Source organism: Schistocerca gregaria, chromosome 3 (assembly GCF_023897955.1).
Source record: "Schistocerca gregaria isolate iqSchGreg1 chromosome 3, iqSchGreg1.2, whole genome shotgun sequence".
In the NCBI taxonomy this organism is placed as follows: domain Eukaryota; kingdom Metazoa; phylum Arthropoda; class Insecta; order Orthoptera; family Acrididae; genus Schistocerca; species Schistocerca gregaria.
The window spans coordinates 151640039-151766373 of NC_064922.1; the positions used below are offsets into that span (position 1 = coordinate 151640039).

General features: G+C 44.2%; 1 protein-coding gene across 1 annotated transcript; it reads left to right on the top strand.

Annotated features, from left to right (window-relative positions):
• The first annotated feature begins 28567 nt into the window (after window positions 1-28567).
• Window positions 28568-108746, top strand: LOC126354427 (UDP-glucosyltransferase 2-like). Its single transcript, XM_050004064.1, has 7 exons — window positions 28568-28730; window positions 61678-61864; window positions 71011-71198; window positions 79935-80394; window positions 93057-93279; window positions 98383-98602; window positions 108141-108746. Exons 2-7 carry the CDS (start codon window positions 61688-61690, stop codon window positions 108415-108417), a joined length of 1545 nt encoding a protein of 514 aa, XP_049860021.1. The 5' UTR covers window positions 28568-28730; window positions 61678-61687; the 3' UTR covers window positions 108418-108746.
• The last annotated feature ends 17589 nt before the right edge of the window (window positions 108747-126335 follow it).

The window sequence follows — 126335 nt, forward strand, 5'->3', positions numbered from 1 at the left end:
TATCGGCGAGGACCATTCGCAACCATCTCCATGAAGCTGGGCTACGGTCCCGCACACCGTTAGGCCGTCTTCCACTCACGCCCCAACATCGTGCAGCCCGCCTCCAGTGGTGTCGCGACAGGCGTGAATGGAGGGACGAATGGAGACGTGTCGTCTTCAGCGATGAGAGTCACTTCTGCCTTGGTGCCAATGATGGTCGTATGCGTGTTTGGCGCCGTGCAGGTGAGCGCCACAATCAGGACTGCATACGACCGAGGCACACAGGGCCAACACCCGGCATCATGGTGTGGGGAGCGATCTCCTACGCTGGCCGTACACCTCTGGTGATCGTCGAGGGGACACTGAATAGTGCACGGTACATCCAAACCGTCATCGAACCCATCGTTCTACCATTCCTAGACCGGCAAGGGAACTTGCTGTTCCAACAGGACAATGCACGTCCTAATGTATCCCGTGCTACCCAACGTGCTCTAGAAGGTGTAAGTCAACTACCCTGGCCAGCAAGATCTCCGGATCTGGTTGGTTGGTTGATTGGGGTTGAAGGGACCAAACAGCAAGGTCATCAGACCCTTGTTACAAAGGCGGTCAGTTCCGACAGAGGGACAGCTCAGAAGAGTCAAAAACGATAAAAGGTAAAAGGTAAAAGGTAAAAGGCTAAAAAAGTGCAGTTGTGTCGTCAATGATAAAAACACAAGGAGGGAAGTCAGTAAATGGGCAACCTCAAGAGAGGAAATATCCCACCTGTGATGCAGTACAAGCAAGACCACATGCTATTTAAAAGCGTTCAACCGCCAGAGTGTAAAAGGGCGGATTGTAGAAGGGATTAAACAAACCTAAAAGGCGATAAAAACAGTAAAAGGGAAAAAAGAAGGAACATGGCCAGGGAGGGGAGTCAGGAATCTCCAAGCACAGCCTACAGTGGGAGACATCCCAACCCCCACCGCCCTGCCCCTACTCCAGAGGGAGATGAAAATCCTTAAAACTGAGAATAAAAACCACTTTCACGGAGGTAACTGAGAACCAGTTCAACCATCCGGGAATCGTCTGCTAATATTAAGGGTAAAGTGCAGGGAAGTCTGTACTTAGTACGCAGAGCTAAAAGAAGGGGGCATTTCACCAAAATGTGGGCCACTGACTGGAAAGCTCCACAACCACAAAGTGGGGGTGGCTCACCACGCAAAAGAAAACCATGGGTCAGCCTGGTATGGCCGATGCGAAGACGACAGAGGGTGGTTGAGTCCTTTCGCGAGAGGCGTAAGGAAGAACGCCATGGGACAGGTGTCACCTTAATCGCACGAAGTTTATTAGACAAGGAGGTAGCCTCCCAGGATGTGGCCCATGATTGCGCAAAGTGGGATTTGAGATGAAGCCGTAAATCCGCCACAGGAGGGGTGACAGGGAATGGGGGATAAGTGACTGCTCCCCCAGCCAAACGATCAGCAAGCTCATTTCCTTGGATGCCCACATGGCCAGGGACCCAAAGGAAGCTAACAGAACAAGCAGCATGGTGGAGATCAGCGAGATGGTCATGGATGGAGGAGACCAAGGGATGACGGGAGAAACACTGGTCAAGTGCCTGAAGGACACTCATTGAGTCTGTACATAACAAAACGCGATTGAGCTTGGACTGTTTAATAAAGGCCAGGGCCCGGGAGACCGCCATCAATTCCGCAGTGAACACCCCACATGCATTTGGCAGGAGATGATTTTCCATGCCTACGGAGGAGGTGAAGGCATAGCCCACACGATCAGCAGATTTAGAGCCATCAGTGTAAAAAACAACAGCATCCCGAAACTCAGATAAAATGCGGCGGAAAAAACAACGGAACACCATTGGGGGAACGGAATCTTTCGGACCTCGGCAGAGATCCATCCGAATTCGGGGCCGAGGAACTAACCAAGGAGGTGTGTTGGGGAGGGAACGTGGGATACAGGAAAAGGAAGGAAGCTGAAAATCACGGCGAAGAGACGCTAGGCGGAGCCCAACCGGTAAACCCGCCCGAGGACGGGAGTCAGGTGGGCGACTTCCTTGGGCAGGGAACAGGATAGAATAGGAAGGATGAGTGGGAGAGGAACGGACAGCGATTGCATACGAAACCAGAAGCTGGGAGCGCCGAACGGAAAGGGGGGGGGGGGATCCCAGCCTCAACCAGGAGACTATCAACAGGGCTAGTCGGGAAGGCACCGATGGCCAAACGGATACCACGATGGTGGACCGGATCCAAGAGGCGCAATGTAGAAGGGGCAGCTGAACCGTAAACTTGACAACCATAGTCCAAGCGAGACAACACTAAGGCCCGATAAAGGTGGAGGAGAGTGGAACGGTCAGCACCCCAAGAGGTGTGGGCAAGGAAGCGAAGGACGTTTAGTTTACGGAAACATCCTATCTTCAGGCGTCTGATATGAGGCAGCCAAGTGAGCTTGTTGTCGAAAAGAAGGCCAAGGAAACGAAACTGTGGGACCACAGGTAATCGTTGTGCATTGAGATAGAGCTCTGGATCGGGGTGGACTGTCATACGGCGACAAAAGTGGACCACTCGCGATTTTAAAGGAGAAAACTGAAATCCGTGTGAGATGGTCCATGCAGAGGCACGCCGTATAGCACCCTGGAGCTGCCGCTCTGCAGCGGCCATCGAAGAGGAACTAACCCAAATGCAGAAATCATCCACATACAGAGCAGGAGTGACCAAAGGACCGACGGAGGCCACAAGTCCATCTATAGCAATGAGGAACAGAAGTACACTCAATACGGAACCCTGAGGGATGCCATTCTCCTGGGTTCGCGGAGAACTTAAAACTGTACCAACCCTAACCCTAAACGAACGATGAAACAAGAACTGGCGGATAAAAATCGGGAGTGGGCCCCGAAGACCCCACTCATGAAGTGTAAGATATGATGGCGCCAAGCCGTATCATAGGCCTTGCGAAGGTCGAAAAATACAGCAACCAAATGGCGGTGCTGGGAAAAGGCCTGCCAAAGTGCGGATTCCAAGCGAAGTAAATGATCGATCGGAGACCGTCCCTCTCGGAAGCCACACTGGTAAGGGGACAACAGACGCCGAGATTCGAGGACCCAAGTGAGCCGACGGGCTACCATCCGTTCAAGTAACTTACAAACAACGTTCGTCAGACTAATTGGCCGATAGCTGTCGACGAACAGGGGGTTCTTACCGGGCTTAATGACGGGAACCACGATGCTATCCCTCCATTGAGAAGGGAAGTCACCCTGGAGCCAAATACGGTTTAATACCCGGAGAAGATGTCGCTGTTGTGGAGCACTGAGATGTTGAAGCAGTTGGTTATGAATGGAGTCTGGGCCAGGGGCCGTATCATGAGAAGAGGAGAGTGCGGAAAGAAGTTCCCATTCAGTAAAAGCGTCGTATGATTTTGACTGGCTGGGGGTAAAACATAAGGCGGAAGCTTCGGCCCGCTGTTTCTGGGGAAGGAAAGCAGCCGGATAGGAGGCTGATGCCGACGCCGTTGCAAAATGGGTCGCAAGGTGTTCCGCGAGAATCAACGGGTCCGTGCAAAGGCCATCCGGGAGGTGAAGACCCGGGAGGGTAGACTGCCGATGGCAACCTTGGAGAGAGCGAAGTGTAGCCCATACCCGCGACAGAGGGACAGCAGAACCGAGGGAAGAAACAAAGCGTTCCCAACACATCCGTTTGCTCTGTTTGATTAAGTAACGGGCTTTTGCGCGAAGGCGTTTAAAGGTAATAAGATTGGCAACGGATGGATGCCTCTTAAGGTGTTGCAAAGCTCGACGGCGATCACGGATGGCAACGGCAATGTCCGAACTCCACCAAGGGACGTGCCGGCGGCGAAATGGTCCAGATGAGCGCGGGATAGCAAGGCTAGCAGCGTGAACAATCGCGTCAGACATGTCACGTATGACATCATCAATACCATCCGACAATGAGGGAGAAAAAACGACCTGTGCAGTATACAGAGGCCAATTGGCACGTTGGAAGGACCAACGAGGTGATCTGTCCATGGGGGAGCGGGAAGGGAGCATCAACGGGAAGTGGTCACTATCGCAAAGGTCGTCGTGCGGTGACCATTTTAGGGAAGGGAGGAGGGAGGGAGAAGAGAGAGAAAGATCAATGGCAGAAAAGCTACCATGACCGGCACTGAAATGGGTAGGGGAGCCATCGTTAAGAAGGCACAAGTCGTGGTCGGTAATAAACTGGTCAATGAGATGACCCCGACTAGATGGAAATGCACTGCCCCACAAGGGATGATGTGCATTAAAATCGCCAAGTATAAGGAAGGGAGGAGGAAGTTGCTGAAGGAGGGCACTTAAGGAGGCAGGTGTAGTTCTGTCAGGAGGGAGATACAGATTGCAAATTGTGACCCCAGAGTCCAGGTGGATCCTAACAGCAACTGCTTCCAATGTAGTTTGGAGAGGAATCCACGTGCTGGCAATGTCCGTTCGGACCAACGTGCAAACTCCGCCAGACGCCCGTAGGGGGCCGACCCGATTTCGACAGAAAGCACGGAAGCCACGGAGGGTTGGTGAGTGACCACCAGTAAAATGAGTTTCTTGGAGAACCACACAAGCCGCAGAGTAAAACAAAAGAAGGGATTGCAACTCCGGTAGGTGACGGTAATAGCCATTACAGTTCCATTGGATAGCCAAAGAACGATGAGTCAATTGGGGGGTGAACAGGCTAATGTCAGTCATGCCGGTGGGTCACCACCCGTCACCGACAAGGAGGGGGCGACATCCATGAATAACAGGTCAGAGTCAGGTTGTGAAGATGGGGACGAGACCTCTGGCGACACCAGAGACTCCTTGTCCCGGGACTTGTGCTTCTTCTTTCTTTCTGTTTGGGATCGTGGAGGGCTGTGCAACAAAATGGAGCCAGCCACAGCAAGATCGGGAACAGAAAGAGAGCGGGCGATCTGGGGGCCCGCAGACCGTGGTTCTCGTGGTGGCCGCGTGGCAGCAGACCTTTGGCCTGGAAGGTGCCGGGAAGGGGGATCCCGCGAGGGGCGCCCATGACCGGCAGACGCCGAAGAAGCAGGACACTTCTCCAGCCAAGGGAGAGGAAGCGGTGCCCGGAGGGGATGGTGTGGGAACCGCAGGGGGAGGGGGGAGGAAAGGGGTTCGGGACTGGGGTAAGGAATGAGGAGGAGGGGGTGAAGATACTACTGAAGCATAACTAGTTGTCAGGGTCACTGGATGAAGACGTGTATACTTTTTACGGGCCTCGGTATAGGTGAGACGATCAAGAGTCTTATACTCCTGTATCTTGTTCTCTTTCTGATACACTGGGCAATCCAGTGACCGTGAAGAATGATTCCCACGACAATTTACGCACACAGGAGGGGGAACACAGGAACTTCCCTCATGGAACGGATGTCCACAGTCACCACAGAGGGGGGCCTGCGAACAGCGCTAAGACATGTGGCCAAAACGCAAACACTTGAAACATCGCATAGGTGGTGGGATGTATGGCTTCACGTCACACCGATAGACCATAATCTTGACCTTCTCAGGGAGGGTGTCCCCTTCAAAGGCCAAGATAAAGGCACCAGTGTCAACGCGGTTGTCCTTCGGACCCCTCTGAACCCGCCGAACAAAGTGAACCCCCCGCCGGCTTAGATTGTCCCGAAGTTCCTCATCAGATTGAAGGAGGAGGTCTCTATGGAAAATTACACCTTGCACCATGTTCAAGGACTGGTGTGGGGTAATTGACACAGGAATCGTACCAAGATGGGTACAGGCACGGAGAGCTGCAGACTGGGTAGCTGAAGCAGTTTTAATCAACAGCGACCCAGACGCATCTTGCTGATAGAGTCCACCTCGCCAAACTTGTCTTCGATGTGTTCAACAAAAAACATAGGTTTCGTATGAGTAAAAGTATCCCCATCAGTTCTGGCGCAAACCAGATAGCGAGGGAAAGGTTTCGCCCCCAGCCGACGAGCCTGGCCCTCCTCCCAGGGGGTAGCCACGGAAGGGAAGGCGGAAGGGGCAGAGGAAGCAGCACGTGAAGAATCTTTTCCAGTCAAAGAGACGGCCGGAGAACGGCCAGAGTTGTGGACTCTTATGCGTTTCATGAGCATAGTGTCCGCCCTGATACCACCCACTCCGATCAGGGGCTCTCCTCATGGGCGCCACCCAGCCACAGCAAGGGCCGTCTGGCACGGCGGCCATTGCTGGGAGTTCCGATGCTCCAGGACGACAAGCAACCACTCCTAGGCTTACATGAGGAGGTCACAGCTCAGGTATCAGACGTGTGATCCCTGTGTTTTCAGGGGGCTCAACCAAAAGGGTACATAGCGACCCCACCACACGGGCTGGCTACCGTGCTGGCTATGGACCCTAGCGTCAAACAACGACGTAAAGGAAACGATGGAATCAATGATGATGGCACACGCCGGAGACACTAGGTAAGGTGCTCTTCCCCAAATGGCTCACACTACGGAAGAAAATTTAGTGATGGAGGTCAAACCCCAGAGGGGACCAGAGAATACCAAAAGGATGAAGGAATTACAGAACAAGGCCGAATTGCAAGGTCAACAGAACCAGGAGAATAGCAGGGCCAACATAAGGAGGGACACCATAAGTAGGGACACCAAGAGAGGGAGAGGAGAGGTCGGAGGGAAGGATGACGGACAGGAAAGGAGGGGAAGGGAAAGGAAATGCAGCCCGGAAAAAGAAGGAAGGCTGCAATAGCTCGGGGCCCCGTGCTCGCCACGCACGTACTCACGAAAGGACCGCGAGCCCCCTGGGGGCATCTCCGGATCTGTCCCCCATTGAGCATGTTTGGGACTGGATGAAGCGTCGTCTCACGCGGTCTGCACGTCCAGCACGAACGCTGGTCCAACTGAGGCGCCAGGTGGAAATGGCATGGCAAGCCGTTCCACAGGACTACATCCAGCATCTCTACGATCGTCTCCATGGGAGAATAGCAGCCTGCATTGCTGCGAAAGGTGGATATAGACTGTACTAGTGCCGACATTGTGCATGCTCTGTTGCCAGTGTCTATGTGCCTGTGGTTCTGTCAGTGTGATCATGTGATGTATCTGACCCCAGGAATGTGTCAATAAAGTTTCCCCTTCCTGGGACAATGAATTCACGGTGTTTTTATTTCAATTTCCAGGAGTGTAGTAAACTGCAGGAGCGTCTATAGGAAAGACCCAGAACTGCTCTCATTAATAAACGGTCACAACGCCCATATAATACAAGGTACAGAAAGTTGGCTGAAACCAGATGTAAACAGTAATGAAATCCTATACTCAGATTGGAATGTATACCGCAGAGACAAGCTGAACAGTGAAGGGGGAGGCGTGTTTATAGCGATAAGAAGTGCAATAGCATCGAAGGAAATTGACGGAGATCCGAAATGTGAAATGATTTGGGTGAAGGTCACGGGTAAAGCTGGCTCAGACATGGTAATTGGATGTCTCTCTAGGGCCCCGGGCTCAGCAGCTGTTGTGGCTGAGCACCTGAAGAATAATTTGGAAAATATTTCGAGTAGATTTCCCCACCATGTTATAGTTCTGGGTGGAGATTTTAATTTGCCGGATATAGACTGGGAGACTCAAACGTTCATAACGGATGGCAGTGCTTTATCTGAAAACTACCTTCAGCAGTTAAACAGAGAACCGACTCGTGGCGATAACATATTAGACCTTCTGGTGACAAACAGACCCGAACTATGTGAAACAGTTTATGCAGAACAGGGGATCAGCGATTATAAAGCGGTTACTGCATCGATGATTTCAGCCGTAAATAGAAATATTAAAAAAGGAAGGAAGAATTTTCTGTTTAGCAAAAGTGACAAAAAGCAGATTACACAGTACCTGACGGTTCAACACAAAAGTTTTGTCTCAAGTACAGATAGTGTTGAGGATCAGTGGAAAAAAGTTCAAAACCATCGTACAGTATGCGTTAGATGAGTATGAGCCAAGTAAGATCGTAAGAGATGGAAAGGAGCCACAGTGGTACAACAACCGAGTTAGAAAACTGCTGCGGAAGCAAAGGGAACTTCACAGCAAACATAAACATAGGCGAAGCCTTGCAGACAAACAAAAATTATGCGAATCGAAATGTAGTGTGAGGAGGGCTATCCGAGAGGCGTTCAATGAATTCGAAAGTGAAGTTCTATGTACTGTCTTGGCAGAAAATCCTAAGAGATTTTGGTCTTATGTCAAAGCGGTAGGTGGATCAAAACAAAATGTCCAGACACACTGTGACCAAAATGGTACTGAAACAGAGGATGACAGACTAAAGGCCGAAATACTAAATGTCTTCTTCCAAAGCTGTTTCACAGAGGAAGACTACACTGTAATTCCTTCTCTAGATTGTCGCACAGATGACAAAATGGTAGATACCGAAATAGACGATAGAGGGATAGAGAAACAATTAAAATCGCTTAAAATAGGAAAGGCCGCTGGACCTGATGGGATACCAGTGCGATTTTACACAGAGTACGCGAAGGAACTTGCCCCCCTTCTTGCAGCGGTGTACCGTAGGTCTCTAGAAGAGCGTAGCGTTCCAAAGGATGGGAAAAAGCACAGGTCATCCCCGTTTTCAAGAAGGGACGTCGAACAGATATGCAGAACTGTAGACCTATATCTCTAACGTCGATCAGTTGTAGAATTTTGTAACACGTATTATGTTCGAGTATAATGACTTTTCTGGAGACTAGAAATCTAGTCTGTAGGAATCAGCATGGGTTTCGAAAAAGACGTTCGTGTGAAACCCAGCTCGCACTATTCGTCCACGAGACTCAGAGACTCCATAGACACGGGTTCACAGGTAGATGCCGTCTTTCTTGAATTCCGCAAGGCGTTCGATACAGTTCCCCACAGTCGTTTAATGAACAAAGTAAGAGCATATGGACTATCAGACCAATTGTGTGATTGGATTGAGGAGTTCCTAGATAACAGAATACAGCATTTCATTCTCAATGGAGAGAAGTCTTCCGAAATAAGAGTGATTTCAGGTGTGCCGCAGGGGAGTGTCGAGGGACCGTTGCTATTCACAATATACATAAATGACCTGGTGGATGACATCGGAAGTTCACTGAGGCTTTTTGCAGATGATGCTGTGGTGTATCGAGAGGTTGTAACAATGGAAATTTGTACTGAAATGCAGGAGGATCTACAGTGAATTGACGCATGGTGCAGGGAATGGCAATTGAATTTCAACGTAGACAAGTGTAATGTGCTGCGAATACATAGAAAGATAGATCCCTTATCATTTAGCTACAAAATAGCAGGTCAGTAACTGGAATCAGTTAATTCCATAAATTATCTGGGAGTAGGCATTAGGAGTGATTTAAAATGGAATGATCATATAAAGTTGATAACCGTAAAGCAGATGCCAGACAGGTTCATGGGAAGAATCCTAAGGAAATGCAATTGGAAAACAAAGGAAGGAGGTTACAGTACGCTTGTTCGCCCAGCAGTGTGGGATACGTACCGGATATGGTTGATAGAAGAGATAGAGAAGATCCATCGTAACGATCGGCATAGACAGGTATTGTGTTTCCCTGTTCATTTCCGAAAAAGTACGGTCCGATAATTCCATGCTGTAACAACAACGACGATGTACTATTGTATCAATAAGTAATTTGTTTTCTTATAATTTTTCGAAAAACTTGTGTAATTAATGTTCTGCTTTCATTTCTTTTTTGTTTCATGCCATTGTGTTAAGAAAAATGTAAACGAGTTTCAATGTGAATATTAATATTTACGTCAATATTGAAAAAGATTTGAAATGTAACAAATGTTGAAACTGTTGTAAGATGTTTAAAATTGTAACTGTGCGTCTGGTCCATACGTAGGCAATGTGTTAGGATATGTAGAATGCAAAACCTCGGGTGAATACCCGGTCTGTCAGGGAGCGGTAAAAGGTGGATGGCAGACGAGAGCGGGGACTGCATGCGCACTGCACGGCACGACGGGCTCAGCAGCAGTAGCTGGAGTCTGGCACTGGTCTGAGAAACACCTTCTGGAGCGAGGAGGTTCTCCTGGAAGACGTAGTTCCACTGAGCCTCGGGTATGACGTTCCAACGCCCACACAGCATGGCAAAAGTCCATAGGCACTAAATGGAAAAGTATTGCGACGCTAAGAAGAATTAAACTGCCGATACGTCAAGAGCCATAGCTGTGGTTGTACGTGTGCTGTGTGCCTCGCCATCTCGCCGCTCGCCAACCGCCGCATCGATGCAAGCAGGTTGAAACTTTCAGTACTGTATTGTATGGACCAGAAAGTGAACTGTTCAATAATAACCTAAATTTTACCAGAACTTTCCCTTCATTTAATTATTCTCACAACTAACCTAGACAGGGTCGTTTCCAGATGTTGTGCAATCCGAGTGTCCCGAAATGAAAAATTAAATTTTGTGTTAATAATAATTACTTGCAGACCTAATTATGTTAGAATAGTGTTTAAAGAACTGTTTTGTTAATGAACTAGTAAATGAACAATGAAGGTCCTACGAAGTTGAAAGATAACTTTAATATTGATATAGTAATGAAGTTTAATTGTTTCGAGACAGATATAAAGGTATTTAAATGAGAAGTAAATAAGATAAAAAGAGTAGTAACTCATATACTGGAAATGTTGAACGCATGATAATTTCAGTAATCAATTTTTTTAATATAGTGATCACAACAGTTTCAGGGTCCCAGTCAATATAAAAGTCAAAATTTATCAGTGTTTTATCTTTATCAAAATTGACATTTTTGTGTGGCTCGAAAGTACTATTTCTAGGGTAACCTATGCCCGATTTTAGTCAGATCAATAGGCAGTACGAAGTTTTATAGTATACATTATAGTGTAGTGTTATGTATTCATGGTTTTTCCATATCACTACAGAACGTGAAACTATCAGTTCTATAGATTTTCTGGTTCTAAAAATCTACTATATTATGCAGTGTTACTACTTGTTATTTTGCATGAATATACACCAACTTGTACAGGGAAGAAACTCAGTTAATGCCTAATTAGGCTGGCGACCGTATTATTATCAAATTGGTAGCATCTTCAGTGTTACTTTTGGTCCATCTTGATGTATAATTGCCTTTTGAGCTTACTTGACAGATCATTGTGTTTACAGAGTGGGTGTAAGTCTGATATGCCACCATTCAGGTACACGCGGTCGATATCTATATGGAAATCCATTCTCATAAGGTGAAGCCCGTTCACTTACCATAGTACAGGCTTTAACGAGCATCGTGTGACCCACGCGCACGTTACAATGTGATGTAACGCCACACCATACTGTTACTATACTAACGTGTAAAGGGCTCTCCCGAAAGTCATTAGGATTTGTGTTGCTCAGTAACGGTAGTTCGGTTTGTTCCTAAAACCTGTGGGATGAAAGTGTGCCTCATCTTACATCCACAACTTGTTTAGAAATTCATAGTCATTGTTTATTTTTGTTATCATTTGTTGACAGAATCCTAATCGTAACCGGTAATGGTTGTCCGTCAATGTTCTACCATGTGTAGTTAGTACGGATGAAATTTTAAATGAAGATGAAGAATTCTGCGAACACTCTCCCGGGACATTCCAACCACTACTGATTGCTTACGAATTGAACGTCGTGGGCTCCGTAAGACAGACTCGCGTACGACATCAATGTTCGCTGGAGAGCGCGCACTTTCTGGTCGTCCTGTTGGTTTCTTCTTGGGTGCAGAACCAGTCTCTACATAGTTATTAATCCAACATTTTATCGCGTGTTTCGACGGAACGGTATCATGACGCCCTAAATTACAAAAACGCCGATACTCCCTCATTGGTTTTACAACACATTTTTATGGCTAACGCACGCTGTCCTCCGTTCCCCTGAGCCATGATTACTGAAATGGAGGTCTGTTTACTCGCTGACTGTTACTAATCCACAATACTGCCACCTGCCCATGGCTCCCACTACTCATTTCGAACATTCCCGTTATTCTGTCTCACCCTGTATAGGCAAACGACAATATTAATAAGCAAGATTAAACAAATTTCATCTAAGGAACATTCCTAGGAATCAAGCGTAAGGTTTCACCTGGAAAGTATACTTTCCACGTGCAGCATGACCCTTCACGCGAGCAACATTTTATTTGTAAAAAGGGGCGATCACCTATTTCTCAGCCGAAATCTCTAGCCTGTTGGTAGATAGCGACTCTTCGACTTGTTCCATGTTAGTGAATAATGCAACTTTGGTCTGATGGTACGTCTCTGCAGATGAATAAACACATACATCGTCTGCATGTGCAATATGTTAGTGGGAAGAGTATACAAGAAAGGGCTTAAAACTGCTCCCTATGGCAAGCTCTTGGAGACAAGAAAATGTCCCTGCCTTTGTACTTGCTCTTTGAGAAACCAAACATCATACTCAAGGGTCTCCCGAGTTCCCCCTGCGTGTCCGATAGAACCGGTATCTAAAAGCGATAGTAAACTCCCTTGACGCCAAGAAAAGCGGTGACGACCTCTTTTTATCGTTTGAAAGGCTGAAGTGATATTCGTAGGGAGCGATTACAGATTGTTCAAAGTCCCTTTGTCTTATCTGAAAATGTATCGACTCCGAGGTATCGAATTACTGGATTTAAGTCACCATTTCGGTCTCCACTTTATCGTTCGCTCTAACGTTTTGTTACACATGGCGACAACATGATCGGTCGACAATTGGAGGCTATATTTGGGTCTTTCCTCGAATTATAACTTGAGTCTTTCACGTACCCATGAGGCCCTTTAGCATCCAATACTGATTAAAAATGAACGGGAGCAAATCTTTCGCTTCCATGGGCAGATTCGCAAGCATAGAATCACAACCAGGACAGCTTTCAATCGATAATTTAATCACTTCATTTAGTAATTCGTTAGAGAACTAACGAATCGAGATGTGATGATAATCATCGTCAACAGATGATGGATGATTTATGAATCTTATCGGGAGTGAAACGAGCGTGTCGATATTTAGTCCAACCGCCCTTATTTGATTTTTTCAGGAATTTGTTAGCACGCGCATTTACTTTTCGCACTTCCAAAAAGGTTACCAAGTTGAAATTCTGAGGATAAGGTTTGAAAGCAAGTCGGCGTTCTCTAGAGAATTTGGGACTCTACCAACGAAAGTAATATTGCTTCATAACAATACACTGTTTTTTCTTCGCACCGCTGATGCTCCTGCGACTTCCATAGCGTTGATCAAAGCTTGATACTCATCTTTTTGCCGTAAGTTATGCCCCGAGTTTCCGCATTCCCGCCTAGCTGCGTCCTTATAATTGTCGCAGTTGGCTTCCGCAATTTTCCACTTAACTATTGGCGTAATATATTTGCGTGGTATCACCGTTTATGTAATATAGAACTCTATCGGAGGATGGAATCTGTTATAACGAGTCACTTAGATAGTTCAACAAAACGGGTGGAGGGAAGTGTGGCTTCTGCTGAACGTCTACTGAAAGAGCATGATAGCAAGTGATCCATCGTTGACTGTCACGAGGTTATGTCCTATAACATTCATCAATGGTCCGGCCTTTTATGTGAGTTATGTTGCCTCCCCATGATGAGGACTCAGGTCTCTGACTGTTATAAAGGGGGACTGAGGCTAGCTTAACTGTCTCTAGAAGCCTTCCATTACTACAGCGAGAAGCTTTATACACTGGGACAAATCTAAAGGTTTTGTGAGGAGATACTGTTTGCATAGCAACTAATTTGATGTTGTTGCTTCTATTTTGGAGTACCCTCTTGTAATGTTTTGCGGCTGCTGGCCGGATGAGGAGAGAATTGTGTGATAGGTGGGTGGCCGGATTCCTCTCTCTACAATACAAATTTCATACGTGGTTAAAATAAACTTTATTACAGGAGGATTACTGAGTACTTAATTTCTTTGATTTGTGGTTAACAGAAATCGAGTTGTTGTTGTTGTTGTCTTCAGTCCTGAGACTGGTTTCGTGCAGCTCTCCATGGTACTCTATCTCGTGCAAGCTTCATCTCCCAGTACTTACTGCAACCTACGTTAGCGGAGCTTAGCCTGGGAGCGTGCCTTGGTTTTCTTTTGTCATAGACGCGCTTTGTTAAGCGCCTGCTATACATTGTTTCCTAGTGCCGACCGTTGTGCTGGCGAAGGCGTCCGCCAGTACAGTTTCTGTGCATTTAATGGGTATGGCTGATGCGTCAGGGACCTTTGTATCAAAATAGAAGCTCCACCTTTCCCATCGAGACGCTTCTCCCTATGACGAAATAATCTGTATCTTGCATTCCACTGCTCTACTTTTATAGGCTTCACAACTCTTGCAGGGATGGAATGAAAGATGCCGGTGACGAGGTGCCGTATATTGCTGTCGTTCATAATACAGTATCGTGGCATATTCTGAATGACACTGTATGGAAAATATGTTATCTTATCGATCAGTTCAGTGTGAGGTGGGCGTTGATTTTGCCCTTGCGGAAGTAGACACCAGGATGATAGGGATTCCGGCTTATACGTGCAGCACCATGTTGCATGGGGAATAGCAGGTTTCTCACGGACGTTACTATGACTACTTACTTCCGCTCGCGGCCGATAAAGTTGGTGAGCGGTGTTTGTCTGCTGAGGCACATCCGCAAAATTCCCTCCTTGTTTCCGCACTGTTGACCCTGAATGCATGTGGCGGGCAGCAACGGTATGAGCTGTGTTTTGAAAATGAGAAAAGCTAAAATTTTCTAGGGCAGTAATGGTAGGCGCGGTCCAGAAATGTTATCATCAGTGATGCACACGTAATATATTCAGGGCAGAACCGACCCGTGGATGGCTGTTCTCCCCCAATGTGAGTAGAAACAGCAATAGATGTGTTACGCCGTCGCCAAGGTAGCCCCTGCAGGCCGGCAACACATCTAACACGACACAGGACCAAGGTTGCCTATACCCAAAGGGGTAAGCAATGGTAAACACCAGCTGTTTTGGAAACAGACATTCCGCGTACTACTTCCTGCAGAAGGAGTTCGAGATGGCCTACAGGAAGTACTACCACACCAACATCTGATTGGCTGGCCAATATTATTTAAAGGCTAGAACCAGCATCGGACGTCATCTCCGGTGGTAATTCGCTTGAATACCGCCCTTCGGTTGTGCTGTTGTGGTACCAATCGAAGCAATAGGTGTTGCAAGTTCCAGCCAGCCAGCCAGCCATCCAGCCAGCCCGTCGACGTGCAGCAGTCCAGCCAGCAGCAAGCAGCGGTCCTCGGAAGTAGCAGTCCCCGCCAGCAGCCCGCCAGCGCCAGTTCCCGCCAACACTGGTCCTCGCCAGCCCTGCTCGCAGCCAGCCTACAGCAGCAGAAGCAGCAGCAGCGGAGGCTACCCACCGGCCAGCCAGCCGTGTCGCCCCCACCGCCAGCGTCAGCAGAGTGGGGCTTCTGCCCCAGTCCTTCATCCTTCGTCGTTCTCCGTCACCTTCTACTCTGTGTCTCTCGTCTCCCTGCCCGTCTCTCGTTTGTTTCCTTGTCTTGTCCTGCGTTTTTCCTCTCATCATAATGTCAAACCCCACCACCTCTTCTACAGCCACCACCACTGCCATCGTCTACACCTCCCCCTCAGCCACTGCCACCACTATCACATGGTAGGCCGAATCACTCCCCCCTCAGTCCATCCCTCCACTGCTCACTCTCCCATCTCCCTCCTTATTTGTCGCCCCATCCCCGGCTCCTCCCTCCTGTGCCTCCTCTGATCCCTTCCCTCCCCTCTTTCCCTCTGCTCCTTCCGTTTCTGCGGCCCCTGCTAGGGTGGTTGCTCGGAGAGCTACAGCTCACGCTCAACTCTCCCCTTCGCCCTCGTCATCATCATCTTCACCGTTGCCTTCGCCATCGCCCTCACCGTCTCTGGCGCCGACTTCAGCACTGGGACCTGTCACTCCCCACGACATTCCAGTCCTTCCTATCCCCCACACCTCCTCCGCCGCCGTCAAGCTCCCCAGTGGCACCCCTGCCTCCTCTACTCCCAAAAAGGCTCCGCCTCGTCCCCCTTACCCAACCAATGATACCATAGATGTCTCCCCACCTGCCCCCTCCTCCTCCTCCTCTTCCTCCTCCCTCCTACCGCTACCTCCTCTCCCATCCTGATCCCTCCTTTCTTGAAGCATTTTCCTGGTGCCCCCATCTCCCTCCTCACTCCTCGCTGTGATTCGGTGCTCATCTCCTCCCCCAGCCCTACCCTCCACACGGACCTCCTTTCCCGCATCCCTGTCACCCGCTTTGGCCCTAATGCCTCCCTCACCCCTGCTCCTTCCCTGTCTCCCTCCCACCAACCCCAACCCTCGCGTCGCCCGCTGACCCTCAATGCCCTGATCACTCGGCTTAGTCTGGCGATCGCGGAGGAGGAGGTGTTGGCGGAGCTCAAGGCGCATCCCCATCTCGAGGTGTGTGCAGTTCGCTGCATCCATAACTCCGCTGGCCCCACCCGCCTTATGCGGCTCTTTTCCGAACACGCCCCCTCCATCGAACGTCTCCTGAAGGAGAGTGCCCTTCTCTTTCACCGCCACTACCAAGTTAACCCTTCGTGTTCCCCTCCTCACTCCCTCTGCTGCCAGAGGTGCTTGCGGTATAATGCGCACCCTACATCAGTGTGCCGCAAGGCCCACACCTGCCCGCACTGTAGGGAAGCCCACTTTCTCAGGCAGTGCCCCAATCTCCAGTCCCCCCCTCCTGTAATACCTGTAACCTCCCTCACTCCACTTACTCCCAGAAATGTAAAGCCCGACCCCCTCCTACCACTCCTGAGCTCACTGTTACTGTCCGCCCTCTGGACGCCCCCACCCCTCCCAGCAATTCCCTTTGTCCAGCCCCTACCGTTGAGGACATCATCAGGTTCCTCACCATTGTCCTTCAGAATGTTCATCCTTTTCAGCGCCCCCACACCCTCCAACAGGTATCCCTCGCCGCCCGTTCCGTTTTCCACCTCAAATTGTACGCCACCTACTCCAACAATCAGGACCATTTCACCTTCTCCCGTCTTGACTGCCTTGTGTAAATCCCTGTCATGGCGCAACAGCACCGTATCCTTTTCAACAACATCCGCTCCCTTCCTGCCAACAAGAACCTCTTCCTGCACACCCTTGCCACCCACTGCATGGATGCCTTCCTCCTCAATGAAACCTTCCTCCAACCCCACCACACCGTCCACATTTCGCCATACCTCCTTCACCGTTCTGATAGTCCCCTCGCGATTGCGCGTGGCGGAGTTGCCATTGGTCACCACCGCCAGATCCCTGTTCGGCTCCAACCTCTCCTTCCCGACCCCACCGAACACCTGATCCTCAGTCTCTTCTTCCCCGGCCTTACCGTTACCTGTGCCACCATCTATGTCCGCCCTAACGCCCCTATTCCCTTCGACTTCCTCTCCCACGTTGACTGTACCTTCTCCTCCTACGTGATCGCCGCCGACCTCAATATCCACAGTCGTTCTGCCGCCCAGTTACGGCGGTGGCATCGGTTCCTCTTCTCCCTTCATGGCGACCTCATTCCCATCCCCCAGCACACCCGTCCCGAATCTAACTCCACTCCTGATGTTGTCCTTTCCTCTGCCAACCTCCTTGCCCGCATAACAGTGGATGTCCTGGAGTCTATTGGTAGCGACCATCTCCCTGTCCTCCTCACCGTTTCAGACGGTCGTCGCCCCCGCCCTGACCCTCGTAATGACCCTCCCCCTATGTATGTCCATGACTATTCCCGTTCCAACTGGAATACCTACCAGGATACCCTCTCCACCCAGGTCGACAGCTACCCTTTCACCTACCGCCACCCTGATGATGTAACCCATACTGCCTCCTTTCTCCAGCAGACCTTGTCTGAGGCCGTGGAGGCCCACGTCCGTACTGTCGCTATCTCCCGCACCGTCCTACCTTACCCCCACAGGCCATCCTCCACACACGTGACCCGGACACACTACAACGCCACCGGCAACTGCAGCAACACATTCGTAATTTGCTCGCGGCCAAGAAACGCCGGGACTGGCAACAGACATGCACCCAATTAAATGCTACCCTACCTATCGACTCGTCCAACTTCTGGTCAGCCTTCCGTCGCCTTACCGGAACTAAACCCTCCCCCTACTATCCTCTTCTCCATGATGATCACCCCTTCCCTGACACCCTTAGTAAGTCCAATCACTTTGCCTCCTACCTGTCCAATGTCTTTTCCATCCCCAGTTCGATTACTCCCTCTTCCCGGATGTCCTCGATCGAACTGACACCTCTGTCCCTCCCCTCGCACTGGTTTCCAGTACTTTGACAACACTGCACACATGCAACTCAATGCCCCAATCACTACACAGGATCTCATTGCTACACTCTGTACAAAACGCAACACCACTCCTGGTCAGAATCGTGTCACCTACCGTCGCCTTCGTGAAGCTCCTGTCTCTTTCCTCTCCACCTTGGCCAGGCTCTACAATTTCCACCGGTTAATACCCCAACCTGTGGAAAATCTCCCATATCCTGATGTTCCATAAACCTGGCAAACCGTCGTCCGCCATCTCTTCCTACCGTCCCATCAGCCTTACCTTGGTCTTCAGCAAGGTCCTGGAATCTATCCTCAACCGATGCATCCACCAGCATCTCCGCCAGTACCTCCTCCTTCCCGTTACCCAGTGTGGCTGTCGGCCGTCCTTCTCTTCCGACGACCTTCTCCTTCACCTCACTCATCTCCTTTCCGACCAGCTTAATTCCTGTCTCCGCTACCTTCCTCTCCCTGGACCTCGAACGAGCTTATGACCACATATGGCAGTCCGGTCTCTTCAAGCTCCAAACCTTCGCCCTTCCCATTAACTACGTCCGACTGATCGGCTCCTTTCTCTCCCACCATCCTTCCTACGTCACCATCTATAACATGGCACCCTCCGCTGGTGTGCCACAAGGCTCCATCCTCTCCCCTCTTCTGTACCCTTTGCATACGGCCGACATGCCGCCGCCGTCACCCCCCGTCCACCTTCACCAGTGGTTGCTCAAGATCAATCCCTCCAAAACCCTGGCGATCATTGTAGGTAAAACTACCCCTTCCTTCCGCCTCCTTGATTTCTATCTAACCGTCTATGGCCGTTCTATCGCCCTCACTCCCACCCTCAAGTATCTTGGCGTCACCCTCGACTGTCGCCTCTCCTGGACCCCCCATCTCCGGACAATCCAAGCCAAGGTACACTATCGACTCCGTCTCCTCAAGCTCCTTTCGGGCTGTACGTGGGGTCTGGACCCCTCCACCATCCTCCACACCTATACATTCCTCATCCAGCCTATCCTTTGCTATGCCCATCCGGCCTGGATCTCTGCCCCCCTACCTTTTATAAACCCCTTCAAATCCTTGAACGCCATGCTCTCCGCCTTGCCTACTGCATCCGTCTCCCCTCCCCCATGCGGATCCTGTATGATCTCCTTCCTTTCCCCCACCTCCTCCTTTTCCTTGAAAGGATACGAATCCTGTGCACCTCCCGCAAACTCGACCCTCCTCACCCGCTTGTCTTGCCCATCCTCTCCCACCCCCGCCCACTGCCGCGCCTGTATTCCCACGTCCCACCCGGTCTCCATCTCTCCACCCTCCTTACCCTCTCCCAAGGTGGCTTCCGCCAGCTCCCCCTCCCTGATGATGTCCTCCTCCCCTCCATCTATCCCTCCTATCAACATTGATCATTTCCGCCCCCACTCCCTGCGTCCTTTCCTTTCGGCACCCTCCCTCCCTTCTCTTTCCTTTACCCCATCTCCCTTCCTCCAGCCCTCTTCCCCCGGGCTCCCCCCTTCCACCCCTCCCCCTATCCCCTTTGCGCATGGCATCTGCCCCCCTCTCCCTGTCCCGTTCCCTTTCCTCCTCCTCCTCTCTTGGCAGGTCCCCGGACTCGCACACGCTCAGTGAAGACTCGCACGCCGGCGATCATCGCTATCAGTGTGTGTGCCTTCGTTTGTGTTTTGTGTTATTCGCTGTCACGCCAAAACTGTTCACGTGTGCCGTCGCCGTCATCCATGTTATGTGTGCTGTGTCAACTAGTGTCAGTGATATTTCTCATCCAGCGTGAACGGCTCCATGTTTTTTATTTTTTAGTGTACTATTTTTGCCCGCCGTTTTGATTGTTTTTCTCTGTGCCTCCTATATGTACTACTTTTTGTCAATCTCAAGGCTGAAGAGCGGCGTACTCTGCTGCTGACAGCCCGCCTTGTATAAGGTGATAAAAATACCAGTGAAGAAAAAAAACACCGGACGTCAGTTCACGCCGAATACCGACCTCAAGGACGTCTCCGAGGAAGACTACGTCTTCACCGTCGAAAGAGGACTTGAAATTAAATGTATGTGTGTTACAACGGACTCTTGTGGGAAACTCAGAAGTTATCTTTTTTGTCTCTAGTCGGAAATTCTTACTGGCTTTGTGATTGTGACTTTTCGTCGTTATTCAGTCATTTCCATGTAGACTCACATCAATAAAAGTTTTGTTGTAAAAACATTCGAATTGTCAGTCACAAACAAGGTGAGATGCAGGATTCAACAGAATGAGGTCCACTACATTTCATGTATCTCTTCTAGGACCGACGCTGTTTGCTGATGTGCACGTAACGTATGCATTTAAAGGAATGTCTAACAGGTGGCACGTAAAAATTTACAGGAAATCTATTTCAATGAATGGACACTGCTTCGGGACAGTCTGAGAATCAAAGGTAAATGAGGAAAAACGTAAACGCCACCAAAGTGAACGTTAGTGTTAATAGTTTAAAAACAACACCGCTCTTAACAAGCAGGTCTGCAACTGAAAATTGGCAATTTGTGGTAAGGTCTTATGGGACCAAACTGCAGAGGTCATCCGTCACTAAGCCTACACACTATTTAATCTGCATTAAACTAACTTACGCTATGGACAACCCAAACACCCATGCCCCTGAGAGGATTCGAACCTACGACGGGGTAAGCCGAGCGGACCGTGACAAGGCACCTCCAGACAGCGCGGCTACCCTGCGTGGCTTGTCATTTGAGAATTTGTTCTTTAGCATCCCGTATGTAGCGCTTAGTAAACACCTGTCACACGGAAGACAGCTTACACAACAGCCAACTCTCCGTTTCGTAAAGCTTTACATAACTTTTTTTTTATTAGTCGCAATTTGTGAACAGCAAAAGAAGGAATGTAAACTACTATATTTTCAGCATTTTTTATTTTCACAAGTCCGTCTTGATCTCATAGATTTATTTACACTCTATGTGATCAAGAAGGTCTTGAGAAAATAAAAAGTGCTAAAAATAAAATTATCGCGGACTCATATACAACTTTATGTCTCCAACTGATACTATATTTTTATGTTTTAGTTTTAGTGAATATCACAGATTTATTTACACTATGTGATCAAGATGGACTTGTGAAAATGAAAGTGCTAAAGATAAAATGATCGCGGACTTGTGTACAGACTTTATGTCTCCAATTGATACTATAGTTTTATGTTTTAGTGTTTCGCTGTTTGGTAACACTATTCATCACATTTACTTGCGATGGTGATATATTCCTACCACATGACTCATTCTGTGACGAATAGTGACAACAGGTGAGATGCCGCATAGGCCTCTCGCAGAAATGAAAACAACAAATAAACGGGAGTGAAGTATGTTACAAAGAAGGAATTCAAGAGTCAAAACGTCCAAAACGGGACTCAAAAGGCATCACATCTGGTACGTGTGCGGATCAGACAGGAGGTACGTATGTGTGGAGATACCGTAGTTACATGTCGCTAGTGTAAATGGATATTACGCCACGACACATACACAAATCTGAATACAGCGAATAGATATGTCAGTGACCGGGCTGGCAATTCGTAATTTTGTGAAAACAAATGAGGGGCATATTGGAGATATGAACCCGCATGTAGTATCGAGCTACGTCGTGTCGTTGTTGTGTACTCACAGTGTTGGTCTGTGAAGTTCACAGACCGTAAAGTTCACAAACTAACACTGTAACCACACAACCACGATACGACTGTCTTTAACGTAGCTTGATATTACACGTATTAAATTTCTATCCTTCACTGTTTATACGAGGGTTGGAACTTAAATAGTAGCAACCATTTATTCACAAACGATACAAAAGAGTTACATGTTTGCACCTGTTACTGTCCTTCAAAGTAGTCACCAGCGTTTGGTAGAAACAGTTGCCAGCGATGTGGAAGGCGTAGTATACCGTTAGCAGAGCCTGTTCTGTTGATGATGCGAATGGAGCGGGCTACTGCCTGTCCAATCTATGGAACAGTTCTGAAGCGAATGCCACGAAGTGGATCCTTCTTCGGAATCAAATCAAAGTCACAAGGACTCAAGTCCGGGGAGTATGGTGGATGCTACAGTACTTCCCAGTCACCATCGAGCGAACGGAGCAGCGACGGCTTGCGGTGTATGTGGCAGTGCATTGTCGTGCAAAATGATGGGTGGGTTGCGCAGAAAGTGTCGCCGCTTCTTTCGGAAAGCTGGTCGCAGGTGACGCTCCAAAACAGAACAGTAATACTGTGCATTTATTTTTCTTACCATAAAATCAGAAGGCATGGGGGAAGGGGGTATTGCGAAGGGGAATTTCCCTTTCAAAAAATAAGATTTATCTGGAAATTTCAGTTCGACCTTCTCTTTGGTTTTGTTCACAGAAGAGATATTAAATATAGCATTCTTTACTTATGGCAAGGAAAGGATATAAAATTCTTCCCAGATCCGTAGGATGCAGAAGGCATAGAATTTTATCCAAACTTTGCATATAAAACTACGAACGGACCACGATCCGTGAATCTGTAGAAATTAGGGTTGGCTTTGACCACATTTTGTTGGTTAGGAGCAGAACCAGGGGCTTCTGTTACAAGGGGAGTAGCTACATTTGCAACAGCAGTAGTAGGGGAGACTTGGTCAGCTGCTGCGATGATGGTTTTTGTTTTCCTTGAGTGCAGACTAGCTTAACTTTGTCGCTTATTTCTCGTGCTGGAGAAGACTGAGGGACACCGTTCTGACAGCTTCATCTTCTCCACTTCAGGGTCTACACCAGGTTCAAGCGGAACGACCACCAACTAGTGGCTGACGGGATCCATCGCCTTGTGCAATGTATAAGGCGTGTTCAAATGAAAGGGTACGAAAAGTCGTAACTACCAAATCGGATGAAATTTGCATATGCCGCTTTGGGACAACGTAGTGGAGCTTCTAGCGACTCGAATGTAGTGCTCGGCGTGGTTGTGCGCATGCGTCACCTCCCGCTAAAACATTCAAAGCTGTGCTCTCAGCAGGCAGGGTGATGTTCATTTACCGTCCTTTGCGGCTTAAGAGGTTCGACACTCAACGAATTCCTCGAGCACGGAAAAACCGTGAACAATGACGTGTACTGTGAGACACTCCGTAACCTACGAAAGTCCAATTAAGAGCAAATAGTATGGGCCGCTCACGGAGGGAGTGCTTCTCTCCACGACAAAGCGCGTTCACACGTGTCCAAGGTCACACAGACTCTAAGGGCCACGTAAAAATGTAAGTAGCTTCAGAATCTGGTCTACAGCTTGGACATGTCCCACGCCGACTTTCATGAGTTTAGTGCGCTAAAAATAAATAAACAAATAAATAAAATCATAAAAAAATAAAAACTCAAAGCTAAATACTTCAACTCGGACGACGATCTGGTAAGGTTTTTTATTGGTAACGCCGCCGCCACGTAGCGCTCTGTATGAAAATCACTGGCTGTGGCGTGTGCAGTCTGTGGCTGGTTTGCATTGTTGTCTGCCATTGTAGTGTTGGGCAGCGGCAGCTGGATGCTAACAGCGCGTAGCATTGCGCAGTTGGAGGTGAGCCGCCAGCAGTGGTGGGTATGGGGAGGGAGATGTCGGAGTTTTGATATTTGTAAGACTGGATGTCATGAACTGCTATATATAATATGACTATTAAGGTAAATACATTGTTTGTCTCTATTAAAATCTTTCATTTGCTAACTGTGAGTATCAGTAGTTAGTGCCTTCCGTAGTTTGAATCTTTTATTTAGCTGGCAGTAGTGATGCTCGCTGTATTGCAGTAGTTCCAGTGACCGAGATTTTTGTGAGATAAGTGATTTGTGAACGTATAGGTTAATGTTAGTCAGGGCCATTCTTTCGTAGGGATTTTTGGAAGTCAGATTGCATTGCGCTAAAAATATTGTGTGTCAGTTTAAGTACAGTCTTGCACAATTTTTCTAAGGGGACACAGTGGAGGACTGGCCCCTATCACAGTCATTTTGGAAACAGAGAATCCTTCAGCTCGTGAAACAGTGGCATAGTTAAACTCCAGCCTATGGTGATTACTTTTGAATAAAGATTTCAATTATTGCGAAGTGTTGTTTCGTATCTTTAATTCTGAACACTCCATAGTTTGTAGAAGAACTTTCAAAGAAACTACAGGTTGAAGATCCTGGGCAGCCAGTTGTTATAGATACTGACCACACGGGCAACGAAATCTCGAACCACTTCGCGATATACCTCACCATGGCGGGGCTAATATCAGCGAGAGGAAATAAATATTTAGCTTGTTACAGATAACGGCTGTTGTTGTTGTTGTTGTTGTCTTCAGTCCTGAGACTGGTTTGATGCAGCTCTCCATGCTACTCTATCCTGTGCAAGCTTCTTCATCTCCTAGTATGTACTGCAGCCTACATCCCTCTGAATCTGCTTGGTGTATTCATCCCTTGGTCTCCCTCTACGCTGCCCTCCTATACTAAATTGATGATCCCTTGATGCCTCAGAACATGTCCTACCAACTGATCCCTTCTTCTAGTCAAGTTGTACCACAAACTCCTCTTCTCTCCAACCCTATTCCGTACCTCCTCATTAGTTATGTGATCTACCCATCTAATCTTCAGCATTCTTCTGTAGCGCCACATTTCGAAAGCTTCTATTCTCTTCTTGTCCAAACTATTTATCGTCCATGTTTCACTTCCATACATAGCTACACTCCATAAAAATACTTTCAGAAACGACTTCCTGACACTCAAATCTATACTCGATGTTAACAAATTTCTCTTATTCAGAAACGCTTTCCTTGCCATTGCCAGTCTACGTTTTATATCCTCTCTACTTCGACCATCATCAGTTATTTTGCTCCTCAAATAGCAAAACTCCTTTACTACTTTCAGTGTCTCATTTTCTAGTGTAATTCCCTCAGCATCACCTGACTTAATTCGACTATATTGCATTATCCTCGTTTTGCTTTTGTTGATGTTTATCTTATATCCTCCTTTCAAGACACTGTCCATTCCATTCAGCTGCTCTTCCAAGTCCTTTGCTGTGTCTCACAGAATTACAATGTCATCGGCGAACCTCAAAGTTTTTATTTCTTCTGCCTGGATTTTAATACCTACTCCAAATTTTTCTTTTGTTTCCTTTACTGCTTGCTCAATATACAGATTGAACAACATCGGGGATAGGCTACAACCCTGTCTCACTCCCTTCCCAACCTCTTCTTCCCTTCCATGCCCCTCGACTCTTATAACTGCCATCTGGTTTCTGTACAAATTGTAAATAGCCTTTCGCTCCCTGTATTTTAGTCCTGTCACCTTCACAATTTTAAAGATTATTCCAGTCAACATTGTCAAAAGCTTTATCTAAGTCTACAAATGCTAGAAACGTAGGTTTGCCTTATCTTAATCTAGCTTCTAAAATAAGTCGTAGGGTCAATATTGCCTCACGTGTTCCCATATTTCTACGGAATCCAAACTGATCTTCTCAAAGGTCGGCTTCTACCGGTTTTTCCATTCGTCTGTAAGGAATTCGCATTAGTATTTTGCAGCCGTGACTTATTAAATGATAGTTCGGTAATTTTCACATCTGTCAACACCTGCTTTCTTTGGGGTTTGAATTATATTCTTCTTGAAGTCTGAGGTTATTTCGCCCGTCTCATACATTTTGCTCACCAGATGGTAGAGTTTTGTCAGAACTGGCTCTCCCGAGGCTGTCAGTAGTTCTGATGGAATGTTGTCTACTCCTGGGGCCTTGTTTCGAATTAGGTCTTTCAGTGCTCTATCATATCTCCCATTTCACCTTCATCTACATCCTCTTCCATTTCTGTAACATTGCCCTCAAGTACATCGCCCTTGTATAGACCCTCTATATACTTCTTCCACCTTTCTGCTTTCCCTTCTTTTCTTAGAACTGGGTTCCTATCTGAACTCTTGATATTCATACAAGTCGTTCTCTTTTCTGCAAAGGTCTCTTTAATTTTTCTGTAGGCAGTATCTGTCTTACCCCTAGTGAGATAAGCCTCTACATCCTTACAGTTGTCCTCTAGCCATGCCTGCTTAGCCATTTTGCACTTCCTGTCTATCTCATTTTTGAGACGTTTGTATTCCTTTCTGGCTGCTTCATTTACTGCATTTTTATATTTTCTCTTTTCGTCAATTAAATTCAATATTTCTTCTGTCACCCAAGGATTTCTACTAGCCCTCGTGTTTTTACCTACTTGATCCTCTGCTCCCTTCACTACTTCATCCCTCAAAGCTACCTATTCTTCTTCTACTGCATTTCTTTCCCCCATTCTTGTCAATTGTTCCCTCCCTGAAACTCTGTACAACCTCTGGTTTAGTAAGAGCCAAAGAAACTGATACACCTGCCTAAAATCGTGTAGAGCCCTCGCGAGCACGCAGAAGTGCCGCAACACGACGTATCATGGACTGGACTAATCTCTGAAGTAGTGCTGGGGGAATTCATACCATGAATCCTCCAGGGCTGTCAATAAATCCATAAGAGTACGAGGGGATGGAGCTCTTTTCTGAACAGCACTTTGTAAAGAATCCCAGATATGCTCAACAATGTTCATGTTTGGGGAGTGTGGCGACCAGCGGAAATGTTTAAACTCAGACGAGTGTTCGCGGAGCCACACTATGGCACTTCTGAACGTGTGGGGTGTCGCATTGTCCTGCTGGAATTGCCCATCTTAATGCACAATGGACATGAATGGATGCGGGTGATCAGACAGGCTGCTTAAGTACGTGTCACCTGTCAGAGTCAGATCTAGACGTATCAGGGGTCCCACATCGTTCCAACTGCACACGCCCCACACCAATACAGAGCCTCCACCAGACTGAAAGTCCCTTGCTAACATGCAGGATCCATGGATTCATGAGACTGTCTCCATACCTGTACACATCCATCCGCTCGACATAATTTTAAACGAGACTCGTCCGATCAGGCAACACGTTTCCAGTCTTCAGAAGTCCAATGTCGGTGTTGATGGGCACAGGCAAGGCGTAAACCTTTCTGTCGTGCAGTCACCAAGGATACACGAGTGCGCCTTGGGCTCCGAAAGCCCATGTCGAGGATGTTTCGTTGAATTGTTCACATGCTGACACTTGATTGCCCAGCATTGAAATCTGCACTAATTTTAGGAAGGGTTGCATTTCTATCACGTTGAACGATTCTTTTCAGTCGTCTCCTTTCTTGCAAGATCTTTTTTCGGCCACAGCGATGTCGGAGATTTGATGTTTTACTGCATTCCTCATATTCACGGTACACTCGTGAAATGGTCGTACGGGGAAATCCCCACTTACTCACTACCTCGGAGATGCCGTGTAAAATCGCTCGTGCGCCGACTATAACACCACTTTCAATCTCACTTAAATCTTCATAAGCTGCCATTGCAGCAACAGTAACCGATCTAACACCTCGGCCAGACACTTGTCTGATATCTCAGTATTTCAATACGCATGCTTACACCAGTTCCTTTGACGCTTCTGTGTATAAAGAAAACAGGAGTCAATGAAAGTGTTTCGGCGTAACATGAAGCGTCAACACGTCGGCTCGGAACGTAACTTCAGAGAAGGCTGTGAGACGACGTCAGCCAATAGAGCGCTAACTAGGACCGCAAGACGACAGGGGAATGTAAGCTCCGCTCCAGCTAGCCTCGGCGCACTAGAAGAGCCGCACTAGAAGACGAGCCGTCACCCTAGCTTCTTAGTCGTGACTTACGTTTTGCATGCATGGAAATTGCATCTATTCAAGAACATTGACTATTTGCATGTCACCATTTGCTTGCGACACATTATCAGCTAAGTTAAATATTGTCAATTCAATTTACTGTAATAAACTCCGTTAATAAGATTTGCTTGTATGTTGTCGAGCTATCCGAGAAAACATCTTCGTAGGCACCCTATACGAGTGGGCAGGATCCCACAGACAGAGCGGTCTCAGAGCGCTTCTTGTCACTTGCGCAACCGTGAGCAAACTTACAATTACGTGTGTCGCCGCCTTGGATGTATACGCAGTCCAAGGTGAAACTAGCACCTTACTAGTGGCCGAGGGGAGCAATTTTAAATGATTCCACCATCTAAGGTCGCTGCCGTCAACCATCGAGTGGCCTGCCAGTTCGGACTGCGCGAACAGTAGCGATGTCTCTTTTCCTCCATGATTCTGTTCAGACGCACTTTGTCCATTGCTGCGAATCACATCTTGACCTTATGTGCAAGGTTGTCAGTTTCAAACTAGCTAATTGTTAGAACACGGCAGGTGGATCAAATGAAGCAGATAAGTCGACCACTTAGTGGCAGATATCGCTGTGTAGAGCGGCCACGCGCAGTGACGTCATTCACTCCCACCAAGGTCGCTGGGAGACAGCTGACTACCGCACAGCGTCTGGCGAATGGCGGTCAGTGCCGCTCCGAGCCTCGCCGGAGGGAGAGCATAGAAAAGGACGCGATAGTTGCACCACCATCTCCACACACACGTGGGTACCTGCTGTAGACGCTGCTCTGAACTGACGTTACAATTGTGAAGTGTGTAAATTATCGACGTGGCGGCTCTCCACTAAATATACGTCGGTAAGGTTGCATTACCAAAATTACTTTCTGTGTCCTCGACTATTTCTCTCAAACTATTAGTGAAACATACTGTATTATGTCATTTTGTAGCTTATGATCGTAGCTAAACGTTCCCGTACTATGCTTAACGGAATGTGGTTACTCCTGTTCGTAACCGAGCGGTTCTAGGCGCTTCAGTCTGGAACCGTGCGACCGCTACGGTCGCAGGTTCGAATCCTATCACGGTCATGGATGTGTGTGATGTCCTTAGGGTGGTTAAGTTTCAGTAGTTCTAAGTTCTAGGGGACTAATAACCTCAGATGTAAAGTCCCATAGTGAACCGTTTGCTCGCAAGAAGCACCCAGACTAGAAGACTTTTCTGCGTCAAAACAAAACAAGCGTTAATCAGCTCGCGAAAGTTTATTAATAGATAATCTCTCAATTTCCTCTTACTTTCCCTGATTTATAAAAAGACGCACAAAAGCTTTTAAATTTCACCTCATAAACTGATAATTTGAATAACTGATTTATATGTATGTTTTTTAACCCAAACACGTTTCATTGCAGTTGCAGCATCTTCAGTGGGCTTTTATTTTCCATCTGTTAAAGATAAAGAGTGTTCTTTGGTGTTTGTATACATGTAGCTATTAGTTTTTAAATTGTTTGAAAAACACGTAAATTACGAATTCATACCTTTTTACCGCATGGTGTGCTTTTTCTCATGTGTTGTGTTTCTACAGTGACCGGCTTTGCACAGTTTGTCATCTGCAACCACTTATACCTTACAGTAGACAGATTATTTAAGAGAAAATTACGATTTGAAAACTTGTTATTCTGTCTGAAATTATTTAATTCTATGTGTATGTCTATTTAGATAATGTTTCACTTACATTTTCCTTTTAATCATCTTCATCATTGTTGAACACTATATATTGAGTTGCCACTGTCACTGTTCCACTGTTTCCCAGTTGTAAAATCAAACATGGCGGGCAGTCGAACAATTGAAGGTGTAAAAACAAGATGGCTGACAGTGGAACAGTTGAAGGTGTTCCTGGCAGTTGTTTTGAATGTTTCAGAGGTGTGTGTGTGTGTGTGTGTGTGTGTGTGTGTGTGTGAAAAGGGAGAGGGAGAGGGAGGGAAAAGAACTTCAATGCCAAGATGATTGACTAATGGTGCGCATTCAGCTATTCAACCAACTTCTTTCCATTTTATGCGCAATATTTCGACGAGGGGACCAGCTGCTTCAGGTGACGAGAGCTCTGGTGTTAGGTGTGCTCGCTGCCTGGTTTCCCACAAGATTGAACGGTTCTTGGCGTCACAGCCGCCATTTATTGATGCTTATTTGGTTATTCCGTGAAACGCACATTCTCTCAGCGTTTCTCAGCTTTGGTTGATGAGATGACAGTCGAGATAGTAATAAATCCAGTGACGGGCAGCAAATCTTGTTTACCTTCAAACCACCTTCCTCATTTATTAGGCTCCCCAACAACCTGTTATCGATAGGCTCCTTATTTACGCTGCCCCAGACACGTAGCGCATGTAGCGCAACACTGGTTTTATCGTATTGCGTTTCATCAATATACACTAACGAAAATAAAAATCGCAACACAATGAAGAAGTGTGTGACAAACGCAAGTTGGTAGGCGTGTTTTTATATCTGAAAGGTGATGAATATTCAAATTTCGCGCCAGTCGCATAAGAGTTGCACTAGTAGCGCCAGTATGTGGATGCGAATCAGATTAGATATATGTACGCAGCTCGTGATCTCGCGGTAGCGTTCTTGCTTCACGTGCATGGGGTCTCGGGCTCTGTTCCCGGCGGGGTCAGGGATTTTCACCTCTCTCGAGATGACTGGGTGTTGTTGTGTTGTCTTCATCATTACGGTCGGAGGAAGGCAATGGCAAACCACCTCGGATAGGACCTTGCCTAATACAGTGGTGCGGTTCTCCCGCATCGTTCCTTATGCTCTCTCAAGTAGTATGGGCTTCATCATCACATGTATATGCCATAACGCTCATGAGCGTTAGTTACCTTTGAGATTGTGCGTGGTGAGTTGATGTTAGTCAAGAATGCTATTAAGGCGAAAAAGACGCCAATATCAACATCGCATTGAGTTTGAACGATGTAGTGTAATACGGTTTCTAGGAGCTCGATGTTGCTTCTGCGATACTGAACAAGGATTTCTCAGGAATGTAGCCACTCTACATGATTGCTGGAAGCGGTGGTCATCAAAATGTTCGAACACAAAAAGACCGGGCTCCAGACGGCCACGTGACACTGCCGAGAGGGAAGACCATCGTGTTCCACATATTGCTCTGGTGCAATGTACTGCATCTACAACAACGATCTGAGCAGCAGTTGACATCACACTGACACAACGAACTGCTGCAAATCGGTTACTTCAAGGACAACTCCGAGCGAGACGCCCTGTAGCGTGCATCCCACTGACCCAAAACTACGCCATTTGCGACATCAGTGGTGTCAAGCCAGAGCTCATTGGGTAAAAGGTGGAAATCTGCCTGTTTTCTGATGACAGATGGTTCTGCCTCGGTGCCAGCGATGGCCGTGTGCTGGTTAGGAGTCAAATTGGGAGTCTGAAACCAACTTGTCTGCGTGCTACACACTGGACCTACACCTGGAGTTATCTCAGGTGGCATATCGTATGACAGGCGGATCGCTCTCGTGGTTATCCCTTGCACCCTGTCAACTGGTACACTACTGGCCATTAAAATTGCTAAACCAAGAAGAAACCCAGATTATAAACGGGTATTCATTGGACAAAAATAATAGAACCGACGTGTCATTACATTTTCACGCAATTACGGTGCATAGAACAACCACCTCTGGCCGTAATAACGGCCTTGATACGCCCGGGCAATGAGTCAAACAGAGCTGCCCATGCAGCTTCAACACGATACCACAGTTCATCAAGAGCAGTGTCTCGCGTATTGTGATGAAACAGTTGCTCGGGCACCATTGACCAGACGTTTTCAATTGGTGAGATCTGCAGAATGTGCTGGACAGGGCAGCAGTCTAACATTTTCTGTATCCACAAAGGCCCGTACAGGACCTGCAACATGCGGTCGTGCATTATCCTGCTGAAATGTAGGGTTTCGCAGGGATCGAATGAAGGGTAGAGCCACGGATCGTAACACATCTGAAATGTAACGTCCACTGTTCAAAGTGCCGTCAATGCCAACAAGGGGTGACCGAGACGTCTAACCAATGGCACCTCATACCACCACGCCGGGTGATACGCCAGTATGGCGATGACGAATACGCGCTTCCAATGTGCGTTCACTGCGATGTCGCCACACGGATGCAACCATCATGATACTGTAAACAGAACCTGGATTAATGCGAAAAAATGACGTTTTGCTATTCGTACACCCAGGTTCGTCGTTGAGTACACCATCGCAGCCGCTTCTGTCTGTGATGCAGCTTCAAGGGTAACCGCAGCCATAGTCTCCGAGCTGATAGTTGATGCTGCTGCAAACGTCGTCGAACTGTTCGTCCAGATGGTTGTTGTCTTGCAAACGTCCCCATCTGTTGAGTCAGGGATCGAGACGTGGCTGCACGATCTGTTACAGAAATCGGTTGGAAACATTCCTCATGTCAGCCTTGTGTAAATGCTCTGAAAAGCTAATCATTTCCAGATCACAGCATCATCTTCCTGTCGCTTGAATTCCGCGTCTGTAGCACGTCATCTTCGTGGTGCGGCAATTTTAATGGCCAGTAGTGTACGTACGCCAGTCTCGGGATTCGACCTACTGTGCTGCCATTCATGAATATAATTCAAGAGGGTGTTTTTCAACAGGATAAAGCTCGCCCATAGAGCACACTTATAACCTAATTTGCTCTACACAGTGTCGACTTGTTGTCTTGGCTTGCTCGATCATCACCAGATGTGTACCCAATCGAGCCCATATGGAACACCATCAGACAACAGCAGCGTCATCCACAAGCAGCACTGACCGTACCTGTGTTGACCAGTTGCAACAGGCAACAAACTCCACCCCACGAACTGACATCCAGCACCTGTACAACATAATACTAGCCCGTTTACGTGCTTTCATTCAAAATTCTGGCTATTACACCAACGTTTCACATTTCCAGCGGATTATCTCGCGCTTACATTAACTTACGATCTAGCAATGCTACTCACATAAATATGTTACCTAAACTGATGTATTTCTGAAATTTGGTTACTCTACGTTAATTATCTTTTGCTGTTTCATTGTTTTCCCGTCAGTGTATTTGAGGCAGCACTCGCACGCTGACGATTTGTTTTGTTCCTCGGTGGGACGCCTAAATATTGTACATAAGATGGAATCAACAGCTCGACTGAACAGATGAAAGCACACCATTAGTACTGTATTAATTGGAAAATGTACTGCTGAAAAAGACTTCTGCACCACAGTAACCTGTGTTTCTTTCACCATCCTTTTGGCCACAGGGAGTCGCTTTATAAAGCAATCTGTGAGATGGAACTAAAAGCAAATTTACATTCTCCGTGCAAGTAGAGCACAATACTGTGTCAGCAGTATCGAACGGGGCAATATCCAGTGTGGCATCATGCCTAGAAGAGAAATTTCAAGCTTGGGTCGTGCGCCCGCTGTTACATTTATCTTGAGATTGAAGCTGACTTTTTGTCCGTGTTTCCTTTCACATAAAAAAGATTGAAAACTGAACTGATTTGCGCAAACACAAGTCTCTTTTTCAGTCATACATGTCTCGGTGGAGTTTTGTCTATCGTTAGTGGTTTCATTTAATTCTCTGTCAATGTCAGGTAAAAGTGTATGATAACATATAAAAATTTTTGATTGTGTTTATTATATTATAATATTTTAATAAAATATGCACGTCAATAGCACATAATTATGTTCCTCGTAGCTGCTTATCATTTCCAGCAGTGCTGATATTTGGGTAGACTTCATCATCTGCAACTAATACGGATCTCTCTAGAGTATTACTGAAACTGAATGGAAATGTGGCACTTAAAATGAATCTGTTAATGTTGTAATAGGTCACTGCAAATGTTGGTATGTTACATTCTGTTGGCAACACTACTATGTAAATTATCTGTCAACGTTTGTTTACTAGCTTATTGTGTTTGGTTTCGAAAATGTTTCTGCCTATTGGTTGTGTGGATCAGCTACATTGGTCATTTACGTTTCGGGCCAGTATCATGTACTGATATCACGAAACGAGTGGAAGGAACCGGGATGGCCAAGAAATTCCTTGAAATGACTAAGTGGGGAAAGACGTGATGGATGTCCAAGGAGAAGCTAATTCGCCACAGTTACGAAGGGCGTCGGTGAATGAGGTCTCCTTCGGGATAGGATCCACGAGGATGTGACAAAGGTAGAAAATGTGGGACGGGGGTCATCAACACACGGGAAACTGGAGCTGCGACCTGATGGTTCTGTACGGGCTCCAAATTTCCGCAGCTGTTAACGAGGGTCGTTTTAGGATTGTGTGTAATCGAGACACGATGCATCAACCTGCTATCTCGCCCTAAAGTCAACTGTTGACATGAACCCCACTGGGACCAGTTTAAATTGGTAGGAATCCTCACATAGCCGGCCGGAGTGGCCGAGCGGTTCTGGACGCTACAGTCTGGAACCGCGCGACTGCTACGGTCGCAAGTTCGAATCCTGCTTCGGGCGTGGATGTGTGTGTTAGGTTAGTTAGGTTTAAGTAGTTCTAAGTTCTAGGGGACTGATGATCTCAGCAGTTGAGTCCCATAGTGGTCAGAGCCATTTGAACCATTTGAATCCTTACATATTGCATGACCTCAGGAGGGTTGCTGTAGAAGAGTGGGTGGGATTTAAGCAGCACTGTGGACAGCATTCCAAGGAGGATCCAAGCAAGTTGCAATGCACGGGATGAAGCGATAGAACTCTGAATATAATGCATTTCGATTTTTCACATCCGCAGAGATGTAGATCTTCGGACGGACTGGTTTTTGGTTACAAGAAAATTATTTCACATGGAAATGGACAACCATCAGCTGTGTAATGGAATGATGACAATGAAAACGTGTGCAGGGCCGGCGCTCGAACCCGGATAGCTTTCCTATCACGGGCAGTCGTCTTACCATTAAGGTTTCTGAGCACGACTGATACAAACTTCCATACGTCATCAACCATGTATCTACAACCTGCACTCGTACATTCGTTATGTATTATGCCTTGTATGGGAGACATTTAAACAGAAAGTATCATGCCCAGTTGCAAGTCGGATGAATAAAACTGGCACTGAAATAATTCATTTAACCGCTGACACAATGCACGCGACTTTCAATTAAAATGTCTCCCCTGAACAGGAGTTTACATAATGGGTGTACGAATGCTCGTTGTACACACGTTGTTGGCGACATATGGAAGTTTCGATCTGGGCGTGAGTTGGGCACGGATAGCCAAATGGCAATGTTACCGATCGGGACAAGCGGAAAATCTGGACTCACGTTTCGGTACGGCACAAATTTTCACTGTAGTCATCCCATTAGACAGATAAAACATGTAGACCGCTCGCCTGTGCAAGTCTCTCGAGTTGACGCCACTTCGGCGATTTGCGCGTCAATGGGACATGCATACATGTCCGAAGGAACTTTGATCCGTGCTCTGAACAAGACACGCACTGAATTATAGTATCGTGCTATCACTCTGGTTAACCTTTGTTTCCATTTCACAATGAAAGTTTTTTTCCTTTTTTTGTTACTTTCATAGCACCCTGTGAAGTAGGTAACCGTGAGTGAAGTCGTTACCATTTCTGTTACTGGAGTATTTCCGTAAGGATCAATAACTGGAGCCTCTCTGCATGCTGCGCTGTATCGACTTTGATCGACCCGTAAAGAGAAGTCAGCTCTCCAATTCGTCAGTATGCATACCGCACTCACACAGCAGCAGGAGATCTGAATATCGACAGTGTACTAAGATCATTTAACTACATTAAAAGCATTTTACTTTTGACAACATAAACGATATATCAGAGAGGAACAGGAACACTAAGATAGTTGTCTGATGATGCTGTCATCTGGAAGAAAGATTCTGTGTTAGGGTGATCGAAAGGAAATTAAGACAATTGGAAAAACTTTTCAGTAGACATAATGAACGAAATCTTTCTTTCACTGTGGATAAATACGAGACAGAGCCTATAGCAAAGGTAAAGGACGTAACGGTAAAAAAATACCACATCGTAGTGAATATCTTAAGCAGACCAGATCGTCTAAGATTTTAGTGATAAACTTCTGTATATTAAACGGGGAGATCGTTTAAAATCATTGCTGGGGTCTGTGAATGGGATACTTAGATTGGAGGGAATGGTTGTAGTGCAGTGCATTTGCGTAGGAAGTCGCATAGAAGAGGCTAGTATGAGTTTTTCTAGACCATTGCTACATCGTTTGGAGTCGTTATTAACAAGACATGATGATGGACGTCGAGCGAATTGAGACTGGTGGGTATAGCCAACGCAAAGGAATAACATATATGCTCGGGGAACTTAAATGAGAGTCCCTGAAAGACACAGTTCGCTCGAAATTGTCAGATGAATTTAGAGAACATGTAGCCGAAGAGTATTATGCGAGAATTCTGCTGCAACGAACGTGTATCTCTCGTAGTGGTCACTATAGTAGCGAGATCAGAGCGCGTACAAAAGCATTGACAGGCGTACATAGACGGTTTTCCTTCGCCTCAGTTAGTACGCTAATGGAATAGGGAATGACACTGACGATACAGTAAAGGAAGTCAGTATAAAGGCATGGATATTTTTTAGGAAAGTTAACATTGCCAGTTGGAACAGCTGTGCACGGTGTATATGCAGTAGTTTGAGATTCAGTATATTGATAAACTTAATAAAATGGTATCGAATTTGATATCAGTAATACATGAACGAATCATGTGGTAAAGGGTGGAACTCGGTATAAAGGCAGTCTTTGCGCAGCGTTAGTCTGTCTGTCTGTCTGTCTGTCTGTGTGTGTGTGTGTGTGTGTGTGTGTGTGTGTGTGTGTGTGTGTGTGTGCGCGCGCGCCTTTACTGCAGATAGGAAACAGACACCATTACCGATAGTGCGTGTTGTGTACAGAATCCACGATTGTTACCATGCCACGTGGAGAACAGTTATGATGTGACGAAAAAACGAAACTCGATGCAGACAAGGAAATGGGACTAGTCCTCAAATCGCCAAGAAGATGAATAGGTCAAGTACAGTAATTGATCATTTCGTTAGATGGGGCGCACTATACGAACTGAACGGAAAATATAGGCAAAGTAGAAAATAATCCGAGACGTCGAAACGGTTACTTTTGCTCCGAGCAATGGCTACAAACCGTTATTCTTCACAATTTGTTGCTGATTTACAGCATCCAGTAACTGCCAGAGGTCTACCATAAATTTTGTCACATGACACATATCTTGCATTGAAGAAACGACTGCAGATAACAGCTGCGACACCCGAACATAAACTGACTAGATTGAAGCTTGCTGAAAAACATATGCCATTGACTTCAGAATGTGATAAAGTGATGTTCAGTGATGAGAAGAGGTTTAATTTAGATGGGTAGAACGGATGTCATTGTTATTGGCGTGGTCTGAGAACATAGCAGCAGGTAAGAACGAGGAGAAATTTTCGTGGGGGACGTGTTCTGATTTGGGTAACCTACGCTAAAGCTAAATCATGCTTTGCTTGGCTGAAACTACAATGAACTCTAACATGTACAATGAGATGCTAGGGACAGAACCGATTAGGATGTATGAGGACCCAGGGGACGACAGTCTAATACTTCAACAAGATAATGTATCTGTGCAGGTCTCTCCTACAACCAAAAAAGTGCTCTGCAGATAAAGACATTGATGTCATACCTATTCCTGTACGTAGCTCGGATATTAATCTCGAGGAAAACTCTTCAGAAGTACTTACAAGGCGTGCTTATCACACTGGAAGATAATTTTATGTCGTATGTAGGCTGAAAGAGCGATAAGAGAAGAGTGGGCGACAATTTCAGTGCAAGAACTACAACCCTAAAGAACGCCAAAGAGAATTTTTCATGTAATTAGGCAGAACAGGCGTTGGACAAAGTACTAACAATGGAATAACAACAATACGGTTAGTGCCCTTATACCATTTCCATCCAAAAAATGCAAACGCCATATTTTGTTACACTTCTTAAGAAAGAAACTGTTACTCAGTTGTCGCTGTTTGTCTGTTAAACATATCTCCTACTTCTGTAATACAAGCGATAGATGTAAGTTTCATAGAAAGCCTTCATTTATACTGATTTTCACCGCTGTAGTGGTATCAAGTGCCCTCCATCATGCATTATACACTCCTGGAAATTGAAATAAGAACACCGTGATTTCATTGTCCCAGGAAGGGGAAACTTTATTGACACATTCCTGGGGTCAGATACATCACATGATCACACTGACAGAACCACAGGCTCATAGACACAGGCAACAGAGCATGCACAATGTCGGCACTAGTACAGTGTATATCCACCTTTCGCAGCAATGCAGGCTGCTATTCTCCCATGGAGACGATCGTAGAGATGCTGGATGTAGTCCTGTGGAACGGCTTGCCATGCCATTTCCACCTGGCGCCTCAGTTGGACCAGCGTTCGTGCTGGACGTGCAGACCGCGTGAGACGACGCTTCATCCAGTCCCAAACATGCTCAATGGGGGACAGATCCGGAGATCTTGCTGGCCAGGGTAGTTGACTTACACCTTCTAGAGCACGTTGGGTGGCACGGGATACATGCGGACGTGCATTGTCCTGTTGGAACAGCAAGTTCCCTTGCCGGTCTAAGAATGGTAGAACGATGGGTTCGATGACGGTTTGGATGTACCGTGCACTATTCAGTGTCCCCTCGACGATCACCAGAGGTGTACGGCCAGTGTAGGAGATCGCTCTCCACACCATGATGCCGGGTGTTGGCCCTGTGTGCCTCGGTCGTATGCAGTCCTGATTGTGGCGCTCACCTGCACGGCGCCAAACACGCATACGACCATCATTGGCACCACGGCAGAAGCGACTCTCATCGCTGAAGACGACACGTCTCCATTCGTCCCTCCATTCACTCCTGTTGCGACACCACTGGAGGCGGGCTGCACGATGTTGGGGCGTGAGCGGAAGACGGCCTAACGGTGTGCGGGACCGTAGCCCAGCTTCATGGAGACGGTTGCGAATGGTCCTCGCCGATACCCCAGGAGCAACAGTGTCCCTAATTTGCTGGGAAGTGGCGGTGCGGTCCCCTACGGCACTGCGTAGGATCCTACGGTCTTGGCGTGCATCCGTGCGTCGCTGCGGTCCGGTCCCAGGTCGACGGGCACGTGCTCCTTCCGCCGACCACTGGCGACAACATCGATGTACTGTGGAGACCTCACGCCCCACGTGTTGAGCAATTCGGTGGTACGTCCACCCGGCCTCCCGCATGCCCACTATACGCCCTCGCTCAAAGTCCGTCAACTGCACATACGGTTCACGTCCACGCTGTCGCGGCATGCTACCAGTGTTAAAGACTGCGATGGAGCTCCGTATGCCACGGCAAACTGGCTGACACTGACGGCGGCGGTGCACAAATGCTGCGCAGCTAGCGCCATTCGACGGCCAACACCGCGGTTCCTGGTGTGTCCGCTGTGCCGTGCGTGTGATCATTGCTTGTACAGCCCTCTCGCAGTGTCCGGAGCAAGTATGGTGGGTCTGACACCCCGGTGTCAATGTGTTCTTTTTTCCATTTCCAGGAATGTATATTGTGCAGTAGATGAAGAAATAGTTGCCCATGTTTTTCTCAGTAGCAATGCTATTTCATACTTACTTAGCAACACGTTCTAAGTGTAGGCTGTCTTCCTACTTTTCCACCGTGCGTGAACAGACAGACCCTTATCTGTCCAAGAGCTCTTCTCTCTGAACGGCCTACTGTCCAATGTAACAGGCTCTATAGAGTCCTTTCGACAACGACCACAGCGGGTGGTTCCTGTCCATCAGTTCTCTATGCGGCGAAACCGGCAGCCCTCATCGTTGTTACCAGCTATAAGCGTGATGTGTTGAAGACTGGTGACAGCACTGAACGAAAGCCATAGTCAACTAGAACTATGGAAATGCTGGGGTGCTGCCGTAGAAACGCGATTGATCATAACAGACGTGCAAAGCAGCCACGTAAAACGGTCTTTCAGTTTCACGGATTTTCTCCAGCCACACGGAGTACAGTGAACTATTAAATCAATCTTGCATTTCCTCCGGAAATTTCACAGTTTTTTACGTTCAATGCGAGCTGCCACTTAAATCAGTATCAGCGAGCAGATGTTTAATTTATTTGGTAGTCTAACTGATAACGTTTAATTTACTCTTCTGCAACCTCTGCTGCAGTGTCTCAAGTTGCCTAGTTTTTACTCCCAAGCCGGTCGGTCTGGCGGAGCGGTTCTAGGCGCTTCAGTCTGGAACCGCGCGACAGCTACGCTCGCAGGTTCGAATCCTGCCTCGGGCATGGATGTGTGTGATGTCCTTAGGTTACTTAGGTTTAAGTAGTTCTATGGGACTGATGACCTCAGATGCTGAGTCCCATAGTGCTCAGAGCCATTTGAACCATTTACTCCCAAAACAGCCTGTTGCAATCTGTCAAAAGATGAAAATACTAACAAAGTATACTTCCGGGTCATACGTGAGTTTCATTGACTTTCAATGAAACATATAGCGTAGGGCGCACAGCGAAAGAAATTTATGTCTCGTTTTTTACTGTAGTGAAACGTTGTCGTACGGTTTTCCTACACCAAAATAAAATCCACGGGTTCTAAAATACCTCTTTATTTGTTAATAAACATCGCATTGAGTTTTTGTCATCAGTGATTTGTGTTTCACCTTTCACTGTCCTTGTACTGACAATTTTTTCTTGTTTGTAAGCTCAGTCAGTGATTCATCAAAACAACTTTTCGCAGAACATAGCTCGTTATGTGACTCAAGCAGGCAATAACAGACCACCGTATAAGAGACGTATATTATTTTTACATTATTCTACATTAATATTCTCAGTGTCTTCCTAGTGTATCATCAACACATAGAAATAATTCTGGCATATCAGAAAAACGTTGATATTAGACTCGTGTATGTTCAACATCAACCAATACTGTTTATTACGTGACTCTTGACCAACGTCACCTGTTATATGTAGTGAAGATGAAGTAGTTGGAATCTAGATGTGCTATAATAAAACGACTGATTTCGCGATCGACTGCTATTCTTTTCTCCATCGTCTAATAAGAAAAAAAATTGGAGTAACGCAATTTTCTGTGTACTGCACACAACAATTGATTAAAACAGATCGAACGTAAATAATAAAAAAAGAAAGCAACATAATGCGCTACTGATATTCCACCAGAAATTCATTATTTAACAGTCGAGAGGGAGCGGAGGCAGTTATAACATGTGGGATGACCATTCAGCCATATTAAACACAGAAATGGAGAACAGATACCGTGTCTTCAATTTATAAGATAGTCTACCATATTGTGGTGTATCTGGCAACGACGAAAGGCAATGCCGTGCTCAGAATATCCGGTTATAACTAACCTTATCGAGCAAAAACAACAGCTATTTTCAGAGATTATCAGAATGCAAACTACATCGATGAACGAAATTTGTGCCCTTATCTCTATTGGTCTTAAGCTAGAGATAACGGCAACTAACTCACTACCAGAACGAATCCGCCACGTACAAAATGTCTCTTACAAAAAGGCCGAAAGGGAAAAGACATTGTTAATATAGCACCGATACAAGGAACATTATAAAACTTTACCTCCTTATACAGGGTGGTCCACTGATCGTGACCGGGCCAAATATCTCACGAAATAAGCGTCAAACGAAAAAACTACGAAGAACGAAACCTGTCTGGCTTCTGTCTAGCTTGAAGGGGGAAAACAGATGGCGCTACGGTTGGTCCGCTAGATGGCGCTGCCATAGGTCAAACGGATATCAACTGCGTTTTTTAAAATAGGAACCCCCATTTTTTATTACATATTCATGTAGTGCGCAAAGGAAAAGTTTCATCCACTTGATATCTTGTGCAAGAGGTACGGTAAAATGAACATGTTCTACAACAACAAAAAGTTTAAGACCTGAAGATGACAGCTAAGACTGTTGAAACTGCTTGCCTTCAATAAAGAATATTTTGTGCGATTTTGGCTTTTGAATGATTTTTAACAGTTAAAACCGATCGCCCTTCAGTAGTGTCACAATGAGAAAATTCAATGACATTGATCAGTCATACAGTAGGCAGTTATACACACGACATACAAGATCCAGTCAAATGACGGAGAAGTAGCAGATCAAGCGAATTAAAATACACTGACTGAGATGGTCACTCCACACCACAAACAAAATTATGTGCACGGTGTTAACTGAGAAGATGCACATTTTCCTTTCAAATAAGCACTTGCTGTCAATAAATAAAGCACTGCTGTGTAAGTGGTTAAAAAGAAATGGTTCAAATGGCTGTAAGCACTATGGGACTTAACTTCTGAGGTCATCAGTCCTCTAGACTTAGAACTTCGTAAACCTAACTAAGCTAAGGACATCAGACATCCATGCTCGTGACAGGATTCGAACCTGCGACCGTTGCAGCCACGTGGTTCCGGACTGAAGCGTCTGGAACCACTCTACCACAGCGGCCCGCTCGGTGTAAGTGTAAGGATTCCAAATTATTAAATGGTTAAGTTTCTGAATGACTACAACTTGTACTTTGTGATCGAAAGTATCCTGAACCGCTAGATAGTGCGGAAGTGACCTTTAGATGTAACGAGAGAGGCAACTATCAGTCTAAAAGGACGCGGAGAGTTTTGTGTTATTAGTGGATAAGCGGTAACAGGAGTATAAATCGATCAGGACTGCTGAGTGACTTCGAATGTGATATAGTGACACTGGATGTCATCTGAGTAGCACGTACATAGGGAACATTCCCATTTCAGCAGGATAATGCACGACAGCATGTTGCAGGTCCTGTGCAGGCCTTTCTGGATACAGAAAATGTTCGACTGCTGCCCTGGTCAGCACATTCTCCAGATCTCTCATCAATTGAAAACGTCTGGTCAATGGCTCGTCACAATACGCCAGTCACTACTCTTGATGAACTGTGGCATCGTCTTGAAACTGCATGGGCAGCTGTACCTGTACATGCCACCCAAGCTCTGTTTGACTCAATGCCCAGGCGTACCAAGGCCGTTATTACTGCCAGAGGTGGTTGTTCTGGGTACTTATTTCTCAGGATCTATGCAACCAAATTGCGTGAATATGTAATCACATGTCAGTTCTAGTATAATATATTTGTCCAATGAATACCCGTTTATCATCTGCATTTCTTCTTGGTGTAGCAATTTTAATGGCCAGTAGTGCATTTCGAGCAGTTAGTTCATGAGCCACCGTGAATAGTAAACTGTTATGAGAACACACTTGACGTCTAAGCAACAAATAATCCTGAGTTAATAACGAACATAAAAACTGATTCACGGATTAGTGAACACGAGGTTGTCGTTGCGTGTTTGAATATTGTAATCCCCAAATCCTTGAAAAGTAAGCGAAAATATACCTATTCAAAAAAATATATATAAAAATTCATTTGACGCCTTCCTAAGAGACAATCTCAACTCATTCTAGGTGAGATGCGGCTTTAATTCAGAGAAATAGTATCGGCAATAATTGAGAGATTTATACCAAACAAATTAACAAACGACGGAGCTGGTCCTCCTTGGTACACAAACAGAAGACTGTTGCAGAAACAACGAAACAAACATGCCAAATTCAAACAGACGCAAAATCCCCAAGATTGGCATTCTTTTAGAGAAGCTCGAAAGTTAGCGCGATGCCTATAACAGTTTCCACAACGAAACTGTCTTGAAACCTGGCAGAAAATCCAAAGAGATTCTGGTGGTATGTGAAGTATCTTAGCGGCAAGAAACAATCAATGCCTTCTCTGGGCGATAGCAATGGAGATACTATCGAACACAGTGCTGTCAAAGCAGAGTTACTAAACATAGCCTTCCGAAATGCCTTCACAAAAGAAGACGAAGTAAATATTCCAGAATTCCAATCGAGAACATCTGCCAACATGAGTAACGTAGAAGTAAATATCAACGGATTACTGAAGCAACTTAAATCAGTTAATAAAAGCAAGTCTTCTGGTCCAGATTATACACCAATTAGGTGCCTTACGGAGTAAGCTGATCCCTTAGCTCCATACTTAACAATCATATACAACCGTTCGCTCGACGAAAGATCCGTACCCAAAGGATGGTAAGTTGCACAGGTCACACCAGTATTCAAGAAAGGTAGTAGGAGTTATCCACTAAATTGCAGGCCCATATCGCTAACGTCGATATACAGCAGGATTTTAGAACATATGTTGTCTTCGAACATAATGAATTACTTCGAAGGGAACGGTCTATCTACACATGGTCAACATGGGTTTAGAAAACATCGTTCTTGTTAAACACAACTAGGTCTTTATTCACATGAAGTGCTGAGTGCTATTGACAAGGGATTTCAGATCGATTCCGTATTTCTGGATTTCCCGAATGCTTTTGACATTGTTCTACACAAGCGGCTCGTAGTGAAATTGCGTGCTAATGGAATATCGTCTCAGTTACGTGACAGGATTTGTGACTTCCTGCCAGAGAGGTCACAGTTCGTGGTAAGTGACGGAAAGTCATCGAGTAAAACTGAACTGATTTCTGGCGTTCCCCAAGGTAGTGTTATAGTCCCTCTGCTGTTTCTTATCTATATAAACGATTTGGGAGACAATCTGAGCAGCCGTCGTTGGTTGTTTGCAGATGACGCTGTCGTTTATCGACTAATAAAGTCATCAGAAGATCAAAACAAACCGCAAAACGATTTGAAAAAATATCCGAATGGTGCGAAAAGTGGCAGCTGACCTTAAATAACGAAAAGTGTGAGGTCATCCACATGAGTACTAAAAGGAACTCTTTAAACTTCGTTTACACGATAAATCTGTCTAATCTAAAAGCCGTAAATTCAAATAAATACCTAGGTACTACAATTACGAACAACTTTTAAGGAACACACAGAAAATGTTGCGGGGAAGGCTAACCAAAGATTGCGTTTTATTGGCAGGACACTTAGAAAATGTAACAGACCTACTAAGGTGATTGCCTACACTACGCTTGTCCGTCCTCTTTTAGAATACTGCTGCGGGTTGTGGGATCCTTACCAGATAGGACTGACGGAGTACATCGAAAAAGTTCAAAGAAAGGCTGAATGTTTTGTATTATCGCGAAATATGGGAGAAAGTGTCACAGAAAAGATAGAGCATTTGGACTGGAAATCGTTAAAAGAAATTCCGATCACGAACTTTCTCCTCCGAATGCGAAAATATTTTGTTGACGCCGACCGATATAGGGAGGAACGATCACCACGATAAAATAAGGGAAATCAGAGCTCGTACGGAAAGATATAGGTGTTCGTTCTTTCCGCGCGCTATACGAGACTGGAATAATAGAGAATTGTGAAGGCGGTTCGGTGAACCCCCTGCCAGGCACTTAAATGTGATTTGCTGAGTATCCATGATGTAGATGTAGACAATGGTTGGTTGTATCAAGATGCCGACGCACCCTCTCATAAAGCAGCAACTGCGAGGAAATGATTTGTAGACAGTAACATTCCTGAAATTGAGTGGACTGCCCAGAGGCCCAACGTGAACCCAGGGGAACGCCGTTGGGATGAGTCAGAAAGTCAACTTCGCTCCACGCCCTAGCGTCCAGTATTACTGTATTCACTGGTTTTGGTTTTTTGAAGAGAAATGGTTGGTGTACTGTTGGTATACATATACTGTATTCGAACATTATGAAGTATCTCGAAGAAAACAATTTGTTACATAGGCAGCACGGATTCATAAAATATTGTTCTCGTGAAACACAACTACCTCTTTATGCTAGTAATAAGTACTATTGACAGGAGATGTTAAACTGATTCCACATTTTTAGATTTCCAGAAGGCTTTCGACACCGTTCCTCGGTAGCGTCTTCAAACCAAACAGCGTGCCTACGGATTTTGGAACATAAACCGTGTTTGAACATTATGACAACCAGCCAACACCGATTCAGAAAATATCGTTCTTGTGAAACACTACTAGCTCTTCATTCTTGCGAAGTAATGGGTGCTATTGACAGATTCCAAATTTTTAGAGTACCAGAAGACTTGGCGCACTACCACACAAGCAATTTCTAATCAAACTGCGTGCGTATCAACTATCGCCTCAGCTGTGTGATTTTATTCGAGATTTCCTGTCGGAAAGGTCACAGTTCATAGTAATAGACGGAAAGTCATCGAGTAAAACAGAAGTAATATCCGGCGTTCCCTAAGGAAGTGTTATAGGCCCTCTATCGTTCCTGCTCTATATTAACGACATAGGAGACAATCTGAGTAGCCGTCTTGGATTGTTTGCAGATGATGCTGTCATTTACCGTCTTGTAAAGTCATCAGATGATCAAAACGACTTGCAAAATTATTTAGTAAGATATCTGTATGGTGCGAAAAGTGCCAGTTGACCCTGAATAAAGGCAAGTGTGAACTTATTCACATGAGTAGTAAAAGAAATTAGCTAAATTTCGATTACGTGTAATTAATACAAATCTGAAGGCATAAATTCAGCTAAATATTTAGGGATTACAATTACAAATAACCTCAATGGGAACGATCACATTGATAATATTGTGGGTAGAGCAAACCAAAGACTGCGATTCAGCGGCAAAACACTTCGAAGGTGCAGCAGGTCTACTAAAGAGACTGCTTACACTACGCTTGTCCGCCCTATTCTGGAGTACTGCTGTGCGGTGTGGGATCCGCATCAGGTAGGACTGACGGATGACGTCGAAAAAGTACAAAGAAGGGCAGCTCGTTTTGTATTATCGCGAAATAGGGGACATGATATGTGAGTTGGAGTGGCAATCATTAAAACAAAGGTGGTTTTCGTTGCGACGGGATCTTTCATGAAATTTCAATCACCAGTTTTCTCCTCCGAATGCAAAAACATTGTTGGCAGCCACCTACATAGGAAGAAATGATCCTCACGATAAAATGAGAGAAATCAGGGTTCGCACAGAAAAATTTAAGTGCTCGTTTTTCCCGCGTGCCATTCGAGAGTGGAACGGTAGATAGCTTGAAGGTGGTGCATTGAATCCTCTGCAAAGCACTTTATTGTGAACAGCAGAGTAATCACGTAGATGTAGACGTATTCTTCCAGAGAGGTTCAGACACATCGTTGTAAGTGTCCCGGGAATAGTTAAAGCCATCATAAAGTCGAAGAGTGGACATGCACCATATTAATGTCCACTAATTGGTATGTGGATACTTTTGACCAGATAGTCTGACCTGAAACATTTTAAATCTGGGGCAATAGAACGACAAGAGTTAAGTAGTCATACAAGTAAGAAAATGGAATAGTCTACGAAAATGTACTACCATGAGAAGAGACGCATTTTTGCGACAAGTGGTATGGAATGCATGAGCAGGTTATACAAGGAGCACTATGAGGGGGAAATTTTAGTGGAAGAGAAATACTGGAATATGCATAAGAGATTATTAGGTCTGTGAAGAGATGGAAATTCTTATAACAATATGGAATGGTATAATTACAGTTGAACTACTGCTGACCTAAAAGAAGAAAGTTAAATGACCAATATGGTACATGGAAACCATTTTGTGCCGTAATTGACCTACCCCAAAAAATTATCTGAGAAGACTCGATACGCCTCCTCTAGGAAGGACAAGGAAGGCCTGGAGAACTGTGGATTGGACGTTGTTCGATAATGCACATTGGAGCTACAATTTATTAAAATTACAGAATCTTACATAAGTCACCAAAGCAGCTATTTACATAAACTCAGAGTAGCTCTCAACTGATCTTTAACTATACACTTCCAGTGACATTTAATCAATTTAGAGACTGTTTTAAACAAAGGTATACACAAAACGATAAGAAATTAGAAGGTGAAGCTTTTACAAAATGCTCTGAGCAGTCTCCTGGTTTGCATGCGGTTCGCACCGGACAGTTACTTGAACCCATTGCACTCCACAAGAACACGACCAGGTAGCCCAAATTAACTGGTACTGAAACACACACAAAGCTACTACTACAAACACAATAAATCAACACACGCAGGATAGTGTGGCAACAAATAGCTGAACAGCGAACAACAAGCCCTGGAGATTAAATTTAGGAATTAGCTGCATCCCTTCTTAAATAACATTCTTTTTCACAATATAAGAAAGGACAAGCAAAAAATACCTAGTACCAGGTGATATAGCGGAAAAATACAGTAAGGTAACAGTTTTGCTGCATTTGCAAGGAGCAGAAAATTTTGGTTCCATAACCGACAGTACCGCGCTAAATAAAACAATCATCAGTACCTTAGGCAGCCTAGGCTGGGTAAACTCCATAAGGAGCACGTGCAAAGAACACAGGTGGAGCTTTTAAAGTCACACCAAAACGTTACTCTGTCCACAACGGCCAAATTTACTGAATTTAAGATCGTATGTCCATATTCACTTCGATCGCCGAAGACCAACATTATAAACAGCAAGCTTGTAATTACAAGGAAGCTTTTCGAAGGGAGGTTGAATCTCGTCAAACAAATCTAGTAGTTTAAAAAAAGAAAAGATGATAATTAAGAGGTGTCGGATTCTCTCAGAGGTGCGCCCAGTTACGATCATTAACTAAATTATCGCACTTTGCAAGACACTCGGCTGGCATAAAGTGTGATAATTGCAAGTTACAACGACGCGGCTGCACTGCTAAATGTAAGTAACCACTTCAAAAGCTTCTCATCGGACATTAAAGGAGAGACGTAGACATTATATATAGGGTGGTCCATTGATCGTTACCGGGCCAAATATCTCGCTAAATATGCTTCACACGAAAAAACTAGAAAGAACCAAACTTGTCTAGCCTGAAGGGGGAAACCAGATGGCGCTGTGGTTGGCCCGCTAGATGACGCTGTCATAGCTCAAACGGATATCAACAGCGTTTTTTAAAATAGGAACCACCATTTTTTATTACTTATACTTGTAGAACATAAAGAGATATGAATGAATGTTTTAGTTGGACCACTTTTCTCGCTTTGTGATAGATGACGCTGTAATAGTCACAAACATAGCTCACAATTTTAGACGAACAGTTGGTAACAAATTTTTAAAAATTAAAGTACAGAACGTTGGTACGTTTGAACATTTATTTCGGTTGTTCCAATGTCATACATGTGCCTATGTGAACTTATTTCTGAGAACGCAAGCTGTTACAGCGTGATTACCTGTAAATACCACATTAATGCAATAAATGCTCAAAATGATGTCCGTCAACCTCACTGCATTTGGCAATACGTGTAACGACATTCCTGTCAACAGCGAGTAGTTCGCCTTCCGTAATGTTCGCACATGCACTGACAATGCGCTGACGCATGTTGTCAGGCGTTGTCGGTGGATTGTGATAGCAAATATCCTTCAACTTCTCCCACAGAAAGAAATCCAGGGACGTCCGATCCGGTGAACGCGCGGGCCATGGTATGGTGCTTCGACGACCAATCCACCTATCGTGGAGTATGCTATTCAATACCGCTTCAACCGCACGCGAGCCATGTTGGAAGTATATCAACATTCTGTCATCTTGTAGTAACATCGGTAGAACATTACGTAGGAAATCAGCACACATTGTACCATTTAGATTGCCATCAGTAAAATGGGGGCCACTAGCCGCTGATGTTCCACCCTTCACAGCCATCGTAGATTTTCCGTTGCCCAATAGTGCTTATTATTCCGGTTCACGTTACCGCTGTTGGTGAATGACGCTTCGTCGCTAAGTAGAACCCGTGCAAAAAAATCTGGCACTGTCCCGTAATTTCTCTTGTGCCCAGTGGCAGAACTGTACACGACGTTCAGAGTCGTCGCCATGCAATTCCTGGTGCATAGAAATACGGTACGGGTGCAATCGATGTTGATGTAGCATTCTCAACACCGACGTTTTTGAGCTTCCCGATTCTCGCGCAATTTGTCTGCTACTGATGTGCGGATTAGCCGCGACAACAGCCAAAACACCTGCTTGGGCATCATCATTTATTGCAGGTCGTCGTTCATGTTTCACATGTAACTGAACCCTTCCTGTTTCCTTAAATAACTATCCGGCGAACTGTCCGGACACTTGGATGATGTCGTCCAGGATACCGAGCAGCATACATAGCACACGTCCGTTGGGACGCCCGTTGGGCATTTTGATCACAATAGCCATACATCAACATGATATCGACCTTTGACGCAATTGGTAAACAGTCCATTTTAACAGGGGTAATGTATCACGAAACAAATACCGCCCGCACTGGCGGAATGTTACGTGATACCACGTACTAGTACGTTTGCGACTGTTACAGCGAAAGCGAAAAAGTGGTCCAACCAAAACATTCCTATTTCTTTACGTACTACACAAATATGTAATAAAAATGGGGGTTCCTATTTAAAAAAAGCTGTTGATATCCGTTTGACCTATGGCAGTGTCATCTAGCGAGCTAACCATAGCTCCATCTGGTTTCCCCCTTAAAGCTAGACGAGTTTCGTTCTTTGTAGTTTTTTCGTTTGACGGATATATCGTGAGGTATTTGGCCCGGTCTCTATCAATGGACCACCCTGTATATATTAAATGTTCGCAAATTATGAATATTTACCTTCGCCAAACCTCTAAGTTTGTCTCAAATGGCAGAAGTCCAGTGTTCTCCACTAACCATTAAATCATTTTACACAAATAGAATGTTTTCCTGACGAAATTGTGCGGAGTGTTTCCGTAAGAGCGCGTAAAAGTTTGACGGGACACCCAGGATGCTCCACTGAACAATTTGAGGTGGGAAACCTGCGGTCGGAGAAGCCAGCTTAAGGAGATGAAAGCAATAAAATCACATTACTGTGTACTTTTTTATTTGCATTAGTTACAGTTAACTACTAATACTGTAACCTTCCTCTCACTAATCAGATTATCCTGCTTGCGATGTAAAATATGACCATGGATCGCATGTATGCCTAATGGATTTTTTCTAATTGTATAAGGCTACCTTTCCCGAAGAATTGATACCGATGAGTAGGAGGAAAGTGTACAACCGACCCTTCTGATGGAAAGTCTACTAAAAATAAAAGTAATTAAACCGAACAGAGCTATAATTTGGGAAATGAAAGTTATTTTGTGCATTCACTCACAAACAACACTTGGCAGAAAGGGGTCTAAACATTCATGGTGGTGTCTGTACTATATCGCGTCTCCCAACCACTTCCGCGCAACGACGCTCTGAGCGTGTTTTTTAGGGAACTAGTTTGAACCTGGGACCTGTTGCTGGTAAGGAGACGCCAGACCACACATGACATGTAGCATTCAGAAGAGTTCAGTGAGACTAGCGATGATATAACCAAATACTAAATGATCTCAGCGTCAGCTCCACTGCACTCCCTGTAAAAGAATCTTAATTCTAACTAAATATAGTGGAAAGGGTTCAAGGCTTTCCTATTTTTAGTTAGCTGGTAAAATAACGTCGAAAAAGCAGTTAAGTTTACCATTGGAAATTTATTCTAATCACAAAACATCGTTTATAAATTGCACTATTGATAAAATGAAATGTTTTAATACAGGATGGTAAAAACCAACAGCGTTCAACAAAAATGTGAACGAATATTCCCTAAATGGGTTTCCAAGTTCTACAAGCGATCGAAGGATGACCTATGCCATATCACATCTATAATCTAGGTTTAATTTAAGTTTCACAAAAGAGAAAACTATCAAAATGGTCTAAAGTGACCCTCAATTATCTTTAATAACTTATCTAACTTGTCGTAAATTACAGTGGCTGATGTGGCTTCTCAATAACTATATAAAAGAAAAATCATCGCGTTTCAGATCTGTTCTTCAAGTGGCAAATGTGAACACCATAAGTTTTAATTAACAACCACCATTAGTATTACGCAAAAAAGGGGTGTAATAGATGAGACTTCTGCAGTTCTGAGTGAAGCCTTATGCGCTCAAAAATGCGGCATCGCGTGCGTTCATTACCTTGTCGGTGTTTAAGCAGCGTCAGGGCGGCAGCGGCCGGCGCAGCAGCCATCCAGCCCGCCGTCTCGGAACTAACTCTCTGAACTTCTCCTTACTACGATTTTACCGAAGTTAATTTAAAAAAGCTATCTGGCTGTGTTTTCATCTGACCTATCAGGGTCTCAATGTTAACCTTACGCTCCGCCTAGAAAAATTCTGTCTATCCAATGGGAAACGTTATACTTTTCGTGGTGGGGCAATGTTTTTAACGTTTGCAACGTAACAGAGACGCTAAAAAGTCTCACGCTAAAACGTGCAGCTAGTGTGGTCCTTTTAGCGTTATCGTGATATCTATACTGCTCTTCTGGAGGGCTCTATCTTTTAACATGGGCTGGGGAGTGATCCTAATGTAACAGACACGCGAAAAAGTCTCACGCTAAAACTTGCGGGTGGTAGTGGCCCTTTTTGTGTTATCGTAAGATCTAAACTGCTTTTCTGGAGGGCTCTAGCTTTTAACATGGGCTGGGGTTGTCCTTGACATACCTGAGACGCGAAAAAGCCTCACGCTAAAACGTGCGGGTTGTATAGTTGTACAGGTAGGCTCGTGGCGTGGGTGCCCAGCCCCTCGCTTATCTAGCTTATCACGGTTCTGCTCTCGGCTTCTGTCCTCGTTTCTCCCCTCGGAACTGTGTCTGCCTCACGGTGGGAAGGTACGACATGCATTTAGGCATTCTTGTGTTAGTCTGTGGTATTCCATTTGCTCACTCGTTACTCGTATTACTTTGGTTAATTTAATGTCACGATTTATTCCGAGCTATGTGCCATACTACTGGATTTGCTTATCATGTCAGGGTTTTCATGTATGGTGTTGATTTGCCTGACACCTTACAGGGGTACCACTGATCATTAATCCAAAAATTACACTAATGAACGAAAAGGAAGTAATTAACGGTCGCCAGCCCACTATGGCAAATTACATCCAAAATTCTGTACAAGTTGATGCGAAAGAAAAACATGTATTATTAAACACTGACGTGGCAACTAAAGGTTGCCACGTTTTTATTTTTTTGACACTAATTTTAAGTGAGTATGTAATGATAAAGAAAAGTGAGAAGTCACTCTTACGTTATGTTTGACATTAAATTTTGAAAAGGGCAATTGAGTAATGATTTGAAAATTTGCAATTAAACTGTGTATTAGTACTGAACTTCGTTACGTGAACGATGACTGAGTGACCTCAGCATAACGTCATCAAATAAATTTAAAAAAAAAAAGCACTTTATATTTTACCGTTACGTATTTTTCAAATTGGATTTCATATTATTGTCTGAACAACTGAGCCTTTTTTTACTGACTTGAACTGAATTAAAAGTACCGCAATACGTATCAAACCAAACAGCCATGTGCTCGAAGCTATATGTAAAATAAATAAAACTTCCGAACTCTTAATTTGTGCATTTCCTTAGATTTGGATTATTTCAAATGATTGATTCTCAAACTTGAATAATGAAATTGCTTTACTTTAGTCATATACTGGAGCCTCAGTTGTACAACAGTTAATTGAAAGTAGACTGAGGGTACAATTCTTAAAAGAGAAATTATTCATTAATAAACTCGCTGTAACTATTAAATTTGTTTCTTATGACACTTAGCTAGCATATTAGAAAAAAAAGGGAACAAGATCCTGCTTGGTAACAATGTCGGGGGGCAATGAGGACACAATCGCCCTTAGTTTAACTGATTATTATTTAAATAAATCTTATCAGTTATCAGTCAAATTGCGTTCAGTTGTGCTGCTGGGTTAGCCGTTAATACTTTCTACCAATGAACAGTCTTACTTCAGTGCTGTGCCTACGACGAAACTGTGTTGCTGGAACTGCTGCTGTTGTTGTTGTTGAAGACGGTAGCATCTTGAGGGGCCACGGCTAGTTACAGGAATGTGCAATAGTAATTAATACAGCCTCTTCCGCCCGTCCACTGTCTGTACTCCTGTTCTAGACATCTGGCCGGCGCGCGTACATGATGCCGCCGAAAATGGTACTCTGTACTGTGAAGGCATTAACACCACACTTCCTCACACTACAAGCGCTGTAACCCGTCTCCCACTGTCCGCACACTCTGCCCGACAACCCCCTAGCCAAAGACTTTACAACGCGCAAGCACTGCTATTATCGTTGCTAGTCGATGCAAAAACAATTCCTTTGGCTTTTTCCCAGAGCTTATACGTTTCACAGTAAGACACAGATAAATTCAATGAAACGTCAACAGACTTCCTAAATGTACACATACAGTGAAGCAATTATCTTACTTATTAGAAGAAAGCATTTAAATTACAAATATTTACATTCAATTAAAAAAGAGTTATATATCGGTAGCAGGGGCCGTGCATCCTGCATTTTCGGTGTTACAATACCATCATTGACACAATGAATGTAGCATTTTTACTGTATCTTACAAAATATGAAATTGAAGGCCATCAACCCCAATGCGAGCATGACTCGGCGAACAAGATTCTAACCCACCCTGACAAATATCCCTGGCGTGTTTCGAACCGCATCACAGGCAGATAGATTTCTGGCAACGAATTCCATCTCCGTATCCACTGGGGCCTTGTACACAAGTGACTTTAGATATCCCTCTAAGAAATAATCAAGGGGATTCAGGTCAGGTGACTCCGCGGGCCTCCTCTTCAAAATCGGATGTGCGAGTGTTCCTCAGGTTGCCAGGTCCCTCGTTTCTTCCTTCCTTCCTTCCTTCGTCACCGACTTGCAAGCAGTTGCAGTAGACATTCTTGTGGGTCGGAGGCTCACAGTCTGTTCTGTTTATTTACCACCTCCGGATGCGATAGACTCTGAGGCTCTCACGGACCTTATTAGCCAACTCCCCCGCCCATTTCTTCTTCTGGGGGACTTCAACGCTCATAATGTCTTATGGGGCTCTCGGACTACTTGCCCCAGGGGTCGCATTCTGGAAAGCGTCATGATCTCTGAAGAACTGTGCCTCCTCAACTCTGGTGCTCCCACTCATTTCTGTACTGCTTCCGGATCGTCATCGGCTATTGACCTTTCCTTTTGCTCTCCAGCACTCGCGGATTCTGCTCTGTGGGAGGCTGCAGCTGACCTCCATTCTAGTGACCATTTCCCCCTCTGGATTCGCCTCCTGGATGAGGCTGTGGCATTACCAGTGCCGCCCCGGTGGCACCTTTGCAGAGCTGACTGGACACTTTTCAGCCAACTGGCTGTTTTGGAACACCGTGCCAGCGTCCACGAATGGGTAGACCATGTTGCAGCCGTGATCTCACATGCTGCTGCATTGTCAATCCCACGGTCATCCGGTCATCCCAAGAGGCGTCCTCTCCCTTGGTGGACCACTGAGTGCCACTCAGCCATCCGCGCCCGCCGTGCAGCACTGCGCCGCTTCAAGTGCCGTCCCTCAGCTGACAATCTTGCGGCCTTTCGGGTGGCAAGGGCCAGAGCGCGGCGAGTGATTAAAGAGAGCAAACGACGGTCATGGCAATCGTTCTTGAATTCCATCTCTCGCTCCACTAGTTCTACGAAAGTATGGGAAGCCATCAGGAGGATTTCCGGGAAACTCAGCCAGCTACCTGTCACGGCATTGCTGCATCAGGGATGTCTCCTCACGGCGCCGAGAGACATTGCCCAGACACTGGCCATGCATTTTGCGGAATCTACCGCCACTATTAACTGTGATCCAGATTTCTGCCGCTACCGCACTGCCATCGAAAGGGGTCACTTGGACTTCCGGTCTCTAAATTCTGAACCCTATAACTGCCCCTTCACAATGTGGGAACTGGATTCTGCGCTGTCTGTGGCTCATGATACTGCGCCTGGTCATGATCAAATCCGGTACAGCATGCTGCGGCACCTGTTGCTGCCATCCAAGGAAGTTCTCCTGAACTGTTTCAATATGATATGGTTATCTGGCACGTACCCTGACTCGTGGAGGGAGGCAATTTTGATTCCCCTCCTCAAACCAGGGAAGGACCGAACGCATCCCAGTAGTTATCGGAGTATTGCTTTGACGAGCTGTGTTGGGAAGACGTTGGAACGCATGGTCAACCGCCGCCTGGTTTGGCTGCTCGAGACCAGGCAGCTCCTTAGCCCCTCTCAGTGTGGCTTTAGGAGATGTCGTTCCACTATAGACAACTTGACCCTGCTTGAGGCCGCCATCCAGCAGGCCTTTCTACGTAACCAGCATTGTCTAGGGGTCTTCTTTGACATTAATAAGGCGTATGACACTACTTGGCGCCGCCTTATCCTCAATCAACTCCATGAGTGGGGCTTCGTGGCCGTCTCCCCATCTTCATTCGGTCCTTTCTTTCTCACCGCCTCTTTCGGTATCGGGTTGGTAATGTGCTATCGGATTTGTACGTGCAGGAGAATGGTGTTCCTCAGGGCAGCGTTTTAAGTGTCACCCTCTTTGCCGTTGCTATTAACAGTATCACGTCCACTATCCGGAGTCCTGCCCAATGCTCCTTGTTTGTGGACGATTTTGCTGTTTTCTGTTCTTCCTCCAGTCTTGTCAGTGCTAGTCGGCAGTTACAGCTTACGATAAAGCGCTTAGAGGCATGGACTGCAAAGACGGGTTTTACCTTTTCTGCAGACAAATCTGTGTGTGTTCATTTTAATCGTTCTCCGCGTCTTTTTACCTCCCCTAAATTGCGTCTGATGGACACCGTTCTTCCTTTTAGAGACACTGTGAGGTTCCTGGGCCTCACTTTTGATTCTAGGTTGTCGTGGTTGCATCACCTTAAAGACCTCAAGGTGCGGGCCCTGAAGGCACTGAATATTTTGAAGTGTCTGAGCCATCTGTCCTGGGGAGCAGATCGGGCGCGTCTGCTGCAGTTTTATAGGGCTTTCGTCCGATCGCGTCTTGACTATGCTTGCACCGTGTATGGGTCAGCAAGGCCTTCGTATCTGAAGATCCTTGACGCAGTACACCATGAGGGTATCAGGCTGGCCACTGGTGCCTTCCGTACCAGTCCCATCCCCAGCCTGTGTGCTGAGGCAGGGGAACCGCCGCTCGCCATCCGGCGAAAACTCCTCATGGTGCGACGGGTGTGTCATTTCCTTGCCTGCCCTACCTCCCCAGCGTACCCTACCGTTGCCCGACCGCCTATGGAACGTCTCTTTTCCAGTCGTCCCAGGGCAACGAGACCATTTGGGATTCGTGCCAAGCATTTGCTTGAGTCCCTTGGTGTGGAGCGTGTGGCCCCCCAACGACAAGGTTTTACTCGCCTGCCTCCCTGGTTGCTCCAGAGGCCAAGCATGCTTCTAGACTTGTCGGAGTACCGGAGGAACTGCACTCCGGCGTTTGTTTACCTCCTTATTTTACGATATTTTAAACCAGCATCCGGACCATGTACCTGTATTCACAGATGGCTCTAAACAGGGGACTCTGTTGGTTGTGCTGTTGTTTTCCCTGATCGAGTCGTCAAGTTACGGCTTCCTGCGGCGTTTACCATCCTCGATGCCGAATTGTTTGCAATCTTGCGGGCATTGGAGCAGATGAGATGTGTTACCAGTCTTAAGTTCCTCGTCTTTTCTGACTCCCTGAGTGCCCTTCAGACCATGCAACACTTGTACCCAGCGGATACGGTCGTCCAGAACATCCATGATGCCCTACTCCACCTGCAACGGCAGGGGAAGGAGGTTTCTTTCTGCTGGGTGCCGGGGCACGTGGGTATTAGGGGAAACGAACTGGCGGATGTGGCTGGCAAAGATGCATGTTCCCTCCCTCACGTTGTTGAATGCCGTCCCCCTCCATGCTGTAACCTCCCTTTTGCGTTTTCGTGTTCTGCATCAATGGGAAGAGGAGTGGTTGGCAGTTTCTGACAATAAGCTGCGTCTGGTAAAGGCCACTACGCGACCATGGCGTACGTCCTACCAGTCATACAGGCGGGATGAGGTTCTCCTCACTCGCCTCCGCATTGGACACAGTCCCTTCACGCATAGTTTTTTACTCCGGCGGGAGGACCCCCCAATCTGCAGTGCTTGTGGCGTCCAGATTACTGTCCGCCACATTTTACTTGACTGTCTTTTATTCTCTGACCAGAGGGCGGTGGTTTCCTTGCCACCGGATTTGCCCTCTATTTTGCAAGACGACGCAGCGACTGTGGTTAAGGTCTTACGGTTTTGTGTCCTGTCCAATCTGTTGCCTCGGATTTTAGGGAGAAGGTTTTAATGTGCTGCTGGGTGACTGGCTCACCCAGGTTTTAGGTAAGAGGTCCGCCAGTCACGATTACCTCCTTGTTTCCCTTCGGTATCTGTTCTCTTTTCCTTGTGTTTCCTTTCCTTTTTTAGTGTGTTTCTTATCCTCTTGTTTTGCCTCTGTATGTGCGCATTTGGAACTGCGTCAGGCCTGTGTCTTTTAGCCGTTCTCCTTGTTCGGCGTCCGTCTTCGTCCCTTCACCGCGTGTGTTCCTGTTTCTATGCGTTTGGGCGCTGATGACCACGCTGTTTAGCGCCCGTAAACCTCAAACACACACACACACACACACACACACACACACACACACACACACACACATCTTCCTCCCAATGACTCAGTCTCCCGCATTCGTCGATCGAGAGAAAGAAACACTTGTCGTTACGGACGATGCCTGTTAGGAAATCGTTCCCTGTACTGCCTTTCAGCAGCGAGAGCATTGAAACGTACTTCCCCCACACACAAAGTGCATCTCAGTGAGTTCTGCGAAACTATGCGCGTACTGATCCGTGGTATTGTACTGTACGTCTCTGAACAGCTCTAAGTAATGAATGAGTCTGTTGTTCATTCATAGCAGGTTCTGTCATTGAAAATACGATACAATAGAGCCACCTTATGTACAAATAAAGTAAACGAAACCTGCATCACGACTTACTAGTAATTAGGCTCGTCCTCTTTGTTTCCTTGCAAGAAATAAAGAATGCACATGTAAATAAACAGCACAGTACGTGTAAACGTGTACGCATGTTCGTTGTAAATATGATGGAAAACATGCATCTTTCTTTAAAGAATCTTCTTTGTATTACTTTGAATGAATGTATAACGTTCTTTAGCGATTTGTTTCTAGATTACATTGTATGAATGCCTGAATTGGTAATGCATACTAAACGGGAGTTATCGTGTAGCATGTTGTTGTAACTGCAAGTGGTGTACTTATTCTGTGTTAGTTTTATCAAATGCAAATCCCAATAACAATAAATAAATACAGTCACTGCAAAATACATTGAACCTCTTAGGCACTGAATCCTCTGGCGCTGTTCAAAACAGCTAACGTTGTTCCTCTAAAGCAGCAACGGTGGATCGCGATGTATTCTCGTCTCTCATGAAGAAGTAAATCAGATGCAGGCTCAGCGGTGTTCAATACTGGCCGTATTACTTTCAAATGTACAAAAAAAAATTTTCGGCTGATAAATGAAACGTATAAGAAAAATTCAATGTCTTTGAAAATCATATGACCTAGACAGGGATGCGGTACTGAACTGGGTGAATTACCAACACGGACCTTTTCAATAGTGAAATTGTACTGGAAGTTAAGTTTAGCTTTCCAAAACATCTGACAATTGAAATTACATTACTCAGACAAATTACATCCTTTTTGCTAACTGAGTCACAATCAATGAGATTTATAGAGCAAGTATTATAGAAGCTCACTAATAAAGCATAAAGACAATCATCAAATTACGTATACCTATGTTAACAAATACTAGGGACATTACAAAAGGGAAATATCTAACTAGCCTTTACATCAAATCTGTTTACGTACATTCTGGGGTTGCTCAACAATTGCCAGTTCTCAGCGAACTCTTCTACACTAACGCGCTGTCAAAACGAGAGTCATAAATTTTAACATCTATATCTAGATTGCAAGAAGACTTTTGCTTCTAGATTTGTCTTTCCATTAATACATGTACTCGTAATTCCTGCGTTCTAATCTAACACTTGGTGGCTTCGCAGGGTACACCACAAAAACTGCCTACTCCATCCGCTTTCGTTCACAGTCAGCTACGCACTGCAGTGCGCCAACACTACAATCTTAGAGCATAAGGAGTAACTTTGGCTCTGCGGTCGTGCACAGTCAGCAATCCGCTTTATAGAGTCCATCAGAGACATTCGTCGTCTATAATATAAAAGTTTCATTTTAGTTTACATTAGCATCATAACAATATTAGGGCACCACATGTAAGGTGTCCCAGTAGACTCCTTTCAAACAGTAATGCTAGACAGAGGAGTAGACATGTTTACTTCCATATCTTCCTATGCTGGCTTCTCTGCACCCAGGATCCCAACCTCAATCTGTTCAGTGTTACATTTTTGCACGATTTTACAGGAGCAACCTGTATATGCGGAACAGTACTTAGCGAGCATTACTGTAACTGAGAAACCACTTTGTCAAACAAGGCTGGATACACATGAGAACGTAATTTGATTCATTATTCGGTGCCTGATCTTGATCCGTCACAGTACTTGTGACGTCGGTGGCATTCGTGCCGTCATATACAAAGGAAATTATTGTATATATATCTATATTTATTTTTAATTTATCAGCATTGTTCTTTCTCTCAGGGATATTGCCTTTTCTTATCACTTTTACTTACGTGCATAAGTAAATGTGAAACGGGTTCTTGAAGGGCCTCAGTTATTCATGTACCAACTTTAGATTTTGAACGTGATGACTAAAATATAGTTGCCGTTAATTGAATTGAATGTAATTTTTTTAATTTCTATGTATAGATTGCAAAGCAAGGCTTGAGAGAATTTCGATTGTTGCCGTGTAGAGGCCAAATAAAACTTACTGAACTAATGGAATCTGTATAGTTTAAAAACATGAACTTTAACGTAAATTAATTATCTGTTGCAATTTAAAAGGGTTCTTATAACGAAAACTCTGGCATTTACAGTTACTGTTAACAGGTTGAAAAATAAATTAATACTTCGGCGTGTAATGGCCGACCAGAGGTTGCATCGGAAGATGAGCTTCTCGCAGCGCAAATTACTGAAAAAGTGCTTATTAAAAATAATTAGACACTGCGAGCATTTGACGTGACAACTATTGCAAACAAATTCATTTTGTAATAATAATAACATGAAGAAGTACAATAATAACAAGTTTATTTTAGCAATAAATACGAATAACTTACATAAAATATGTGTAGCCGCTCAATGGCTGCCTTCCGTATAGCTAAACAAAACAGTGTGTCTACCACAAAATACATCCTTCCTCCTCGGCCGTGCAATCGCGTCTCTTCTGATCCTTTTTTATTTTCATAGACATTAAATAAAGATGCTATCGCTGCATATCAGTTGTTTCAAGAACATTAACTACATCTTTTACACTAATTTTATTCATAAAATACGTAAACTGCGATTTACAACCGCTAAAAATGTCAATATTTATGTGACGTACCGTCACATACTCCAATTTGAAACCTGCTTGTAAATTCAACAGCCGGCCGCGGTGGTCTCGCGGTTCTAGGCGCGCAGTCCGGAAACGTGCGACTGCTACGGTCGCATGTTCGAATCCTGCCTCGGGCATGGATGTGTGTAATGTCCTTAGGATAGTTAGGTGTAAGTAGTTCTAAGTTCTAGGGGACTAATGACCACAGCAGTTGAGTCCCATAGTGCTCAGAGTGATTTGAACCATTTTTTTGTCAATTCGACCACAAGGCATTAGAGTATTTGAAAAAGAAAAGAAAGCGCATGAACTATGAAACCTTGAGGACGCTTCAGTCTACAGCACTTTGGCCGACGTATTTTCATCCCCTTCTACGACATGTAATAGTGTGAAACGACTTTATGTTACATTTCATACAACTACATGTACGAACTAAAACAGTGTTTGTGCAGTTTTTTTTGTGAGAGCTCCTGGAGTCAGAGTGTGTAACCTTTGTCTTGTATCCTGTTCGCAGGCAGTGCAGTATGAACGGTGCCGTGTTGATGGTCGTGTTGCTGGCGGTAGGAGGGTCAGAGTGTGCCAAGATCCTGGCCGCGTCGCCGTTCCCCGCCATCAGTCACGTGTTGCCTCTGAGAGTTATCGTCCTGGAACTCGCTAAGAGGGGCCACGAAGTGACGTACATCACAACAGACCCGATCAAGGTATGTACTCTCATTCTGCCTAGAATCTCATCCGCTGATAGTTTCAGCGTTGAGGGCGCGTAAGCTCCTTCCAGAAATGATCAATATAAAACAAAAACGACTGCCTTTCCCCTTAATTGGTTTCTATAATATGAATCACGCATCCTTCCCCTCTGAGTTTATTTTAGGTGACAGAAATTTAATTGTAGAGTGAGATACACTGTATTGCACAACCTCTGTGTAACGATGAGTTTCACTGAGTTTTCCTTAACTTAACTTTATGTTCTTCGAATGAAAAGGAAGGAAAAAATTTATAACATCTCTTACTACCTATGTTAAAATTTCTAGCACAATTTTTACTCTTTTTAATTACAGATATAAAATACCTTTTTTGGAAGTAATATTTAGTATAGATTTCGATTGTGTTCGCTTTCAACCCTCAAAGCCAGTTTTATTGAAAAGGATGTTGGAAGTGGGAAGAGGCGATTTCCTTGAGGATAATTATACAGTATGCACTTATCATACTTCCGGATCAATTAGTACCGATTTCCATCTCATCTTATCTTGTGGTGATCGTATCCTCCGTCATAAAGTATACATTCTGTTAGTTCCATTTATACTACGACAGACAGCCATCGCGAATTTGTTATGTGAAAGAACTTCCACGCATAGCTGTAATTACTATAGATTGTAAGCTATTATGCTGGAAAAAAGACATGGTACCCTCTTGATATTCAGGTGTAAGTGGATATTGTTACATTGTTTGAGCTCCGGATTGAAATTGCATACGTTCTTAAGGCATTAAGTAAGTCTGAAACCTCGTATACGCCAAGAGTCGAAAATGTCCAAACGTAAGGTGTAACTAATTATTTGAACAGCAAAACAGTTTCATCTGCAGTTCTAATCTTTGTACCTCACAACGCTTTTTCTTCCAGTACTTACCAACATGCGTCTCTATTGACTGTTGAACAATCAACAGTTTCTCAAAATTTTCCCTTAAAACTTAGTCTCACTTCCTTCAGTCAAAACTGACAGTAGCCTAATCGATGATTCTAAACATTCTTTTTCAGCCCACTGGGAGCCTGCTTTTGAAAGTTCTGTATAACTTATCAAAAACTTTATAGCCTTTTTTCCCTATTCTGTTCATTTCTTTTGCTGTCCGTCCTGTCATTGTGTTCAGATGACCTAAATACAATTAAACCGAGTGGTTCTATGACTTCATTGTTCACCGTACTACTTTAAAGTGTTGATTAAGTATTGTTTTAAACGTATTACGGTAGATTTTAAGCCCTAATTTCAATTTTGATCTGTTAAGTACTTCTATCCATGGTAATCTCAGAGTCGGCTTAACATTGCTAACGGGGTGAGAAGCCAGGAGGCGTAGCACCAATTTAGCTGCACTGGTTCATTTTTATCATGTATATTTTCATTCTAAACGAAATACAGACGGGTCCAAAAAATGCATCCACTGTTTAAAAGTCCATATCTCGCAAACTAATTGACGTAGTTAGATAAATTTTGTTATTACTACATAATTATCAACCTTCCATAGTTTTTCGTCGGCCTAATAATGTCCTGATGATTCATATCTAGTATTTCTTGTTTATCTAAATTACAGTTCAATGCTAGACATTCACTTGCATATAGACATTCTGGCTTCGTTACTGTATTATAACTCCTTATTTTTTTCATTTTGAGGCAGGTATCTCCTGTCGTAAAAGCCTTTGGCTATATTATATTCCCTTCCCGTTTCATGTATCCTGTCCTTTACAGTAGCTTATTACAAATCATTTTCTTGGGTTATCTCCTAAATGTGCTTACATTGCTTAACCTTTTCCGTTTGGCCAATATCTGTTTTTAGAAATTAATGTTTACAAAAATTTCTCTTTCTCTGCAGAATTTCTTGAGTCGGCCCTACTTACTGTTTTACAGGAAATGTCACATTTTCAGAAAGTCTAGCAAGGCCATCAGCAAATGCGTGACAATTTATTCCGTTTCTTCTTCCAACGTTACTGGTAGAAACTTATATTTATTCAGTTTTTCATTTCAAATCCTCACTAATTTTTAAAACAGCTAAAAAATGGTGATAAGTCCTCATATTGCCATACAGCTGTGTGCATTTCGAAGGTCTGAGAAATTACTACCAGAAATTTTACATTATCTAATGTGTCTATAAACGTTTCACGAATTAAATTTGATAATTTATACTTTATGCCAAAATCTCGAATTTTTTGCCTATGGTTTGTCTTTCAAGATAATCAAAGGCCTTTTTGAAACCGACAAACATTTATCTTTTGAGTTCAGTAATCTGTGGTGAAAGATTCACTTCTAATTAAATATGTTTTCAGAAAAGATCTGCCCTTCCTCAGACCAAGGTGATAGCCACTTAAATAGCTGTCCAGTGTTGCTTATGTTCTGTTTAGTAAGATAATGGAAAATATTTTGTATGCAACTGGTAGCACAGAAGTTCCTCTGTAGTTGTCACGTCTTGTATTTTGCCCTTCTTGTGTGGTGGATGTATCAAGGGTACCTTTCACTCTGGTGGGTCTGTTTCCGTTTCCCATATTTCCTCAGAGATTACGTTTAGATCATTTCTTATTTTGGAAGAGACCATTTCAAAAGTTCCACTATAGTAGACTCGTCTTTGGTACCTTTATCGTTCTTTAAGGTCTTCAGTTTCTTTGATAGAGATAAATCTGCTATTAAATTATCATGAGCTTCTGGACATTAAGAAGATGATCAACATATTTTGTAAATATTTACAATTTTCAGTGTTGCTTAAGCTGAGTTTTCTGTTATCATTTATGAAACACAAAATGGTTAAAATGGCTCTGAGCACTATGCGACTTAACTTCTGAGGTCATCAGTCGCCTAGAACTTAGAACTAATTAAACCTAACTAACCTAAGGGCATCACACACATCCATGTCCGAGGCAGGATTCGAACCTGCGACCGTAGCAGTCGCTCGGCTCCATACTATAGCGCCTAGAACCGCATGGCCTCTCCGGCCGGCTATGAAACACGCACTAGGTGTTTATTATTATTACTGTTATTATTATTATTATTATTATTAGGTATTGCCGAGTTACTACTGTTTTTTTGGTCTCCAGTTCCCATGCCACCTATCCTCCCAACATCTCTTCATCTCTGCATAAATTCTCCAATCGATGTTCATTTCAACTTGCTCTGTATAACCAAACTGAAAATGTGTCTTGTCAAGCAACCCCTTGTTATACGCAAGGTCTGCCATAAATTTATTGCTTGCACAGTTAGATTCAATACTCCTCATAAGTTAGTCCATCTTCCCATCTCACGTTCAAAATTCTTCTCTAGTCCAACATTTGAAAAGCCTCTGTTTTCTTCTTGTCTGAATAGTTTATGCTCTAGTTTTCACTTCCGCACAAGGCTACTCTCCTGGCACGTACCTTTAGAAAAGACTTCCCAAGAATTAAATTTATATTTCATGTGAATAATCCGCTCTCTTTCAGGACTGAGTTTCTTGCTGTTGCGAGTCTGTATTTATATCCTCTCTACTTTGCCCATCATAAGTTATTTTGAAGCTGAAGTAGCACAACTCACCTGTCGCCTATAGTGTCTCATTTCCACGTCTGATTTACTCAGCTTCGTCTGATTTATTCGGCTGCATTCCATTGTTTTACTTTTGTTGACGTTCGTCTCACACCTGTATTCACGACACAACTACGAGTTGGAATCCACAATTTTCGGGACTGGTGCTGCCATAAATGATGATGATGATGATGATGATGATGATGATGATGATGGTGCTGCCATCGGGAAATTAGGAGTATTAGATCTTTGCACCGCTAGGTTGCGAGAGCTGCATATCTGATGAGGCAATGTGCTGAGTGGTATGCAGCTGGAAGGACGTGTTGTGTGTCCGCAGTGATTTCCATAATACTCTGTGTTTGGTATGTGGTGATTTAACGATGGATCCGCGAATAGAACAGCATGGGTGTTCCAAATTCTGTGCGAATCTTGGGAAAAGTGCTATAGAGACCCATGCAATAAGTAAACAAGTTTTTGGGGGAAAGCAACAATCGTCCCAGTGGAAGAGACCGGGCTCTCCAAGACCCAAAAAAAGGCGAGACAGGTGAAGATCAAAGTGAAGAGCATGATCATCGTTTTCTTTGAAACCAAAGGAATTGTACACAAAGAACTCGTCCCATCCAACCAAACAGTGTATTCCGCGTACTACTGTGACATTTTGCGACGGCTCCGTGAAAACGTGCGGCTACGACGGCCCTAACTTTGGCGTCAAGGGAAGTGGCTGCTGTATCGTGACAACGCTCCCTGTCACACGCCCTTGCTCACCAGGACCTTTTTGGCAGAAAACAAGCGGTTCTACCTCACCTACCGTATTCGCAGGATATGGCACCTTGCGACTTCATGCTATTCCCAAAACTGAAACTCAAGTTGAAAGGCCGTCGGTTCGACACTCTAGAGAGGATTCGAGAAGCATCGCAGGCAATGATAAATACCCTGAAAGAACAGGACTACCAGAAAACGTTTGACCAGTGGCAGAACCGCTGGGACTGGTGTGTACGTGCGTATGGGTACAACTTCAGGGTGATGGTGACCATTGGTCGAAAGGTAACGTTTCCAACAGATGGCAGCCACAGCCCCGAAAATTTTGAATACCACCTCGTATATTCGTTCCATTCAACTGCTCTTCGAAGTTGTTTGCTGTCTCTGACTGAATTACACTCTCCTCGATAACCATCAAAGTTATAATTTCTTCTCCATAAACTTTAATTTCTTTCTCAAATTTCTCCTCACGTTTTACATTGATTCACTAATGATGTCCGGTTGGACGTAAGTAACACCCAAATTTCCTAATCTTAGCAGGTGAAATAATTGCGTCAATAAACAGACTGATTGAGCCTCTACGTCATTCTTAGACATGTAACATTAAATGGAAAATTATTATGACGTCTTGAATTTCCATATTCTTATGCAAGTAATGCAAACAAACTTTACCTCATTATCGCAGTCTTCGTAGATAGCGAAGCAGGTCTAAATATCTTAAGCACGTTTCGCAACCTAAAATACAGGGTGTACATAAAATCCGGGAACACTTTCAAGTATTTATTGCACAAGAACTAAAATTGTGCAGATGTAATACATATTGCATTTTGAAGAGAAAAACTGAAAGTTTTTTTTACAAACATTCGATATGCGAACCGTGAGTGACCCGGCAGACGTCAATACGGTATCCGAATTCTTGCCATACCCGTCCCAGCATGGCACCCTTGACTGTGGCAGTCGCTTCCCGTATTCTGTCTCGGAGCTCTGCTACATCACGTGGTAGAGGCGCTACATACAACAGATCTTTAATGTATCACCACTGAAAAAAGTCACACGGAATGAGATCTGGTGATCGGGGATGCCATGTCATGAAGCAGCTGTCCCCTTCTGTAGCACGGCCTATCCATCGATGCGGCAGCTCCGTGTTCAGGTAGCCACGACCATCACGATGAAAATGGGATGGAGCCCCACCCTGATGAAAGATGAACGGAGAGTCCAATTGCATTTGAGGCATCAGCCATTGCTGCAAAATCCAGTGACAGTGCTCTCGGCGAAGGAGAATGGCCTGTACAGTTTTCGTCATGACAAGTCACAAAAAACATTTACCTTAGGGGAATCACGCTCAAATTCAATGCATTCCTGTAGATGCTTTGTACCCCAGATTCAGCAATAATGCATGTTCACTTTCCCATCAGTGTCAAAAGTAGCTGCGTCGCTAAAAATTAAGCCGTTAACAGTACCATCCCCATCCTCATTCAGTTGTCGCAACTGCGAACAAAACTCAAAACGCTTGTTTTTGCCGTCGCCATTGAGCTTCTGCACTGGCTCCAATTTGAATGGTTCCATACACAGTGTGATTCTGTCACAGGACATTCCACACTGTCATTGGAGCCATTTTGAGTTCACGAGATGCACGACACACCAATTTCTTTGGACTCCTGATGAATATCTCGTACGCGCTCCACATTCACTTCACTCACACTGGGACGTTCGCTTCTCTTTGCCGGGCACAAGCAACCTGTCGTAACGAATTCGGTGTGCCAGTGGTAAATGGTCTTCCTTGTTGATGGCTTCTTACCGTACTTGGTTCTAAACATCTGTTGAACATCTGTAGCAAATTGTAACCTCCCAACAGTTTATAAGTGTAACCGACCAACAAATTAAATTGTCTCCGTAACCTCGCAATAATAATATGACTAACCTCTCAATAAATTTGTGGCTGACCTATAACCTTTCAATAATTAACTGACTGTGAATCTGAACTGGTAAATCTGGACGTCAGCTAAGCTGCGTCATGGCCCTGAAAAGTCATTCTGAATAAACTGAAAATTCTTACCTCAATTATGTCAACTGATAACTCGTATATATCTGCTCCTATAAGAAAATATTTTGGCACAGCCCAGTTCAATGCTAGGTCGCTAAATTTGTCATATATTAAAAGAAACAAGTGATTTTTCTTTACGATAATGGGGATGACCATGAATAGGAGAAATTAGTAAAATCTTTAAATTCAGTTGAATGACTGTCAAAAGTTATTTTTATTAGAATGATAATAATTAAAAGATTTTTTTAAAACGTTTACATGGGACTTCGGTACAAAATCACTTGTTACAAATTACATATGCGCGTGGCTATGAAAAGTAATTCTTGGTTTTACCTTATACTACATCGCTCAGGCGCCGCCATCGCTCTCCACAAGCGTCCGAACCGCCCGACTGCTAGCTACTACTGCTACTGCTGCCCACACTGCTCCTACTGCAGCCGAAACTGATCTCTGGTCTGCGATTCTATTGTAGCTTACATATCACAGGTTGCGCGCGAGAGCAACCCATTGAACTTACATCTGCTCGAGTGCGCCAGCAATAAATTCCTTAGTCCTGGACCTCTTACACAATCTGGTTTTGTCGAACTCCAAGACACTGGAAGCTCGCTCCGCATCTGCATTCGCCATGTTTGCGACTAGTGTTCACTATCGGCAAATTACCGAACTACGCTGCTGCGGTATACATTGGAAAAAAAAACTTTTACGGTTTCTCTTCAGAATGACATATGTATGATATCTGTACATTGTTTGGTTCTTCTGCAATCAATAATTGAAAGTGTTCCCGTACTTTATATACACCCTGTATATGGACTATAGGATGAAAGTATCCAGACACCTTATAGTAAACGTTATTAAGAGATGTTGGACACCATGCATTCTCCTTGGGACACTGTCAATGAATCTCTGTTGAGGAATGGCAGCCCAGTCTTCTACAATGGCCGAAACCACAGAGGACAGTGATATTGGACACTGGGGTCTGGAAAGAAGTCTTCCTGCTAACTCATTCCAGAGGGGTTCCATTGGGTTCGGATTTGCACTACGTTCATGTCACACCATTTCAGGAACGTTATAGGCCACAAACCATTGCCACACAGAATGCACTGTTTTTTTGATACAGCCATTTCTCTGAGCTGTTCCTTTGTTCTACACACTACACAATGCCGTAAAATGTGTTCATATCGTTCCGTATGAAGAGTTTTCTTATGTGCAATGAGTGGACAACATCCTAACCGCGAAAAAAAAGCAGCGTAACACCACCTCACCTGTACTTCTCTGTAGCCACCACACATTACAGGTAAAGCGCTCCCTGCATTCACCAAACTCAGACCCTTCCAGCGGGGCGTAGCGTGAATCATCCCATCAAATCATTGGATTCACGTCATCCTATGTCCAGTGGCTTCCCTCTTCACGCCACCTCGTGAGCCGCCTAGCGCTCACTGCAGACGTGTGTGACATATGACAAGCTGCTCGACCATTCTAGCCCATTGTTTTTAACTCCATAAACACAGTTACTGTGTTGCCTGGAACGCTGGTAACACTTTGAAACTCACAACTGATTCCTTCCGCTGACTTTGTGCGATTTTTCTCAACCACGCTCCGCAATGCTTGATGGTCCGCGTCCAAAAACTGTTCAAATGTGTGTGAAATCTTATGGGACTTAACTGTAAGGTCATCAGTCCCTAAGCTTACACACTGCTTAACCTGAATTATCCTAAGGACAAACACAGACACCCATGCCCGAGGGAGGACTCGAACCTCCGCCGGGACCAGCCGCACAGTCCATGACTGCAGCGCCCTAAACCGCTCGGCTAAGCCCGCGCGGCGGTCGGTGTCCCTCAGGACGTGAGATCACAATTGTTTTCTTTTAGCTGTGGTCTTTCCTTCATATTTCCACTTTACAGTCACATCACCAACAGTCGCCGCGGATAGCTTTTGAAAGGCTGAAATGTCCGTGATGTATTTGGCGCTCGGGTGACATCCAACGACCAGTCCCCGCAGGAAGTTAGTCATCTCTCCATACTGACCAAAAATGTTACTACTTCTCATCTCATAACACGACACTCTCCACGTCCTTTCGCATCGACTATTTTTCCTGTGACGCCTATTGGCCAACTCCGTATTACACAGTGATTTTTGGGGGCTTTTGATGATATAGTGCATAGTGACAGTTGGTGTCACTCCAGAGGGGTTCCATTGGGTTCGGATCTGGACTATGTTCATGTCACACCAGTGCAGGAACGTTATTAGCCACAAACCACTGCCACACAGAATGTGTTGTTTTTCTGATAGAGCCATCTTATCTGAACTGTTCCTTTACGTACTACTCAATGCCGTAAAATGTGTTCATATCGTTCCGTATTAAGAGTTTCCTTATATGCAATGAGTGGACAACATCCTAACCGCGAAAAAAAAGCACCTTAACACCACCTCACCTGTACTTCTCTGTAGCCACCACACATGACAGGCATGCGCTCCCTGCATACACCAAACTCAGACCCTCAGTGTTGGACTGTTAGTCATTATGTTGTTGAATCCATATTGCCAATCAGTAATGTAACGAAAAGTTTCCTGGGTTAGAAGACTGATCACTTTTATTATTTTCGCTTGGAAACTGCTGACAGTCAGTTTTCTCCGGGAAACTGGGCCATTCGGCTGCGAACCTCAGACAGCAAAGGGTCCGTTTCATGTACTACATGTGAAACATATGCGCACATATGCGCGTGGCTATGAATAATTTGTTTTATGGGGCGCTCAGTGAACGTCAATTTTGTATTTTGTCTAACTTTGTGGTTTACAGAAGCCTATAAAGAACCTGACTGAGGTGGACATATCGCCAGCATACAGATACCTCCGCAAGTCCTTCGACTGGATGGAGATGGCGTCTCACGAGTGGCAACCCGTGGAGATGCTGTGGAGCATGGAGGACATGTCGGCCCCCATCTGCGAGGACGGCCTCAACAGCCCGGAGATGGTCGACTTCATGAAGTACGTCCACCACTGCCAATTACTTTCTCACAGCACCACAGAGTGGGAATTTCTGTGGAGTGAGCAGAGCTTACTGCGGATGTGCCTGCGTCAAACAGGATATCTCACGTTACTTCAGTATAACGACCTTTGTTTATATATTGTATGCCAAGACTAAAATTTTCATATTATACGCGTTTGCCCCGTTTCCACACAATACTTGTTATTAACAGCAATGGTGTTGAATTTTTGGTGCTACGAGTGCAGATGGTCCTCAAAGGAGGGAAATTAAATTTCGATAGTACCAGTTTTCAGGTACCACAGACGTCTAATTGCCATTAGTAAGAAGCATTTTAAGAGTTGACTAAAGTTACGAGATATTTAATGAGGGCATAAAATTGTTGGGATAATTTATGTGAATGTATTGCCATGTATTTAGGAGACAAGTGCTGGATAAACAGTGTATAACGAGAGTGAACTTTCGGTCAGTCCATTGAATATCCACATTATGAGCAAATTTCACCTACATGAAAAGTTTATGCGTTACAATGTCGGTCCTCCGTATTATGCAGGTCTCCAAACCAGTGTGTCACTTAGAATGAATATGTGCAGTTAATACTTAAGTTTCCATGAGGATAAACGAAGATTAAATATATGGTACCAGAATATGGTAACAGAAGAATTATGTCGTTAGAAGTATTTCAAAGAGCGATAACTCGTTATTTGCTATCAGTATCATACCTCTAAATGCGATATTTCTCGGGACACGTTCATTTCAGCGAGACGGGATGCCATTACACAGTTCCGCCATAGCATATTTATTAAGAGAGATTGATGTCTTTACCTGTTTTTCTTATAGCAAAAAACGAACAGGTACATCTCAATTATGATACTTGCTACAAATACGCAAAATGTCTTTGCACTTACCAAGAGGGCTGGAACTTAAATAGTGGCAACTACACTACTGGCCATTAGAATTGATACACCAAGAAGAAATGCAGATGATAAATGGGTATTCATTGGACAAATATTTTATACATGTGATAACATTTTCACGCAATTGGGGTACATAGATCCTGAGAAATCAGTACCCAGAACAACCACATCTGGCAGTAATAACGGCCTTGATACGCCTGGGCACTGAGTTAAACAGAGAGCTTGGATGGCGTGTACAGCTACAGCTGCCCATGCAGCTTCAACACAATTCCACAGTTCATCAAGAGTAGTGACTGGTGTATTGTGACGAGTCAGTTGCTTGGCCACCATTGACGAGACGTTTTCCGTTGGTGAGAGATTTGGAGAATGTGCTGGCCAGGGAAGCAGTCGAACATTTTCTGTATCCAGAGAGGCCCGTACAGGACCGGCAACATGGGGTCGTGCGTTATCCTGCTGAAATGTAGGGTTTCGCAGGGATCGAATAAAGGGTAGAGCCACGGGTCGTAACACATCTGAAATGTATCGTCCACTGTTCAAAGTGCCTTCAGTGCGAACAATAGGCGACCGAGACGTGTAACCAATGGCAAACCATACCATCACGCCGGGTGATACGCCAGTTTGACGATGACGAATACATGCTTCCAAAGTGCGTTCACCGCGTTGTCGCCAAACACGGATGCGACCATCATGATGATGTAAACAGAACCTGGATTCATCCGAAAGAATGACGTTTCGCCATTCGTGCAACCAGGTTCGTCGTTGAGTACACCATTGCAGGCGCTCCTGTCTGTGATGCAGTATCAAGGGTAACCGCAGCTGTGATCTCCGAGCTGATAGTCCATGCTCCTGCAAACGTCGTCGAACTGTTCGTGGTTGTTGTCTTGCCAACATCCTCATCTGCTGACTGAGGGATCGAGACGTGGCTGTACGATCTGTGACAGCCATGCGGATAAGATGGCTGTCATCTCGACTGCTAGTGACACGAGGACGTTGGGATCCAGCACGGCGTTCCGTATTACCCTCCGGAACCCATCGATTCCATATTCTGCTAACAGTCATTGAATCTCGACCAACTCGAGGAGCAATGTCGCGATTCGATAAACCGCAATCACGATAGTCTACAAGTCGGAAATGTGACGGTACGCATTTCTCCTTCTTAGACGAGGCATCGCAACAACGTTTCACCAGGCAACGCCGGTCGACTGTTGTTTATGTATGACAAATTGCTTGGAAACTTTCCTGATGTGAGCACGTTGTAGGTGTCGCCACAGGCGCCAAGCTTGTGTGAATGCTCTGAAAAGCTAATCATTTGCATATCACAGCAACTTCTTCCCGTCGGTTAAATTTCGCGTCTGTAGCACGTCATGTTCGTGGTGTAACAATTTTAATGGCCAGTAGTGTATTTAATCACAACCGATACAAAAGAGTTACATGTTTGCACCTGTTACTGTCCTTCAACGTAGTCACCAGCGTCGTGTAGTACCCGTTGGCAGTGACATGGAAGGCGTAGTATACTGTTAGCAAACCATGTTCTCTTCATGGTGCGAATTGAGCGGTCTAAAGTTATGGTGACTCTCGTGTACGACTGTGATGGTGTTATCCTAACGCATTATGTCCCTCCACGGCAGACCGTCAATGCACGATATTACTGTTCGTTTTTGGAGCATCACCTGCGACCAGCTTTGCGAAAGAAGCGGCGACACTTCCTGCAACCCACCTATCATTTTGCACAGGAGCATACAGCGCAAGCCGTAGCTCCTCAGTTCTATCGATGGGACTGGGAAGTACTGTACCATCCACCATACTCCCCGGACTTAAGTCCTTGTGACTTTGACTTGATTCCGAAGAAGGAGGAACCACTTCGTGGCATTCGCTTCAGAACTGTTCCAGAGATTCGACAGGCAGTAGACAGGTTCAACTGGTTATTCACACTGCTGGTGACTACTTTGAAGGACAGTAACTATTTTGTATCGGTTGTGAATAAATAAACTCCAACCCTCGTATTTAAAGCTGTAACATAAGCAAACTATTAAGGTGTCTGCGAATCCATATTACTTTTGAGTGGGATCATTTGGTACTAGTGATCTAATGACGTCCAAAAGCTGCTGAATGTTTTTGGACAAACTTTGTCAGGTTCCTTTTGCAGTCAACGTACGCGAGTGCGCTGAAAATAAATCCATCCGAATTTTCTATGTGAAATCTCTTTAAGATTTTTAAATAAAATAAGCTTTATTAACATTCTAAATCTTTATTGTTGATATCTACATATTTATTTCTCAGCGTAGCCACCCTGGCACCGAACACATTTCTCCCAACGAGATACAAAATTTGTAATTGGTATAATGAATAGCAGCTACCTCTAAATGTGGAAAAGTGTAAGTTAATGAGAATGAGCAGGAAGAAAAAGCTGTTACGTTAGGTTATAATATTACTAGCGTCCTGTTTCACACAGTCAAGTCGTTCAAATAGCTGGGCGTAACGCTGCAAAGTGATTTGAAATGGAACGAACGTGTGTGAACTGTGGTAGGAGAGGCGAATGATCGACTTCGGTTTATTGGGAGATTTTTAGCAAAGAGTGGTTTGAGTATAAAGGAGATCCCATATAGGACGCTGGTGCGACCTATTCTTTAGTACTGCTCGAGTCATTGGGATCCGTAACGGGATAGAGAGAAGACATCGTAGCAATTAAGAGATTTGTTACCGGTAGGTTCGGCAGGTTGTTACCGGTAGGTTCGTAAGTATTACGGAGATGCTTCGGGAACTCAAATCGGAATCCCTAGAGGGAAGGCGACGTTCTTTTCGAGAAACACTACTGAGAAAATTTAGAGTACCGGCATCTGGAGCTGACTGTCAAACGATTCTACTACCGCCAACATATATTCCGAGTAAGTAAGACGAAAATTATATTAGGTATTTGAGGCTCTTACGGAGGCGTATAGATAGTCGTTTATACCTTCCTCTGTTTGCGAGTGGAACAGGAAAGGAAATGGCTACTAGTGGTACAGGGAATCGTCCGCCACGCACCATACCGTGGCTTGTGGAGTATTTGTATAGATGTTACTGTAGATGTAGATTGAATTTTGATTCTTCATTGTAGAATGTTTGACATTATTCATAGATCCACAATATCACCCCTGCTGCATTACCTCGTTACTATCAAAGCAAAGTCACTGAAGGTGTCCTTTAATTTATGGAAACAGATGGAAGTCGGACGGGGCCGACGAAGATCGATGACAGTAAACTCGAAGGCATCGTGTTGTTGCAGAAGTCGCAGAGGTCATGTGAGGCGTCGTATTATCTTGCTGAAGGAGAGAGTGCTCCACGAGAAACTTTATTATAGCAAGCTGTTTATATACGCACGAGCATACACCGAAACAACGAAGAAAGTGGTATAGCCAAGCGTATTCAAATACAGAGAAGGGTAAACAGGCAACGCTTATATAAGACAAGTGTCTGGTGCATTGTTAAATGGGTTACTGCTGCTACAATGGCAGATTATCAAGATTTAAATGACTTTGTACGTTGGCGCACGAGCGATGGGACGCACCATGTCCGAGGTAGCAATGAATTGGGGATTTTCCCGTACTACCATTTCACGAGTGTACCGTGAATATCAGGAGTCCGGTGAAACATAAAATCCCCGACATCGCTGCGGCCGGAGAAAGATCCTGCAAGAACGGGACCAATGACGACTGAAGAGAATCGTTCAGTGTGACAGAAGTACAACCCTTCCGCAAACTGCTGCACATTTCAATGCGGGACGATCAACAAGTGTCATCCTGCGAACCATTCAACGAAACATCATCGATATGGGCTTTCGGAGCCGTCAGTCCTCTCGTGTATCCTTGATGATTACACGACATCAAGGTATACGCTTCACCTGGGACCGTCATCGCTGACATTGGACTGTTCATGACTGGAAACATGTTACCTGGTTGGACGAGTCTCGTCTGAAATTGTATCGAGTGGATGGATGTGCTCAGGTATGGAGACAACCTCACGATTCCTGGGTCCTGCATGTCAGCAGGAGACTGTTCAAGGTGGTGGAAGCTCTGTAATGGTGTGGGGCGTGTGCAGTGGGAGTGATACGGGACCTGTGATACGTCTAGATACGACTCTTCACAGGTGACACGTACGTAAGCATCCTGTGTGATCACCTGCAGATTCCTCGACTTGCGCCATAGGGTGTGGGGTTTCGGGTTCCGCTGGATAGGTCAGGAGTCCACTGCACGCAGCAAGTGGCTACACGGGTAGCAGGGGTTGTGTGGCGTGGACTGAGCGGTTTTTTAGGTTAGATGGCCTCGGGCAAGTACAGAAAGGGCAACAGCCTCAAAGGGTGCGGGGCAAAGTCAGGACATTCGGGGACCAAGCAGCAATCGGTATTGTAATTGTGAACTGTCGAAGCTGAGTTGGTAAAGTACTGGAACTTCAAGCGCTGATAGAACACACCGAAGCTGAAATCGTTATAGGTACAGAAAGCTGGCAGAAGCCAGAGATAAATTCTACCGAAATTTTTACAAATGCGCAGACGGTGTTTAGAAAGATAGATTGCATGCAACCGATGGTGGCGTGTTTGTCGCTGTTAGTAGTAGTTTATCATGTAGTGAAGTAGAAGTGGATAGTTCCTGTGAATTATTATGGGTGGAGGTTACACTCAACAACCGAGCTAGGTTAATAATTGGCCCTTTTTACCGACCTCCCGACTCAGCAGCATTAGTGGCAGAACAACTGAGAGAAAATTTGGAATACATTTTCTGAGCATGTTATAGTCTTAGGTGGAGATTTCAATTTATCAGATATAGATTGGGACACTCAGATGTTTAGGACGTGTGGTAGGGACAGAGCATCGAGTGACATTATACTGAGTGCACTATCTGAAAATTACTTCGAGCAATTAAACAGAGAGCCGACTCGTGGAGATAACATCTTGGACCTACTGATAACAAACAGACCCGAACTTTTCGACTCTGTAAGTGCAGAACAGGGAATAAGTGATTATAAGGCCGTTACAGCATCCCTGAATATGGAAGTTAATAGGAATACAAAAAAAGGGAGGAAGGTTTATCTGTTTAGCAAGAGTAATAGAAGGCAGATTTCAGACTACCTAACAGATCAAAACGAAAATTTCTGTTCCGACACTGACAATGTTGAGTGTTTATGGAAAAAGTTCAAGTCAATCGCAAAATGCGTTTTAGACAGGTACGTGCCGAGTAAAACTGTGAGGGACGGGAAAAACCCACCGTGGTTCAACAACAAAGTTAGGAAACTACTGCGGAAGCAAAGAGAGCTTCACTCCAAGTTTAAACGCAGCCAAAACCTCTCAGACAAACGATGTCAAAGTTAGCGTAAGGAGGGCTATGCGTGAAGCGTTCAGTGAATTCGAAAGTAAAATTCTATGTACCGACTTGACAGAAAATCCTAGGAAGTTCTGGTCTTACGTTAAATCAGTAAGTGGCTCGAAACAACATATCCAGACACTCCGGGATGATGATGGCATTGAAACAGAGGATGACACGCGTAAAGCTGAAATACTAAACACCTTTTTCCAAAGCTGTTTCACAGAGGAAGACCGCACTGCAGCTTCTTCTCTAAATCCTCGCACAAACGAAAAAATGGCTAACATCGAAATAAATGTCCAAGGAATAGAAAATCAACTGGAATCACTCATCAGAGGAAAGTCCATTGGACCTGACGGGATACCATTTCGATTCTACACAGAGTACGCGAAAGAACTTGCCCCCCTTCTAACAGACGTGTACCGCAAGTCTCTAGAGGAACGGAAGGTTCCAAATGATTGGAAAAGAACACAGGTAGTTCCAGACTTCAAGAACGGGCGTGGAGCAGATGCACAAAACTATAGACCTATATCGCTGACGTCGATCTGTTGTAGAATTTTAGAACATGTTTTTTGCTCGAGTATCATGTCATTTATGGAAACCCAGAATATACTCTGTAGGAATCAACATGGATTCCGGAAACAGCGATTGTGTGATACCCAACTCGCTTTATTTCTTCATAAGACCCAGAAAATATTAGATACAGGCTCCCAGGTAGATGCTATTTTCCTTGACTTCCGGAAGGCGTTCGATACAGTTCCGCACTGTCGCCTGATAAACAAAGTAAGAGCGTACGGAATATCAGGCCAGCTGTGTGGCTGGATTGAAGAGCTTTTAGCAAACAGAACACAGCATGTTGTTATCAATGAAGAGACGTCTACAGACGTTAAAGTAACCACAGGGGAGTGTTATGGGACCATTGCTTTTCACAATATATAGAAATGGCCTAGTAGATAGTGTCGGAAGTTCCATGCGGCTTTTCGCGGATGATGCTGTAGTATACAGAGAAGTTGCAGCATTAGAAAATTGTAGCGAAATGCAGGAAGATCTGCAGCGGATAGGCACTTGGTGCAGGGAGTGTCAACTGACCCTTAACAAAGACAAATGTAATGTATTGCGAATACATAAAAAGAAGGATCCTTTATTGTATGATTATATGATAAGCGGAACAAACACTGGCAGCAGTTACTTCTGTAAAATATCTGGGAGTATGCGTGCGGAACGATTTGAAGTGGAATGATAATATAAAATTAATTGTTGATAAGGCGGGTACCAGGTTGAGATTCATTGGGAGAGTCCTCAGAAAATGTAGTCCATCAACAAAGGAGGTGGCTTACAAAACACTCGTTCGACCTATACTTGAGTATTGCTCATCAGTGTGGGTTCCGTACCAGGCCGGGTTGACGGAGGAGATGGAGAAGATCCAAAGAAGAGCAGCGCGTTTCGTCACAGGATTATATGGTAACCGAGATAGCGTTAAGGAGATGTTTAGCAAACTTAAGTGGCAGACTCTGCAAGAGAGGCGCTCTGCACCGCGGTATAGCTTGCTCGCCAGGCTTCGAGAGGGTGCGTTTCTGGATGAGGTATCGAATATATTGCTTCCCCCTACTTATACCTCCCGAGGAGATCACGAATGTAAAATTAGAGAGATTCGAGCGCTCACGAAGGCTTTGAGACAGTCGTTCTTCCCGCGAACCGTATTCGACTGGAACAGAAAAGGGAGGTAATGACAGTGGCACGTAAAGTGTCCTCCGCCACACACCGTTGGTTGGCCTGCGGAGTATAGATGCAGATGTAAATGTAAATGTAGATTCATGTCCATTGTGCATTCCGACGGACGCGAGCAATTCGAGCGGTACAATGCAACACCCGACACGTCCAGAATTGCTACAGAGTGGCTCCAGGAACACTCTTCTGAGTTTAAACACTTCCGATGACCACCAAACTCCCCAGACATGAACATTATTGAGCGTATCTGGGATGCCTTGGAACGTGCTGCTTAGAAGAAATCTCCACCCCCTCGTACTCTTACGGATTTATGGACAGCCCTGCAGCATTCAGGGTGTCTGTTCCCTGCAGCACTACTTCAGACATTAACCGAGTTCATGGCACGTCGTTAGGCGGCACTTCCGCGTGCTCGCGGGGCCTCTACACCACATTAGGCATGTGTACTAGTTTATTTGGCTCTTCACTGTTGTTACGTTTCATACCGCCATGTTACACGCTACAATTCGGAGCCCTCTAGCGTCAGAGGGTTGCAACTTGCGTCAGTAAAGCGGTAAAGTGCTCTGAGCAAAATGTTTGGCATGTAATATCCAACCGCTATTGGGAATTGAATAAAAATGTGGAATATTACTCTTCAGCACGCCCTCGAATGTTGGCGATAAAATTCCTGTTCTGTGCCTCTGGATGCTCACTCGACATACATTACTGATCTTTAGTACTGAAAACATGTAAATATTTACTCACACGCATGCTGTTCCAGGTCGCCGCCCAAGTTCGACCTGTACATCATGGAGAGGTCGCTGGTGCCGTGCTTCTACGGCGTGGCTCAGGCTGTGGGCTCTCCACCAATGGTGGGCATCGTGACGCTGGGAGCCTACCCTTATACCCACTGGACGCATGGAAACCCGGACAACCCAGCGTACTCTCCATGGTGGATCCACGCTTACTCGGACCACCTGTCGTTTTGGCAGCGACTCTACAGCTCTTATGTCTGGCTCTACTTTATTCTGGTGTGGTTCAATGTAGCGTTACCGAAACACGACGCGATAGTGAAGAATTACTTTGGTGCTGGGGCGCCATCAATCTACGAACTCGAGAGGAATTTCAGTCTCATGTTCACCACTAACCACTTCACGGAAAGCTACCCCCGACCGAACCTTCCCAATTTCGTCGAGCTCACTGGCCTACACATCCAGCCGGACACTAATCCTCTTCCCAAGGTACAGCTTATGTGTCAGTACCTATAATTTGTAATCTATAGTTGTAAGTAATCTGACCATGTCTTATTTTGTTATTGAACAGTGTTGTCTAGGTAGTCCAGCTTGATAACCATGAAGTGTTCTGAACGAGTTGAGGGATACATTTGTAGAGAGAGTATTGTAACTACTTCTGTGCTTTACAGCATCTTCCAACCACGGTGGACAAAGTATTCATCACCTCCAACAGACATCACTACTTTAGCTTTGATAACAGATTCAGTTCTTCGATAAAGATAGTCCGCAAGTTGCTTCTGGTATGCCAATTACACCTGAAGGCGCTCATTGATGATTCGATGCTGTAGTATATTCCGTGAATGTACGTTGCTACTTGCTTTCAAATGATTAGTTTCAGATGAACTGGATGATTTATTCAGGAGAAATATCTTCACAAATTGAGCAAGACAATAACATATTGGTCCATCTGTGGCCCTTATGGGAGCAGTTATTCAGTCTGGTATTGATTGACAGATGATGATGATGATGATTGGCTTATGGGGCGCTCAGCTGCACAGTCATCAGCACCCGGACAAAGCCCAAACTTTCTCGCAGTCCAATTTGTTACACAATCCAATATAACCACTGTCACGAACGATAATGATGATGATGATGATATTGGGGACAAAGCAAACATCCAGTCCACAGGCAGACAAAATTCCTAACCGGTCCGCGAATCGAACTCACGACCCCATGATCCAGAGGCAGCTACGCTAGCCATTAGACCATGAGCCGCGGGCTTCATATACATCTACATCTACATCCATACTCCCCAAGCCACCCGACGGTGTGTGGCGGAGGGTACCCTTAGTACCTCTATTGTACGTGGAAAGAAGGATTGTCGGTAGGCTTCTGTGTGGGCTCTAATCTCTCTGATTTTATCCTCATGGTCTCTTCGCGAGATATAAGTAGGAGGGAACAATATACTGCTTGACTCTTCGGTGAAGGTACGTTCTCGAAACTTTAACAAAAGCCCGTACCGAGCTACTGAGCGTCTCTCCTGCAGAGTCTTCCACTGGAGTTTATCTATCATCTCCGTAACGCTTTCGCGATTACTAAATGATCCTGTAACGAAGCGCGCTGCTCTCCGTTGGATCTTCTCTATCTCTTCTATCAACCCTATCTGGTGCGGATCCCACACTGCTGAGCAGTATTCAAGCAGTGGGCGAACAAGCGTACTGAAACCTACTTCCTTTGTTGTCGGATTGCATTTCCTTAGGATTCTTCCAATGAATCTCAGTCTGGCATCTGCTTTACCGACTATCAACTTTATATGATCATTCCATTTTAAATCGCTCCTAATGCGTACCCCCAGATAATTAATGGAATTAACTGCTTCCAGTTGCTGACCTGCTATTTTGTAGCTAAATGATAAGGGACCTATCTTTCTATGTATTCGCATCACATTACACTTGTCTACATTGAGATTCAATTGCCATTCCGTGCACCATGCGTCAATTCGCTGCAGATCCTTCTGCATTTCAGTACAATTTTCCATTGTTGCAACCTCTCGATACACCACAGCATCATCTGTAAAAAGCCTCAGTGAACTTCCGATCATCCACCTGGTCATTTATGTATATTGTGAATAGCAACGGTCCTATGACACTCCCCTGCGGCACACCTGAAATCACTCTTACTTCGGAAGATTTCTCTCCATTGAGAATGACATGCTGCGTTCTGTTATCTGTTTGACAGAGTGCTTGTATGTCTTGCTGAGGGAGATCGTGCCGAATTCCGTTCAACTGGCGCTTTCGGGCGGGCATTGTCTTGCTGAAATGTAACCCCAGTATGGCTTGCCACGAAGTGCAACAAAACGGGGTGTAGCAAAACGTTGACGTACTGCTGTGCTTTAAGGGTGCCGCAGATAACAACCAAAAGGGTGTGATGTGAAAAGAAATGACACTACAGACCATCACTCCTGATTGTCTGGCCGCATGGAGGGCTACAGTCAAGTTGATATCCCACCATTGTCCACGGCGTTTCCAAACAGTCTTCGCCCTGGAATCGCATCAAATGGAGTAGGATTGTCTTTAGTGGTGAGTAATGCTTCGAACTGAGCCCTGGCGACCAGCAAAGACGTGTCAGGAGACATCCTGGACAGCGATGGGGTACCAATCTGAGTTACGCTTGTCATACCGCCCAGCAATCAGGAGTGATGATCTGGGGTACGAGTTATTTTCACAGCAATGCCCTTTGGTTGTCATCTACAGCATACTTACTGCACAGCCATACTTCGCCGATATTCTACACCTAATTTTGTTACCTTTCATGGAAAACGTTCGTGGGCTTACATTTCAGCAAGACGATGCCCTCCCACAAAGGGCGAGAGTTTCCACTGCTGGCCTTTCGGTTGCTAAACCCTACCATGACCAGCAAGGTCAGCGTATCTCTCCCCAATTGAGGACGTTTGGAGCACTACAAGCAAGGCCTCCCAACCAGCTCAAAGTTTTGTTTTAATGTTCTAACGCGCCAAATGGACACACTTTGCTACGATATCCCTCAGAAGGCCATCCAAAAATGCCATAAAACAATGCCAAGCTGAATAATCGCTGGCAGAAGTGGGCAATTGCGATATTGACTTGTTCCATTTGTGAAGCCCTTTCTCTTGAATAAATCGTCAAATTTGTCTGAAATTGTAATAATTTGTTTTTTGATACATGTAAGTCACGTTTACCGACTCCCGTCCCATTTGGATAATTCCTCCGTGGTGCGTCTGTTTTTCTTTGTCCTACAGCGTGATCGTATTTTCTGTTAAATAAAGATGGAGCGATACGGCGAGCCGGTATAAGTTCGGTAAAGTGCCTGAGTGTTCGTGAAAAGAGAACGTAAGCTAGCAGTTTTTGTGAACGTGGCTGTGGTCATCTTGCGAGACGGGAGTGACAACAGCATATTGTTCATGAATATGTGAAAAAAATGAGGTACTTGGTCACTTAGAATATTTACGTAACCTGAATGAGTAAGCCCAACTCATGGTTGGAAAAACACCCTCAAAACGTCACGGAACCACCTCTGGCCTGAACCATGCGTACTGAACGCCTCAACGGGCCGTCGGTGCACTGCATGCCTCATATCGTTTCAAAAGATGCGAAAATGTGGGCAGTGTGACCACACAACATCCCTCTAGCCAGTTTCTGTCCAGATTCCGTGTTGTTTGGCCAAACGACAGTGTGCGTCTCCATCTACGACTGCGGTGAATAGCCTTTTACGAGATATCTGACTCTAGACGTTCATTGCATCCAGTTCCCTACGCAATGTTTGCTCGGAAACTGTTCGTGACGGACCTGCATTGATTCACAGCCGCAATTCCTATCGGGTTCAAACAGATTGTCGCTGAAATTAAATATACACTTAGCCTTCTGGAGACTGGCCAGTTACTGCAAGTCTGAACACACTTTGATGACTTGCACATCGGTGAGGACGAAATTACGAGGAAGATCACACAGACACACAGACACACACACACACACACACACACACACACACACACACACACACACACACACACACTCAGTCCTGAGTGGAAAAAAACTCCAACCTAGTTGTGAATCGAACCCAAGGAGCTATGATCGAAAGTTAGGAATGCTAAGGACAAGACCACGAGCCCCTAACAGACTGTAATATGCTAAACATGACACTCGTTGCTGGCCACGCTAGGGTAGGATCGTTTTAATACGACTATTCATTTGCCGAGTTACAGGGCTTCGAGTGTTCCACGATTTTTTCTAGGCATGTTGCATAATCCTCAATGATGTGCCAACAAGTCTGGGACATTCATTCACAGTATGATCGTGGACGTGTTCAGACACGATGGCTTCTTTATGCGGTTCTGTCAAGTCATCACGTCGACCCATCTGAGCGCGCTGATTTCACACACCCGACTTTCACACACACTGAGTTGACAAAAGTCATGAGATACCGATACACACGTAGTAAGATGGCTGTAGTATCGCGTACACAAAGTATAATGGGGCAGTGCGTTGGCAGAGCCTTCACTTGTAGTCAGGTGATTCGTATGAACAGGATTCCGATGTGGTTATGGCCGCACGACGGGAATTAACAGGCTTTGAACGCGGAGTGGTAGTTGGAGCTAGATGCATGGGGCACTCTATTTCGGAAACCGTTAGCTAATTCTATGTTCCAGGAACCACAGCGTCAAGAGTCTGCCAAGAATACCAAATTTCAACCTTAATCTCTGATCAGAGACGACGCAGTGGCCAACGACCGAAAACAGGACCATTTCCGTAGCGTTGTCATTGCAAACAGACAAACAACTCCGCATGAAATACCCGCAGAACCAATGTGGGACGCACAGTAAACGTATCCGTTAGGGCATTAGGATAGTGCGACGAAACTTGGCGTTAATAAGCAATAGCAGCAGACGACCGACGCGAGAGCCTTTGCTAACAGCACGACATCGCCTGCAGCGCCTCTTGTGGGCTCGTTGCCATACTGGTTGGCCCGTAGACTACTGGAAAACCGTCGCCTCGTCAGATGAGTGCCGATTTCACTTGCTAAGAACTGATGGTAGTGTTCGACTGTGGCGCATGCCCCAGGGAGCCATAGACCCAAGTTGTCAACAAGGCACTGTGAAAGCTGGTGGTGGCTCCATAATGGTGCGGGCTGTGTTTACGTTCAATGTACTGGGTCCTCTAGTCCGAGTGAATCGGTCATTGACTGGAAGTGTTTATGTACGGCTACTGGGAGACCATTTGCAGCCATTCGTGGTCTTATAGTTCCCAAATATGCCACTAGGCTGCAATTGTTCATTATTAGTTTTAAGAAAACCCTGGCCAATTCAAGCGAATGACCTGGTCACGCCCATCGCCTGACATGAATCCCAACAAGCAATTTTGGGACATAATCAAGAGGTCAGTTCGTGCACAAAATTCTGCACCGGCCACATTTTTCGTAATTATGGTCGGCTACAGAGGCAGCATTGATCAATATTTCTGCAAGGGACGTCCAACTACACTCCTGGAAATTGAAATAAGAACACCGTGCATTCATTGTCCCAGGAAGGGGAAACTTTATTGACACATTCCTGGGGTCAGATACATCACATGGTCACACTGACAGAACCACAGGCACATAGACACAGGCAACAGAGCATGCACAATGTCGGCACTAGTACAATGTATATCCACCTTTCGCAGCAATGCAGGCTGCTATTCTTCCATGGAGACGATCGTAGAGGTGCTGGATGTAGTCCTGTGGAACGGCTTGCCATGCCATTTCCACCTGGCGCCTCAGTTTGACCAGCGTTCGTGCTGGACGTGCAGACCGCGTGAGACGACGCTTCATCCAGTCCCAAACATGCTCAATGGGGGACAGATCCGGAGATCTTGCTGGCTATGGTAGTTGACTTACACCTTCTAGAGCACGTTGGGTGGCACGGGATACATGGGGATGTGCATTGTCCTGTTGGAACAGCAAGTTCCCTTGCCGGTCTAGGAATGGTAGAACGATGAGTTCGGTGACGGTTTGGATGCACCGTGCACTATTCAGTGTCCCCTCGACGATCACCAGAGCTGTACGGCCAGTGTAGAAGATCGCTCACCACACCATGATGCCGGGTGTTGGCCCTGTGTGCCTCGGTCGTATGCAGTCCTGATTGTGGCGCTCACCTGCACGGCGCCAAACACGCATACGACCATCATTGGCACCAAGGCAGAAGCGACTCTCATCGCTGAAGACGACACGTCTCCATTCGTCCCTCCATTCACGCCTGTCGCGACACCACTGGAGGCGGGCTTCACGATGTTGGGGCGTGAGCGGAAGACGGCCTAACGGTGTGCGGGACCGTAGCCCAGCTTCATGGAGACGGTTGCGAATGGTCCTCGCCGATACCCCAGGAGCAACAGTGTCCCTAATTTGCTGGGAAGTGGCGGTGCGGTCCCCTACGGCACTGCGTAGGATCCTACGGTCTTGGCGTGCATCCGTGCGTCACTGCGGTCCGGTCCCAGGTCGACGGGCACGTGCACCTTCCGCCGACTACTGGCGTCAACATCGATGTACTGTGGAGACCTCACGCTCCACGTGTTGAGCAATTCGGCGGTACGTCCACCCGGCCTCCCGCATGCCCACTATACGCCCTCGCTCAAAGTCCGTCAACTGCACATACGGTTCACGTCCACGCTGTCGCGGCATGCTACCAGTGTTAAAGACTGCGATGGAGCTCCGTATGCCACGGCAAACTGGCTGACACTGACGGCGGCGGTGCACAAATGCTGCGCAGCAAGCGCCATTCGACGGCCAACACCGCGGTTCCTGGTGTGTCCGCTGTGCCGTGCGTGTGATCATTGCTTGTACAGCCCTCTCGCAGTGTCCGGAGCAAGTATGGTGGGTCTGACACACCGGTGTCAATGTGTTCTTTTTTCCATTTCCAGGAGTGTAGCTGTTGAGTCAATGCCACGTCAAGTTGTTGCACTGCAGTGCGCAGACGACGTATCTCATGGCGTTTGTCACGTCAGTGTTCACACCATTTCACTGTCATAATCCACAAAATGTATGTACATGGCTGCACGTTCAGAGACCGTGAATAGTTACAATTGAAAGAAAGCAGCCCTCGGTCACTATTTTTAACGAATTAACCGTGTTTCAACACTACTAGAGTTGTCTTCCTCAGAACGTAAATTTTTAGCCATAATTCTTTGACCATGTTATAGACCATTCTTCGATTTAAATTAAATTCTTAAATTAAATTACATTTTTAGCCATAGTTCTGTGACCATGTTGTAGACCATTCTTTTACTTAAATTCTGAGGAAGACACTCCTAGCAGCGTTGAAACCCGGTTAATTCTGTAAAAGTAGTGACCGAGGGCTGTTTTCTTTCAATTGTCATAATCTATGTGAGCAGTAGAGGATCACATACTCCTCTGATGCCAGCATAAACACTTTACAGTACCCTAATGCGATTAACATGCCCTTTCAGGAGGCGACTAATATTTTATCTGGGTACCTTATCATATCCGTTAGTCCTTATATTCTAAGTTCTGACCAAACCTAACCAAAATTGGTATAACGCGCACTATTGGTTATGATTACATCGAAACGTAGGTAGGTGACTCCCCACACAGTCTTGCTGAATGAGAGGAATTAGCGACACCTGTTTGAATGATTGATTTAGATATTTCGATTTTCACATGTACTTTGAGTTAAGGTTAAACAACGGCACAATTAAAATGCAGTTTTCTCTTAAACTCGTGGAAACCGTTGGTCATATAGGACTACATTTCATTCAGTTCTTTTGATTTTTCCATGACATTATACTTTTCTTTGACTATCGCGTATATTTTTTTAAAAATTCGAATATCTCAGTAGTAGTAGTGCCATTAGTAACAATAACAGTAACACTAATTTCATTTCTCTGTTGATTCCTTTAACAAGCATCATGGACATACTGTAGTTTTACAATTTAAAAATGGAAAACGTAAGTCTACATTCATATGTTTGCATCCTTACAGGTTTAGTTTGACAAGGATAGCGCACATCTTTGGTTGTCACCTTGTAGTAGAAACCATCATGACATTTTTCTGAAGTAATTAAAGGAAACCATGGAAAACCTAAATCAGGATAACTAGATGGGGATTTGAGACCCTCCCCTGTTCTGAATACAAGCCCAGTTTTATTCTTTTTCTTCTGTTTTGCTCGTTGTTTTTCGTTTTCCTAATCTTAAGTTTATTTCATAATTACTTTGTTGTTCTTCACTTGTAAGGATGTGCTCAGTTTTTACTATTTATTGATTGTTTAACCTACTGTTGATGCAATGTGTCAACCATTTGCTCGGTAGCAGCTTTTCTTTTTCATGCTTTCTGTCTGATTTTAAAATAGACGATATACAGAAAATCTCACAGCAGAAAGTGAACACAAACTCACATACGAAAACCAACAACACCATAGAGAAAATAAACAAATGACTGACAAGAGAATTAATATAAAACGAAATACATAGCATAATAAAAAATGCACCACCAACATGATAAGGACAACCACACGGAAGCAACCACTATGAAAACAAAGAAACAGATGTAAAAAAGGAATAACGATGTAATAACTAGAGCAAACAAGGAAAACATAACAGTACTTAAGGAAGAAACAATACATCACAACAAATGCGTTAGTGCCCCCACTATACAACTAGGCACAACTACACAACTTCCAGCAAATATGAAAAACAGATTAAAAACATTCAACGTGCACTTACTGATATACAGTAATACTACATAACACCTATGAACCCACAGTCATAAGACTTTGGAGCCAAGCAAAAATACATTAACACAACATATCCAAGGGACCAGTTATAAATTTCAGGAAACCTACAACACATCACAGGACCAAGCATCTCGAAAAAGAAATCACCAAAAACTATAAAGGAGAAACTGATAGATCAGTGGATATACAGGAGATCTAATTGAAAACATATGGAACATAGAGGTACCACACAGAGTGTTACTGATTTTATTCAGGATGAAAATGTGTATACATTCATGCCTACCATAGAAACAGTAAAAATTATAAACCAAAATGCCACATCTCACCGCGGCATTACTACAGAAGCATACCAAGTATGCAAGAGCTGATCACTCAACAAAACTGCTTCCAGCTTGAGGATGAATACTGTCTGCAAAGCAATGGACTACCAAAGGGACCCCTAAATCAGGAACCTAAACCAACATTTTATTAGTCGTTTAGAAAACAGATATTAGAAAGGACAGCCACTAATGAAAGATTTGAACCATATATTAGCATAGATATGTGGATGACATTATATATGTGATAGATGAGCCAAATAAAAACAAAATAGAGTAACTACAGTGAGAAGTCAACAGGGCACACCGGAAGATAATTTCACACTTGAAGAAAAAAAAGGAGGCCAAATAAACTGTCTTGATATAATAACAATAATGGAATTTGACAAGTATTCTTTCAGTTTTTACTGAAAACCAAGAGTTACAGACACAATAATTCATTCCACATCCAATCATTGCCACAACCAGAAAGTAGCTATACTGTGCACATATTGTATAGAATAAGCAGTATTCCACTGCACAAGAGAGATTATGAAAAAGAAATGCATACAATCACACAAACAGCTAAGAACAATTCATATGATAGACATGTAGTACACTGTCTCAATCCAAAACTTGAAACAGAAACACAATATAAACACAACATATCCAGAATACATGAAACCTCATAAGCCCCAAACCCTCAAATACAGAGAACAGGAATGACAACGCCGCAAGGAAATAAAGTACATGGTATTCTATTACTTACACACGTAAAGTAACACCCAAAGTGGACCCTTTATACAGCATATAAAACGTTAACCACTAACAATCAAAAACGACTACTTTCAGGGCACAGCAATATACAAACTTGAATGTCAAAGTTGTGATGCAGAATACGTAGTCATGACAAGCTGGAAGTTTAATCACTTTACAAAGACACATCAGCGTTTGGAACAGTAAAACCAAACATTGCACATTCAGAGAGCACTTGCATCATCATAACCATCATCCTACCATCTTGCTGCAAGACATGAAAATCATCGAGATAAATAACTACAGTAAATGCCTTATTTCAGTGCAGGAAAAGTACCATACTCACACAAGTAAAAAATAAAAAGTAAAAAACGTATGCATACAAACATCTAACCATAATAAAACAAATGTTGAATTATCTCTCTCTCTCTCCCTCTCTCTCTCTCCCTCACACACACACACACACACACACACACACATACACACAGAGAGAGATATATATAGATCAGAGATATCACAAATACATAGTTAGCAATAATGTTCAACATATCCCAATATGTAAGACAAAATAATTAAAACAAAAATATGTAAATATTTCAGGCCACTGAAGATGTGTTTTAAATAATTAAGACGAGTCGTCTATGCACGGAATCTTTGTTTATTCTGTTGTAATTTGATAGACACAAACTGATCATTATTAAGATAATATTACATGTACCTGAGGGCATGAGATTGTCAAAAATTTGAAGATGTTTCATTTATCAACATCAGTTACTGCACACAATACACATACTGAACAAGCATTTCACAATGTAAGAAGCCGCTCTCAAACTCCCCATTCTCTGCTCAAAAAGAATCACTGCACACCCTTCACACAGAAAACACAAACTATCGGCTGGTATCAGCAACGTGACGAAAATGTTTTATTTCGTGTTTGATATCGTAACTACTAGTTTCCTTACCAGAATTAAACTGAATCAGTATCCCTGAATTATGAGTAAGATGTTAACCTGAGATGATCGTACCTTCATTAATAGCCTGCCATGGGGCACGGCATCTAATGCTTTCGGGTAATCTAGAAATATGGAAAACTCCTGTTAACCTTCATCCATAGTTCGCAGACATCATGTACGAATAGGGCAAGCTTAGTTTCGCACGAGCGATGCTTTCTAAAATCATGCTAAATCGTGGACATAAGCTTCTCAGTGTCAAGAAAATTTGTTATATTCGAACTTCTCAGTTCGAATATAACAAATTTTATTATGTTCAAGGATTCTGTAGCAAACAGGGGTTAAGGATATTGGTCTGCAATTTTGCGGACTCGTTCTTCTGCACTTCTTATATATTGTACTCACCTGCGCTTTTTGCCTGTCGCTTGGGACTTTGTGCTGGGCGAGAGATTCACGATAAATTAAAGTTAAGTCGCCAATGCCGTAGAGAACTCTTTGTAAAATCGAAATGGGATTCCATTCGGACTTGGTTATTTATTTGCTTTTGGATATTTCAGTTGTTTCTCTGCGCAAGGTATGCTTATTACTGTGTTCGTCCACACTGGAGTCTGTCCGAAGAAATACCGAGAGGCGGACGCTGGACTGTTTCCGTTTCTAATCTTCAAGACCCACTGGGTTACATCTGAGAGTCTGAATACCATCAGTCAGAGCTCAGAGAGTCAGGCTGGCAAAGGATGTGTCCAGTGTAAAGCATATAAACTGGTGACGCACTGTCGAGATGGCGCAGGGGACGGTAAAAGCGTAGTCACCAGAACTTGAGAGAATTAAAACCCTAGGAAGGTTTGAATTTTTTTCTCTGAGGCTCGGTATATCGATGAAGTGCTGTACTCCTAACCTTCAAGTGTCCTGCACAGTATCTGAACACATCATGATCCCATGCATGTTCTGGTACTGAACCGTGCGAAGCAGTAGATCAACTTCCTCTGCGATGAGAGATACCGGGCACCTGGCTAAAAATGAATTACAAGTTCGTGGCGATCTCCATCGGTAATGCTGGAATTCAATATTGTGTTGGCCCACCCTTAGCCTTGATGGCAGCTTCCATTCCCTCAGGCATAGGTTCTATCAGGTGCTGGAAGGTTTCTTGGGTAATGGCAACCCTCTCTTCACGGAGTGCTGCAGTGATGAGATGTATCGATGTCGGTCGGTGACGCCTGGCACGAAGTCGGTGTTCCAAAACAGCCCAAAGGTATTCTACAGGTTTCAGGTCAGGACTCTGTGCAGGCCAGTCCATTACAGGGATGTTATTGTCGTGTAACCATTCCGCCACAGGCCGTGCATTATAAACAGGTGCCCGATCGTGTTGAAAGCTGCAGTCGACATCCCCGATTTGCTCTTCGCCAGTGCGAAGCAAGAAGGAGCTTAAAACATCAATGTAGGCCTGTCCTGTGATAGTGTCAAGCTAAACAACAAGGAGTGCAAGACCCCTCCATAAAAAACACGGCCACATCATAGCCCCACCGCCTCCTAATTTTACTGTTGACACGACACACGCTGGCAGATGACGTTCACCGGGCATTCGACGTACCCACGTGCTGTCATCGGATCACCACATTGTGTATCGTGATTCGTCACTCCAGCAACGTTTCTCCACTGTTCAATAGTCCAACGTTTACGCTCCTTACACCAAGTCAGGCGTCATTTGGCATTTACCAGCGTGATGTGTGGCTTATGACCAGGCTTTCGACAGTGAAATCCAAGTTTTTTCACTTCCTGCCTAACTGTCATAGTACTTGCAGTGGATCCTGATGCAGTTTGGAATTCCTTTGTGATGGTTTGGATAGATGTATGGATAGATGTCTGCCTATTACACGTTACGACCCTCTTCAACTGTCGGCGGTCTCTGTCAGTCAACAGACAAGGTCGGCCTGTACGCTTTTGTGCTGTCGTGTCCCTTCACATTTGCTCTTCACTATCACATCGGAAACAGTGGACCTAGAGATGTTTAGGAGTGTGCAAAAATCTCACGTATAGACGTATGACACAAGGGACACCCTGTCACCTGACCAAGTTTGAAGTCTGTGAGTTCCACGGAGCGCCCCATTCTGCTCTCTCACGATGTCAAATGACTACTGAGGTCGATGATATGGAGTACCTGGCAGCAGGTGGCAGCACAATGCACCTAATATGGAAAACATATGTCGTTGTGGGTGTCCAGATGCTTTTGATAACATCGTGTATCTCTGATTCCTTTGCTGTTCAGCGCACTGCTATATTCTCTTTTTGATGCACCGTTATGGAAGAAGCCTACACGAATAATTTCTCTACTTGATTAATGAATAAATTTCGTTTGATCTTAAAAGAAGCAACGGCAATTATGCACCTACATTTATTCTGTTTCGCCAACAGGACATACAGGAGTGGTTGGACGGGGCGACTGAAGGCGTCATATACTTTAGCCTGGGCACCAACGTACTGAGCAGTAAAATGCCACCAGAAAAGCGACGGGCGTTCCTCGACGCCTTCTCTCAGCTGCCGCAGAGGGTGCTCTGGAAGTGGGAGACGGACGATGCGTCAGACCTGCCGCCTAACGTCAAAATGTCCAAGTGGTTCCCACAACAATCCGTGCTAGGTATAACGTATAAGTGCCCTAGTGACACTATCATTATTATTATTATTATTATTATTATTATTATTATTATTAGTAGTAGTAGTATTTTGTGGAGGAATGCTGTGCATTAGTGTTTATAAGGTGTCTTAGCACCTCGTGTTTTACGCAACGCCAAAAGTCAACGACACAAATTGGTTGATTACAAACGAAATCTTTTTTGATCCTGAACTGTATGTGTCCATTCGATCCTTACCACTTACAGATTAGTCTGGAGTGATATTTGATTTAACTTTATTTGTTAACGGAGACGGGAAAACAGATGGAATAACCAAAGCTCGATCAGTCACTGAGTATTGCGGACTCTGCTTTAATATTAGAAGGAACAAGTCAGCCAAAGAAGAAGCTCTTCTGTTGGACCTGAAAACCGCCACGTTATTGTAAATTTACTCTGAAGCTTTTGTTTGAAAGGTTGTCCTTGGTCAAAGCCTCCACTCACTAATATCGACAATCTCTCGTAAATCTGGCTATATTACAACAAGCTTCCCCAACGCAGTGCCGGGATTGTCGAATCCAGACCCTTAAGAGGCCTGCTTTCGCAATATAACAACTTGCGCGCTACTAGCTTCTCCAACGCACAGCCAGGATTCTTGAATCCAGGCAGGAATCTCAGCTGCTTCCGTAGTGTGTTCGGAAGACGTAATACCACCACTACTCAGTTTACTGCAGGCAGCAATAAGGCATGCATTTCTTCGCAGTCACCATCTCATACTATGCACTTTAGTACTTGAGGAGGTTTACGATACCTCCCGAAGGTATTACTTCGTCATAACTGTAGTAAGGCTTCGGAAGACGCCTTCCCAGTGCCATGTTGATTGATGGTTCAAATGGCTCTAAGCGCAATGGGACTTAACATCTGAGGTCATCGGCCCCCTAGACGTAGAGCTACTTAAATCTAACTAAGCTAAGGACATCACACACGTCCATGCCCGAGGCAGGATTTGATTGGTCTCGCGGTTCCGGACTGAGGCACCTAGAACCGCTCGACCACAGCGGATGGCATGTTGATTGAGGATATCCTGTTAGATCAGTCTGACAAGAGAACGGAGTTCCGCGTGGAAGCATTCTGTCGCCCTGTTTCCCGGCTCTGTTAACAACATGACGTCCACGCCTAGGATGACAGTCCATTGCTCCCAATTTGTTAACGTTTTTTCCACGTTTATCGAATTCAATATATTGAATTGGTGGCTGTAGCAATCAACGAGACGCCCACAGTATCTGCTGTGACGTAGTGTTAAGTATACCAACATATGGTGACCTCGCTTTTGAGACACAGGACCATTCACAGATGAAGAGTGCAGTGGTCGAAAGCGACGTAAAAAAAGTTGCAGATGGTAAGTCAGCCTCGCAAACTTAGCGCTTATTTTCCCGTTCACTGACGCTAAATAGAAGGTTATTAACAAACCTACTCTGACGTATGGGTTCCGCCTCGAGCTAGAGCACCCACCAGAGTGCGGTATTAGCGATGTACCACTGACACCTCGCCAGACATTATTCGTTAATGCCTTGTAAGTTCAGTGGTTCGGTTGGTGGGTAGGTGACTCGCGAAGAAGCTTGCGTGCAATGATCATTAAAAAACAAACCTGTGATAACACATTACAGTAAAGCGCAATATTCGTTACAAGTCAGTAATCGTACAAGACAAGCGCGTGCAATGCCTATCACCAACTAAATCATTGATTACAAGACAAGCTTCAGTGCATCACTTGTTATAAAACTAATTCCGGATCACACAAATCAGGCGTGAGTAGAATGCTTGGTCCGTTCTCTGAATTGGTTACATGACTGATCGTTGGTCACTGGCCACATAGAGAGAAATAACTTGGATGCACAACAGGTTATGTTTATTATAGGTTCGCCCTGCCACGGAGAAGTTACACGATAGTTTAACGCACCTTGTAATTTAAATAAAGGCTGACGTAACAGATATTTAGTTACTCTAATGACTGATGTAGAGCTCAATTAATTTTACAAAGAGCAAAGTTCTCCAAACCTCGATCAGTTATAAATTGATGGTAAGACTGGGAATGTACCAAAATATGTGGAAGACTATGCGGAGAAAGTGCAACAAGATCTGCTAGCCTGGCGGTTCATAAACTACCAGCCATTAAAATTGCTGCACCAAGAAGAAATGCAGATGATAAACGGGTACTCATTGGACAATTATACTAGAACTGACATGTGATTACATTTACACGCAATTTGGGTGCATAGATCCTGAGAAATCAGTACCCAGAACAGCCACCTGTGGCCATAATAACGCCTTTGGTACGCCTGGGCATTGACTCAAACAGAGCTTGGATGGCGTGTACACATGCAGCTTCAACACGATACCACAGTTCATCAAGAGTAGTGACTGGCGTATTGTGAAGAGCCGGTTGCTCGGCCACCATTGACCAGACGTTGTCAGTTAGTGAGAGATCTGGAGAATGTGCTGGCCAGCGAACATTGTTTCCAGAAAGGCCTGTACAGGACCTGCAACATGCTGCCGTGCATTATCCTGCTGAAATGTAGGGTTTCGCAGGGATCGAATGATGGGGAGAACCACGGGTCGTAACACATCTGAAGTGTAACGTCCACTGTTCAAAGCGCCGTCAATGCGAGCAAGAGGTGACGGAGACGTGTAACCAACGGTACCCCATACCATCACGCCGGGTGGTACGCCGGTATGGCGATGACGAATACACGCTTACAGTGTGCGTTCACCGCGATGTCGCCAAACACGGATGCGACCATCATGATTCTCTAAACAGAGCATGGATTCATCCGAAAAAATGACGTTTTGCCATTCGTGCACCCAGGTTCGTCGTTGAGTACACCATCGCAGGCGCTCCTTTCTGTGATGCACCGTCAAGGGCAACCGCAGCCATGGTCTCCGAGCTGATAGTACATGCTGTTGCAAACGTCGTCGAACTGTTCGTGCAGATGGTTGTTGTCTTGCTACCTTCCCCATCTGTTGACTCAGGGATCAAGATGTGGCTGCACGATCCCTTACAGCCATGCGGATAAGATGCCTGTCATCTCGACGGCTAGTGATACGAGGCCGTTGGGATCCTGTACGGGGTTCCGTATCACCCACCGATTCCATATTCTGTTAACAGTCATTGGATCTCGACCAACGCGAGCAGCAAAGTCGCGATACGATAAACTGCATTCGCGATAGGCTACAAGTCGACCTTTATCAAAGTCGGAAACGTGATGGTATGCATTTCTCGTCCTTACACATGGCATCACAACAACGTTTCACCAGGCACGCCGGTCAACTGCTGTTTGTGTATGAGAAATCGGTTGGACACTTTCCTCATGTTAGCACGTTGTAGGTGACGCCAGCGGCGCCAACTTTGTGTCAATGCTCTGAAAAGCTAATCATTTACATATCACAGCATCTTCTTCTTGTCGGTTGAATTTCGCGTCTGTAGCTCGTCATCTTCGCGGTGTAGCAATTTTAATGGCCAGTAGTATTAATTTAAAAAAACCAATCAGAAGAACGAGAAAATTCGAACCAGCTATGTAATTCAAATGCATGGCAAACTAATGAAGCAATTAGCGGCTCACAATACGGATCACCCTGCCGACACTTACATTTTCCCAAATATGCTAGCATGCACACGGCAGTCACAGTTGACCCCTCTACTACAGCCTGCAGATTTAACAGTTCTCTTAGATTGGTCGGCCACATCGCATTATATGAGGAGGTGACTGACACAATAGGATAGTGTAAACAAAATTTTTGTAGCGAAATTGAACCTTCATCCCCTTGCTGGGAAGGGGACATCGTGTTGTCTCTGTTTTTGTCGTACACGCAGAATAGGCAACAAAGTTAGACTCAGTTATTCTCTAGGGATGGCAACAGTGGCAATGCGACTCCTGCCCACGTATAGACACAGCACTGGCGCTGACCACAATAGCACGAACCAGCCAGTGGCCTAATTCCATGAAACTGCCTGACTCCATTGTGGAGTCTCACCTCTTCATGAGATTCACTGACTGCCGTTTGCTTACAGTAGGACCCAGAGCCCACACCTGTAGTCAACCTCCCTTACAGGAAAAATGCAACATTTTCTTCCTTAACTCACATATCCAGTACACACAGTATAACAGTCACGAAACAGTGGCTGAAAATGAACATTACCGCATAGCGAAATGTAACAGTAGTGGCACAACTACAGTTGGTCACAGGACAGCAGTCCATTAGTTATCTCTGGACTTGACCCTGTATTTTAGGTGCCTACTGGACAAGACCACCGAATATTTCAAAACTATGTCCTGTTTCAGCACTTTCAGTTGGGCATAGGTTGTAACTATTGTTAGAGTCACTGGCTCTTCTACTCTTAAGTCAGCGATCACCCAGCTAAAAATTTAGTTCCTTTTATTTCACTGTTAGGTTTTTAGACGAAAATTTGTGTTATCTTACAACAGTAAATATTTTTTAATAAATTCAGAGGATGGGCTTTATCAGCTTTATAACTCCCTCACCGATAAAAGGATTCTTGTGGGCATTCATAACATCGATGTTTAGTTCACTAAACGACAATAAGGCTCAGAATCCTTATTTTAGTTTTTAGCTTATTCGTTTCTGCACTATCCTTGAAAGTTGGGTCCGTTGTGGTGGAAACAGCCTGCCTAGTCTTCTAAGTCTTGCAGTACTCTGGTATACATGTTCCGTGTGCTATCCGATCCATTCACATGTGCTTATGTGGAGATTTATTCCAGAAGTGATCAGATACTTAAGTGGGCATCATCTATGCCTTACTTGATCAGTGACTAGGAGGTCTTGACAGATATTTTCACTCTGCAAAACTGAAAATGTTTAATGCTGGAATCTAATTACTAGAATACCTTCTTTACATATGTTATATCTTGGAACATTTTCAGAACTAAAAGAAATGTTAGTAATTTAATAACCTATTATTAACAGGTTCGAACAGTCCACGGGTATACTGCCGGTTCATAGTGTCCAACGGGCACACTATGAACAGGCAGTATACCCGTGGACTGTTCGAACAACAAATACGCCAGGAGAAACTAAAGAATCATATTATTAACATGTTTGTATTGTGTCCACAGCACATCCGAAAGTGAAAGTCTTCATCACGCAAGGTGGATTGCAGAGTTTCAATGAAGCCACTTACTATGGTGTTCCCCTAATTGGAATTCCGTTCATGGGCGACCAGCACTACAATGTAGCAAAAATGGTAGCTGCTGAGATTGGCTACAGGTTGCAGTTCCGGCACGTCACGAAGGACACCGTTTTAGAGGCTATACGAACGGTTCTTGAGGATCCCAGGTACGCATTTTTTCTTTCACATACTTTCAGACTTTCAAGTAGTGCTACGTAGCGGATAATATTGCTGTAAATAATATAGTATGTTTTGAAAAGGAAATAACAACCCTGAAAATTCACGTTGGTTTTATAATTTGACTTAGAGTCGCTTTTTTGGTGTCTTTTTAGAATAGTACATTAAGTTATTACCTCAGAGTTAAACAGGTCGAACTCGACTTCCATTGCTTATGTGGCATAGTTCCCACCTAAAGTCAGTTTCTCACCAAACTAGCTTCAGAATGTCAGGCGTACCTTGTTTAATTGCGGCATAGGTTACAGCTTTCAAATCTAGTGGAGCAGCCAGTAAGTGTGGGCAAACAAAGCATCCTTGATGAATCTCCCCTCCCTCCCTACACCCAAGAAAAAATCAATACATGTGAGATCCTGCGAATTCGTCGCACTTCAATCAATCTTTTTACGTGGAAGGCGATTGCAGAGGCAATCCCGGACGGTAGTGCTATAGTCCGGCGGTGCGTCACCTTCCCTAAAGTTTATACTGCTTTCTTGTTAATCCTCGTCAGTCAAAAAGATTAAAAAGTTTTCCAGCATATCTGAGTACACTACTCCGTTAATTGTTTCCTTCACTTGCATCTACATCAATTACTCTGCAAATCACAATTCAATGCCTGACAGAGGGTTCATCGAACCACCCTCAAGCTATTTCTATAGCGATCTACTCTCAAAGATCGCGCGGAAAAAAAGAGCATTTAAATCTTCCTGTGCGAGCTCTGATTTCTCTTATTTTATTATGATGATTATTTCCGTGTATGTAGGTGGGTGGCAGTAAAATTTTTTTACATACTGAGGAGAAAGATGGTGACTGAAATTTCGTGAGAAGATCCTGCTGCAACGAAAACCTCCTTTGTTTTAATGATTTCCACCCAAATTCACGTATTACATCCATACTATTCTCTTCCCTATTTCGCGATAATACATAACGATTTTCCCTTCTTTGAACTTTTTCGATGTCCGGCGCCGATCCTATATGATGCGGACCTCACATCGCACAGCAATCCTTCAGAAGACGAAGTATAGGCAGTCTCATTATTAGATCTGTTGTATTTTCTTAATGTTCTGCCAGTGAATCATCACCTTTGGTTTGCTTTACCCGCGACATTGTCTATGTGATCGTTCCAGCTAAATTATTAACTTAGTTATAAGTAATTGTAGTCCCTAAGTATTTAGTTGAATTTACAGCCTTTATGTTTGCGTGATTTATCGTGCAACCGAAATTGAGCGAATTCTTTTTCGTACTGATGTGTATGACTTCACACTTTTCATTATTTAGAGTCAATTGCCACTTTTAGTACCATACAGATACCCCGTCTCAACCGATTTGCAATTTGGTTTCTTGGTATGATGACTTGACGAGACGGTAAATGACAGAATCATCTGCAAGCAATCTAGGAGTGCTACTGAGACTGTCTCCTAAATCGTTTACGTAGATCATGAACAGTAGAGGACTTACAACGCTTCACTGGAGAACGCCAAATATAAATTCCCGTTTCACTCGATGACTCCGTCAGTTACTACGAACTGTGACCTTTCTGGGAGGAAATCGCCAGTGCAGTCGCGGAGCTGAGCGGACAGTTCATATGCACGCAGTTTGATTAGAAATCGCTTGTGTGGTAGTGTGTCAAAAGCCTTCTGGAAATCTAAAAATTTGGAATCAGTTTGACATCTCCTGTCAGTAGCACTCATTACTTCGTGAGAATGAAGAGCTAGTAGAGTTTCACAAGAACGATATTTTCTGAATCCGAGATGTTAGCGATATTGGTCTATTTCCTTTCTCGGATATGGGTGTCACTTGTGCGACTTTCCAGTTGTTAAATAACGATCTTTCGAAGAGCGAGCCGTTGTGTACCATTGCTAAGTATGGAGTTATTGTATCAGAAACTCTGAAAAGAAGCTGAGTGGTATACAATCTGGACCAGAGTCCTTGCCTTTATTAAGTGATTTAAGGTGCTTCGCCGCACCAAGCATATCTACTTTTAATTTACTCATGGTCGCAGTTGTTCTCGATTCGAATTGTGGAATATTTACTTCGTCTCTTTTGGGGACGGGGTATCGGAAGACCGTGTCTAGCACCTCTGATTTAGTGGCACTATCAGTGACACGCCATTGCTATCACTCAGTGAAGGTACTGATTGAGTCTTGCCACTAGTGAAGTTTACACATGACCAAAATCTGTTTGGGTTTCCTGGTTTTTCTGTCAGATTTGGAGGCAGAGTTTCGCTGTGGAAACTGTTAAAAGCATTTCGCATTGAATTTCGCTCTAAATTTCCAGCTTTTATAAAACTTCGTCAATGACGGGAATTTTCCGTTCTTTTAAATTTATCGTGTTCTGACACACTTTTTGTACCATGAGGGATTAGTGCAGTCTCTTATTAATTTATGTGGTATATATGCGTCAACTGCCGTCGATACTATTTCTTTGAATTCAAACCGCAGCTGTTCTACGTATACATAATCAGAATGGAAGGAGACTGTCTCTTTGGAAGCAATCGAGCAAAAATTATCTGCTTTTTTAAATACATGTATTCTGCGATTATTTTTGATGGCTTTGGATGTTACGGTATTCAGTCTCGCTACAAATGCTCTGCGGTCACTAATCCCGTATCCGTCATGATGTTCCCTATTTGCTCAGTATTGTTTGTTGCTAAGAGGTCAAGTATGTTTTCGCAGCTATATGCGCTTCGAATGTGCTCCTATTCTAACTATCCGAAATAATTTTCTGAGAAATAGTTCAGTATAATTACTGACAACGTTTTATGCCTACCACCGGCTGCAACCTGTATTTTTGGCCAAACTATTGAGGCTAAATAGGAGCTACCAACTGTTTGCGTGGGGTACCTGTTCCAAATAAAAAATAATTTGTCTTTGATCTTTTCAGCAGCTGCGTCACCTGCGTCAGCGGGCGGTATAAACGAAGCAGTTATTAATTTATTCCGGCTGTCAATTATAACCTCCAACCATACAAATTCACAGAAAATATTTACTTCAATTTCACTACAAATTAAAAAAACTTCTTACAAAAATAAACAGTCAGCTATCAGCTGTGTTTAATCTATCCTGTATGAACACTGTTAGGTTCTTTGAAAAAAATTCAGCTAAACTTATTTCCAGCTTTAGCCAGCTTTCCATATAACGATTTAAGCTTCAGTGCTTTCTATTAGCACTTGGAGCTCTAGTTCCTTCCCAACACAGCTACGATAATTTTAAGCTACTATACCGATTGTTGCTAGGTTTGCCTTCCTGTATTTGTCCTGCATCCTTTTAGACAGACACCCATTCTGTAGTTCCCGCCTCGGAGTGGCCGCGTGGTTTGAGGCGCCATGAGGTGGATTGCGCGGCCGCTCCCGTCGGGCATGGGTGTGTGTGTCTTGTTCTTAGCTTTTGTTTTTGGTCATCAGTCTACTGACTGGTTTGATGCGGCCCGCCACGAATTCCTTTCCTATGCTAACCTCTTCATCTCAGAGCAGCACTTGCAACCTACGTCCTCAATTATTTGCTTGACGTATTCCAATCTCTGTCTTCCTCTACAGTTTTTGCCCTCTACAGCTCCCTCTAGTACCATGGAAGTCATTCCCTCATGTCTTAGCAGATGTCCTATCATCCTGTCCCTTCTCCTTATCAGTGTTTTACACATATTCCTTTCCTCTCCGATTCTGCGTAGAACCTCCTCATTCCTTACCTTATCAGTCCACCTAATTTTCAACATTCGTCTATAGCACCACATCTAAAATGCTTCGATTCTCTTCTGTTCCGGTTTTCCCACAGTCCATGTTTGACTACCATACAATGCTGTACTCCAGACGTACATCCTCAGAAATTTCTTCCTCAAATTAAGGCCGGTATTTGATATTAGTAGACTTCTCTTGGCCAGAAATGCCTTTTTTGCCATAGCAAGTCTGCTTTTGATGTCTTCCTTGCTCCGTCCGACATTGGTTATTGTACTGCCTAGGTAGCAGAATTCCTTAACTTCACTGACTTCGTGACCATCAATCCTGATATTAAGTTTCTCGCTGTTCTCATTTCTACTACATCTCATTACCTTCGTTTTTCTCCGATTTACTCTCAAACCATACTGTGTACTCATTAGACTGTTCATTCCGTTCAGCAGATCATTTAATTCTTCTTCACTTTCACTCAGGGTAGCAATGTCATCAGCGAATCGTATCATTGATGTCCTTTCACCTTGTATTTTAATTCCACTCCTGAACCTTTCTTTTATTTCCATCATTGCTTCCTCGATATACAGATTGAAGAGCAGGTGCGAAAGGCTACAGCCTTGTCTTACTCCCTTCTTAATACGAGCACTTCGTTCTTGATCGTCCACTCTTATTATTCCCTCTTGGTTGTTGTACATATTGTATATGACCCGCCTCTCCCTATAGCTTACCCCTAATTTTTTCAGAATCTTGAACAGCTTGCACCATTTTACATTGTCGAACGTTTTCTCCAGGTCGACAAATCCTATGAACGTGTCTTGATTTTTCTTTAGCCTTGCTTCCATTACTAGCCGTAACGTCAGAATTGCCTCTCTCGTGTCTTTACTTTTCCTAAAGCCAAACTGATGGACACCTTGCGCATTCTCAATTTTCTTTTCTATTCTTCTGTATATTATTCTTGTAAGCAGCTTCGATGCATGAGCTGTTAAGCTGATTGTGCGATAATTCTCGCACTTTTCCGCTCTTGCCGTCTTCGGAATTGTGTGGATGATGCTTTTCTGAAAGTCAGATGGTATGTCGCCAGACTCATATATTCTAAACACCAACGTGAATAGTCGTTTTGTTGCCACTTCCCCTAGTGATTTTAGAAATTCTTATGGAATGTTATCTATCCCTTCTGTCTTATTTGACCGTAAGTCCTCCAAAGCTCTTTTAAATTCCGATTCTAGTACTGGATCCCCTATCTCTTCTAAATCGACTCCTGTTTCTTCTTCTATCACATCAGACAAATCTTCACCCTCATAGAGGCTTTCAATGTATTCCTTCCACCTATCTGCTCTCTCCTCTCCATTTAACAGTGAAATTCCCGTTCACTCTTAATGTTACCACCGTTACTTTTAATGTCACCAAAAGTTGTTTTGGCTTTCCTGTATGCTGAGTCTGTCCTTCCGACTATCATATCTTTTTCGATGTCTTCACATTTTCCCTCCAGCCATTTCGTTTTAGCTTCCCTGCACTTCCTATTTATTTCATTCCTCAGCGGCTTGTATTTCTGTATTCCTGATTTTCCCGCAACATGTTTGTACTTCCTCCTTTCATCAATCAACTGAAGTACCTGTATTTCCTCTGTTACCCATGGTTTCTTCGCAGCTATCTTCTTTGTACCTATGTTTTCCTTCCCAACTTCTGTGATGGCCCTTTTTAGAGACGTCCATTCCTCTTCAACTGTGTTGCCTACTGCACTATTCCTTATTGCTGTATCTATAGCGTTAGAGAACTTCAAACGTATCTCGTCATTCCTTAGAACTTCCGTATCCCACTTCTTAGCGTATTGATTCTTCCTGACTAATGTCTTGAACTTCAGCTTACTCTTCATCATTACTATATTGTGATCTGATTCTATATCTGCTCCTGGGTACGCCTTACAATCCAGTATCTGATTTCAGAATCTCTGTCTGACCATGATGTAATCTAATTGAAATCTTCCCGTATCTCCCTTTTCCAAGTTTACCTCCTCCTCTTGTGATTCTTGAACAGGGTACTCGCTATTACTAGCTGAAACTTGTTACAGAACTCAATTAGTCTTTCCCCTCTTTCATTCCTTGTCCCAAGCCCATATTCTCCTGTAACCTTTTCTTCTACTCCTTCTCCTACAACTGCATTCCAGTCGCCCATGACTATTAGATTTTCGTCCCCCTTTACATACTGCGTTACCCTTTCAATATCCTCTTACACTTTCTCTATCTGTTCATCTTCAGCTTGCGACGTCGGCATGTATACCTGAACTATCGTTGTCGGTGTTGGTCTGCTGTAGATTCTGATTAGAACCACCCGGTCACAGAACTGTTCACAGTAACACACCCTCTGCCCTACCTTCCTATTCATAACGAATCCTACACCTGTTATACCATTTTCTGCTGCTGTTGATATTACCCGATACTCATCTGACCAGAAATCCTTGTCTTCCTTCCACTTCACTTCACTGACCCCTACTATATCTAGATTGAGCCTTTGCATTTCCCTTTTCAGATTTTCTAGTTTTCCTACCCCACGTTCAAGCTTCTGACATTCCACGCCCCGACTCGTAGAACATTATCCTTTCGTTGATTATTCAATCTTTTTCTCATGGTAACCTCTCCCTTGGCAGTCCCCTCCCGGAGATCCGAATGGGGGACTATTCCGGAATCTTTTGACAATGGAGAGATCATCATGACACTTCTTCAACTACAGACCACATGTCCTGTGGATACACGATATGTGTCTTTAATGCAGTGGTTTCCATTGCCTTCTGCATCCTCATGTGGTTGATCATTGCTGATTCTTCCGCCTTTAGGGGCAGTTTCCCACCCGTAGGACAAGAGAGTGCCCTGAACCTCTATCCGCTCCTCCGCCCTCTTTGACAAGGCCGTTGGCAGAATGAGGCTGCCTTCTTATGGCGGAAGTCTTCGGCCGCCAATGCTGATGTTGTTAGTATAGGTTAGTTTAAGTAGTGTGTAAATCTAGGGACCGATGACCTCAGCAGTTTGGTTCCTTAGGAATTCAAACACATCTCAATTTTTTTTTCCAATTTCCTGAGCCCCTCTAACTCATAAAATCCCCACGTCCTTCCACGTAATCCCGCTTTCCCTGTACTCCCTGTACGTGTAGTAACTTCCTGCTTGTAGCGGATACCTGAATTATTAAGCGGAACCCAGGATCCCATCAGACGATAGCGTAAATCAAAAAATCTGCAGCCACACGGTCGCAGAACTGCCCGAGCTTGTGATTGAGACCCTCCATTCTGTACAGTCGTTTGCCTTCATCTTGCATGTAAGACTACCAGTCCTTACCATTCAGCTAGCGGCCCGAAACCAGAGAGAATATCTTCTGATCCAAAGCGACACACCTCGCTGGTACCGCCATGAGCCGCTATCAGCAGTTGGCTGCATCTCGTGCTCCTTATGGCATCCAGAAGCACGCTTACCACATCTCGAATGACTCCTTCTGTTATGCATTTTGAGTGCCCATTGGTTTGCTTCCCCTTCTTGGCAGCCATATCTCCAATGGGACTCACTGCACACGTAGCGTTGTACAATGCCCTCTGTGGCATTGTAGCGAGAAGGAAGCGACTCTGCCTTACTTCTCTGGTTTCTGTATTACTAATCTGGTGTCTTGCTACTTCGGTTGTTCCTTGTAGCGCTCAGGCGCCAGGTTCAATGAAGGCTTTTGATCCTGCTGAAATGGGGTGTGTCGGGACGCCAGTTGTTAAATGTTAACAATGTTTTGTAATATACTCCTTTTAACGAAGAATGCTCTGAAACACACGTCACAGACTTTCCAATATGGCGACTCTTGGCTACGCCGTTATACTCAACACTTTACAACACGAGTACCACTTTAAAAACTCGTTATAGATACTGCCCATGGCACGTGGCGTTCACTGATAATTGATACCTTCACTTTAACTTCATATCTTGTTTATCACTGCTATATTTACTCGCGACCGTTCTTTTGGAGCCGTCTCGACGTGCGTTTTTGAGTGGCGCCTCGCTGCTAACTCGCCCTGTCTTCCTGACGCACAAGAGAGACCCCACCTTTCTCCCTCAGCCAGTAGGGACACTCCACTTGTCTCCTACTGTAAGGTCCTACTACCGACTAGTCATATCTCGTCCCTACTATGGTTGCACAACATTGCCTCCTATGATTTTATCGTTAATGCTCCTTGCTGACGCATAATTGTCAGATTTACATGTAGCCTGGCTGCTTCTGAGCATTCCCGATCGCATAAACGTGCGTAATAATTAGCATAAAAACTTGAAGGGAATGCACGTATGCATTACAGTTGGAGCTCCCTACCACCAATAAAACTACCCTCTGTGAATATCCAGACGTTGCAGAGACTTTCTCTAGAACAGGACGAGCGACTGCCTGTGACTCAGGGACTTTGTTGGCCACAGACAGCACCCGAAACATGTTCTTCAGACAGACTGGGGGGGGGGGGGGAGGGGGCATCTGATCGCCTACTTGGAAAGTCTTTTGCCACCTGCCACAGCTTGGAGCGACCTTACATTCGACCACTGTCGAGGGTTCTACATCAGTGCACACAGTACCCTGTGTGGCCACAGTAGTGGAACAATCGAGGGACTTATGGGACGTGCTGGACATCGCTCAGATCCTCAGGTCTGGCCCCCCATAGTGATGTCCATCGGCAGTAGCTACAAGGTGTGTGACCGAAGACAACAGTGCCTGAATCTGTGAGTGAAGGGTCGGCAACTCAGCTCGCATATGAACACAGCTGAACTTTTGTGCTCCTGTCTTCCTCAGTTGCGTGTAATATTACGGTATATTGACAATTTTCACTTTTTGGAACGTCTGACTACGCCTGAATGGAAATTTATAAATTTGTGGTAAGGACTACGGGACCAATCTGCTGAGGTCATCGGTCCCTTGGCTTACACACTAATTAATCTAACTTAACGTAACTTACACTAATGACACACACGCACACACACGTGCACGAAGGAAGGACTGGAGCCTCCGACAGGGCGAGCTGCGCGAACCGTGCAAGACGCCCGAGACCGCGCGGCTAACCCGCGTGGCCAACTGAATGAAACACAATTTATGTACCACACGCGTTTCGTCTTTATTGTCTGCGAGGCATCTTCAGTCGCTTGGAATATGTACATATTTTTACTATTTAGTTTACATTTTGGGGTAATGTACCTATAGGCTATAAACAGTTCTTGTGGTTGGTTCCTCTTCTTATAATTGCCACGTGGGACGACACCAAACATGTAACAGAAACGTAATATGTAAAAAAGCGTCCACGCAATCTGTAAGTAGAATTTAAAATATTACTTCATCATAGCAAAAACCAACCACCAGAACTGTTTATAACCTATAGGTGCTTTGCACTTCTCTAGACAGATAATAAGTCGTGGGAGTATCCCTGACAAATAAACAAAGTGGCACAAAATTAACCAATTAAACTAGTGTGCACAGCGGACATTTGAAATAAGTCATTTCGTATGAGAAGTTGAGTCAAACTCACAGAAGAAAACGATGTATGCAGATGAGCTGATGCAGTAGCGAAAGCTAACACTAGACTGGGGCCTGTAAAAACTGCAGTGGCTGTTCAAGCACAAAAAAAGTGCCTGGTGTGATGAAGACAGTTGCACTATGTAATACATAGCAAATTAATCGCTGAACTGTACCTGATAAATAAACAAACGTGCACGAAATTAACAAATTCAAACTAAAGTCGCTTCTTATGAGAATCTGTTTCAAACTTAGCACTGCATTATGTCCATTTACTCTCGAGATGTATTAATGATATGGTATGATGTCAACAGGTATCGGGAAAACATGAAGAAGTTATCAGCAGTGTACCGAGAGCATCAGGCGCAGTCGCTTCCACAGGCCGTCTGGTGGATAGAATACATACTACGGCACAAGGGAGCTCCACATCTGCGAAGCGGAGCCATGGATCTCAGTTGGTACCAGCTGCTGCTGCTAGATGTCATCGCCTTCATTCTGGCTGTAGCTGCAGTCGCTACATATGCGATATATTCGCTTGCGAGATATCTGTTTTCCGTCATATTTAAGACCAAGAAACAGAAGACTCAATGAAGAATGATTTTTATTAGTTTTGAAGGACTTAAGACTCTACTGTGAGCGATGGCAAGAACTGTCTTTTATTGCCTACATTAAAAACGATATGTGGTTAATTGTAAACGCAAGTCTCCAGTCTTCGTATTTTTCATTGTCTTTGTGTATGGTGTTAGTCGTATACGGCCAGATTCTAGAAAAGTTATGTGAAGTGATGTGGAGAAGGAGGAGGAGGCTTAACATAAAATTGTACATCATCTCTTCTGTAACAAGTCATTTCATTCGAAAGTGAAAGCTGTATGATTTTGTCTTTTAAGACAGGAGGTAAATAAATTTATTTATTTTTAACTTATACTGTTTTACACATGGCCGATAACTAGTCTAATTTCACGTCATACAAAAGTTTTCCGAAATGGGAAGCCCAAAAAACGTAATTACATGTAGACAAATGACAAGCATAATATAAAGTGTAAAAGAACATGGCAGGTTGGTTGGTAATAAACAAGTTAAATATAAAAGACGAAAATGTGAAAACACTTTGTAGTTTGTACGCAGACGCCTGTTGAATTATCTGGCCATCTTCATAGTTGGACCATTGACACGTACCAAGTATCAATGACCTTTGAGGTGTCTGCACAGATTTTTGAGGGGATGTTTCGGGTATTTCTGAGAAGATGAAGTGGTCTTTTTTTGTTCACTTTTGTGAAGCTCGTAAACATTATGCTCAGTTAAGTAACTGTACTGACATTGGGAATAGTTTGTTCTTGAAGTGATACGAAAGTAAAGGCTGTCAACAGGTACACAGGAAGTCAAGAAGTCGCTTGAACTCTGCAGAGAAGCATCTGTTACGTTCATTGGACAACTGTTTAGAAACCTACGTCGATTTCAATGGCACCAGAAAATTAATGTTAATTTCTAAAGGCATTAATTAGTATGAAATGATCAAGACCATAATATTCCAGTCTGAATCACACCACAGACATTCAGATTTGTCATGCTTCACTGATATGCGTGAGGATTATTCAAAAAATAAAGAGAAAAACTTGTTAAAATATGAATAAGTGTACTTTCACCTTAGATTGTGGTCATAAGATGACACAGTTCGGCAGAAAGTTGGGGCAGTGCTCAGTTCAAACAGTAAGTTCAGGATGATCGTTTCGGTGTCACGTCACACTAAGTGCGGGTTTTTTGCTGTGATGGAAATTGGATACTGTATTTTGATCAGCAAAGAAACATCAGCATTCAAAACACTCCGCCGAAAAAGAGACAAACAATGGGCGCGCATGCGTCACTAGCTGTCGGCTCTGACTGACAAAGAATAGGTGGAGTACGATCAGTTTCCAGCTAGATTGGCGTTGAGAGTCAGTGGAAACTGTTAGAACAGCTGTTGTAATTTCGTTAGAAACTGTGTTAAGTGAACTGTGGTTTGGATCCTCGCTATTAATTCTCAAAACCTCACGCTCGTAACTGTTAAATGATGTGTCAAAATAATACAGCCCTCAATACCAAGCAGTAATCTTCTGCGTGTGACTCAGCTGTCCCCATAGTTTGGCGCTGACGAACTACCATATAGGCTATGTGAGTCATTCCGTGTTTCTGCCGCCGATCACGTATGTTAAGCAACGATGACCTGCAGGACTGCATGCGTTGACTACATGATGGTCAGATACGTAACGCCGAAGGTTAGTGTGGAAAATGTTTTCGATTTCTGACCCGACTGTGGGTTTAACAGAATTCGTGATGCGTATGCGTCTAAGGTTTGCTAGCCATACGACTTAATAACATCGCTTTAAACAAAATGCTCAAATTTAAAAATTATTTGAAATATGTATCTATAAACATTTGTGATGGTTTTTGATACTCTCTGAAATATTAAACAGGCAACGTTTCAGAAACAAAGGAAAAAAAACCTTGCAAACAATAGATGCAGGTGGACAGATAGACCGCTTCTCCCTATTTCTCCCCAAAATGTTCAACACAATGTGAGATATCCGAAAGCTAACGAAGAAACGATCATACGGAATATCCTCGCAAAAACGCGATTGTCTCGAGGAATATTTGTCTAATAGGACCCAGAGTGGTACACCAGGCAACGAGTGTAGCAACGGTATGGGACCGTTCGCTGACAACGCGATATGTACAGGACGGTATCGTCGTTGTACGATCATTAGGAACTGCACAAACACTTGGACGAAATTTCCACTTGGTGCAATGTGAATACGTGCAAGATAATGCCTATAACAAAGAGAAAGAATTGTCCAGTGTCTGACAACAACATAAGCGGTGAACATCTTGAACACGTCCCATTTTATAAGACATGATATGAAATGGGACGACCACTTAAAATCAGCATTAGGAGAGGTGAATAGTAAGCTGAGATCGTAACGGTTTTGGGAAAGTTTAGTAGTTGTGTAAAGGAAATCGCATTCAATATGCTACTGCGACTCATTTTACGATGCTGTTCCAGTGTTCGGAGTGTTTGTCAAGTAAGCGCGGGATAAGACTTTTCTACTATGACTGTAAAAAGTCGGTATGACCAATATAAAAGTGGTGGTGTATCTGAGACAAGGCTACCTTCATGTTGAAACGAGCATACGCATGGCATAGGGATCATAACAAAAAAAAATAGAGGTTATGATGCCTACATAGGCATTTAGACAGTCATTTTCCGTCGCACAATATTCAAAACAAATAGAAAAGAAAATTGGTGATACTGGTGCAATGTACCCTCCACCATGCACTCTACGGTGCCTTGAGGAGTAGTTATTGATCGTACAGTGCACTTTGATCCTCAGATGTCTGCTGAAGGTGATCACGTGCACATCACCTGAAAGCCTATTACGTCACAAGGTCAGCCCTACTTATCAGTGCCGTAATTACTCTTGTCAGTGATGTCTTCATTCCTGCCCATGATCATGTCCCCTCCTGCTCCCCACTCCAGACAATCACAGTTTTATTAAAATGAAACCACCAATCACCAAGACAGTTGTACCAGAGGGAAATTCAATACCCTCTCTCTACAGTCAGTGACAGCCTAGTACTTTATTGGCCATTAAGTGAAATGACCAGCAGAAATCAAAAATAGCTGAACTAAACCGGTTATGCTGGTGGGAAATTTTGAAGAAAGAATCCAAGATGGTGAAACTAGTCAACTTGTGATTTTTAACCTATCCGGTCAGAGCGTAGCACTCTACCTGCCATTTAAACTTATGAGCCAATTCCAAGAAAGCCCCAAAACACCGATCTTGGCTGTGCTCAAATATAACTGAAATATCGTTATTATTTACCAAAACATTACGTTTCCAGTGTTTCCACATGTAAAATACGAGATCAGAGCATACATACAGAGACGCGGGCGCACACACACATACACACACTCACACACACGTGCACACACACACACACACACACACTTAAAAGTGTTTGTAACCTCCACATAAACTGCAAAGAATGACTCCGGGTTAAAAAAATATTGTCAGCAAAGTTTTCGTGCTCGGTTAAAAAAGAACTTGCTTAGAGGCTGTCTTGCTTGCCTTACCTGGATGTTTCATTGTAAACTATATGTAATACACTATGGAACACAGGAGTGAGAATAGAACGTACTCTCCCTAAATGATTATAAACCAACGTTTACTTATGCAACGTAATTAATGAATTAGTAAACGGTCCCACACACAAGTGACAGATAGCAGCGATCCATCACTTCATACGTAGCACATGTGGGGGCAATTCACTGCGATCCCTCATTGATGGCTGATCGCATGGAAATCCGAGACAATTTGCCGGATTGTACATGCGATCTCTGTGTGCTATATACCTACTTGCCTACGACTCGTTTGTTTATAAACAGTTTTGTCACCAGTCCCATGGCAAACTGAGATAGAAAATGAAAGAGTTTTCTAATAAATATAAATTACGTTCCTTGATACATAACCATTACGCGACTAATTGAAATAACTTGTTAACCATTCAGAGGTGTAAAGAGCACTACAGCCGGTCGAAGTGGCCGTGCGGTTCTAGGCGCTACAGTCTGGAACCGAGCGACCGCTACGGTCGCAGGTTCGAATCCTGCCTCGCGCATGGATGTGTGTCATGTCCTTAGGTAGTTAGGTTTAATTAGTTCTGTGTTCTAGGCGACTGATGACCTCAGAAGTTAAGTCGCATAGTGCTCAGAGCCAGCCAAAGAGCACTACAAATTTGTTTACGAAAGTAAAATTACGTACTGTAGCTGTAAAACGGTAATGCTTCCCCATCGAGTTACTAATAAAACCAATTGGTATGTGGTTGTGTACCTGTGTGAATAACACAGTGTGTGACTCATACAGAATGGTTACGTAGGGGGAATGATTTTATCAGCAAATTTACTGAATTGTTCAGAGAAAAAGAACCATTGTAGAAGATATTTAATTTAATTATTTGTTTGCTATCTTCTTTTTAGTTTGTTAGCTAGACAATTTCAAAAGCATTTTATGACAATACAAAAAAAGGAAATGGCTGGAGCTACTGTTGAATAAAGTATAGTTCGAGATACAGCACCCACAAAAGATGTTAGAAAAATAATTCTTAATATGGGTACTGTCTTGAAAAAAGACCACAGAAAGGTGATTAATTGTTATGTGGCACGCAAGAAATTTATACACCACAGCTTTGGTTTTATGACAACTTAATAGTCCTGAAGGATGATACAGGTCCATTTCTGACAAAAGCCAGCTCTATGAATAAGGTGAGTACATTTAGAATTTCTTCATATTTGATGTGATTACTGTATTTTTCAAATCAAATTAGTTCAACTATGGGAATGAAAATATATTTCCGTAAAGCCACATTAATAGTTCTTACTTTAATAACATCAATAATAATCATGTAGGTACAACAAATTAAAACAGAAAAGAAGAACGGTAGACTTTTTGAAAGAAAACTACGCGTTTCTTCTTCTTTGCAGCCCCAAGAAGGCACACTCACATCCGGTTTCCGTCCCTCCTCAGCCATAACTTTCCCTTTCGGAGCAATCTGTTGAAGAATATGTGGCTGGAGTGTTTCAGCATAACAAATTACGAAGTGTGCAGCAAGCCATTGCTGTTGAAGAGATGTTTTCTAAATTTACACTGCTCTGAGTCTTCATGACTCTAAATCTCTCGCTATTATCCCAGAAACGTTATCCACGATCCATGTGGCTCGTGAAACTCGGTAATACAAATTCTTTGTTCAGCTGATTCTTCTTGAACGGTTTCATTAAATGTTTATGTACTAAGAATGGCTCACTTCCGACGAATGCTTTCTGGTACTGTATATTCATTCACTTCTCTGTTAGGTGCAAGGATTGTAAAGTATCACTAGCACGTTTCGTACGGAAATTCGTATTGTTAATTAGACTGCCGTTCTTAAGTACTGGATCCCAGTATGCTGTCCTCGACAGAGAATGTTCATCAGAGACAAGGGTATCGTCAGGAGTCCCCCAGGGAAGTGTGATAGGACCGCTGTTGTTCTCTGTATACATAACTGATTTGTTGGACATGGTAATCTGCGGTTAGTTGCTGATGATGGTGTGGTGTACGGCAAGATGTCGAAGTTGAGTAGCTGTAGAAAGGTACAAGAAAGATTAGACGAAATTTATAGTTGATGTGACGAATGATAGAAAGCTATAAATGTAGATGAATGTAAGTTAGTGCGGAAGAGTCGGAAGAACAGACCTGTAACGTTCGGTTACAGTATCACAAGTGTCCCGCTTGACACGATCAAGTCGTTTAAATATCTGGGCGTAACGTTGCAAGAATTGGCAGTTGACCCTAATTAACGAAAAGTGTGAGGTCATCTACATGAGTGCTAAAAAGAATCAGTTAAACTTCGCTCACATGATAAATAAGTCTAATCTAAAAGCAGTAAATTCAACTAAATACCTAGGATTTAGAGTTACGAACAACTTAAATTGAAAGTAACACATAGAAAATGTTGTGGAGAAGGCTAACCAAAGACTACGGTTTATTGGTAGTACAAAAATTGTAACAGTTCTACTACAGACACTGCCAACATTATGCTTGTCCGTCCTCGTTTAGAATAGCGCTGCGCGGTGTGGGATCCTTACCAGATAGGACTGAAGGAGTACATCGCTAAAGTTCAAAGAAGAGCAGCTCGTTTTGTATTATCGGAAAATATGGGAGACACTTTCACTGAAATGATACAGGATTTGAGCTGGACATCATCAAAAGATAGGCGTTTTCCGTTGCGACTGAATCTTCTCACGCTATTCCAATCACCAACTTTCTCCTCCGAAAGCGAAAATGTTTTTTTGACACCGACCTGCATAGGGAGAAAGGAACACCATGATAAAATAAGGGAAATTATAGCTTGTACGGAGAGATATAAGTGTTCGTCTTTACGCTCTCTATACGAGATTAGATTAATAGAAAATTGAGATTATATGAGATTAGATTGATGGAAAATTGTGAAGTTGGTTCGATGAACCCTCTGCCAGGCACTTAAATGTGACTGCAGAGTCTCCATGTCGATGTAGATGTAGAACTAGTCGCACGAGTCATTTCTCGTCGCATCGTATCTCACATGTGCTCGATTGGAGACAAGTCCGGAGTTCGCGTTAGCAGGTAGAGTTTCACGGGCTGTGTGGGCGAGCATTCCTGTCAAAAGAATGGCAAAAGATCTGGTCTAACAACATTCTGCACGTACCAAGCACTGGTTAGCGTCCCCTCCAGAAACACCAAAGGTCAGCGTGAATTGTAGCTGATCGCATCCCAGACCACAATGCGAGGGCTACGGCCAGTGTGTTGGACGAATTCATTCTGCGAGACAGCGCTCACCAGGTCTACGTCGTACGCACAAACGGCCGTCACTTGCTTGCAGACAGAATCTGTCCTCATCGCTGAAGACCATTCCATCTTCCATGTGATCCTCTGTTGGCACCAGCCTAACCGTGCACGTCGATGCCGTGGTATGAGCGGAAGACGAGGTATTATTGGTGTGTGTGTCCGTAGTCAGACTACTAATAAGCGGTTCGCGTTGACATCTCTTGGCTAACAAGCCCTCTTATCGTGCTTAGTACCTATACGCTCTGCCACTGCTGCATTTACAGTATGACGATCCAGGTGGGCGTCCTTGCTACATGGATCTCCAGATTCTCGTCTACGGGCGTAGAATGTTCTCGTGATCACTAATATCAGTATCGTTGCACAGTTGACACACCACGTGTAACTTGTGTGACAGTTCTCCGAAAGGACTATCAAGCCACTCGTAAGCCCCCAATTTGAGCCCTTTCAAACTCGCTCAGTTGGCTGTAGGAAGTATGAGTTTGTCTCCATGGTGTGGTTGCTTCTTAGTTCACACGTTAGCCCCACACTGAGACTTCTGTCCTGAGCGTTCCCTATTGAAGGGTAGACACAGATGGCGCTCTGGTACTTATGCCACTACGGTGTCTGTTGGTGGGCGATATTGAAACCATTATCAGTGCAGGTGGTATATGTCATCATCGTATCAAAATCGACCTCGACTTTCCTGATGTACCATTTTTTTCCGGCAGTGTACTATTACGCCGGTGAGTACTGTCATTCTCCATGATTGTTTGCCGCCGGTCGGTAAGACGATCTACTCTCCATGTAATGCGATGTCATCTAGTGGGTAATTTGCATCAGCAGAAGCGGTGGCAAAGTAGTAATGTCAGCTGCGACGCCCTCTTGGTATGGCGGTCTGTGTCACCCTTGTCGAAAGGTCGTGCCTACTAATTATGCAACCGGTGACACAACGCAGTACAATGGGTTGTCACCCGGCGGGCACCAGTGAACGCAATATTAGTTTTTTTCACTGATAGCTCAAAATACAGACATAAAACACGAGAAATATTCTACAACCCTGTCTCAATCGTCAACTTAACTACTGTTTAGCTTGCCTCTCTTTCATATCTTTCGACACAGCAGTGTGGTTTACGTACAAGTTGTAACTAACGTTTTCTCTCTGTATTTCGTTCCTTATGTCTTCAGAACCTCAAAACGTGTTTTCCAGTCAACATTGTCAAAACCTATCTATGATATGCAGATGCTACAGACCTAAGTTTGTCTGTCTTCAACCTCTACTGCAGGATAAGACGTACAGTCGGTACTGCCTCGCGTTATCCTGCGTTTCTGTGAAATCCAAACTTCTACCATTTTCTCATTGTTCTATAAATAAGCAGTATCAGTACTTTGCAAATGGTCTAATTAAAATGACAGTTCGCTAGTTTTCACACTTTTCTGCACCGTCTTCTTTGAAATCATTACGTTCTTCTTTAAGTCTGATTGTGAGATTGTTTTCCCAGTCTTATATACTTTGTGCACAAAGTGAAATAGTTTTGTTAGCGTTGACCCTCCCATGGAACACATTAATTCCGTGGGAATATCGTCTACTTAAGGTGCCATGTTTCGACTTCGGTGTTCCAGTGTCCTGTCAGATTCCTCTTGGAGTGTCATATCCCTCCTGTCCCCCGTCTTACTAGGCGGTTAAAGCGAAATTTTGACCATAATAACATGTGCCTACTAGAAACGGTAAGTTTTGATAAGGCACTCATTTCCGAAGAAAAATAGTGTCGGTTAGTGAGAAGAAGTGCATAACATGTTGCCCTAAAGAGCAGCTTAATCCACATCCTCTAATTTCTGTTTGTTTCAATTTTTATGAATGCACTTGAAACTGTGCAGTCACACACGATAAAATATGTACTAAGAAAGGAGCAACACGTAATTTGAATATGCCAGAAAAAAACTCAGATGAAGTAATTCAGAAATAATTGACACGGTCGGCAGTCTATCTGGACGATATCTGATCAGTACCTGAAAGATAATGAAAAGACCAATGATGATGTAGTTGACGACAAGAGTAAGGCTCGCACTCACGTGTCCTACAGCAAAACATGGTACCAAGTTATAATGGGAATATGTTAGCAGTTGATTTGAGTTGTTAATAAAATCTAAATATAATAATTTTAATAGTAATGGGCACTCCCTACTAAAACTAACTGGAGGCAACTCTTATTGTCGCAACAATTAAGTAATCTATACTAGCACTTAATTACATGCAAAGAGTTTGAAAGTCGCTAGCACTATCTTCTTATCTCGTGTTTTCTACTGAAAATCTCGTGCTTGTACTCTTGTTAAATTTAGTATTACAGAGATCGCCTAAACTTTTTTTTATTGGTCCTGTGCGCAACGAATAACTTACTTGGTCTTTCTGCTGCCACTGCTTGATCTGCTGCATTCTATTATTTAACAAAAACATAAAAAAACTCTTATTCATGCTGAGTGCAATGCATGTTGTGTATGGCAGCTCCTGCTGTTGCTGCGGCTGCTGCTGCTTACTACAACTATATATACACTCCTGGAAATTGAAATAAGAACACCGTGAATTCATTGTCCCAGGAAGGGGAAACTTTATTGACACATTCCTGGGGTCAGATACATCACATGATCACACTGACAGAACCACAGGCACATAGACACAGGCAACAGAGCATGCACAATGTCGGCACTAGTACAGTGTATATCCACCTTTCGCAGCAATGCAGGCTGCTATTCTCCCATGGAGACGATCGTAGAGATTCTGGATGTAGTCCTGTGGAACGGCTTGCCATGCCATTTCCACCTGGCGCCTCAGTTGGACCAGCGTTCGTGCTGGACGTGCAGACCGCGTGAGACGACGCTTCATCCAGTCCCAAACATGCTCAATGGGGGACAGATCCGGAGATCTTGCTGGCCAGGGTAGTTAACTTACACCTTCTAGAGCACGTTGGGTGGCACGGGATACATGCGGACGTGCATTGACCTGTTGGAACAGCAAGTTCCCTTGCCGGTCTAGGAATGGTAGAACGATGGGTTCGATGACGGTTTGGATGTACCGTGCACTATTCAGTGTCCCCTCGACGATCACCACAGGTGTACGGCCAGTGTAGGAGATCGTTCCCCACACCATGATGCCGGGTGTTGGCCCTGTGTGCCTCGGTCGTGTGCAGTCCTGATTGTGGCGCTCACCTGCACGGCGCCAAACACGCATACGACCATCATTGGCACCAAGGCAGAAGCGACTCTCATCGCTGAAGACGACACGTCTCCATTCGTCCCTCCATTCACGCCTGTCGCGACATCACTGGAGGCGGCTGCACGATGTTGGGGCGTGAGCGGAAGACGGCCTAACGGTGTGCGGGACCGTAGCCCAGCTTCATGGAGACGGTTGCGAATGGTCCTCGCCGATACCCCAGGAGCAACAGTGTCCCTAATTTGCTGGGAAGTGGCGGTGCGGTCCCCTACGGCACTGCGTAGGATCCTACGGTCTTGGCGTGCATCCGTGCGTCGCTGCGGTCCGGGCCCAGGTCGACGGGCGCGTGCACCTTCCGCCGACCACTGGCGACAACATCGATGTACTGTGGAGATCTCACGCCCCACGTGTTGAGCAATTCGGCGGTACGTCCACCCGGCCTCCCGCGTGCCTACTATACGCCCTCGCTCAAAGTTCGTCAACTGCACATACGGTTCACGTCCACGCTGTCGCGGCATGCTACCAGTGTTAAAGACTGCGATGGAGCTCCGTATGCCACGGCAAACTGGCTGATACTGACGGCGGCGGTGCACAAATGCTGCGCAGCTAGCGCCATTCGACGGCCAACACCGCGGTTCCTGGTGTGTCCGCTGTGCCGTGCGTGTGATCATTGCTTGTACAGCCCTCTCGCAGTGTCCGGAGCAAGTATGGTGGGTCTGACACACCGGTGTCAATGTGTTCTTTTTTCCATTTCCAGGAGTGTAATTCAAGAGGAAGGGTTTGGTCAAATCTAAACTCGGTAAATGATAACGCAAACAATTAATTCCTTTTTTCAAAAACTATATTCTGAAAGCGATTCTTTCTCATTCACTTAAGAAAACGGTAGAAGCTCTTTGAACAATCTGCCTCCAGTGGCATTAAAGCAATATTACAACTCTTGAGACAAACTGAAATACTTCTCAATTAAATACATAGTGAAACAATTCCCTGACAATTACAAAACAAATCAATGACAAAAATCAGTACTTAATCTATTCGCCTAACAATGGCTTCCCTTAAGAATTCAACTCCTATCATGAACAAAATTACCGTCTGCTGCTACGCACATACACAAATCCTTTTCTTTAAATTAATAAGCGCGCTGCAAATTATAAAAAATATCAACTCAATACCAAATCCTGTGTCGCTGCTGGCGGACACGGCAGTACGGCAGCTCAGCGACGACCCCTCGCCCAACACACGTGCGCACCTCAGCAGGCGGGCACCTACACTGGCTTCCAAACTGCCACTAATTAATCCGTGCGCTGCGAAGCGCGACAACAATGTCTTAGATTCCAGAGCTTATATATGCACGCTGCAGCCAACCTTTAAATCCTAAGAGAGTATTGCCAACTCTCAAGTTTCTGTAATTTGTTAGCAGAATATGTCGAAATATTGTAAGTAACTGGAAAACTATCTACTTCAACACATTTGCAATACTGGAAAACGAAACAAGCGAATACCAAAAGCACTTTGACAACTAACATGAATAGAAAATTGGAAAAAATTTATAGCTTTAGTCAGAATTTCAATTCGCCGGTGATATATTGTTTAAATTAAATTAGCATTCACTTCAGTTTAAATTTAAACGATGAACTTTGCCTCTGATTATTTTTATAGGACAGAACAGTTGATTTACTGAGGCACCTTTAGTAATTGCTTTCACTTATACCTTAAAACCAATAAGAAATAAAACCGACATCACTGTTTTTCAGAAATGTTCTTTTAGCTTTAAGCAACGATATTCTGATATTTAATAACAGGAAAGAATTTGGACCATACGCAGACGACAATGTCATAGGATAATAAATAGATCGGAAATCTATAGTTTTAATATATACAAGGGCGCCCATGTGATACTTGGTAGGAGGGGTCCTAGTCATGGAGGTATGTAGTGTTTTTAATATTTTGGAATACGAATGGTGACTTGTAACTAACCATAAGATGTTCCAGTTCTGTCCATGTTAAAAACCTGCATAATACCGACTCTTAAAACGTTTTCTCGAATGAAAACCACCTAAATAAACTGAATCTTTTGATTTCCAAATGGTTCAAATGGCTCTGAGCACTATGGGACTTAACATCTGAGGTCATCAGTCCCCTAGAACTTATAACTACTTAAAGCTAGCTAACCTAAGGACATCACACACATCATGCCCGAGGCAGGACTCGAACCAGTAACTGTCGCGCGGACCCAGACCGAAGTGCCTGGAACCGCTCGGTTACCTTAAGATGGACCCACAGAGTGCGAGATGCATCGTGTACTGAATAAGACACGAAAAGTTGTGGCTGAAGGCGTTTTTTAATTCGTACCTCGAGTGTATTGAGTACAGTCACGTTTGAAGCTGAAAAATATGGATAAAATTAATTTTTTTAATTATAGTTTATAATCACTTGAAAGTGCGTGTATCAGTAACAACAAAAGTTCCTTTTTCAAAATCAGCTACTGTGAAACTAATTTACCATGCTTATCATTCCATAGCGTTTCTAAACATCATTACCGATGCACATTGATCAGTCAGAATATTACAACTACCTACCTGATACGCTGTGTGTCCACATTTGACATGGATAAAAGCGGCGACGCACCGTGGCATGGAAGCAACGAGGCCTCGGCTGCAGGGAGCTGGCACCACATCTGCACACACAGGTTACCCAATTCCCATAAACATTGGGGAATGGGGCAATGAGCTCTCCACGCCACATACAGTGACATTCCAGATGTCTTCGATCGGGTTCTGATCTGGCGAATTGCGGTTCCCGCACATCAACTGGAACTCGCCACAGTGTTCCTCTAAGCACTCCATCATACTTCTGGCCTTGTGGCATTGCGAATTATCTTGTCGAGAAATGCCACTGTCATCGAGAAACCCGATCTTCATGGTCTGCAACCAATATACTACACCCCTTGGCCGTCATGGTCCCCTGTACGATCTCCACAGGACCCACTGACTCCCACGTGAATGTTCCGCAGAGCATAAGGGAGCCGACACCAGCTACTCTCCGCAGTACAGGAGTGAAGGGGCTGTTCCCCTGGAAGACGAAGGATTCGCGACCTCCCATCGGCATGACAAAAAAGGAATCGGAACTCATCTGACCACGCCATGCTCTGCCAACGTGCCAACGTCCAATGTCGATGTTCACGTGCCCATTTCAATCGTAGTTGGCTTTCGGAGCTTTTTCAAGCAAACAAGGTAACCTTTTGGGTCCACTCCAACGATGAGTGGGATTCGACATTGCAAATTGTGTATTCCGGGCTATGTCGAGCCTCATTCGACACGATTATTCGTAGCTCTAACATGCTCCTTTCTCGATTCTGACTATACTAGGCATCAATGCTACATGGTGCTGCCATGGAAAGTAGGTAGTCCTTTTTTGCGTAGTTCTTTGCAATGTACTAAACATTATTTCAGTTCCATACAATGTGCAGTACGGAACTGGGTGAACTGTGCGCTAGCCTTATGCCACACGCATAAATCAATAACTCGAGAAGGAACATAGCTGTCGCTTTAGGGTAAACTCTAAATAAAACTTCGATATGTTGGTTACATTTCGTATTTAAATTAATATGATTACTCTGGCTGAAATAACTGAAACACTTTATTATGTTAAACATAATATTTCATACTCTTCCACAGATTATGGCATATATATATCCCGATTCCTGTCGCGGAATAAGGTCTGAAAGTGTTGTCAAAATTGTACTAGGCCCCAAAGGTGAACAAATTGTAGTGACGGCTCTTAAAATTTGTGGTCTGACTGATATTTGCTATCGTATCGCTACATATGCACCTATTAAAGAAAATTGAAAATTCTATCCCGTTTATATGCAATATTTTTCCCATGAAGAAGGACGTCAAACAAAATTACTGGATTCTCTTTTTTTTTGGTGTCCATTCGAAACGGGTGATGCTATAAGCGACGTTATTGTAGCTACGCTTTCAGTTTGGTTTGGATATCGCATGTGTCTCGGCATTCAGTGCAGGATAATAATAACGTCAATTTTGAAAAAAAAAATAGATCTGCGTTTACCCTGCCGAAGGATAAAAATGGAAATATATTTAAAGCTGGATGTCTGGCTGATGTATTGAATAATACATTCAAACATTGGAACTTGATGTGGAATCTGTGATTTTCAGAATGTACACTCATTTCTCATTTTCCACCTTAAGAAGGGAACATTTGAAAGACTTTGTAGCCTATGAGCAATTGGAATGGACGGAGCTACATAAACATGTAGCTGCAAGGTGACTTGCTTTGGGTACAGCTATACAAAAGATTATGAAAGTTTACCTAGCAGTAATTTGCTATTTCAAGTCGATTGGCAATGAATGTACCAAAGCCACTAGGACATTGTTATCCATTACAACAGACGATGAAAGCGACATGGGATCGCATATGTTCAGTAAGACGTCTTTATACTTACATTTTTGTGCCAATATATACAAAATGTTTGAAAACAGCTAGTTTGGCATTGCAGCACGCCTCAACCGCTTCGACCCAATTTTATAGAATTTTAGAAAATGTGGCAGAATGTCTGCAGACGAGACTTAATGAAAATAGTTTTGGGTCTCATTTATATATGGCACGAAACCGCGCTGATGAGAAACCTTATTAAGCATTAGTTTTAGATTTTAAATTATTTTATCAAAATGCACTTGCTCATATACAAACCCACATTGATTTAATGAATCAAATGCACTAAAAAAACTGAAATCATTGTTACTCACTGGTAAGTTGACGTTTACAGAACTTTTTACAGTGATGCTGCTTCTTTCTTAGGATTCGATTCAAATGAAGGATTTTCAACCGATGAACTATTTGAAGACTACAGTGCTCTAAAGAAAATATTGACTCAGATCGATCAAAATCCACGTGTAGCTAAAACATGGGTACAAATATTTAAAACCGCAAAAACTCATAAGTTAAATATGTTATTTGGTACTGTATTTCGCGCTTTGAGCATACTGCCCTGAAATGCATATGTGGGTAGGGTTTTTTCTTTAATGACCATTGAAATGGACAAATGTCCGTAAAAGTTGCTTGTGGACTTAATGAAAGCAGATCTGCAAATTTCTCTTAGTTTGGCCATAACATGTTCGGAATTTATTAGTATCTACAAAAATGATGCTACATTGTTGAAAGCGATTCATAGTAACAAAAAATATTCATGGAAAAATAATACATAAATATATTTATGACGCAATTGTAATAATAAAATAACACATAAGTATAAACACGTTTTTATGTACGTATTTTCCTACACTCGCTGGTCCATCACCCCCATTTCCCCCCCCCCCCCCCCCCCCTCCCCACCAAGCCTCCGAGCAATTGTCCCGATTATTGTATCCCGAAACAAAGTTTGTTTTGCATAACTATTACCAGGAAACAATGTAAACAGATTTTCTGGAGAACAGTAATAGCTTGCTTGTCAGTACAAGGACTGTTGTGGAACTGCAACTGCGACTTTGAACACCGATTTTGTGGGAAATATTTTTTTCCTCGGCTGTGAACTCTTGAAAGACTACAATGTGTAGTGAAACTGAGATTCTTTCATTTTACGCATGTATATTGTTATATTGTGCTTAGAATAAGTGATTTCACTATTGATTTTGCTATTGCTAATTATATGATCCCAGTTAAAATCGTTCTTGTTTATTCAATCTTGAAGTGTTATATGGTTAGATAGACATTATTTTTTATGGAATTTGCTGCTTAATGTCGTTTACTGGAGTGTAGGTATTTCATTGAACAGCAATATTACCAGAAGCTTGGATTTAGATTTATTCAGTGAACTCTGTCATTGGTAGTTTAAGTATTTTTCTATTTTTATTAACATTTATAGGAAGTAATTTTAGTAGTTGTCTGTATAGTGTTGATCTCTATTATGTGCGATTATTTACTTTTTTTTGCTGTCCTACTGTAATAGCATTAAAATGTCAGAAGCTATCAGAGGTAGGTCAAATGCCAGAGCTGCAGCTGATGTAGCATTTGGTAATTCTGTAGACAGAGAAAGGACAACTGAACTGGGATCCTCTGACAATACTGATTTAACTGAGACAGATAGGACGATGCCTGACAGGATTAATCAGGGTAATTTTTCTACACCAATCATGGAACAAGAAAGTGCAACATTCAGGTTCTGTTGTTAAAGATTCAGGTTTTGCATCCACAGCAGTTGACCAAATTTAGCCAGTCTCTATCCCTTCCTGTAATTGTGCCAAAGATAGGAACAATGATTTTTTGCTGAGTATTCTGAAGGTATCATCAAAGCACAATAGAGAACGGTACAGAAAATTTGAAATTTTGGAAGTTTGTGGTAAGGTCTTACGGGACTAAACTGCGGTCATCGGTTCCTAAGCTTATTCGCTACTTAATCCAACTTACGCTAAGGACAACACACACGCCCATGCCCGGGGGAGCCACCCGGACCGCGACAAGACGCCCTAGACCGCGCGGCTACCCCGTGAGGCTACAAAATTTGAAGAACGTGACAGGGGTCTGGAAAAAAAATTTGTAAGAATGTGATAGAGAACAGGACGGAAAATTAAAAGAACATGTCAAAGACTGGCCAGCAATCTAGAAAAGAATAATAAAAAACTCAGAGAGGAACTTTCGGCCGATTTAAATGAGAAAACTAAACAGGTTAAGCAAGATATAAGTGAGAAGTTCAGCCTTGTAATAAATAATCTAAAGACAAAAATCCTAAACACTGAATAGGCCGAAACTTCACAGTTAAAACAGCAGGATAGTCAGTTTGAAATTCAAAGTCTCGAAGAGTTGCGTGCATTGCTGGACTCTAAAGAGACGGAATTTGCTACCGAAGGACAGTTAATCACTATTACTAAACAGATAGACGAACTTTCTGTAAACGTGACCCAACTGGCTAACAACGAGGGTAAAATTTCTCATATTATACAGCCTGTTCCCTTTGGCGATCAGGAAGAATATGTTTCTCTTCAACGTTTTAAACAGGGACAAATAACCATTAATTAACAGAACAAATCTGATGTAAAGAAGAAACCTAATGGCCGATTAGCACGTATGAAACGGAAAACTAGTCATTGGCATGATGATACTGAAGTTCACACTGCGCATTTTTAATATTTCTGACGAAATTTCTGATGCGTGGAATGTAGGTGAGCTGAAACGGGAACGCAGTGCGCTACGCAGACAAAATCGTGCGCATGACTCACATAGCACAAAAAAAAATAACTTGCCCTCACATCAGAATGATTCATTTGATTACAACCATTTCCTCACTGTTCGAAAGTTTAAAGTTTTTCGAAATTCTCTCAATAATATGCACCCCAGAGAGTGGCTCCAACAATTTCAATTCGTCTTTCACCTTCATGGCGAATTGGTCATAAACCTAAATATATTTATGGCTATTCAGAATCTGAACCAGCCATGAGAATGAGACCAGTAGCACAAGAGCGCCAAACTGAAGGAGAATTCTATCACACATCCTTGTTGGCGTACAAGTGTGAATCAACACAAGAACACTTTTCTAGCGCAAGACTAGCTTCTTATCAAATAACGTACAGTCCGTCTGAATTAATAAGAATTTGTCTGACTAAACTACTGACACAATTGCGACAAATTATTTTGGCAGAACATTGAGACTTTTCAAAGTTTATTGCAGGATCTCGAAGTTGACAGTGAGGAATTTTACTCAAGCGATAAATAAGGGGTCGGCAACAGACAAAATTTCCAATCTCTATGTATCAGATCCGATGAAGGATATTCTGCGGATCAGAACAAAATTAATAATCAATTCTCTAAGGGTCATGGTTATAATTATTCATACAATCGGCATTCGAGAGATCAGTCGTATAATCGCGTCAGTTTCAGAGACAGAAACAGTGGTCGTGGTTTTAGGAACCAAAGAAGTT

Coding starts and splice junctions, on each gene's coding strand:
- LOC126354427 (XM_050004064.1), top strand. CDS start 61,688: ATGAACGGTGCCGTGTTGATGGTCGTGTTGCTGGCGGTAGGAGGGTCA. Junction 61,865..71,010: donor TCACAACAGACCCGATCAAG/GTATGTACTCTC, acceptor TGTGGTTTACAG/AAGCCTATAAAGAACCTGAC. Junction 93,280..98,382: donor CCCACAACAATCCGTGCTAG/GTATAACGTATA, acceptor TTGTGTCCACAG/CACATCCGAAAGTGAAAGTC.